At 43.1% G+C, this 141,743-nt stretch overlaps 5 protein-coding genes across 9 annotated transcripts; all 5 read left to right on the forward strand.

Moving 5' to 3' along the window:
- The first annotated feature begins 864 nt into the window (after nucleotides 1-864).
- Nucleotides 865-30,752, forward strand: LOC119649974 (trypsin-like). Of its 2 annotated transcripts, XM_038052412.1 has the most exons (7): nucleotides 865-1,071; nucleotides 1,130-1,243; nucleotides 6,661-6,795; nucleotides 20,676-20,786; nucleotides 20,932-21,075; nucleotides 30,032-30,186; nucleotides 30,250-30,749. In XM_038052412.1, exons 1-7 carry the CDS (start codon nucleotides 955-957, stop codon nucleotides 30,356-30,358), a joined length of 885 nt encoding a protein of 294 aa, XP_037908340.1. In that variant the 5' UTR covers nucleotides 865-954; the 3' UTR covers nucleotides 30,359-30,749. The 2 variants fall into 2 exon arrangements, with proteins under 2 accessions (XP_037908340.1, XP_037908341.1); XM_038052413.1 differs by lacking the exon at nucleotides 6,661-6,795 and having other exon boundaries at nucleotides 30,250-30,752.
- A 4,392-nt stretch (nucleotides 30,753-35,144) lies between these two features.
- On the forward strand, nucleotides 35,145-48,436 carry LOC119649973 (trypsin-3-like). 2 transcript variants are annotated; one of them, XM_038052410.1, is made up of 7 exons: nucleotides 35,145-35,509; nucleotides 35,588-35,701; nucleotides 37,620-37,754; nucleotides 38,974-39,108; nucleotides 39,160-39,306; nucleotides 48,054-48,208; nucleotides 48,262-48,436. In XM_038052410.1, the coding sequence occupies exons 1-7, from the start codon at nucleotides 35,327-35,329 to the stop codon at nucleotides 48,341-48,343; spliced, it is 951 nt and encodes a 316-aa protein (XP_037908338.1). In that variant the 5' UTR covers nucleotides 35,145-35,326; the 3' UTR covers nucleotides 48,344-48,436. The 2 variants fall into 2 exon arrangements, with proteins under 2 accessions (XP_037908338.1, XP_037908339.1); XM_038052411.1 differs by having other exon boundaries at nucleotides 35,147-35,509; nucleotides 38,998-39,108.
- A 6,812-nt stretch (nucleotides 48,437-55,248) lies between these two features.
- LOC119649322 (trypsin alpha-3-like) lies at nucleotides 55,249-79,325 on the forward strand. The gene is made up of 7 exons (XM_038051424.1): nucleotides 55,249-55,487; nucleotides 63,288-63,398; nucleotides 63,635-63,769; nucleotides 68,194-68,304; nucleotides 74,174-74,359; nucleotides 78,946-79,097; nucleotides 79,156-79,325. Exons 1-7 carry the CDS (start codon nucleotides 55,377-55,379, stop codon nucleotides 79,268-79,270), a joined length of 921 nt encoding a protein of 306 aa, XP_037907352.1. The 5' UTR covers nucleotides 55,249-55,376; the 3' UTR covers nucleotides 79,271-79,325.
- A 7,927-nt stretch (nucleotides 79,326-87,252) lies between these two features.
- On the forward strand, nucleotides 87,253-106,770 carry LOC119649463 (trypsin I-P1-like). Its single transcript, XM_038051618.1, has 7 exons — nucleotides 87,253-87,665; nucleotides 87,756-87,866; nucleotides 94,306-94,440; nucleotides 102,937-103,047; nucleotides 103,317-103,463; nucleotides 106,407-106,558; nucleotides 106,629-106,770. The coding sequence occupies exons 1-7, from the start codon at nucleotides 87,522-87,524 to the stop codon at nucleotides 106,753-106,755; spliced, it is 927 nt and encodes a 308-aa protein (XP_037907546.1). The 5' UTR covers nucleotides 87,253-87,521; the 3' UTR covers nucleotides 106,756-106,770.
- An 8,786-nt stretch (nucleotides 106,771-115,556) lies between these two features.
- On the forward strand, nucleotides 115,557-134,547 carry LOC119649419 (trypsin-2-like). Of its 3 annotated transcripts, none has more exons than XM_038051558.1 (7): nucleotides 115,557-115,795; nucleotides 115,859-115,963; nucleotides 121,469-121,600; nucleotides 123,998-124,108; nucleotides 124,175-124,309; nucleotides 134,187-134,353; nucleotides 134,411-134,547. In XM_038051558.1, the coding sequence occupies exons 1-7, from the start codon at nucleotides 115,691-115,693 to the stop codon at nucleotides 134,511-134,513; spliced, it is 858 nt and encodes a 285-aa protein (XP_037907486.1). In that variant the 5' UTR covers nucleotides 115,557-115,690; the 3' UTR covers nucleotides 134,514-134,547. The 3 variants fall into 3 exon arrangements, 2 of the variants coding, with proteins under 2 accessions (XP_037907486.1, XP_037907487.1); XR_005249130.1 differs by having other exon boundaries at nucleotides 115,559-115,795; nucleotides 134,264-134,353; XM_038051559.1 differs by lacking the exons at nucleotides 134,187-134,353; nucleotides 134,411-134,547 and adding an exon at nucleotides 124,382-124,529 and having other exon boundaries at nucleotides 115,558-115,795.
- Nucleotides 134,548-141,743: the final 7,196 nt, after the last annotated feature.

Consider the following 141,743-nt stretch of genomic DNA (forward strand, 5'->3'; position numbering starts at 1 on the left):
AGGATTTACTGCAAGTACTACGGAACAGTAATACAAGTCGCGCTTCGACACCCCCGGATAGTAGCGTCTGCTCAAGGAAGTAGAGCGCAAGTTGAAGCCACCACGAACCGTCAAACAAAAACGTGGTAGACGTGCCCAGGGATCTCGACTCCTGCGCGCATCTCTGTTTTTCCAGAAAAAGGCGTAGCCCTAGTCCGGATAAAGCTTATTTGTCAGGGAAAAGGCGTAGCCAAGTAGAGAGGTGGGTGACGTGTTTATTTTTACTTGCAACAGCCGCGCTGAGGGAACCTTGCGTCTGGTTCCTTACTGAAACTCCCTTTGGTTTCACCGGGAGTGGGGTGCTGTGGCGGTGCGAGTCGGTTACAACTTCAAAAAACAAATGCCAGCAGTCCTTTAAGGAACGCGAAGGAAAGAAATCTGTGTTCAGCAATAACAATTACTTCGTATCAATAAAATAACAAACAGTGTGTTTATTAATTTCATTTGAGTCGATATCGGGATAAATAGTATTTTTGGGGCCTAGATATCATTTACAAGTAACATCAGGACTTTTTTCGGATTTTTTTGTTGCTTAGTTACTGATACAGATACACAATTATTATTCAAACTAAAACCTAATGTAGAAATATATACAAATTCATAACAACAATTACGAATGTTGAAGAACTGTTTGCTTCTTTATGGAATGTCAAGAAGTCAACTTATTGTGCCACTTCTATTAAAGTTAGTATGAACCGAATTATTCCTATTGAAAGTTTGATTAAAACTTACCTGAGTGAAAAAGGGGAAAAATTACTCAGAAGAACCGGAAACACAAAGCAACCCAAATTGTCAAGTCTGTCAACTTTCCCCACAAACTTTGAGTGCCTTTGTCGGAATAGGAAGGTTCACATTTGGCTGAGATTAGTTTGACGTTAAATTTAGAGGCAAAACCGTCTTCTGTGAAAAATTAAGATGCTGGTGATTCCCGCAAAGTGCATGATTTTAATTCTTGTAATATCTGGTATCGAAGGCAAAAAGGATCGCATTGTAGGTGGCTCGAAAGCAAAACTGGGTCAATTTCCTTTCATTGTAAGTTTGTTTCAGGAATAGACATTTATTAGGTTCCACTTCAGATCGATATTTTTAGGTGGCTATAAAGCTGAAGTTTCCGGATTTTTGTTTTTGTGGTGGAAGTCTTATAAGTAGCCAAATAGTACTTAGTGCAGCACATTGCTTCGCTTCGGGGCGAGATCCCTTTGAGGTGAGTATTCGTTTGAAGTGGAATTTGATTGATTTGTTCAATAAATGAGTAAGAAATTAGATATGCATGGGGGTGAAAATAATGGTCCTCGATACTCCACAGACGAACCACCAGGAGACGTGTGAAGATGAAAGGTAATCAGCCTAGCATCACTTGCTTAGCTTCTAGTATCAGTTGCTGGCACCTTGGTTAAGACCTTTTGATGACATTTTCAGCAAGCAGACATTGTTGGCCATCTGAAAGTCTCGAAACCTGTATAGAAGTTAAAACAACGTTTCCGAGAATTAGTGGTGCCGTCACAGTTGTCTAGAGAATCCTTGACCGGCCAAACGCCTCTATCTCCACTCAAGAGCCTTTTCTGTACTGTTGCAAAGCATTATACAGCGACCAATAACTTCAGTGTCCTTAAAACTCAAATGGTTGCTTCGTGCCAGTAATTCATACCGGATCGCGTTATTTCTCGTCGATTGAAATCTGATACGTCAAGGGGCTTTCCAGTCTATAACTCGCGAGAGATTTGGCCATCCGAGAGCGTGCGATTGTATAAAACTTGTCTGGTTCATACGGTTTGTTGGTTCCTCGCTTTAGTGATGTAGTCCATCGTAGCTCTATAAACTCCCACCTACGATTTAAAGAATCCCATTTAACAGGTAGTATGTATCTTGGAGAGTCAAGTAGTAGTTAGTCGTGTTGTGCTCCAAATTCGTCGAGAATTGAGTTTTGGGCAGCAGTTACTACGATGTGGCCTTTCTTGTTCAGCGCATTCGCTCCCACCTTTTTGAACAGTACGATGTGACCACTATCTGTAATATTACCGCAACATAGTAAAGCCTCGGACTGGACTGACAATACAACGAACCCGGCAACGACAACGGAATATCGATTTGCGCATTTTCACATGGCACGCTAGCAGCTAGTAGATACCCTGTCCCAATATAGGGCTGATGTAACAGAGTTGCAGCAGATGCGTTGGACAGGGACAGGTTTTCTGGAGAAGAGTTACTATACCATATATAATAGTGGCCATCCTGTAAACCATGTGTTCGAAATAGGTTTCTTAGTTAGCCAAAAAATGAAACACGTTGTTATCGGCTTTGAAAATAGGAGCGAACAGCTGGGCACTCTTCGTTTGCGAGGCAAATTTAGAAATATAAGCCTCATTAAGGTTGACGCTCCTACAGAGGAGACTGCAGAGTCGGAAGAGGATACCTTCTACGTGGAAGTAGAACGAATCCTCGAAGCCTGCCCCAGATATGATATCAATACCATACTTTGGGGCCAATATAGACTCAAATCTCGTTGTTCTGGCGCTCCGAGCTCGAATAACAACACCACCAAAAATCCCCTCTGACAATCAGGGGAGAGTTAATACTGAAGCCATCCACAACACAGCCCTCCGGAATACCTGTAACGGGTAAATTGATGCTGCAATAATCAACAAACGATCTTCACAATCACCTGAAGAACGTTACATTAAATACTGCCACAAACATTCTTGGTCTCAACCGCAAAAAGTGTGGAAATGGTTGGTTTGACGATGAATGTAACCTAGCAACGGAGCGGAAGAATACTGCATACCGAGTAATGTTGCATTCTCAAAGGACGCGGGCACGCTCGAAGACTTATTACGAACTCCGTCGAGCGGAGAAGCGTTTTCACAAACGGAAAAGGAAAACCTGGCAGAATCAACAGGTCTGTGAAGTCAAAAAGTACAGGGAACAACCATACCAGGCGCGGAAGTTTTATCAACAAGTTAGCAGGATGCAGCATTACACACCTCGATGCTCATCCTGCCGAGACAAAGAGGGAAATCTGATTTCCGACAGAATGAGCATTGTGTGTCCCATACATTTAAAGGGAAATATCACGCAGTGCAGCAATTATAGAGGTATCACGTTGCTCCGCTATCTTGGTATGTCAGATAGCCTCATGCGCTCTGAACATCATTGGCCCATACCAAAGAGGTTTCACTCCGCAGATCAGCAACAGATCAGATTTTCGCTGTGCGTCATGTGGTGGAAAAACAACAACTGTTGGAATATGGACATCAGTTCCACCATCTACTCATCGAATTTTGAACCGTCTATGATAGCATAGCCAGGGTGAAACTGTACACGGCCGTGAGAGAATAACCCTGACCAATGTGCGAGGCCATATAAAAGTAGCAGGATCCCTCTCGAAATCATTCGATATCAACAACGGTCTAAGAAAAGGGGGTGCCCTGTCAGTCGTCTTCTTAACCTGTCCTTAGAAAAAGTGATCAGTGATGCTGAGGTAAATGGAAGAGGTACGATCCCCTTTAAGCCCACCCAACTACTGGTCTACGTTGACGATGTCGGCATCATGGGAAGAACGACCCGAGACGTACAAACTGCCTTCATCCAGATCGAGCAGGCGGCGCGAGCTCTTGGGCTACACATCCATGAAGGCAACGTCAGCACCAAAAACCAAGCAACCGACAACTTCAAACCGCACTGGTCATACGGAATGTATACAGATGGGAGACCACAACTTCGAGACTGTTGATAATTTCTCCTATCTAGGGTCGAAAATCACTACCGTAACTACAACGATGAAATCCGCGCACGGTTGTTGGCAGCCAACAGAACCTATTTCAGCTTACACAAGCAGTTCCACTTGAAACGTAGGGTCAAAGTTCTTCTGTAGTAGGCAATGATATTGCCAGTCCCCATGCATTCCTCGGAGAGGAGGATTCGTAGCAAGAAAAATTGCGAACTCTTGGCCGCGTTCGAGAGAAGAATCCTCCGAAGAATTTTTGGCCCCCTACAATTGTCATCAATTGTATATATGTGGGTGCTATTCGCTTGTTGATAGGGCATATCGCAGTAGCCACACATACGCGCCATCGTGCATGGTCCACTGAAATGCGCTTCAACTCCTTTCAGGATTTCTCGACCCATTCGTTAGTCATTTTGAGCCATTGGATTCCAATGCATAGCGTAGCCAGTAATGGAATTGTCAACCCTCTTTAATGTATGACCTATCCACTACCACTTCCGTCTTCCATCTATCTCGCCTGCGCGCCGACCAAGTTCTCTGATCGAAATAGTAATAAGCCAACGCACTATCATGATACGTCTTAGAGAAGTATTCACAAAGGCTCGGAACTTTCGAGTGACATTACCACTTTCTATGTTCTACTTTCATAGAGCAATACAGAGAAAACATTAGCACAGAAGAGTCTGAACTTGATCTTCGTGTTGTGGTTATCTCAACTATGGTACATTTCCAGATTTTAGACATGTCCCCGAAACCGAATCTAGCGAAGTTAATGCGTCGGGCAATTACGCTTCCTAAACTTACAAATTGATCGACAGCTTCGATGCTCTGCCCATCAATGCAGATAGGGACAACACCGTGATCCGTCAGACTGTGAACTTTAGTTTTCTTGGTATTTATTTTCAGTCCCACTCTACTTGCCTCTCTTTCCAAATCCGGAGCCATTTGGCCAAGATCTATGAACTAGTCAAATATGGAGGCGATCAATTATACCAAGCGATTCATCAATATATGCTCATGACTAATCAATGGCAGATAATTAGCAAGGAGGCGTTAACTATTCGATATATAAAAAGGCAGATATTAGTCAGTGCAATTATGGAGGTTTGACGTTGCTGAGTACTATTGATATGATATTCTCCGCTATCTCTTAGGTCGGATAGCCCCACGCTTCCAGAAAATCATCGACCCACATGGTGGATGGTTTGGAGTTCTCGAGTGACAGCAGTGTTTACTTTCCATGTACTGCTCTCATATAGCAACCCAGAAAGGACATTAGCACAGCGCAATCTCAATCTCAGGTTGATCTTCGCGTTAAGATTACTACTTTTCCAGAATAAAGATACAGCCGCCGTCGGTGCCACCAAATTGATCGTCGGCTTTGATGCTCTGTCCATTAATGCAAATACGGAGAGTAGGATGACACGTCAGACAGAACCCAACTCTTCTATGATAGTTTCTCTCCCCAAATTCTGAGGCATTTGGCCAAGGTCTATGCCCAGGAGGGAGAGAAAGCAGATATCGCCAGCGTAGTCGAGGTGTTTAAGGAAAGGTGACATTCTCATTGAACTTTTCCACATACTCCGGATAAGGCTGCATGAAGAACGTCAACAATAACAAAACGACATAAAATCGCTGACAAGATGTATCCCTGGTAGAATCCGTTTTGGACCTCAAATTGCTCTGAGGTTATATTTTGATTTAGTCTGTGACGTTTTGCGTCATCAAATGTCGCTCTGATAGTGGCTATTAGTTACTTTGGAATACAGATAAACTCTCTTTTTACAATTTTCTTAGTCGAGGAAGCAGGTGAAGCGAAAATTTAAATTCCGCGCAATGCTCCAAATTGTTCCATGGGTTGTTGATGTGGTCAATGTGCTGCGGAGCCGGTGAAGCTATACTCCGTTTGTGTATATTGATGGCCGAGATGATGGCTTTTCTCTTTGGAGGAACATCGTACAGGTTACGATGACCAGTCATTTCATCGACAAGTAGTTAAGAACCTTGGTAAACTGTTCCTTCCACCTTTTCTGTTGCACGCTTTTGTAGATGAGGAGTTGACAGTTAACGCCCTGCACAGGACCATCAAAATGTTTGTGGCCACATATAGGTGGTCTCTTTGAAAGCCACTCTCAGCGCTTCTTTAGTTACGTAAATCCAGAAGGCACTTTTTAAATTTACTTTAATAACAAAGTGGTCAATCTAATTGCTCTCACGGTGTCGATCCTTAGAAACCTAACTGACTTTATGGCAAGCTCTGTACTCGAACAATGTGTTTCCAATGACGGGGCGATGGAAGCCGTCGCGGTATCCAGGACTGTTTTTCCCCATCATATGTTCGAGCAAAGTGTTGTCACCTTTAGGGAACCATTTCTAAACTGTGTAGGTGCAATTCATTCATGGGCCGAAATCTTGCAGTCAGAATCCTGTCAGAAATTGGCTTTTATGATGGAGGAACGCTCCTTGTGGTAGCCGCTGGTAACAATCCGACTCCGGATTCACGTCTGTTACCGCTCGGCTTTTCAGAGTACAAATGCATATTACTGTATGCTCCAGAGTCCCACCATCTTAGCCATCATCTTAAGTTAAGAATTATCGCTCGAGTTGGAGAAAGGGATCAATCTGAGAACGTTTATTACCGTTGTCCAGGAGCGTGCGCACGTTCCAGAAACCAATCATAATCCGCTATAGATAGCCAAAGGCCTTCGAGCCGTTGTTGACGTTTCGGTAGCACGAAAGTTGCGAAATTTTGAGGTTGCTTGCCCACAATTTCCAATTCCTTTTAGTCGCGTTTTACGACAAGCAGGGAACACTTTGAGTGTATGTGTGTGTGTTAAACAAATATAAATTTGAACTATGTAATTTGTTGAATTAAATGTTATTTTTTCTTTGTTTAGCTTGTGATTATGGGTGGTGACATAAACAAGGACAGGAGGTCGTCTAGGTCTAGGCAAGAAATAGATGTGGCACGAATTACAACTCACGAGCGGTTCTCAATGTCTATGCTTTCATACGACTATTCTATATTGGAGGTAATGTTATTCTTTAAGTCTGAGGTTTTGAAAAATTATATGTTCCATAGTTTGAAATGTATAAACTTCTAGAATAAGATACAGGAACCCATTGTTGGTATTCTTGTTTTGATTTCATCAATGTTGAGTCCCGTCTAGAAAATGGGAGTACAAATTGATCTCCCGTGTTGTTAGAATGTGTTTATTGCTGGCGGCACTAAATGGTAGTAGCGTACAAATTAAAATAAAATTTAATTTGAGTCCGTTTGGGAAGGATCGTATGACCATTTTATTTAAATTCCAAATTTAGACTAAAGACTACTTACAATATTTCTTACAAAGTAACCTATCTTGTAAACATTATCCTATCTTTATCATGTGTCGCGCACATGTCCATATTGCATTTTACAATGCGCAGGTCAAAGTGTCTTCATTAATGAACACACATTTCTTACGAAATAGGGTACAAGCAATATAAATAACATTATGCTTGTACCATTTTTATTATCAGGCCCGTTCACACATGTTACAAAACAAGATGCGTTCTTCGAACAAGGTCCTGTTATTATATTAAGATAAGAATATGTCTACAAGTATGGTACAGGCAATATAAAATACATTATGCCTGCACCCAATAATATTTATTCTATATGTATACCCTAAATATTCATATTGTGCTATTACTACCCCTCCCCTTAAGCTGATTCGTCCCGAATCTGTTTGTGATCGGCGATGTAGCGTACGATACGTTCGATTTCATTTTCGACGTCGAAATTCATAGGTCGCTTAGGTCGTCTGATCGTCGGCTTACCACGGCATTTTCAACGCATTACTATAATACCAGCCGGAATCACTGTTGCCACGACGAGGACAAATGCATACCATGCATACTCATTGTTGTTGACTTTGTCGGCATCAAATTGTCGGATGCTCTCCAAATTGCGGAGATGTACCTTATGCAGGTACGGCAATGTCAGCTGTGTCGAATGTGCTGACACATTAAGCTGGAACTGCTTTGAAATTTGCGGAACCACTGATGACACCTTACCTGTAACTTTGTACAGTGTGTCGTTGACGAGAATATCCTCTTCAAACTGTACGAGGAATGTACCCGTAACAGTCACCGAGTGATTTTTCTCTACTATATTGGCTGTTGCATCATTAATGATCAATGTATCATCATCAACCCTTTCGATTGGTGAGATGCGATATGAAGTGACCGTTTTATACGTTGCGACGTTTCCATTGAAGATCATTGCAAGGCATTTATCAAAACGATCGTGCTTACAGACTGCTTTGCCCTTACCTTCCTTGCAATTAACCAGTGGCAGTGTGTTTTTTTTTGCACTCGGCAACATACCTATTACTTAAATCTAATATGGTATTGTTATGAATTACAGGGTACACAACTATGAGAGAACAAATAGTAATTATATTTGGTACTTTAACTAAATATTTAAACACATTATTACTAATATATATTTTAACAGTAGAAGATGAAGTCAATTCACTTATAGTAATGGGCATTTCTTCCTGTTTTACGATTGAGAGGATCCCTTGGTCTGTTAAAATGACAGGATTAACAATGTTTAATTGAGCAAGGGTAACCGAGTAGACAGCGTTCGTTAATAAGGATATTACTCTTTGATTTCTAATGGTAATAATTTGAAATAACTCAGGAAATCTTGGTTCGCTGATATCATAATACTCTTTTTTTATTAAATTTATGCGCTCTGTCAATTTATTAATTTTCTCAGTTAGCTCAGAATTAATTTCTACCTGCTGATTTTGTGCGCCTACTAGCCTAGACTGTCGTTCTTCTAACAAAACAAAGTCATCGTGATCAGGTGTACCCGCAATAAATTTGATAGTAGAACCAAGGAAGTCGATTGATCGTCTATGCCTGCGTTCACCAAGCTTTAGAGACGACAATAATCTAGACATTTCATTCGCATCTGCGTCCAGTGATTCCTTCTGTTCCGATATTGAAAACATTTTTCTTAAATCACTAATATCTCCTATTATACTTTCAAATTCAGTTAAATTTATATTATGTATAAGGTATATATAATCTTCGTACAGTCCCACGTCCCCTTTTCGTAATGATATATAATTAGATGAACTATAGTCAAAGATTTTACCGGCGACGGTGGTGACCAATGTTAATCTGGATAGAGAAACATTAACGAATATTATCTTTGTGCACCTTTTTACCATCTACTAGTACCGGAGTACCTAAATCTTTCTGCACATTTTTCCTATCATACTTATTCGAAAGCTTATTCCCACAACGTTTATTCCTTTTGACAAATATTTCTTGCCCCTTTTTAAATTTTCTATTGACCCTTTTTTTGTTGTGATAATTATTTTGAGCTTTTTGGGCATTTAACAAAAGTTTTTCCGTATTAAGTTTATTTGAATCAGAAATGTTCCAAAGTAAGTCAATAGGTCTTGCTTTTGTTACAGAGTGTATAGAATTGTTATACTTTATTAATGCTAATTGGATAATTTCACTAAGATCTGTAAGTTACATATCCTTTTTTATCGCTCTCGATATTTCTGCTAGAGTTGAATGAAATCTCTCGACTTGTCCATTGCTTGTACTGTGCATAGCTGGAACTTTATGGTGAGACATACCAAAGTGGTCCCTAATAAGGGATTGTATAACATTTGAACAGAGTGATGGCTCATTATCCGTAACTAATATTTTCGGATTTTTGAAGAAACCAATTATTTTCGTAAGAGGAATTTTAATATCTACAATTGAACGTGAATCAATTTGTTCCACTAGAGTATATTTTGAAAATTTGTCTATGCACGTAAGGAAGTAGTTATTCTGAGTACTGTAAATATCCATATGCAGGATTTCACCAGGATATTTGGGTAATGGCGTACGCTTCATAATTTGCCTTTTCGGATGTCTTTGTATTTAGACTCTACGCAAATTGTACAATTACTAACGAATTTTTTTATTTCCTTACGAAGTCCAGGAAAAAAGTATGTATCCAGAATTTGGTCATAGTTCTCCTTCGCTGAACGATGTGCTCTATTGTGTTCCATTGCAATAGTTTCCAGCTGATCATTTTCATTTATTAAATCCATCACAATCTTTTCGGTATGCTTAAAACGAACCGAGGGAAACAGATTGATAATATCATTCTGTATTTTTCCAAGAATTTCCAAAGAACAGTGGACTCCATTAACTACCTTCGCGTCAACTATCTCCTTTAACTTTGAATATAGACTTTCGGTGTTCGAAAAATCAATTTCGTGACGTAGGTACCCATTAAACGATCTAATTGTTGTTACTTTTAGATCCTTGCCCACCGAAAGAATAATCTGACTTTTAAAGCAATTTATAGGCGTTGACACTGTCCTTATGACCTGAGATAGGGATACCTTACTGTTATAGCAATTTCCGCTAGATTCACCATTTCCAGTAAGATTCTGAATATACTGGCGAGATAGCGCGTCTGCGACAACATTTTGAGACCCAGGCTTATAATGAAAAGTCGGTGTGAATTCTTCGATAAAGCTTTTCCAACGCTTTACCTTGGTGTTAGGATTTCGATCAGATATCGCGAATGTTAGTGGTTGATGATCGGTATAAATGTGAAGATTGTTTACTCCATAGAGATAATTTCTAAGAGACTGCAATGCCCATACTATGGCAAGCATTTCTCTCTCATTGGTCGCATAGTTTTGCTCAGCCGCACTAAGCGTTCGTGATACGAAAGTAATCGGATGTTTGTCCTGAGATAACACAGCACCAATTGCTACCGATGAGGCATCAGTTGTGAGCTCGAATGGTCTGCTGAAATCCGGAAAACGTAAAGTAACGTCCTCTGATACTAAAATCTGCTTTAACTTGTTGAAGGCATCTTGAGCATCCTTCAACAATGTAATTTTCTTTTTTTCTGACTTTGTTGCACTAACATTACCATTTTCTCCTCGCAATAATTGAGTCAAAGGTTTTGCAATTTTTGCATAATCACGTATAAACCGTCGATAGTAACCCGATAATCCTAAGAAGGATCTAAGGCCCTTAATAGTAGTTGGCTCTTTGAAATTAAGAATAGCACTTACTTTGCTATCTGCAGTTTTTAAACCATTTTCAGATACAACGAAACCCAAGAACTCGAGTTGCGTTTTGAAAAAATTACATTTTCCCAATGAAATGCGCATATTCGCATCTCGAAGCTTTTTTATTACTATTTCAATATCTTTTAAATGACTCTGAATATCGGAAGAAAAAATTATAACGTCATCAATGTAGACGTGGCAACGGACTCCTATGTCGTCCCTTAATACATCATCGATCGCTCTCTGAAAGATACTCGGAGCATTTTTCAGACCAAATGGCATTCGACAATATTCGTATTTGCCATTATTAACGGAAAACGCCGTTTTCTTACGATCTTTTTCTGACAACAAGATTTGATGAAAACCTGACTTTAAATCTAAAGTAGAATAATATTTGGATTTTCCTAAATTCGACAATATAACTGAAGTATCTGGAATAGGATATTTATCCGAAACAATTTTCGCATTGAGTTTTCGAAAGTCAATTACCAGACGTAGTTTAGGATTTCCCATTTCATCTACACCCTTTTTATTAACTACCCAAATTGGGTTATTATAAGGAGAAGAACTCTTTCTGATTATACCATCACGTAGCATAGTTTCAACCTCAGAATTTACAAATTTAGTTGCCGTCATCTGGTATGGGTAACTCCTTGAATATATTGCTTCGTCAGTGGTAGTTTTAATCGTAGCCACAATGTTAGTATTATAAGGCAATGCTTCATTTGGATCAGCAAATGCTTTTTGATTTTCCGTAACGATTTTCTTAAACCCGTCTACACCTTCCTCAGGAATAGAATTGTAATCTAAATCCTGTAGGAGATTTATTTGTGTGCTATTAGAAAGAAAAACCTCTTGAATTCCACCTATAGAATAAAGTTTACTACCAGTGACATCAATCATTGCATTGATTTCCTTTAGAAATCTGTAACCTATAATTCCATCCATTTCATTTATTTCAGACAATACATAAAAATCAGAAGTACGTCCCATAATGCTTATCTGACATTTCGCGGTGATACGTGTTTCCCCATGAATGGAATGTACATCAAATTCATCGTTTTTTAATTTAGATACACCAACTAGAAATGGAAGATTTTTCACATAGTTTCTTTCGGCACCTGTGTCCAAAAGAAGTTTAATTTTCTCACCGTTTAACAAAGTGTGTTGAACGTATGGAAGACATGCTTTTGATTGTAAAATGTCTACAACAGAACTATCCTTTAATTTCTCTACCCGGAATGTGTTCAATTGATGTCTTTTTGAAAAATTATTGTTTGATGATTTCGAACGAAAATTATTATTTTTTCCCGAATTTTGTCTAAATCGAGACGTTGATGGATCTACATCCATTGTTTCAGGTGGAGATTGAGCTTCATCTCGGGTAGTTTTGTTAACCACTTTATAATGTGGACTTTTACCCAAATTACTCGTATGTTCCCTATCAGAGTTCGAATTAGCAAAAGCAGCGGCGAAATTATAGCGTTGTCTGTTAGACTCTAGTTCCTGTGCGAGAGCCAAGGCAGATGGTAAATCCTTTGGTTGACTCGCAAAGAGAGTATCACCGATAGGTCTTTTAATACCAGAAATGAAAATACGCAATGCGTCGTCTCTATATTTTTCATTCAAGGATTTCAAAACTACGCTTTCATCGCCATATTGCATAATAGCTTTATTGGTTATTAAAGTCAATTGTTTTTCTATCATACCATATCATAAAATTGTGGAATAGAAAAACGACCTTGTCTAAGAGTAGACAATTCCTGCTCGAGTAAATACAGTGGTCTCTTATCGGAATACGTATGGTCCAATCTAGCCAATATAGCGTCAAAATTCAGTGGTGTACTGAACGACGATAAAACCATATCAGCAGAACCAGTAATTTTGTTGCGGATAATAGCAACAGCTTGATAATATATGTCAGAACCAACATATGGTTGATACGGCTTTATTGCAGCTTTGGCTGACTGTCGCCATGATGGATACTTATCCATAACACCGCTAAACTCGTGCATTGATTTTGGTAAGTCAAGCCTCATATTACCACCAACAACCCTACTTGTGATGGCAATTTCCTCATACCTCTGTACAGAAGGACCTGGTGTCTTCAGTTGCTGCAAAGAAGACTGAAATTCTTCCCTTAATTGCGAAACAACCACATTAATATCACTCTGTTTTTCAACAGGTGGTGCTGACGCTCGCAGTTCCTGTATGGTAGAATGAAATTCCTGCCTTAACTGAGAAACAACACTGTGAATGTCACTCCCTTGAGTTGACGGACCTGGCTGAGATTTCAATTCCGCAATTGCGTCTTGAAATTCCTTCCTAAACTGAACAGCTAATGAAAGGTTAACCCTTTCAATCATATTCGAAATAGCTTCGGCAGATAAAGACATTTCTATTACTTTTTTTCTAAGAGATTTAAAAAATTTAAACTGTCGATTCGGTTAACCCTGTAATCGGCCCTTTTTAAGCTTAAATTTCTCAATTTAGTATGTTAGGATGTTTTTAAATTAATTGTACATACATAATACTCGTACAGATATTCATATCTGTTTGCAAGTTAGACACACGCCACCAGTTGATTCGATTCGCTTTGATTAGATATCTCGTTCACCCAGTCACAGTCACTTGTTGCAATATGTAGGTACGTCTGAAAACTCCGCTGCCAGCCGCTTCACTCGATTATTGTTTCGTTTTAAATTCGCACGATCGTGAACATTTATATAACTAAATTTTCACACACTTTTTTACGAAATTAATACCGACTCCTTATACAAGGATTAAAGATTGTGGTTCAAACCACGTTGGGCGCCAATTAAAATAAAATTCACTTTGTATCCGTTTGGGAAGAATCGTATGACCATTTTATTTAAATTCCAAATTTAGACTAAAGACTACTTACAATATTTCTTACAAAGTAACCTATCTTGTAAACATTATCCTATCTTTATGATGTGTCGCGCACATGTCCATATTGCATTTTACAATGCGCAGGTCAAAGTGTCTTCATTAATGAACACACATTTCTTACGAAATAGGGTACAAGCAATATAAATAACATTATGCTTGTACCATTTTTATTATCAGGCCCGTTCACACATGTTACAAAACAAGATGCGTTCTTCGAACAAGGTCCTGTTATTATATTAAGATAAGAATATGTCTACAACTATGGTACAGGCAATATAAAATACATTATGCCTGCACCCAATAATATTTCTCTATATGTATACCCTAAATATTCATATTGTGCTATTACTTACAATCTCGCTGTGGAGTGGTCATTCAGATAAGGAATCCTACTAAGTGCGAGATACGCGCTGTCACTGAATTAAATTTTTTCAAGGGGCTAAATGCAAAAATAATGTTATTACAGTAGAGGCATACCTCCATCTGGAAGAAAATTTAAAATCTTAATGTCGCGCCAGAAGAATGATAACCATTTTAATGGAATTTCCGCCTGTTGGCGAGACTGAAACCAGTTCAAATCAAATGCAAGGGAATTTTGGTATTATCACGACTCTTCTGGACTCAATCGGTTAGAAAATTTTGAATCACCTTGCATGCACTCCCCCTGTTTGGTACTTTAAAACATTCATCTTTTCACCTTCCTAAGGATTTCTATAACTCTCTCTTATCATGTTCATTATTTTTAAGATTTTGTGTAAGAGAAAACCTTATTGAAATTGGTTTACTGTCTGCCTGTCTATCTATGTGTCCTTTTTGAAGCAAGTAAAAATCTTTGAAATACTCTGTCCTGAGCACGCCATTGTGATTTCCACCCACTAAAACCACTGGTTTTTCTATGCTTTTTTGCCAATTACTTTCCGATGGTAGGGATCAGTCTGTAACTCCAACGATCTTCTTCTGAATGGTCGCTCTTGCCATCTACAACCGATCTATCCTTTTTGGTTTTGGTTGGTTTTTGCGATAAAAGACGTTATATATGTTCATCATTACGTCTTCCAAGATGTCAATCGGCATCATTCCAGAGATTCCTTAGATGGGTCTCAAAAGCAGAGCACGTCTTGCTCTTCTTAAAGTCGGAGTCAGTTTGTGTGCGTTATATGAAACCTACAACGCTGTCCCTCAAATTTGGCCTGCATACAACAAGATGGAACTCCTAACCTACTTGGCTATGAGCAACCTTAAAGTATGCCGCGACCCTTCTACATTGGGCATCACTTTTACTAAAGCCATACTCGTGGTGAATGCTTTTTCGCAAGTTAATTGGCTTTCGCATGTCTCTGTTCCAATTAGCCGAAATGAATGCGTTCTTCACGTTCAGGGTCACCATCATGCAATATTTGCTAGTATTACTCCTTCCATGGATTGCATTTCTGTTCAAACTAGTAACTAACTGATGGTATCAATGGTTGATCGGACTTTATGGAACCTATATTGCCAATCTGACTGGTTGCTTGGTTTTACATAACAGGGAGTAATCTATATATTAAATTAATCGATCCAATATTTTTGCAATAGTGTCTAGAAGACATTTGGGCTTGTAGGAGCACGTGAGTTTATGTTCGTCTCCGAGCAAAGCTCGTTTAAAACATTTTTTCTTGCTCCGCTAAATGGCTAGTTTGAAGTTCTGGTGGACTTTTTTACGGGTAAACTCGTTTCGCCCGTTCGTCTACCTTGGTGGCAAGTCGTCGAAGTCTCGCCAGTTCACTACCTTGGTGGCAAATGTCGAAGTCTGGCCAATTCATTATTCTACCAGTAATGGAGTTTTCTTGTCCAGAGTGAGCGTCTCCTAGGCCTCAATGCATCACATGCTTTGGCGATGCATCGTGTGGCATGGAGCGCTATGTCTATGGAGATGCTTACCTCGTTATTTTGATCAGGCCAGACCTCCATGACTGTTTGCTCATCCATTGCTTTTACAAATAATCCTGACGTTCTTTTCTATTTTAGATTTTGGGCTGCGGCTCTCCGGCTCGGTGGTTTTCTCCGTAGTTCAAAGGTGGCAGCCTGGTGGTTGCTAAAGTCTAATTCCCCAGCTGACAAAAGTCAGATCACTAATTGAATCAGGCCTCCTTTACGTTTTTAAATTTTAACATCACCTTCGTTGGCCAGAACTATATCTAACTAGGCGAGTGCTTCTAATAAGCTGGACCTGCTTGTCTATTTGCTACTGCACTGGATGGCCCATGCATTAACGCCATCGGCTATCACCTTTGGGCTTAGCCTTCAAATCCAGACTGTTTGGGACGTAGGAGCTTTACACGAATACTATAATTATTGTTGGCCACGCAAAGCGCCTAATCAGCTGACCTGTGGTATTTGGTATAACTTGGAGGCCTCACGCTAATATCGACTCTCCACCAGTCCAATCTGTGACTCATACATCACCGTCTAGGTTCTTGTAGGGTGCACTTATAATGGCAACGTTCACCTCAGATTCGTAAGTGGCCTACGCAAGCAAATCCTATGCGACAATGCAATGATTGAGGTTTATTTGTATTCTTCTTCACTTCTAGCAATATGCCTGTTATCCCGTTCTTCCTTTTCTTCGCGCAATATGCATTTCTGCTCTCTACTTCACTCCCCGGCGACATCGCCTTTCTCCCCACACCTTTTATATCGATCGGATCGATTAACTATTTGAAGCACCTGTTTAGTGAGACGACGAGACCGCAAACAACCCATTCAATTCTAATTTTTTCTGATTCTTTTGGATTTTGCTAACATTTTCGCCAAGATTTCTTAGGTCAGGGTTAGTTTTCACTTTTTTCGTAGAACCGCGAGCTATCGATCTCCTTTGCTAGAGATTACTATTGCCTCTGGGCGAATTCTCGCTATTGTTATTTATGACATTAGCTTATCCACCGTTTTTATTTCCATTAGATCTACAACTTCTTCCGAGATCTTAGTTCTTTTTCAGGATTAATCAGAATATATTTTTTTTTAAGGCGCCTGGCGACTTCCCAAAGTTTTCCTCGCTTTTCCTCTCACTCTTTTACTTGCTCGAAGGACGATGGCTTTCCTTCTCTGAACTGTCATAAAGCAACCCGATGACTTTACCATGTTGTCAATGGCTTAGCGCACATTGATTTTGTGCTTGATGGGACAACTCGACTATTTTAGCTTCAATCAGCATGAATTTCAGTCCTTCCGGATCAAGCCTCTTAGTGAATCTTCACTGGATTACCCCTTTTACAGACACCTTCACCTTTATTATTTACTGAACTATTATGAACTTTCCCTTTTGACATCTTTGACAATGAAGGAGATGTTAAAAGCATGCCCTGAATGGATCTGCTTCCTAGTTCTGGAGTACTCCTTGGGCAGAGGCGGTCAAAAGCAATTTCTTTGGCCAGCCATTCTTTCTCAGCTCATCATACTTTGTTTTGTTATTTGTGTTCTCGATAAAATTGCATTTAGTTTGAACTCTTCCTTCTCCAAATCTAAAACACTTGTGGCATTGGATCCCATCGTGGCCAAGTTGTCCACCACCGAAACACTGTATTCGAGGGATGTCGACGCTCAGTATCCCACTTTGCTTACTTCCAAAAACTGCGGGTACAGGCGTTCCGGGCCTTTGCACAATAACTTCACACCTCTTCTCATCTTCAATGTTGGTTTTAAATTCTGAGTATCCTTTCTATACCCATTTTGGTCCTTCATCCAGCAATAAAAAAGTACATGAACACATACCTATTGATGTAGGTATGCCCCTGTCCGTCATCTGTCTTCGCGCTTCATCTGGTAACTCCTCACTAGTCCATCAGTCTCACATATATTTTCCTAGAAACTGATAATCTTATTGACATGAAATTGTGTGTGGAGTTGGGAACTGCGAGTAACATTGTTCTACGTTGAGTTTAAGGAGGGTTCTTAATACATGTACAAGAGAAATGTAAATTTTTTTTTCACCGAATAAGAAAAGGTCTCAACTAGTATTTTCCAAAGCTGGCCTGACTTTTGACATTCCAAGCAAATAGGATTGAACCGGAGACTGAAAAGTGATAATCTCATTCATGGATCCGATCTCCGAAACTACTCAACTGAAGCATCTGTAAAAGAAACATGAAGTTTCAAATATTATATATGGTGTCAAGACTTCAATATCTGTTTAAATAAAATCAAGTCAAAGTTAAATATTTTTTAACTGGAATCCCCTTTTTTGTTATATGTGGAGGTGGAAATCTTAGGAGGACGCTGCTGAACCAAGTTACACCAGCGTGTAGGATTCTCACCCACTAAAACCACCTCCACTTCTCCGCCCATATACCCGCGGTACGACCGTGAAGTATTACTTCGGGAGGAGGGCTCTGGTTTTCGGCAGCACGACTAAGTCACGCGTCCGGCGGGCTTTCCGGGCTCAATCCTGTTCCTGTATAGCAGTTACTGTTGCGTTCATCGCACTCCAATTTGCTTTCGTCCTCAGCATCTACACCACGGAAATGTGGGGTCTGATAACTACTTTGAGGTCGCCGTTTAACTTCCCTCTTCCAATCGCAAATTTCGGACAGTGGAACGCTCCGAGTTCTCGGGTATAGCGGCGCATCCGGGACAGTATGGGGACTCATCCAATTCGAAGCGATGCAAGTACTTCCTGTATTCCCCGTGTTCCGTTAGCAAACTTTGTTAGGTGGTAACTCAAATCGCAAGGTATTCGCTAGACCTATTACACAATACACGGAATCAGTATATGGGTGCATCGGGCTTTTTCGGAATTATCTCACCGTTGCTGTCATTTTTGGTCCAGCTTCTTCCTAGTGTTTTTTCGGAAGCCCCTAGTCACTTCGACCGAATTCGCCCTCAACCTCCGGTGAAGAGAGTGTGCTTCGTTTACTTGAAGATCCAAGGCAATCATCCCCGCGATGATACATATTGCCTTACTGGATATTGTCCTATATGCACTGCGCACCCTCGGCGCAGTTGACGGATATGACGAACTTACCCTTCTCTAGTTCACTGTGTTATCCAGTGCGTACGCCCAGACAGGAGCCGCGTATATATGGATTTCAGCACTCCTGCAATGAGCAGCCGACGCCTAGATTTTACCTCCCTAATATTAAGCATCATCCTTGCTAGAAATGAGCCAGCCGTTGCTGCCTTTTTGCATATTCTAGGTGCCCTTCAAGCTCAGTTTGGGATCGGGTATCTAATGATCGTTATTAAAACGACGTCTTGATTACCAACCTGGATTTTTACAGTGTTGTTTTTCCTACGATTGGTAATAACAACTGCCTCCGTTTTGTCTTCCACCAGGTCCAATTTCATCATCTGGAGCGACGCTTTGATGGCAAGAATGGTTTCGCTTGCATACAGTTCCATGTCTTGGTGGTGTTTCGCAACTACTACCACCGCCAGTTTGTCTGCGAACCAATCAACGTTGCCTCCTTTGTACGCAAAGGCCGGGTACTCCGTCATACAATGCTTTTCACAACAGGAACCGCAGTACGGATCCTTGGGGAACACCTGCTGTCACAACATATTCCTTCCGTCGTCCGTCTGGTGCCAAAGAAGTCTCTCCGAGAGCTAACTCTGGATTATCCGAGCTAAGTAACCGGGCACATATAATTTAGTCAGAGTACCCTTAATCTAACCTCGAAAAACGACATACACACATAACTGAAGAGCTAAGGATTGCGATTGTTTTGAACAAGCGTGCCGGGCACGTGACTTGGAGTGATTTTTATCTACGAACATTGTTTATTATAACCTTGTAGGCAGTGCCTTTGGGGTTCGTATTTGTCTGAAGGCACAGCTGCTTATAGCAATTCGACTTACTTTCCCGTAGACCCTTCTTAAGGCTACTTCGATAATCCCGTTATTCTTTCTCCGACTGCTGATGTTCTAACTTCCCGCTTGCCATTTGGCAAAGCCTCCTCTTAGTAGACCAACCAGCTATCCTTGTTTTTCCAATTGTGTTGCTCACTTGATCGTCGCCTCCTCCATTTCGGATGTTTAGAAAGATGAGCCTGGTGGTAAGTGTGGATGTAGTCTTCACTCAACTGCCAGAGCATCCTTTTCGTCAACGAGGTAGATAGTCAGATCGGCAATTGAGTTAGCTCTCTGCCAAGGAGGGGGGGGCACGCATCCAACTTTGGCTAGTACTATGTCTCCTCGAAGGTTTCCAGCAGGATCTGGCCCATGGTGTTCGTCACTCGACTTCCCCAGTCCAAGCCCTACACGTGGAAATCGCCACCAATGATTTTGGGGCTGTGGTCAGTAGTATCCAAGACCATATTGCATTAGGAAGAGTGTAACAGCTGTACATATGTACTTCTTTGACTTTTGAACCTTCAAAACTGGCTCCGGGAAATGCCATTGTTTCTTAAATGGCTTGCCATCTGTATTCCCATATCGCCGTGTTTCCAAATAAGTATATCGCGGACGTAGCACTACCGTAATTTTGGTAAGGCTCCCAAATTACTGCCAAGTCCACATTCGAATGTCCATATCTCGAATCTTTTGCCAGAGCAAGTTTTGAGCTGCCTCGAAGTGCTTTGAGGTTGATTTGTATCAACTTTGAGAAATCCATCTTCAGTTGCAGATTCAATATGTATATGTATTCAATATCTACGTATGTAATTTCCAAAGCGCAGATTAGTTTGCTAGTAGCAAAGTATTTCCCCCACATCTTGATTTGTTACCGCAAAACTAACTAACTACAGGGAAATTCTATGGGGTGGGGGTTCAGTGTGCTACTGACGGGGACTCTCTATCTTAGATACTTATCGAATTCATGTTGGCTTACCCCTTACACTCTAAAATAAGTGGATTCTCTGTTACGAACTTCTCCAAACTTTGTTAGTTTATCCTTGGTTGCTTTATCTAAATCTTACCCTTCCTTATTTCAGTTAGTACAACCGGTCATTGAGAGTAAAAATTTTCGACCGATTGCACTTGCAAGAACGAGACCATATCCTGGGACAAAGTGTCAAGTAGCTGGATGGGGACTCTTATCGGAGGTATGACCGGCTTTTAAGGTATTTTGGATTATTAAAATCCTTCTTCAATGTTTATCGTTAACATTAACTGGATTTTAGTCCAGCAACAGACTTTACATGCACATATATCATGCATTAGGAACTAACCCTTCTCTTTTCTTTGTAGCATAGTCACCAAGGAAGCCCCCTCCTTATGTACGCTAATATATACATCACAGATTTTGAAGAGTGTTCAACTATGCCGATGTACATTGACAATGAAACAATGGTTTGCGCGGGTGTGCCAAGTGGCGGTGTTGATTCTTGTACGGTAAGTTTTTTTTGGGAACTGATTGAAAATTGCGTTATCATACTTTTGTAACCCTTTTACTTTCGTTTTTATTAACATTCTTTAATCTGATCCTCCCCACTCGAGCCGTTCGTGACTTTTTGATCCTTTGTGGAATAATGCGTTCACAAAAATAACTTGGGGAGAGATAGTATGCAAGAGTGGCATGCGTTATTGATTAAAAGTAGACCAGCAGATCAACTCTAATATTATCCAGAATATTGTAAGCCAGGCATATAGACAAATACTGTTCTGATTCTTGCTGAACCAGACGACCTACTTAACTGTGGCAACCGGGTATCGAATGAGATCACATTCTCGGATCACAGGCACATTTATTTTTTAATGGGAATGAGGTCCCTAACTCTTCTGTTTTAAAATTAGTGCAAGGTAGATTAGATGGTGAGAAAACTAGTACTTAGGATCTGAGTCTTTTCAGCACTTCAAAGAAAATACCATAATGGAATTTGGATTTGCTGAAGGAGAAGATAACAGCAAGAGAACTTCTCGAAAGAGCTTTGATACTTTATTCAATTATACTCTGAAATTGGTACAAAGGGCTTCTCCAACCGCTCAAGGAGATAATGGGCTTTTTGGCAAATAGTCCAATTTTATAGGAGATTTTCGAGGGTAAAGTCAATTTCAGTTAAAAGATATGTGTACTTTCCAAATTTTACAACTCAGCCAACCGCCACATACTTGCCTCTACCCAATTAATTATCTGATGGCTTCCAAATCCATCTACTCGCATTCCATTCGATGCAATTATCTTTCAAAATGAAGTTTTAGGCTTGCATCCTTATACCGAGGTCATTCTCATCAGGCGAGACTTATCTGATTATTTGGTTCCTCTCAGATGGCCCGTGAGCACCATGTCGTAGAATACATAGGTGGCTGAGACCAGTAGTTTCTAGAAGACCGTAAAGTTTAAGTATGTTCAAACTAATGAGATTCCCAGGGAAGCTAGCACTCGCATTTGGCTTCTGAAACTCGAATGTGGTTTTCCAATCCTACTATCGCCGTGGATGACTTGATAGTGTTAAAGGCAAGAGGACCCGAAAGAACATTCATGAAATGTTTCATTGCATCACTTGAGATCGTCGATGAGGCCATTGACAGTATTGACCTGCACTCTAAGCCAGTTTAGCCGACCAGAACCTCAAGCTAGCCATGCTCGTAAAGTTGTTCGAAGCGTGCATGTCTAAGGAAATATTTCCTCCATCATGAAAGCGCCTAAGGTTGGTAAACCTCTGGGTGAACCATATTCCTGTTGACGCAGATGTCTTTGATAACTTTAGGGATTAGGTTGTTGCAAATGAAATGACCGTTTTGGTACTAAAATTTGAAACGACTGTAAAGCTTACAAAACTTTATTTATTTAATCAAAATAGGAGCCAGTCGATTCAAAACACTTCTCCCAGCGAGATTCAAGAGCATGTATGCCAGTTCGTAGAAGTCCAACTGTCGGGTGTTGATAAATTCGTCGAAGGCAATTTTGACAGCCTCTTCGTTCTTAAACTGTTTTTCCGCCAAAGAATGATTCAAATGCTTAAAAAAGTGGTAGTCGGTTGGCGAAAGGTCCGGTGAGTACGGTGGATGAGGCAGAGTCTCATATTGCAATTCGTTCAACTTTTGAACCGTTGTTCTGGATTCATGAGGTCGTGCATTGTCGTGAAGGAGTATCACACCATCTCCGTTGACCAATCTCGGCCGTTGAATACTCAATTTTTGGTACGTTTCCTCGAATTTGGCACAGTATTTCTGTGCATTTATCGTTTCTCCAGGTGTCAAGAAAGAATAGTGGATAACTCCAGCTGTAGACCACCAAGTAGTCACCCTTACCTTCTTCGGATGGAGCCTCGGTTTCGGCATATGCTTCGGTGGCTCATCAGTATCTAGTCATTGTGCTGATCGGTGACGATTGTCGTATAATATCCACTTTTCATCACATGTCACTATTCTGTGCAAAAAGGGATCGCTTCTGTTGCGGGAGAGTCAAGAACTGCAAATTTCCCTTGGGTTGCGCCATGTTTTGCACCATAAGGGCTTGCGGAACCCATTTGTCGAGCTTTTTCACCTTTCCAAATTGTTGCAAGTGCCGGGAAACTGTCTCTCAAAGACTGACGTGTGTCGGATTCGACTAGCAAATGCAGCTCGTCGTTCTCAATCGATCGTCCTGGATCTCCACGTGGCTCACTTTGAAGGTTTACGTCGCCTGACCGGAATTTTTCGAACCACTACCGTGTGGTTCGTTCGCTTACCGCATCAGCTACAAATGCGCTGTTAATGTTCTTGGTCGCCTCCGCTGCTTTATGACCGAGTTTGAACTCATACAGAAAAAGTACACGTTCTTGGCTCTTTTCCATCCTTTTTAAGGTTTTGTGTGAAACAAAACCTTATTAGAATCGAGACGGTGTCTGTCTGTCCGTCTGCCTGTCTGTCTGTCTGTCTGTCACACCCGATTTATTCGGAAACGGCTAGACCGATTGTCACGAAAATTGGTGGGAGTATGTAATCTGGTGTTCCCTTTACATGTAGTAAATGGCGCCATCTTGTATTACGTCTAAGGGGGGGCTCCCCATACATGTGAATGGAGGGTGCAAATTTTTTTTTCAAAGAATGTTGCCATGTGGGGTATCAAATGAAAGGTCTCAATTAGTACTTTTCGAAACTGATTTCATATTTGATATTGTATGTGAAACATAGGGGAGTGAGGGCTGAAAAAATGACCCCCGAAAAGTGTAACAGGTCTCGTTCTTAGAACCTATCTAGCCGAAAAATCTGAAAAAAAATCACAGTAGTGCATCTCTACGAAATCTAGGCCTCAAAATATATCCGGTTCCGATATCTGCACAAATAAAGATAATAATAGTATATTTCCACATTTTAGAAATTTATCCAGCAACCCCCCTTATGTTCATCCCAAAAGTACAAAATTTGGCATGCGTATAATGAAGAACATAATGCACAAGCTAGCCAAGTTTAAAGAAAATCCAACTATTATTAACAAAGTTATAGGGAGTAAAACTTTACCATTTTTTGTGAATTTCGTGCACTCTTCAACCTGCATGACGTCATCATCACATGTCAATTCGTCAATACCAGAACCAAATGAGTTCTTGTGAATGGGTGGCCAAGAATTATTTTCTTTTAGTTTTTTAGTCATTTGTATATGAATATCAGTTGTGTATGTAGGTATATAGTACATGCGTGCTAATGAACTTTGCGGGTAGTGCCTATTCAGATAGATATAAGAAGTAAATCGGAAATATGGGTACGATCAATTTATATACGTGCATATATGTGTACAGTATTCGGAAATAGGCAGTTTGTTTGTTTAGGGTGAGCGTAATATCTATGGCTGTAATATGTACGTATGTCTCGTAGTTTGGGAAAATATGAAGGATTATGTTGGATTTGTAGCTATATACGGATAGAAAAATATGCGTTGAAATTTCTTACATAAGATGAACACAAAACCTTTATACTCGAAGCGCGAGCTTCCGGTATTCCGACTTGTTTCCTTTTTATTCACTGTTATCGCAACGATGGTCAAAATTGAAATGACTCCTTGATTAAATGTAGGAGTATTCATACTTCATTATCCGAAATCAACAGCGCCAACTGTTGGTGGTTTGATGCAGCAAAATCGCAACTAACTTCACTTGATTGCCAAATCGGCCATTTCATATGCAACAACCTAAGAAAATGGTAGTGTCCGTAATTAACAATAGATTACTCCCAGTTGTTGAAGGTCAAGGAGGTCTTTGGGATCAGCAGTATGGGTTTCACAAAATTAAATTAACCATTCCAGCTATCAATTTCGTTACTGGCTTAGCAGAAAATGCAATTCATGAAAAGGGACGTGAGAAATGCTTTTAAAGTGGTCAATCGGAATTGTGTGCCGGGATATCTGAGTGGCTAGAGCACAAGGCTATCGTACGGAAGGTCGTGGTTCACCTCACACTAGTGGCATTGAGCACTCTGCTATGACACCGATGAATTATCAAAGGAATAAGTTGTTTTCGCGGGTATCCATAGGGCTTCGCATTAGTCCCACTCCCGTGGAGCATCATATAGGTACAATGACATTCTTAATTTTCTAGTTCCAGAAGGGGGCATGCTGGTGGTTTCCGCATACGGCATAGCTTTGGTTGATCGAAAGACATCTCGAATAAGTCATCACCTTGACACCGAAATCATCCAATGTCACCTTATTGGATCTACTCGCATTTAATTCCAGCATTACCTTGCTTTTTTATATTTTCTTATAAAAGAACGAAAAAAGAGGAAGTAAGTTCATTCCCAAGTGGTCCGGTCCGCCGCCAAGTGGGTGCGGACTCAGGACTTCCAGCATCCTCAACAGAAAACGGTACATATTGTTGTCCAAATGCTTTAATTTCAATTCGGTTTTTACCTTGCCACAAATATTGAAGGTAAGGTAATTATTATTTCCGGATAGATCTTCCTCCTCTCTTTTTTCCCCTTTCTATTGTCCTGGCCCATATATTAGCTATTTATCTATTCCATGCCTTCGATTCTCACACCAGTGCAGAGTCTAAGGTCATAGACAAGACACTACCTGCTTTGCGGGTATTTTTGCTGGTTCCCTTTCTTGGATGGAATAGGCCTTTGTTACGGTAGTTTGCTGGAATCTCAAGGGCTCACTTAAATCGTCCTGTTTGAACGCTTTCCTCCCTTTCTTATTTTAACGAAGCATGCTTTACATTTCCAACTTGAATTTGTTAATTGAAATATGGCCAATTTTCTCCTTCAGTGTCCCTCCCGTTCTTTATTGAGGACATTTAGTATTTTACCTAACACCTCTAGAGTGGCCTTTTTTTCATCATTTCAGAAGGAGAACTCTTATGTCTTTTCTAATGGACCTTACTTCTTAAACTACCACGTGGAGTAAATCGGCTTGATGGTGTCGGCCATATTTAGCCAACTCGATTGAGAAGAGAAAATCCCCTGCATATCGTATTCAACCACCCTTCTTCTTCAAACATCAGACGAAGGCGCCTTGGTAAGATTTTCTTCAAATCTGTGCACTCTCTGCATCAGGAAACAGTTCTCAAATCTGAAAATCTGCGAACGCTACTTAGCTCCGCCCCCACTGAATAGGCGGTTTTAAAGGTGAGTATTGTACTATTAACACCATGAATGTTTTAAACAGTCTCTCAACCCAAACTGACCTTCTTTTTATAAGGAAGTCGAAATCTTCACGGGCGAAGACACGCTAGTGTGTGGGACACACACACTTAAACCGTGCTCGAATAACTTAACTACTCCGCGGAACGACCAGTTCACTACATAACGGAGCCGAATTAGCTTACTTTAGTTTGCTCTCCTTTCTTCTATACGTGGCTTCCGTTTGCTCTGGATAGATATGATCATAGAGGTGATCGCATTCCAATCCTCGTAACATGCACCTTATTTTTTGGCTCTGGCGCCTGTCCTAGAGTTTTTCCTAGTGTCCCCTTTTTTCCACGAATGGTGAACAGTGAATGTGCTCTGGCTCCTGCGATATGTCTTCGTCGTTTGGACAATTGGGTATGGCATCCTGTTTAAACCTGTACACGCGATGTCCTCCATACCTCGGGAGAAACTGTTATAATTGAGGGATGAGCTTGCGTGTCCAACGAACCTTTCCTGAGCATTTGCAATGCTCTTGCCATCTATGCATCGATATTTCCCCTTCGGCATCTGCGATAAAGGAAAGATTGCGTCCGTGATAATGAAGAGATTGTGATGTGTTCGCCACCTCATATCTCTCCCAATCGGCATCACCGATATTATGAATGTTGATCATATGAAATAGTCCTGAATGCAGAGCATATCGTTAGGGCTGTTCATCTACAGAGTGCCCATAGTTTATTAGCATTAAATGAGATTTGCAATTCCTTTCTTCAAAGGGCTGTTGCACAAAGCAAGCTCAAGTTCAACACTCTAGCTAGCTGTAAGCATCCTTTGAGGTTAACATGGTTCTGCCTCGTTCGTAGGTCTGTAGGATGATAGCTCGTTTAGAGGTTTACCAGTATAAGGCAGCAGTTCCTACTCCTGCACTTCCAACGTTCAGAAAATATCGTCCTGGATATGGACGCTTCAAAAAACTCAGCGAACATCTCCGCTCGAGATTTCGGCCGTGTTCGGTGTGCTGCCCATGCCCGGGGCTTTGGTGCTTCCCCAGGTCTTGCACAGCTCATCTCTGGTGGCTGCCGGAATTGAGGACACATTCAGAGATCGTTGGAAGGTGTCAGGGTCCTTCTCTTGCGGGGAGAAATAATCCCTGGATGATTTTTAACAAGAGGAAAGAGTATATGACCTGCCTCTAAATTGTCTCATCATGATTCTACAGGCGCTCCCAGACGTGTTTACGTTTGCGTCCGAGCTGAACTCCGTAAAATCTTTCCCTTTTTCGCGAGCTTGATGGTTGTACAGGTTTTCTTACAGGCGTGCTATTCTTGCCCCTGATCGGTCCAACTGTCCTTAGAGCTGCTCGTCCGGCTCAGTAAGAGGTTGATCGAAGGCTAGCTAGTTTTATATTCTGCCAGTGGTTGGGCTTTATACTGAAGAATGAGCATCTCCAATCCATGAATGTGCCACATGGTTTGGGGACGCATTGCGTCACACGGATAACTATTTATGTTGCGGTGCTGCTATTAGGTCGATTGAACTACACCTCTATGACGGTCTGCACATCCAAAGCTTTTACAGACCAACCTGAAGTCTTTTTCAGTTCGGAGCATGCTGGTGCGCTGCCTTGCGGCTCTTCTCATAATTAAGAAAAGATGGTGATAATGATCGCTGGCACACCACGACATACCGCCCTTCGTTGTTGGGCTAACAGAGGCTAGGTCAACGATTGGGGAGGACTCCCCTTTCCGAAAGCTGTTTACATCACTTTTGTTGGCCCTAATTATATACAACTGCATAAAGTTTTCTAAAAGGCTGTGCCTAACCGCACTTCCTTATTTGCTACCCTACTCGAAGGCTCAAGCGTTGAAGTTACCGGCAATCACCTTTGGACTACGTCCCCTTGCGTCGAAAACAAGATTGTCTAGCATTTCTTCGAATTTACACAGTGCTAGGCATGGTGGGGGTAGCAGCTGTACACAAATATATCACTTATTTCCTCCCCACAAAAATGATTGGCTGCCTGCCTCACCATACATCGTATGGCCTATATGCCACCGTGATGGTTTCTGTATGGTCTGCTTATGATGGAAATTTCCATCTTAGATTCCTAGTTGGTCTGCATAAGTAAATTCTGAGCGATACTACAATGATTGAGGGTTATTTGAATAAACCTGTGCTGCTGCTCTATGAGTTCCAACGGAGTTACTCCTTTTAAGTGCTTCTTCACTTCTGGCATGTATTGACCTTTCCTGCACTTTGTCATTTACGGTTTTTAGCATTGGCTGAGATCTAAAGTTAACGAGCTTCTCTGGGTCCTTTTCCTGGTATGGGAGTACTCCCGACAGTCGGCCCTCTTGAACAAATGTGATGGATGTTATTACCGTTTTCGCCGTTCAGCGGTCTGTTGTCTCTGTAAGGTGGTACTACCTTTGAATACTTCTTTTAGCATTAGATGTCCTCTACTGAGGTTCTGCAGTCAAGGGGTGTGACCGGGACCCCACTTGCTCACTTTTGAAAGCCCCGGTGCTGAGGTCCTGAACCCCTGCATCTTAAATTTATTACTTCCCTTGTTTTCCAGGGTGGATTTATGTTCTGGGTATCCTTCCCATAGCTATTGTGCTCCACACACCAGAGGAATAAATACTTGCCCATGCAGTGTCTGAAAAGAAAGTGCTTGGACACGTATTTATACGTCCATAGCTATGTCCCTATTCATTATCTGAGGTCGCACACGATGGGAGATCTGACAACTCCTTAGAGGTCTGTTGCACATTTCTCAGAAACGTTTGGAAGCTTGGAATTGCGAACGCCCTATATTGAGTTTAAGGGGGGAGGTCCATGCAAAAGGTTGATGTATGCATTGTTTTTACTGAATTAAGTCTCGGGGGAATATCAGTCTCGATTATTACTTTCCAAGGTTGGACTGATTTTTGACATTTGATGCAAGAAGGAGGAGGGCGGTGGAAGCAGGAACTAGAAAATGATCTTTTTTTCTACGGACCTGTTCTCAGAAACTACTTTGCATGCCGATATACGAGTATATTTAAGCCCTTGATTTCTCCGCCAACAACCCATGGTCTTGTAAGATATGTATACAACAATAAATCATTGATGATTGTGAGAAATAACTCAGGGTTTACTTTATGCGTTTGCTTTGTTTTGTACTTCAGGTTCTTAATTTTGTCAGGGTTGGCTGTCATGTCCCTTATTTTACAGGGAAAAATAAACTCCTCGTTGTCGAGACACGGCTAGTTAAAAGTTGGTGCCGACTGGTACCCAGAGTTTACTGTTCAAGGCCACAATTTAACCCTTGTGACCATTCAGCCCTCGGCACGGTAGTCATACCTTGGCTTGATTAGTCCTTAGTGTTAGGTCTTCTGGTTCGCTAAATGATCTTCTTTACTGACCTCCGTCACCACGACGAGGCAGATAATTCTCGAAGAGGAATTTAGTTGCAGGCATGGTTCCTCGTTGTCCTTTTTCTTGTCCCTACAGCGAAGCAAATTTGTCACTGTTGGGCTGGGTAATCTTTAACATTTGAGTCTTATTTTTAGTGCAGATTACCATGGAAGGTAGCAATACTTCAGAGCATATTTGAAATCATATTAAAATGAGAAATTCTGTATTGTTTTTCATTAAGAAAAGTCTGCTAGTTGGGGGCTATGAGAACTAGACAGTGGTTGTGGTAGATAAATAGCGTGTCAGGGTCGAAGCTAGGAGGTAAAAGCTGGGTTCAGTACATTGCACTAACAGCTCTAAAATAGCACACCTCCATTTAATTTATTTTCTGTATTCTCAGGGAGATTCTGGTGGTCCTCTTATTTGTGACAATAAACTTGCGGGCATTGTATCGTTTGGAATCGGGTGTGCAAGAAAGGGTACGTATGGTGTTTATTCCGACGTTGCTTCTGGCTTGAAATGGATTCTACGACACTCAGGAAGACGGGGCTTGAGGTAATTTGTGAAAAGATAAATTGGAAGGAAACACTTTTGATAACAATTGGTTTGCTTCTGCAGGAAACTCAAATCCAATGCAAACACTGAAATTAATATGAAAGGAACCATGGAGATTAGCTTAAAATTTGCGGCAGCTCTTAATATGTTTCATCACTATAGTCTACGTTAAGATAATGCACCTGTTTAGAATACCCCATAGCTACAGTATCTTGTATTAGATGGTTCGTAAGTGCTGTAAGCCAGTCATGGATAAGCCATTCAATTAATAATTTGGTACTCGATATGGCGGTTGAAGTCAATACCAGATAGTACGCTGGGAAGTGTTGGATATTAAGCTTTTAAATTAATTTTCAACTTCGATTTATTGTTATTTAACAAAGACACTGTTTTCCAAAACAATTACTAGAACACAAAAACGTCATCACATCAGGGTATTACCGGTAACTAATTTAAAAACTGATTTGAAAGCGGACATGTGAAGAGATTCAAAATATTTTTAAACTTATTTTTTTGTTTGTTTTAATATGTATTTCCCTTTTTATTTCGAGAAAAAAAAAGAAATTGAGAAAGAACTAAGAACTTTTTTTCAACTGATCTTGTTGTTAGGAAGTTCTGAACTGCGTTCATTTTTTGCAGGATATGTCACGTATTGTTGCCAAATATAAGAAGATTGCATCTTATCAAAAGAAAGTCAATTACGCCGAGACAAGTTAGAAAATATTAACTAATAGGAATACCGGAGACTGGGCGCCTCGTGCTCATTTGATGTCAGGAGTTTTTTATGCACGTTTTTCAATTCACACATAGCTAACACTATAAAGCATTTCTTCATATATTTCGCGGAAAGCGGTCCACAAACATACGTGGGCCTCTCCAGACGGGACCACTTTCAACCAAATTGATCACGTGTTGATCAAACGCCGGCACCTCTCTGCCTTGGTGAATGTCATAGGGGGGCCAATATAGACTCGGACTGCTCCTAGCGCGAATAATAACACCGGAGAGAATCCCTTCTGTTAATCAAGTGAGAGTTAACACTGAAGCTATCCACAACACAGCCCCCCGCGACACCTATAAAAGGGAAATGGATGCCACAATAACCGCAGTCAACAGAGATCCTGGAGATGAAGCATCAACAAATGATCTTCACAACCACCTGAAGAACGTTATCATTGCTACGGCCACAAAGATACTTGGCCCCAGCCGCAAAAAAGTCGGAACGGCTGGTTTGACGATGAATGTAAGCTAGCAACGGAACGGAGGAATTCTGCATACCGAGTAATGTTGCAGTCTCAAAGAACGCGGGCAGACGCAGAGACTTATTACGAACTCCGTCGAGCGGAGAAGCGACTTCACAGATGGGAAAAGGAAGCCTGGGAGAACCAACAAGTCTGTGAACTCGAAAAGTACAGGGAGCAACCGCACCAGGCGCGCAAGTTTTACCAACAAGTCAGCAGGATGAAGCCTTATACACCTTGATCTTCATCCTGCCGAGACAAAGAGCGAAATATGATTTCCGACAGAATGAGCATATTGGAGCGATGGGTTGAGTACTTTGATGAGCTACTGAACAACCAGAACATCGGCGAGTTGGTGGTCCCGCCAACTGAAGACGATGGGCAAATACTACCACCATCAAGTATAGGAGAAACAGTCCGTGCAATTCATCGACTTAAAAATCATAAGTCGCCAGGAGCCGATGAATTACAGCCTAATTAGTTAAATATGGAGGCGACCAATTACACCAGGTGGGTCATCAACTGATGCCCAAGGTGTGGGACAGCGAGTCAATGCCCGACTATTGGGAAAGAGGCATTATCAGTTCTATACATAAAAAGTGGGATATCACACAGTGCAACAATTATAGAGGTATCACGTTGCTGAGTACCATCTATAAGATATTTTCTGCTATCTTGCTAAGCCGGATAGTCCTACACGCCCAGAACATCATTGGCCCATACCAAAGAAACTTTACTCCAGGCAAATCAGCAACAGATCAGATTTCCTCTGTCCGGCAAGCGATGGAAAAACTGCTGGAATATGGACAACAGTTGCACCATCTATTCATCGACTTTAAAGCCGCCTATGATAGCATAGCCAGGATAAAACTGTACACTGCCATGAGGGAATTCGGTATCCCGACGAAATTAAGAAAACTGACTAGGCTGACCCTGACCAATGTGCGAGGCCAGATAGAAGCAGCAGGATCACTCTCAAGACCATTCGACATCAACAACGATCTACGACATGGGGATGCCCTATCATACGTCCCCTTTAACCTGGCCCTCGAGAAAGTGATCCGTGATTCTGAGATAAATGCAAGAGGTACGATTTTCTTTAAGTCCACCTAACTACTGGCCTATGCTGACGATATCGACATCATGGGAAGAACCACCCGAAGCGTACAAACTACCTTCATCCAGATTGAAGAGGTGGCGCGAGATCTTGGGCAGCACATCAATGAAGGCAAGACAAAATATATGGTGGCAACGTCAGCATCGAAGACGAATCAACCAACAACATCAAACCGCACTGGTCAAACACGAAGAAGAATAAGGATAGGAGAATACAACTTTGAGACCGTTGATAATTTCTCCTATCTAGGGTCGAAAATCATAACCGATAACAGTTACGATGATGAAGTCCGTGCACAGTTGTTGTCCGCCAACAGAGCCTATTTCAGGTTACAAAAACTGTTCCGCTCTAAACGTCTCACCATAGGGTCAAAGCTCTTACTGTACAAGACAATGATCTTGCCAGTCCTCATGTATTCCTCGGATACTTGTGTTCTTGCCAAGAAAAATTGCGAACTCTTGACCGCGTTCCAGAGAAAATCCTCCGAAGAATTTTTGGCCCCCTACATGAGGATGTAAGATTCCGTAGCCTATACAATGACGAAAGCTATGAGTGATACCATGACCGTCAAGTTGTGGATAAAATCCGGCTCAATAGGTTACGATGGGCGGGTCTTTTAATCCGTATGGATGAGGATGATTCAGCCCGGAAAGTGTATAAGGGCAATATCTATGGTAGAAAAACAAGACGAGGCAGACCCTGCCTAAGATGGGGTGATGGCGTAGGTCAGAACGCCAGACAGTTTTTAGGGATATCGAATTTTTGGACCTCGGCGCAAAACCGGGATGTCTGGAGTTGCTTATTAAGGCAGACCTAGACCGGATATCGGTTGCTGCGCCGTTGATGATGATAAAAATTAATGTAGAACAATTATGTTTGCTTAGATTTGATTTAAAATAAGTAGGTTTCAATGTGATAATGTTTCCAACCCACAAAGCTTTCAAAACTTTTGCAAGTAGTCTAATAAATCTATTTGCCCTGATCTTAAAACCATTTCTCTGTCAGTGAAAAATCAAAATCGGTCCTTTAGTAGGCTAGCGGTAGGTTTGAAAGATTTTTTGCCTGGAATCCTTAGAACATTGATAATTCATGTTTTGACTCATATCTAACGAGAGAAAAAACTTGCCTTTATCTATGATAAGCAAGTTCCATTCAAAACGAGTGGTGTTACGTGGTAGTTGCCAGACGTCAGAAAAAGCATAAGGAGGGGGAGTCACGGTGCCTGTCATTTTTGCTCGTTTGGCATCATCATCCGCCATTTCGTTGCAAGAATTTCCGCTATGCCCAGGAAACTAGAGTGGGAGCACTTTTTTCAGACGAGGTTTCCTCAATTCATCAAGACCGTAACGGTACACTACAGTAGTACACTGTAGGAGGCAATGTGGTCAGCATTGCGCTCGCCCGAGATTGTTACCCTGATTTGACTCAGGTAATTATTGACAGCTGAGTCGGCTGGTATCCGACGTAAAATTACGATACAAATTCCGCTGCCGCCAGTGAGATACGACAGCCTTGTGCTCTAACCACTCAGCTATCTGGACACATCTGGTCCAGTAAAGGATTTGCAATTTTTTTTACCATTGTTGAGCAGGCGAAAATTTGAGTTACTAACGATCTATTCGAGGACGCGGCCGTTTTCAGTTATGTAATAGTTACCAGCGGAGTTTGACTGGGCATTAAAGTCCTCGGTAACAAGAACATTATGTTTACCCTCGAGGAAGTTGAGGAGCTTGTTGAGATCTGTTTTTAAAACATTCTGTTTGTGCAGGGAAGAAAGTATACGGTTGCAATCGTTAAAGTATGTTTCAATGGTGATGATGCCCATGTATGATTGGTAAAGAATTTTACGGAAACTGACCTCCATGCCGAATGCAATAGCGACCCCACCATATCCGTCATTCCTGGATTTTGTTAAGAGTTTGTAGCCTGACAGGCAATTTTCATGGGAGCTATTTATTAAGTTTACAAAGTATAGATAACTATTTATATTGATTGTATTGAAATTACCCTTGTGGTTTGAGACTTCGATTTTGTGAATTGTTGGTCACTGTACTATAAGTTGCCATTTGTTTGGACTCGTCGCCGACGTTCTGGAGGAGTGTTCCTACTTGAAGTTAAAGGGCACTCTGTTGATAAGTGAGTCGGCAAAGCTGAATCACTTGCTGACGGAGCTCACCTTAGACAGAAAAAGCTTAAGGAGGGGGAGCAATCGTGCTGGTCATTTTTCCTCGTTTGGCATCATCATCCGCCATTTTGTTGTAAGAATTTCCGCTATGCCCAGGAAACTAGAGTGTGATCACTTTTTTCAGACGATCTTTCCTCATTTCATCGTCGGCTCGAGCCGCCAGGTAATTGACTTGGGTTTTGCTAATGAGGGCTTTAATGGCTTGAAAGGAGTCCGTGATGATGAGGATTTCGTTTAGCTTAGCTGTACTGATAGCTTCATTGTTTGGATAATGGTTAGTAGCTCAGTCGAGAGAACAGCGGATTTGGTTGTCCGGAGCACAGAGCGGAGTTTTTGTACCTTTGAGAAATCTGCACATCTGGCGTTTACGGCATCGACCAAGGTGTCAGTTTACTTTTGGCAGATACATTTGAATCGAAGTACTAAGTAACCAAACAAAAAATGTCAATTCAAGCAAAATTTATAAAACAATAATTTTTAATTTGGGCAACAAAAGTTCAGGAGAAAATAATGAAAAATTCAAACAGAAATATGCAGAAAAAAATACAAAAAATTCTAATGTCAAGCCCAGATCCCATTTGATTTTATCAATTTTAAATGCTTTTAATGTGGAATAGATTTTATGCGATTTTTAATTCATTTATTAAAAAGGTAAAATTAGCAATGTGGGCTCTTTCAGCAACATTTGTGATTTTAATGCTCATGGTAATGGATATTGGGTGTGACCAGGATCGTTTTGTAGGTACCAGAAGAGCCAAGCTTGGACAATTTCCTGCGATTGTAAGTCATCTGAGTAAAGTCTCGGAGTTTGATGAAGTTCCAAGTTCATATTATGTCGTCTTGTTTCCGTCTTTTCAGGTGGCAATAGTGAAAAAAACAACGTCGGAATTATTTTGCGGTGGAACCTTGATTAGACCGAAATTCGTACTTTCTGCCGCACATTGTTTCGCAGAGCGTATTATTTCTGATGCGGTAAGCAATAAGGAAGGACGAGTTTTCAAAGTAGTGAGTGGTAGAGGAGGCTTTATGTGAACTATAAGGGAAATACTTTCAATTATGCCTAAGCTATTGCTCTGACTGAGTTCTTTCACTCATCCTGGAGCTTTATGAAGAGTTTGCACTTCTGTCTAATCATTCGGTGACGTGCATTTCTAAGGAGTGACCTGGGTATGGAAAAATGGAGCCTTAAAATTAAACAAAGAGACTTGCTACAGGATTTCTTTTAATTTTCGCGATTATATCAGGTTGTGCGTAGTAATAATAGTCCAGCAAAGATACTTACAAGTCGTTTGATAAAGGGGACTAAAGCCGCTTCAGTCTGTTTTTAGAGGGATATCTTTGTTATTGTCTAGGCGACCGGTATCTGAATCGTAAATTTTTTTTTGATATTCCACGCTTTCTTGAAAAGGGGAATAATTTTGCAGAGTTTGATAACTCAGATACTGGGTGCAGCAGATTTTAGCGAGTGGAGATGCATCGATTGTACAATATAGTTAAAGAGGATTTCTAAAAATGCATTCATTTTTGGCGTCTTCTACTTCTTCTATGGTTCTTTAATCTGGTGTTGGTCCTTGGCCTCTCATCCTTGTCAGTACTCTCTTCTTTTTTCTAATTTCGGGAGCTGGGTGTAATTTGAGCTACTCTCTGGGTTTTCCCACTTGCGAATTCTTCTGTCGTTCGGTCTACATGGCGTACCTACTGGAGCTTTCAAATCTTGATGTGGATAGCAACCTCAGGCTTGTCGTACACCAGGTGTATTTCACTGTTGAATCTCATTCGTTTTCTGCCGCCTACCCTCTCTCGATCGAAGATGATTTTAGCCTTCTCTTCGTTTAAATTTAGGTTAAGTTCATTCACTTTTTCGTCAAGCTTCCCCCAAAATTTCCTTTCCGCTCGGTTTCAATCGTACGATGATCCTTACAGTAGTGTATCATGTAAATCCACTCGCACCTTTCGAATTATATCCACCGTCTTGCTTTCATCCCGAGTCTTTGCTCAAATTTTTCATTATAGTTTGGTCAAACCAAACAGTGTTTAGAAGTTGTGGCGTTCTTTGAAAATGCAGCATTACTCGGTATGCAGCATTCTCCTGTTCCGTTGCTAGCTTACATTCATCGTCGAACCAGCCGTTCCGACTTTTCTTGCGGCTAGGGCTAAGTATGTTTGTGGCCGTATCAATGACAACGTTGTCCAGCTGATTGTGAAGATCATTTGTTGATGCTTCATCTTTAGGACATCTATGAGCTGCGGTTATTGTGGCATCCATTTCCCTTTGGAGGTGTTACAGAGGGCTGTGTTGTGAATCCATTTACTCTCACCTGATTGTCAGAGGGGATTGTAGGTGGTGTTATAATTCGAGCTCGAAACACTATGCCAACGAGATAGTGATCCGAGTATATATTGGCCCCCTTGTATGTTCTTACATTCATCAAGGCTGAGAGGTGGCGGCACTTGATCAACACGTGGTCAATTTGGTTGAAAGTGGTCCCATTTAGAGAACCCCACATGTGTTTGTAGACCGTTTCCCGCGATTTCGTGCGATACTTTTATGGATTCATAATAAGCTGTTTTTCATGTAGGGTTGACAGCCTTACCCAACCCCCAACCTGGAGGACACGTTGGCACAATTTGTCCCGTTTTTAGGTGCGGGAGAGTTGCCTTCATCATTTTCCGTCTGCAGCTTTCCGTTAAGGAAGAACTTCCAGCGATTGCGACGAGGAGGTGGAGATAGGGTTTGGTAATATAGTGGTGTTGGTTCAGAAGGCGTTTCCCAGGTTTTATGCTCCATTGTAGATACCAATTCACGTTTCGTCTGGGACCTTTACTACCTCTTGACCGCCGTTTGTGTCGTCAGAGTTTTATAATATAATTTCTCAAACCTTCGTTTCAGATGGCAGTAATAGGTGGGGTTATAAAGTGGAATTCGACTGCAGCACGGAGAAGGCGAAGAATCGGAATATTAACAATCATCATTCACCCCCACTATAATCCAAAGCATTTATTCTATGACTACGCTGTTGCAGAGGTAAGCTTCCTTTCACAGTAATTTAATGGAAAACCCTTTCTATCAGAAAAATTTGGAAATTTAGAGGATATTTTATAATTGAGGCGGTCATCCCGTGTGTCGAGTCGGGTAATTGCTTTTTTTGCTTTCAATTGTATACAGATATAGCGTAGAATATATGGGACAATTAATTTTTCGATATTTCGAGTCACTTGGAAATTATAGTGTTAAACAGATAAGGTGTCATGTGCCAGGTTTATGTCGATCGCCGTAATGAAGCGCGAAGTAACCGATCAGAACGATGCTCAAATGACTTCCTTTTCAAGGCTTGTGTAAAACAAAATCTTATTAAAATCGGTTTACTGTTTGTCTGTCTATCTGTCCATCCCACGCATTTTTCTCGGAGATGGTTGTAGCGATTCACACCAAAGGTGGGAGCTGTGACCGCCCACGGATACGGTGAGTTACATCCTTCTATGTCGAATTCAAAAGGAGGGTGTAATTTTCTTTTCTCCAAATATAGTCAAGTTAGGTTCCAAATGAAAGGTCTAGATTAGTACTTTCCGAAGCCGGTCTCAGTTTTGACATTTGTTGGAAACGTGGGGAGTGTGGGGGGTCGGAAATGATCATTTCTTTAACAGACCGCTTATCAGAAACTACCCCACTGAAAAACCCGAAATAAATCAAGAGGCTGCCAATATATGGTGTCTAGGCTTCGAAATTTGATAATCCTAGTTCATGAACCGGGATATACTTACCACGCACGTTAAAATGGCGTCTATGTTTTTCTTTGAGATGAGCAGAGCGCCCGCTATCGTGGCACGCGAAAAACATTTTTCTTGGAGATGGATGAATAAGTTACCGCGTATTGCGATAATGAGCGATAATATCGGGCTGATAAAATTATGACGTTTGCCCAAGATATTAATAAATATATGAATTTGAATCTTTATTCTATTCTTCACAAAAAATGTCCAATGAGAGCGAAAAGAACGGCTTTCAACTGGGATGACCCCCTTAATCTTTTTCACTGATTGAAATACGGTTAAGGCATCGTTGAAGGGCCGTTACGGTGTTATTTCTTAATAGAACAACATGTGTTTATGTTGGTTAACCAACCAAATATTGTTGACCTCAGGAATTAAAAAACATTAGACAAAAAAAACCTCTGATTGCTGCCAACTGTGATGATTTTATTGTTCAGCTCTTTGGTTGATTGGTTGTGTACTTTTCATTTTAGACGCAAACATTTTCCTTTTTCCAGCTGGTAGTTCCGACGAAACAGACCAAACATTTCCATGCTATTCAACTTGCAGAGAACAGACCCCCGGAAAACACTTCATGTCAAATTGCTGGGTGGGGAGTGTTGGAGGAGGTAATATGTTGTGCTCCTTGATTACGCAAACTGACAAAATTGTATATTTAGGATTCAACAGATGTCAGTGAATATCTGATATATGCAGAAATCCCCATAGTTGGCCACGATGAATGTCAAACTGCAATGCCAGTTAGCATATTGAATGATTCTACGTTATGTGCAGGAGCGATAGAGGGTGGACCGGATGCATGTTCGGTGAGTTACAAAGGACGAAACCTGGTGGGGTTGCCTTTACTTCACTTGAAACAAGGTTTCGCTTATTTGTTTTGTGGTGGCTGTTATATTTAACATTGTAGTATCTAAGTTACCTTGAACTTTGTGTGAGTTGCTTTCTAGTATTGATATCAATAATGTCGAAAACCTCCCGCGACAATAGTTGAACTCGATCTAAATTTGTTCTGGTGTAGCTGTTTGGCAAAGAAAGTCAGTTTATTACGTTCGGCACAGGAACCTAGCCAGGATGAAAACGGGGTTGTGAAAACCCTTCAACTAGCCGAAGCAATTGAGAGGGCCTCAAAATCATCTTAGGATCTCTTCTTTCTTTTTCTTTGGCCGTTGTCCCATTCAGAATTTTTCGCATCGAAGTGTCGAAATGAGTTGTCACATTCCCGAGCCTGGCTAGTACAAAGCCAAGCAAACTGATGTCAATGGAACCTTTTGATGGGGTTTTACTATTTCCACGCGGACCTTCATGGTAAATTTCGCCATTATTTTAGGTCTAAGTTTAATATCGCTGTGTTTCCACCGATTACATTATTTGAAATAATTAAGTCTTGCTTATTTTCTATTGGCTAGTGATATCTATCTTGCAAATACCGATATTTTGGCAACCACTTGTTTCCTGCATCAGCGCCAACAAGTTAAAACATTTTTGAAGCGGGCCCAATCTGCGAGGCTTCATCGAAAAATTAGGCTAAAGATGGAAATCAAGTCATACCAAAATGAAGTTTCTGAGTGCCAGATTTCTCAAAAGAAAAGTAGCAGCATAGTATTTACATCTACATTTGCTATATCAAGCCTGACGGCAGCACAACATGAGGGAATGCTCGCTGTATTAGATTGGAATATTTGAAGTTGAAAATCATAGCCGGTAACTTGAAGCAGGGTTTGTGATAATTAAACTACAAATATCAGGAGCCGGGAATTACTTGGAACAAGATTTGGTGTTGGGTAACGCCGGGAATACATCCCGCTCAATAGTCATTGTAAGTGCATCCCGCTCAATAGTTTTGTAAGTGCCATATTAGCGCAGAGCAGTGTCCCTCTGCGGAATTAGTAAGTTTTATGGTCAAAAAACTGTCAGGTAATTTTCCTTCAGATCGAAAATGGTTTATGCAGGGGTGAGCATTTTCGCGGAGTGGGTGCCGCAATTATGAGTTGGTCAAAAAAAGTTTTTGAAAAGGGGTGCCTCCGCAACGTCTTTGTAAGGAGGTTACAATCTTGAAGCCGCGGCAATAAAGATGAAGCAAGTGGTCCCTCAAATGTCGGTATTTGCGAGAACACACAAAAATATATTTAGCGCCAATGTACCATTATCATCTGGTGCCTGTTTACATCATCATCGTCAACGGTGCAGCAACCGATATCCGGTCTGCCTTTGTAATGAACTCCAGACGCCCCGGTTTTGGGGCGAGGTCCACCAATTCAATATCCCTAAAAGCTGTCTGTTGTCCTGACCTACGTCACCGTTCCATTTGAGGCAGGATCTGCTTGGTTTTCTTTTTCTACTATAGATATTGTGTTTATAGACTTTCCGGGTTGGAGCATCCTCACTCATATGAATTAGGTGACCCGTCCACCGCAACCAGACGGTCATGGTATCGCTCATAGATTTTGTCGTTATGTAGACTACGAAATCGTCCATCCTTATGTAGGGTCCAAAAATTCTTCGAAGGGTTCTTTTTTCGAACGTGACCAAGAGTTCGCAATTTTTCTTGCTAAGAACCCAAGCCTCCGAAGAATACATGAGGACTGGCAAGATCATTGTCTTGTACAGTAAGAGCTTTGACCCTATGGTGGCACGTTTCGTGCTAAATAGTTGTTGTAAGCTGAAATAGGCCCTGTTGACAGCCAACAATTGTGCGCGGATCATCACCATGCGTAAAACAATCCTAATCAATGCGTCTAGAATGAAGATGGCTGTTAGCTATGTTAGCGGCGTGAAAGACATTCGACTGGCTCTTCTTTTTTTCTTTAACCTTTGTCCCGTTCATAAGAGGTCGGCTCGTCGTGATCGGCTGTGCCATTTTGTTCTATTAGAGGCCTGATCTGGATGCAGTCATTAAAGTTTCAAATCACCATCCAGGATATTAAGGCAAGGTTGTTTCGGCCGGGCTTTTGGACGTTTCCTATCGACTTCGATGGTTATACCAATCATGGCGAGTGAATCCGCATTGGTGCGAATTACATGACCACACCATCGAAAACGCCTCCCGCAATTTATCTACGATCGGTGCAACTCCAAATCGATTGTGGATATCCTCATTTCGAATGTAATCATGGCGGGTTACGCCACGGGGCAACCCAGCATAGCCTTGGGATATGTACCAAGGGTAAGGAGACGGGCAAGGAGGGTCTTTATTCCGAAAGACGGTTAAAAGGATCCCTTTCGGCCTAAATTTTTTAAGCCAATCTGCTGCATGCTGAAAATGCTGCGCTGAATATACACTGCAATAGTAAGACCAATGATTACCTATGGAGCGGTAATCTGGGCAGACAAAACTGAACTCAGCACAACATCCAGCGAGTTACACAAACTTTACAAACTAGTTCGTATGCGTATCAGTGGGCCAATGAGAACTTGCCCAACGGCCTCCTCAGAGATCCGCTTGGAATTGACTCCTCTCCATCTTCACTTACAAATGGAAGCAAGGAGGGCGATCTTCATCATCAGCGAGGCGGGGAGCTGCCTAAATCGAATGAAGATTGATATTTTTTCTAGGCGTATCCCAAATTATTGATACCAAGAAATTATAATAGATTGCAACGAAGTCTCATTTCGATGAGAAATGTGAAGCATTGTGGAGTGACAGGGCAAACTAGATGACCCTAGCATTGACATACGGCTTAAAACTGTGATTACTAGTACAATGATTACTGGTACAAAGACGGGTCCCTTACGTCAGAGGGAGCAGCCGTTAGGTAATTGGTCCAAAGAAAGCACACATTGAAGCAATGAGTAAACATAGCAGGAAGCTCTAGGCGGAAATATGTGCCAAAAATACATACACCACTTTTGACCTCGAAAGGAAGTATACGGCTATTAGCCTACTTAGTACGGCGTCCCTTAACAAAATTATTAGTTGGGGATTCCTTCCAAATTTTTGTTGTCACAACCGAGCGTATCGTTGGCCTTGAATTTTATCCAAGCATGTTAAGAAGAAACAAACGGAATTAACGGAGTGATTACTTGGCAATGTGGAGGGCACAACAACAATCGAACGCCATACCTGTGGGAATAAGAGAGCATGTATGGAAATCAATGTTGATTGGATTATCATCTTTCTGGTATGGGCTTTTAAACAAGAGTTAATTTCCGGTTAAAGTTACATGAGCAAAATCTAGGAAGGGCAGTTGCGAAACAAATATAGAAACGCATTGAATAGAACCATCATAAATGAAGTGAACTACCATGGAGCTGATATTACGGTCAACGAAGGCAGAAATACCTGAAGGACTCACCTTTAGCACCACAAGGATGATAGCGCGCTAAAGAACAACTCGATCGAAAAATGCAAGATCATCATTAACTACAACCGAGAAAGTTTGAACAGAACGAAGCAGTAATTGTTCTCCAATCGAATAGGCTTATAAGAATGACAGGTAGTATATGTAGTTTGATGAATTGCGTAACGGCCGTAACGGAATTCTGTGAGCGGGCTTATGGGGTTCATTATTCAGGAGTGAGCACGAAGGGATCAGCGTTATTAAGGATAATGATCTTCAAATTGTTTTGGAGTGTAACATGGAAATGCATAATGAGAAATCCAACCCAATCCTGTTCCATGCAAGATCTGTGTCTAGCAAAACAAAATATTATTTTAAATTGCTCCCCCAAACTCAACGTATTATGATGCAGGTCAGATTTATCTGCAGGTACAAAAGTACTGGCATCATAATGCGTTTAATGGATTATCGCATTAAAGCTTTATCACACAACGCTTATGTCGGAGATTTCGAGAAGTCTTTCAACAGCGTCAATGGCGAATATGTCTGGGATGTTCCACGCAGAAGAAACATTCTGGAGAAGCTATACTCGACGATGCAAAATGGTACGTGTCTCGGTGGAATTCGAGCCCAAAATGTATTCCAAAAGGGTTGCTTTCTGTCATCGATACTCTTCCTTCTAGCTATCGGTGACGTCTTTCAAGCAGCCTTAGCTGAAGAGTGTAAAGGGGTTCAATCGAAAATTTTGGCACTGGAGATAAACACCAACAGAACCAAGGCCCTCAGTTGGACGGATTTGATTTGCGTTTCCTTATTTGCATTAATAGAGCCTTGATCAATTTCTTTATCTAGGTACCGTTATTTACGCTGACACTAATACCGAACTAGATGACGCTTGGTGCATTTACCTTAGCTGCTTTGTCCAAAATCTGGAAATGTAACTATCCCAACATAGTATCAAGTTGGGACTGTTCCATGCCTGAGCCAATATTAAATGAAGAAATTCATCGAGGTTCCAGGTAGCCGTAAGTATTCCAAAAAGAATACGGAAATTGCATTTAGTTGGTCTTACATTGAGAAAGCCATAGCTGCGAGTTTGCGGTAAGGAGTTGCCTTAGAGTTGTATGGCGCATAAGGGTGAAAAGTGGAAGGTTCACGGAGAGTCCCGGAGGGAGCTGGAGAACGATCCCACTGAAAATACTGACATTGGGCCGCCATTAAAAATACTTTCAGCTCGGGTGCTACTCAGGTCGTCAGTTATGTCCCGAAGGGGTTTCATCAGATGTGCTCGACTGCAGAGTAATGGAAACGGTTCAATGGAGTGAAAGCTCTCTTGATCGCTGAGAGTGACGGTGAGGGTGACACGCTTGATCTTGGATACCATATGAAATCCCAAGAAGTTCAACATAGTGTGCCCCATTACAAAATAGAATTTGTATTTGGGCTGGTCAGATATGTAAAAGACAATAAACGGCGTCTTGCGGTAATGGAGACGAAGATGCTACGTTAGACAAGTGGCGTCTCACGTTTAGATCACATCCGAAATGAAGATATCCGCGATCGTTATGGGGTTGCACCGATCGTGGAAAAGTTGCGAGAGAGGCGTCTTCGATTATATGGTCACGCAATTCGTGCCAAAAAGAATTCACTTGCCAAGATTGGTCTGAACATCGAAGTCAATGGTAAACGACCAAAAAACAGACCTACACAACGGTGGCTTGATACGCTGGATGGGGATTTGAAAGCCTCGAGATTGCATCCAGATCAGGCATTCCATAGAGCCAAATGGCGAAGCCGATCACGACGAACCGACCCCGCTTGTGAACGGGACAAAGGTTGAAAAAAAGAAGAAGATAAAATTTCTGCAGATTTCATAAGCGGCATTATGGATAAACTTGCATGTGGTTGTAAATCATTCCACGGTCCAGTGTAATTTACCATGATTAGCAGAGGTGAAAAGAGAACTTTAGCACATTTAGAATAACGTTTAGTGAAACTCGCATTTTGTTGATGAAATGGCTAGACACCGTACCACACGCATATGGACTGCTCCTTCAAATAGAAGACAAATAATCTCCACCATCAATGCACTCAAGCAGAATAAACTATCAGGCTTGACGGTCTCCCTAAAGAGGTCCTCATAGGTATTCCTGATGTTTTTGCAGATCTGCTACTTCCACTCGTACGGAAATCCTGGGAATCCAAAACATTTCCAGAGAGTTGCAGAAGTGGGTGGGTGGAATATTCCGAAAAATGGTGTCAGTCTTGAGGCTGACAATTGGAGGGTTATTTGCGTGCTTCCTGGCATCGTAATAATAAAAGCTAAAATAATATTGGAGCGCATCAACATCTCGATAAGTTGACTGGCAGACAGTAAACTTCCTGGATTCTCCCGCACTAACATTAAAACCCTGCGAACTATTTTGGAATAGTATGCGGAGTTCATCTGCGCTTCACCTCTTCTTCTTTTTCTTCAGCCTTTGTCCCGTTCACAAGCGGGGTCCGCTCGTCGTGATCGGCTTCGCCATTTGGCTCTATCGAATGTCTGATCTGGGTGCAATCTCGAGGCTTTCAAATCCCCATCCAGCGTATCAAGCCACCGTTGCTTAGGTCGGCCTTTTGGTCGTTTACCATCGACTTCGATGTTCAGACCAATCTTTGCAAGTGAATTCTCGTTTGCACGAATTGCATGACCATACCATCGAAGACGCCTCTCTCGCAACTTTTCCACGATCGGTGCAACCCCATACCGATCGCGGATATCTTCATTTCGGATGTGGTCTAAACGTGTGACGCCACTAGTCCAACGTAGCATCTTCGTCTCCATTACCACAAGACGCCGTTCATTGTCTTTTATGGTCGGCCAACACTCAGAACCATAGAGAGCGACTGGATGGACGACATTGCGGTAAATTTTAGATTTGAGACGTTCGTTGATACGTCGATTACGAAGGACACCAGTTGTGGAACGCTACTTCATCCAGGTTGCGTTAATGCGTGAAGCAATTTCATAACGCAGCTCTCCATTGGCTGATAGCGTTGACCCGAGGTATTTAAATCGCTCAGTTCTGGGCAGATCACTGCCGCTGACAGTGATTGTGCCTGTTTCATGGGGATCGGTCGTCAAAAATTCAGTTTTGTTTAAATTCAATCTGAGACCATGTTGCATGAGGCGATCATTCCATTTTTGAACAAGTTGCTCGAGATCATTTTTGCTATCAGATGCTAGGAAAACATCATCTGCATAAAGCAGTGTGTAGGGCGCCGGACGTTGGATATCCCGTGTGACGGTGTCCATCTGCGCATCACCTGCTCTTTATTAATTTTAATATTCAGACAGCTTAAGCAGGGAATACATTTGGAGTGTCCTAAACATGAGGGCAATCGCCAACATGGACTCTACCAAGGTTGCATCTTGTCACTAGTGTGCTAACCTGATAAAATTTCGAACAAAAAACTGCATCAGCACATATGCTAGACGCCCGTAGGCGTGTTAATCGGAAGGCTTAAGTAGGAGTAGATGGAGGTCACACGTTGAGGAAGGCCGAAATTTCATCGCTGGCTGTGTCCACCAGTGAAATCCGCTATCTTAGTATGGAGTGGATCGCTTCCGGAGAATTTCGGGGAGAACAGGAAGGAGTAGTGCAAACATTCCGGGAAATCGTGGAGGGAATTGAAGCGCTTTTCAGCAGACTGGCAACGGGGGCACGTAGGCGTGGCTGGAGATGCCGATTTGCGCGTGTCATAAATATTTAGTGGCAGACTTAATTTCGAATTTGTCAATTTGCCTCCTTATCTGATTTCCATAAACATTGGCGACGGAAGTGATTGTATTCAGTTACAACAAGCAAAACGTTTGCAATTAAATAGTTAGAAAAGCTTTTCAATCGTCGTTTTATTGTGGATACGACACCAGGGAACCAGGGAACATGTACTCCAGACCATCGTGCTGAAATTCATCAGCATCTTTTATTCATCTGGTGGTTATATTGTAAATCGTTGATGGCCATGAGTAAACAAATTAAATCATATGCACGACGATTGTATGACCCCTTTAATCACTTAGCGTACTGAGTCCTTATCTGGAACTCTGCTGATTTTCATAAATGAAATACCTTAATAAAAATCGCCATAATATCGACATTCGTATTATACGTATTATATTTAAGGACCCCGTTAACAAATAAGGTTCTGCCTGGAGCATACCTGTTGCTTGCCAGGCACCCCTCGCAAGTCAGGTAGGTCATACTCAGTATCGCGCCTTCGTATTTTTTGTTTGGACTTCCCTTGCACTTACTTGAATCTTTGGATCATAACGAACTATGGTATCATTGTGGTTGATAGCCACTTGAGCTTCTCAATGGAAGTTTGATTCCCATACGGTAACACTGAACACTCGAAATCGCACAAACACTTATTCCTTGCCAGGTGGTTTTCTCCGCCGTCTCGTCGCATTTTTCGTTAATAATCGTTGGTTCGAAAATCGAACTTGAATGTGGGCCTTCGAGTGGGTACGAGTACTTTATTCAAAACCGTAGCGGCGCACTAAAAGATTATTGTGCATTGTTGAAGGCAATGGGGTCGCCATTACGCTTCACAACATTCATAGCTGAGTTGACTGGTATCCTGGACCTCGCATACGATAACCTAGGGTTCTAACTACTCTCAAGTCCAAAACGTGCCTAACCCAAGCGAAATTTTTTGTCTGTCGGTTATATGCCTTCGCGAGGCCAGAAAGAAAATAGCCCGTTTCTGCTTGTTTCGTATTTCCCATAGTGCGAATTCTACCAGGTCAAAGCAAAAATCATTGTGACTTTCACACGCAGCGATAATGATTTCAAACTACCTTTGCTGTTTGTTAATATAATATTTCGAGGCATATTCGCAATTTTTCAAAAATTTATCTTTATTTATTTCCCTATTTCCTTCACTGAACCGTTGGTAAAATGCATTTAATTGTGTGTTGGATTCTGCATGTACATAGCATTATGACGCTAATTATTAAACAAACCTGGCGGAAAATGTAGTCAATTAAATAATTATTAAATAGAACTCGGTGTTTCGGCGGATTTGAAAGTTTTAGGTAAAATATAGGTAAGTCCGGATGTGATATAAGAAATTTGAACTTCAAATATAGGTTTGCTAAATATCTTTAGATTGACCAATATAATAGTTTTTCATCCTTTTACCATCTTAGTTTTTCCAGGAACAGAGCATACTCGTTCATTCTTAATTGGAAGTATGGTGCCAATTCCTGATTTTATAATATTCTCCAGGGCGATGCAGGCGGTCCCTTGGTTTGTAATGGATTACTTGCTGGTGTTATATCTTCGGGAAAGGGCTGTGCTAGAAAAGGTTACTTTGGGCAGTATTCTGACGTAGCTGCTGCTTCAAAATGGATAATTGAAAGTACACAAGAGCAGCGGTCTAAGTAAGTTGCAATTATTAGTTAATTATCCCTAGATAACAGCTATATTTACGCAGGGCTCCAGCAGTCTACAAATTCGCAAGAAAGGAACCTCTAAAAGTATACCATGCCATTGCGGCTGTTTTTTTATTACTGTAGATTAAGCCTAGGTTTAAAAATGATTTTTCTCAAAATTGGTTTTATATACTTTTATCTATACTTTTACAAATAAATCCTTTTATATTCGCTTGATTTTATTATTTTATTCACCATTCGTTTTGCTTATCAAACTAATAATCAACGCCTATGTCACGTCGTGTAAAATGCTCCTCGGTCTCCAGATACACTCAAAGTACAGAACAGTATCTGGATTATTTGACTGCTTCCAAATTAGAAAATTTCGGCAGCTTTTTAATGGTTTTGACCAGCGAGCAAAGATTTAATATAATAATCGATTTCGCTGACGTTTGCTTAGTATGAAGCCGACAAGAATAGTCCACACGGGAAAAGTTCTTTTAAAAAAGCACGGGTCGAGTGAATTTATGTCAAATAGTTTCAACACCGAGGCGGTCACAGTTGGGGAAGGAAGAGTAAATTACAGAATAGTATCCAGGATGTTCCCAGCGAAGGGGGATTACAGCAAAACCGGATGAAGAACGTGGGATAGAGCTAGACATTTTGGGAGCGTGAGTGATTATATAAGCGAAGTGAGAATTCAAGTGCATTAAGGTCTTGAAAGGAGCTCAGAAGTGATACGGGTTGTTTACCAAGAGAGTAGGAAATGGATGTTGGGAAGGATTTAAATAAGTAACATATCAAATGACATTTGCTGATATTTAGTTTTAGCTTGCTCACCGAGCACCAACGAGCCAAAGTATACCCAGGTTGGATAGTGATAGAAACTGATGCCTAGGCCGCCTCGCGGCTGTAAACTAGCTAGATAAGGAACGGGGGAGGGTCATTGATAAAAAAATAGGAATAGGAGGGCCTTAGTATAAGCCTTGTGGAACTGTAGAGGAAGGAGAGAAGGCGTGGGATGAGTAACCATATTAGGGAACTTTGCGAAAGAAGTTGAAAAGGTAGGAGATAATGTATCTGAAGACTAAGGAGGGGAAGTTGAGCGGGAGAGTTTGGAAAGATTCATCCAATTTCGGCTATCCTTGACCTAGCAGATTCCCTCACTTTTCGGCCATTTCCCCAACTCCTAGGTCACCCAATCCATGTAACATTTTGTAGCTCTTTTTCTTCTCGAGAGGGGTCCTACTGCTTTTATCTGGCCTCGCACATTGGTCACGGTCAGCCCAATCAACCTTATCAATTTCGTCGGGATACCGAATTCTCTCATGGCCGTGTACAGTTTTACCCTGGCTATGCTGTCACAGGTGGCTTAAAAGTCGATGAGAAGATGGTGAAACTGATGGTCAGATTCCGGCAGAAAATCTGATCTGTTGCTGTTTTGTCTGGAGTGAAGTCTCTTTGGTATGGATCAATGATGTTCTGGGCGTACGGGGCTACACGACCTAGCAAGATAGCGAAGGATACCTTATAGATGGTACTCAGCAACGTGATACCTTTATAATTACTGCACTGCCTGATATCTCCCTTTTTATGTGACAAATAATGCCTCGTTGCCAGCCGCCAGACATTGATTTGCTGCTCCACACCATGAGCATAAGTTGATGAACCGCTTGGTGTAATGGGTTGCCGACATGTTCAACCATTTCGGCTGTAATTCCATCGGCTCCTGGCAACTTATGATTCTTAAGCCGATGAATTGTACGGACTGTTTCTTCAATATTTGCTGGTGTAGTATTTGTTCGTCGTCTTTAGTTGGTTGTTGAGCAGTTCACCAAAGTGCTCAAGATATCGTTCCAATAAGCCTATTCTGTTGGAAATCAGATTTCCCTCGTTGATCGTTTTGATTTGTATATGGCTTCAACTTGCTGACTTGTTGGTAAAACTAGCATGCCTGGTGCAACTATTGGTTCTCCTAGGCTTCCTTTTTCCGTTTGTGAAGTTGCTTCTCCGCTCGCGTGCTCGGTATGCAGCATTCTTCCGTTCCGTTGCTAGCTTACATTAATCATCAAACCAGCCGTTCCGACTTTTCATGCAGCTGGGGCCAAGTGTCCTTGTGGCCGTATCAATGATAACGCTCTTCAGGTGATTGTGAAGATCTTTTTTAAGGTTTTGTGTAAAACAAAACCTTATTAAAATCGATTCAATGTCTGTCTGTCTGTCTGTCACACGCATTTTTCTCCAAAACGGCTAAATCGATCCAAACGAAATTTGGTGGACAGATGGGAACTATGAAATCCCACGCATACAGCGAGTGGCATAAATTTAGGTGGAGTTTAAAGGAGGGCTCCCCATACATACAAAGGGGGGATTCAAAAATTTTTTTCACCGGATATAGTTGTGTAGGGTATCAAATGAAAGGTCTTGATTTGTACTTTCCGAAACTGACATTAGTTTTGGCATAAATTGCAAAGTGCGTGAGTAAAGAGTCAAAATGTACGCATTTGAAGTGAGACAGGACTCATTTTCGGAAACTACCCAACCCAAAACTCCGAAAAAAATCAGGGTGGTGCGCCTAGATGAAATCTAGGCCTCAAAATATGTCCCATTCCGATATCTGCTCAAATAAACTTACTAATAGTATATTACTACTTTTTAGAAATTTACTGAAAAACCCCCCCTTAAATTCATCCTAGGACTTCCGGATTCTGTACCAGCATAGAGGACAATATTTCGTGTATATGCCCCAAATTTCATAGAAATCAGGCAATTAACACCAAAGTTATAGCAGTTCAAACTTAGCAATTTCGCGCGAGTTTACTGCTTCCAAAGCCATGCAAATCGGATGCTGACGTCATAATTACCCGGAATAATTGACATTCGCGTAGAATATTAAAGTCACATTTATGAAGAATCTATTTATCTGCAGCCCTTTTTAAGGTTTTGTGTAAAACACTTATGTAAAATCTAATCTTCGAGAATGTCCCATTCCGGTATCTGCTCAAAAAATTTACTAATAGTATATTATCAACTTTTAGAAATAGACTAAAAAACTCCCCTTAAGTTCATCCTAAGTGTATTAAATTTTGTACCGACATAGAGGACAGCCTCGTGCATACACATGCCAGGTTTCATAAAAATCCAACTATTAGTGGGAAGGTTATAGCAGTTCAAACTTATCAATTTCGTGCTAATTAATAGCATCCTAAGCCATACAAATAAGATGCTGACGTCATAATTAACGAGAATAATTGAAATTCCAGTGAAATATTTAAATTCCATTCAAGAAGAATCTAATTCTCCCTAGCCCTTTTTTATATTTGATGTTGGTTAAATTGTTTTCATTCGCCAATAATATTAAACTCAGAGCGTGAAGCGTGTGAGGTGACCATTATCAACACAGGGCTTTCCATCAAATGATTTATTTAAATCGCTTTCCAGAAAATAGAGGGAATGGAATTTTTAGCTATATTACACGGAGCTGTCGTGCACTCGTCGCTCCTCACATCTTTTCTTTTTCTTCAGCCTTCAGTTCACAAGCGGGGTCGGCTCGTGATGATCGGTTTCGTCATTTTATTGTATCAAATGCCTCATCAGGATGTAATCTGATCAATACTGGTTGTTGAATTCTCGTTAGCGTGAATTACGTGACCACACCATTGAAAACACCTCTCTTGCAGTTTTCCCACGATTGGTGCAAACCCATATCGATCGCGGGTATTCTCATTTCAGACGTAATCAAAACGTATTACGCCACCAGTGCAATGCAACATCTTCGTCCCCATTACCGCAAGACGCCGTTCATTGTCATTTATAGTCGGCCAACACTCAGAACTATAGAGAGTGACAGACGGACGACATTGCAGTAAATTTTAGATTTGGGACGTGCGCTGACACGTTGATCACAAAGAACACCAGTTGGGGAATGCCACTTCATCCAGGTTGCATTAATGCGTGAAACAATTTCATTACGCAGTTCTCCATTGGCTGATAGCGTTGACGCGAGATATTTAAATCGCTGAGTTCTGGCAATGGCAGTAACCTGCCCTTCGAGATACTTAAATCGCTGAGTTCTGGCAATGGCAGTAACCTGCCCAGAACTGAACGATTTCAATATCTCGGGTCAATGCTATAAGCCAATGGAGAACTACGTTATGCTCCTCACATAGGGAAACACAAAACCTTTTATACCTGAAGCGTCAAGCTTCCGGTTTCCCGACTTGTTTATGCTTCATCTCCAGGGTATGTGTTGACTGCGGTTATTGCGGCATCTATATCCTCCTTATAGGTGTTGCGGAGGGCTGTGCTGTAGAAGGCTTAAGTATTAACTCTCACCTGATTGCCAGAGAGAATTCTGGGCGGTGTTGCTATTCAAGCTCGGAGCACTATGCCAACGAGATCATGATCCAAGTCTATAGTGGCCCCCTATATGTTCTGACATTGATCAAGACTGTGAGGTGGCGACGTTCGATCAGCACGTGGTTAATTTGGGTGAGGGTGGTCCTTTCTGGAGAGGCCTACGTTTGTTTGTGGACCGCTTCCAGCGCAAACCAAGAACTTCCAACAACGATTTTATGTGACCCTACTAATTGAATAATTCGCAGTCCGTTATAATTTGTATTTTGATGGAAGTTATAGGAGACAACATATTGCCTGAATCCGCGCTCCCTACTTGGCTGTTAAAATCCCCGAGTACGATTTTGATATCATACGTTGTGTAGGCTTCGAGAGTTCGTTCTACTGTCTCGTAGAAGATATCCTTCTCCGACTCTGCAGGGGCGTGACCGTAAATGATGCTTATATTGGCCTGGCTTTCTGGACAGGTAAAAATTCTAGGAAACAGACAAGTAGAACTAATAACATGTATTACTTTCACTCTCATGCGTAAAAGCAACGGATGCTACCACACTTCATGGATAGATGGAGCAATATCTCTGCAGAAGTGGAGTATACTACTGCAGATATCGGTACTCAAACTTACTGGAACGATTAAATCACTCTAACCGATGGGGCCATACCCTCAACCATACACTAACTACAGCCCAAATTCGCCTCTAAACAAATTCCCAATATCATCGGAGATGTCAATGCTTGACGCTTTTCAGAAGATTCCTGCATTTACCGCCCATTTTCCTACCTCCCAGACCACCCAACCCATACATTGCAGGTGTATTTCTCCTCTAAACAATGAAATTACTCTGGAAGACACATGTCGGAAACACTTGTCGGAAAGCCACGAGGGCTCTGATGACTTCCAGATCCATAGTAGGATAAAAATAGGGTTGCAGCCCGAAGATACTACTTGGGATATATACTGCAATAGTAAGGCCAATGATTATCTATGGAGTGGTAATCTGCGCAGAAAGAACCGAACTCAACACACAAGCCAGGGAATTATATAAGCTCGAAAGGCTGGCTTGCGTGTGTATCAGTGGGGCAATGAGGACATGCCCAACGGCATCCCTGGAGATCCTTCTGGGATTAACTCCTTTCCATCTGCACATACAGATGCAAGGAGGTCAATATTCAGGATGGCCGGTAGTATGAGTGAGGCGGGGAGCTGCCTAAATCGAAGGAAGATTAATATTCTTTTTAGGCGGTATCCCGAATTACTGATACCAAGGGATAACATGACAACGAGATTTTACTTCGATAAGAAGTTTGAAACACGTTGGAGGCAAACTGGGAGAGCGTAGCTGCGACATACGGCTTAAACCAGCAACTGATTACTTGGTATACTGGTGGATCCCTCGCAGCAGAGGGAGCGGGTGCCGGTGTCATTGGTCCAAGGAAAATGTACTTTGAGCCAATGGGCAGGTACACTAGCATATTCCAGGCGGAAATATACGCCAGAGACAAATGTGCCCCCTTTAATCTGCATTCTCGCCGATAGCCAAGCAGCGATTAAGGCACTTAGGTCCAACCAGGTGAACTCTAAACTGGTATGGGAATGCCTTGAGAGACTGAATACACTCGGCTCATCCAACAAGGTCTGGATACTTTAGGTGCCAAGCCATGCTGGGTTGGAAGGCAACGAGGCAGCGGACGAACTAGCCAAGAAGAGAGCAGGGACGCCTTTACATGGGCCAGAACCCTTCTGTGGAATCGGTTTCATGGCTATGAATCTAAGAAATGAAGAGGAACGGTTGAGGGAACTATACTGGGCTAGCCTACCAGGGATGGAGCAGTTCAGGGTGCTTATTGGGGGATACCAACCCATGCGCACAAAGGATGGCTTAAACCTCATCAAAAAGAACCTCCGAATCATAGTGGGAATTCTCACAGGTCATTGTCGACTGAACTATCACCTAGGGAAGCTAGAGATATCTACGGACACTGCCTGCAGGTTTTGTGAGGAGGAGGACGAAACCTCTATACACGCCCTGGGACAGTGTCCGGCACTCGTGCAATGTAGGTGGAGACATCTGGGAGAACACTTAATACCAGATGCAAAGCTAAAAGATCTGGAAGTAGGGAACATACTAAAGTTCCTGACGGTTATAGGCCTGCTTAAGATACTATGATCAATAGGTACACTATAACCAGTAAAAGGGGCACAATAGTCCTTCAAGGACGCGGTGCGACTTTCGCTTAATAGAATACTAATAAACATGTGATCACGAATTTCTTTTTCTCAAAATTCTCAATACTAAAAGAGATATAGCCGTTTAAAAGTTTCCCAAAGATTGAACTTTTCGCCCATTTTTTTAGCTCTTAGACCGCCCAACCGAATACCATTTTGCAGGACTTTTTCTCCTCTAAACAGTTCATCAAGAATCCTTTGCTCGAAACTAGATAGAGATATAGCTGTTTAAAGTGTTTCCAAAGATTCCCCTACTTTTCGGATATTTTCTCAGCTCCTAGTCCCGCCATCCCATATATCATTTCGCTGGTGTTTTTCTCGGCTCTTAGATCCCCAACCCAGGTACCATTTTGGTGGTCTAAAATAGTCCAGTGGTTCACTCAGGCATTGGTACAATTTGGAGTATAATCTTAATACCTGCAATTCTCCTACAATTATTGATTACATTTGCCAGATCTAAGCAGCCATTAACAAAATTATTAGATTTGTCAAATATTCCAAAGGGTCATGAAGCTTTAGGAAAAACTTCTAGTTTGTATTTTATTAATTTTATTTCCTATTATATTATTTATTTTCGTTTTCGGTGGATAAATTATGTGGATACTTATTGGAGTCTGCACCCTTTTATTGCAACTCTCCTCAATAGGCGAGTGCAAGGAAGATTCCGCTGTTCAAAAAGCTACACTTGGCCAGTTCCCATCTATTGTAAGTAACTAGGGAAAAGATGACTAAATTATGTAATATATTTCATATTTTAAAAGTATTCTGTTTTGAATATTTTAATTGTAATAAGCTTTACTTGAGAAGGGTCAGAGTCGCGCGGCCGAAAAAATTTGGTAGGTGTCTCATGTGAGACTGCTTTTAGTTTATGTGGCTTTCATATGACTCCACGCCTTAATACATTATAAAATTGAATTTATGGATGTCATGTTGTCTACGAGTAGTTAGTAATGAGTGAAGGGATCGTTGTCGCATTGCTTTGGAAAATGAGAATGGTTTTCCGATATCATCGTTCTTTTGAAGGGAGTGATTTATTTCCGAATGCGAAAACTAGCGCCCAACAGAAACTATACTTTTCATGCACGAAAGATAGGATCCAACTAGGAGATCGTATTCAGGATTAAATTCGCTTGACAATACCTAATTTCCACTATTTTTCGTTTAGTTAGATAATTCGCTTACCTTGGATAGCTAAAAATCAGGCCACTGTTCTGAACAATAGCCCCCTATCCTATCTGGATTCATCGCCATTTACAGCAAAAACTAGGTATCTCCCACATTTTTTAAATCAAGGATATTTTCTCAGCTCGCTGCTCTTTCTTTTAAGTTGCTTCTGCCTGCATGACTTCCATCACGTTTCTTACTGCGGCCCATACTTTATGTGATATCAGCATATTCCCCGATATATCCTCCGGCTTTGAAAGCCGTTCAGTTGCAGCCTCTAATAAGGTTCTATACTTAGTCAGTCACCTTCGCCTTCATTTCCTAAGATATTAATGAAGATCATGTTGCCCGATAGGCGCAGCAGATTTGGAGAGAGTTTAGTCTGATGGCTACCATTTTCTTCAGGTTTGCCCTGAGCTCTAGAGTTTAGGAGTACACGTAGAATCTTCCTTGCTCGTCGGATCGGAAGTGCTTGAAGTTTGTGTACCGAAACACCAAGCTTCGGTTTGGGACTCACTTCATAGTTCGCTATAAAAACCGCCAATGATTGATTTCTGTAATGTTCCCACGCTCCTCGACAACGATATCGCGGGCACTCCACGAGAATTCCATCGATATAAGCTGGGCATTGTGGACCCAGGCGAAGTAAGATGATGAGACCCTGAATAGTATTCGTCTCCCCTGTTGTACTCGAGAAAGACAAGTAAATGGCGGCTAGTCTTTTGGTCGGTTTTTGACGGGATCTTGACTACAACATTCTGGTCTAAATTAATGATTATATATATGGCCACGATGCTGCAGGATATTTTTAGGATATTGTTCTGCAATACAAACCATTATTATTTCGGCAACTATGGGTCATTCTCCATCTACATAGGCATTTGAAATAACGAGTCATTAGCTATATATAATATATAATTTATGAATGACACATAACTTGGAATTTCTTAAAGCTTAATGGGAGGCTATAGTAACCGAATATGCTTATTTTGGTCACGATCTTAGCGAACTGTGCCATTGATCCAACCTGGTAATTTTGCCTTCATATTCATAATGATGATGATGATGATTCATAAAGTGTCATTCTTTATCTTTTATCATAATCAACGGGGCAACAACCGGTATCCGGTCTAGGCCTGCCTTAATAAGGAATTCCAGACATCCCGGTTTTGCGCCGAGGTTCATCAATTCGATATCCCTAAATGCTGTCTGGCGTCCTGACCTACGCCATTGCTCCATCTTAGGCAGGATCTGCCTCGTCTTCTTTTTCCACCATAGATATTGCCCTTATAGACTTTTCGGGTGAGATCATCCTCATATATACGGATTAAGTGACCCGCCCACCATAACCTATTGAGCCGCATTTTATCCACAACCGGACGGTCATGGTATTGCTCATAGATTTCGTCGTTATGTAGGCTACGGAATCATCCATCCTCATGTAGGGGGCCAAAAATTCTTTGGAAGATTCTTCTCTCGAACGTGGCCAAGAGTTCGCTATTCTTCTTGCTAAGAACCCAAGTCTTTAGTGACTGGTAAGTACTCGGAGTCAGAGAGGAGATGGCCGACCGAGTAACGCCACGCTAAATTCACTGCAATCACTGCGTGCATTCTGAGGTGGTAAGTAGGTGGCACTGACGGTCATAGTGCTGCTGCGACCAACCAACTTTAGACCATCACTATAGCCTTGGTGCCTAAAATTGCGTTAGGCGGATCAACTAAGTTTTCCTATTCGATAAATATATTGTCTTTGATAAACTGTTTGACGCATTTTTTTAAGTGACTTTTCGATTGGAGAAGCCATAATTGCCGACTTCTCGTTTTCGAACAAATTATCAATGGAACACTCGCTGTGTTGATTTGGAAATATCCCAAATTAGCGTGAAAACTAAACCACTAAACCGCAAAGTTGTAGATCAACCCCCCGAAGGGTAAAATAGATCATGCGGCGGTCATGGATCAAGACCAAAAACACAATGACATCACACCGCAACACTAGATGTGCCACCCCGTAGAAATTGCCGCTCAAATCTGCCACTGTTCAACTGGAGGCAACTCTAATTATAGTTCATGTTGCTGAAAAAGGAGGCCAGTACTTCAGCGATAAATGACGGCGTAATAAAATCTAATGCCGTCGTCACAGCATTAGACAAAGACTAAGAGTCGCACAGGATCTCACAAACATCGTCGTCCTCCGAAAATAGGAAGCACATTATTTTACAAAATATCATGATCGAACGCTTTGCTGTATTCAAAAAAGACAAATTAAAGTAAATTTTGAAGGCATTCCCCTAGCATCAAAGAAACCCTCCTAATTACTTCGCAATACAAGAAACAGAACCTTGTAAAAGTCTACTAATGCGGTAATTTACGAACTTTAGATTGAGGAGCTGCCCTTTGAGCTGCTGTCATTTCATGTAATGTCAGGTGACCATTCTCCCAAGAACCCCCAAAAAAAGACACTGCCATGTCGACATCCAGCACTCATCCCTGCAGTAACTTACCATATGAGTTGACAGCCTGGTTCAGCAGGGCAGAATACTTTAAAAATGCAACAAACTGCCTTCAACCTTGAAGACCCTCAGACTTCAACTCAACCACCAAAGGTCTACGTCCAAATAAAGGCGCGGGCGAAATACTATCTGTTTTTACCGTAAAATATTTGGTGATCTTGCATGCAAATCCACCACTCCATTTATTTACATAGACCCGAGTCTGGAAAATAGTAGTCACTGTCCCCTCACAAGCCTCGATATTTATTTGGTAAAGCAACCTAAGAAGTTTTTCGCATCCATTTATTTGCCGTTGTCGTAATTATTCAACACCTTTCAAATAAACACTTATAGAAAATTAAAGTAGCTTTTCCCGAGCTCAAGCTTCCCCGGAACTTCTCTTGGCCATTTGTCATCACCGTCATACAAACGGCTATCCTTGGGGCTAACTTCATCAAATACTTCCGACCGGTGGTGGGTCGAACCAATCATATAGCGATGGAAAGGACAATCTCCCTTACCACTAAATGTGAGATAATTAAAATTCCCTTTCTCAGCATTTCCGCCATTCATGGAGGAATTAACCACTTCCGCGAATTCATTTAGATTACCGAACCCTCAACAAGCGCCTCAGCGGCAAATCGGAAGTAGGACTGTGCTCGCCAGATAGCAACCAAAGATCATCCCGTTTTCGCTAACTGCAGGAAACTTGCTATTGGAATGTTGCTAAGGAATAGTTGCGACCCTGCTTCAATCAAAACATCAACAGACTATCAAGCAATTCATAGGCCAGTCCTATCTACCTCGAACAAGAAGAGAATGCAAACTGAAGACACTGGGACGATTACCAATATCTTAACCCGAGGAAGCAGCCTGGCAAATGCTTACCAATCTATTAAAAGTTTCTTCACTGCGATTCATGGGAAATCAGTTTTTTTAAACTGAGGATCTAGAAAGAGCTTACTTTGCACGACGGGTGCTGGAAATAATTGACCTTTTTCGAACCCCCGCACTCCTTCCTTTGGCCACTAATGTCGAAACTAATACCTGCTTTAAAAAGCACTAATCGTGACCTGTCATTTGATATACATGGCTACATTCGATGAAAAAAATTGAAACCCTCCCGTTTGCATATTTAGGGATCCCTTTAAATTCAACGTGGAACCATGCAAATCACCACATCCAAGGGGATTCGCGGTTCGCACCTTAGGTGTAACCGTCTTTGAGGAAATAGGTGGGACAAACAGATAGACAGGTAGACAGACTGATGGACAGACAGACAGACAGTAAACCGATTTTGAAAAGATCAAAGTTTAGCCCGGCCTAAAAGATCTAGCCAGAAACGTCCACAAGACAGGATAGATGCAGAAAAGGGATCTCACGTTTCAGTTGAAATTGTCGGCATTAATTGATTTAATCGACGGAGAGATCATAATGTTTATGAACGCAATAGGGACCTCAGACGCTTATTCTGCAAAGGAAAGTAGGGAGGGGATAACCGACCTATTGCTGGAAGTGGTAAATGCACGTAGTTGATTGGAATGAAAAAATGATATTTGTGTTTATGCACCATCGTTCACGGTTCGTTGAAATGCAGCACTTCCCATTATGCCCACACTCCTCCTCTACTGTTCTGCGCTAAGTCTTTTTGGGACGACCCATTCGTCGCTTATCTTGGGAGAAACATGTTAAACAACCTTACTCGTGACGCAAGGTGCGACATTCAAAGGTGATCGTCGTTAGTTTGTTAATTAGAGGCTTTTGTGCAGTTGGTCTTTCGGAAAGGGTGAGGGTTTTTGTCACCTATGCGCTGGTGCGCGGTATGTGTTGCTACGTTTACAAAGACCACACGCACGCAGCAGTTTCGAAATATGAGAGAGCTACACAGCAGGGAAACAGTACGCTCAAAGCCGAGAGGAGAGACCTCAGGCTGGTTTACAAAAGCATCTGGGGAGCAAATCTTCAATTCAACCAACAAGGCACTAAAACCCTTTAATAATTGCAGAATGTCATGGCAGTTCCTCCAGTAAATACAGAGCTGTAGGGGATTTGCATCAGAATTACCGACAACAGGGGCATGGACGGGATACCGTGTAGCGCGCTTAAGCTCTGCGTGAAATCTAAATTGGACATGTCCGTTGAGTTGTTTGAAGGGTGGCATGGAAACGGCAGAAGTTATCACTGCTGCCTAAGGCTGGCAAACATCTATGTATGACACAAAGGAGCAAATGTTAGAGCAGGTAATTTGTAGTACATTGCCCCTGGTTGTTGATGGCAAAGGGATTCTCATTTCGGCAGTTTGGGTTCCGTAAGATCAAAATTGGTTATTGGATGGCCGAAAATGTAAATCACGGAAAAGGTAATGCCAGCAAATATTGCGTGGTAGTGACCGTGAACGCCTACCTTACTGCCATTGCCGATAACGAATTCTGGGAATGTACGGTCGGGTTGGACACAGATGGTGGGTCCAAGGAGTATGATCTCCCCGCGGGTGTCCCACAGGACTCCGAATTGGGCACACTACTGAGGAACATGATGTGCGATCATGTACTTAGTCTTTCAGTTCCAGAGGCTATGGTCGCAAAACATCTTGAAGGTAATGAAATGTACTATCCAAAATGATGCAATGTAACCTTTGCTATTAATGCTTGGTTTTTGAGCGCTAGACTGGCGCCTGCGAAAGGAAAGACGGAAGCGTTGCTCATCATCAAACGATGGAAGAGAAATTTCGTCCGCATCAAAGTTGCAAAAGTTATAGCATTATTTCTAAGACGGTCATCAAGTACTTTTGTACGTGTATCGTATGGCATAGTATGGCTGTAGTAAGAATGATGTGGAATGTAAGAGGACCGCGTCATATTTGCAGGCTTTTTATAGCCTGAGCTATATCTAGCATGTTTTACCGAATGCACATCATGACTGCGGTCTACAAAAGAACAGCCATAAGGGCGTGTTCTACCTTCGGAACTGCCTCAGATGTCGTCATGCGTCGTTACGAAAATTGTGTCAACTGGCATTTTGGCAGATGGAATCACAAGCATATATAATATCAGCTTCATGTCCTCTCTGGAAAAAAGCTGAAAGTGAGGAATTTATTGGTCGATGATAATAGCGATAGGACCACTGAAACAAGTCTGGAAACAGGAAGCTGGACGCTTCAGGTATGAAAGGTTTTGTGTATTTCCTGTATAAAGATATTTGAGTGTGCATTTGCCCGATTAATACGTAGCACGTAATATATGCATATATTATATGAGAATACCCATTTTCGGGTGATGCTCACATTCAAAGTCTTGAATTTACAAAGAAGCGACAACTTTGACCTAACTTTGTTAGTAATAATGCGACTTCCACCTAACTTGGTAGAATCATGCCCTATGTTATAGCCTATATCATGATGCTAGGATGAACTTAAGGGGGGTTTTGCGGTCAAATTCTGAAAATTATAGTAATATGCTATTATTGACTTTATTTGAACAGATGTCTGTATGTGGGATATTTCGGAGCCTAGGCATATAGTGGCAGCCTCCTGATTATTTTTCAGATTTTTCGGTTTGGTAGTTTCTGAGAGTGGGTCCGTTAAGGAAATGATCATTTTCGACCCCCCGCACTCCCACACCTTTCCAACAAATGTCAAAATTAACACCGGCTCCGGAAAGTACCAAACGAGATCTTTCATTTGGTATCCCATTGGCTGACTATGGCTATATTTGATGAAAAAATGAAGACAGACCGACAGATAGACAGGCAGACAGTAAACCGATTTGTTTTACACAAAACCTTAAAAAATTCGTTGGGCACATACTTTGACCGTGGAGGGAAAATATATGGGTATCAAGTATAATTTATGTTTAGAAAAACGACACCTCATCGGATTGTCTAAACTGCGATGAGGTCCCGGAGGACCCAGCGCACATATTCTTCCATTGTCTGAGATTCGAGAAAGAAAGAGCTTGGAGGAACTCTAGGTGAGATACAATCACTGAAAATGTTTAGCCGACGAATGGTAGCATGCCAGAAGAATTGGAATGCAGTCAACGCGATGATCGCAAGAATCCAGGGTAAACTGCGAAAAGCGGACGAGGTGAGTTACGAACGCTATGCATAGACGAAATGGAACCTCGCTAAAGTATTTTAACACCCTCTCTGGTGGTGTGATTAGGTCAGTTTCTTGCAAAAAGTTCCTCTTCCATGCAAAAAATAATACTCAACATGTCGAAGCTACTCCAGCAACACCTCTGGGATTCACCCAACGATCAACTGCAATGTATACAGCTTTTAACGAAAATTTCCTAAGGCGAGTAGTTACGGCGACTAACAGGCTGTTAGTACGGCCTTGGAAGTTGGCTTCGAAAACTCGCAATATCATTGTGAATAGAAAACTACAAAATTACCTAAAAGGAGACTTGGAGAAGCCATAATGTTGGTTGTTAAGAAGTGTTTTCTTCGGATTGAGTCGAACCCCAATTTGGGGAAGGTTAGCATTATTCTGGACATCTGGGAAGAGTTGTATGTAGGGCGCTGTACACTCAAAGTGATAGCCTCTATACGGGGAATCGCGCATCAATCACATTTACACAATATCGCTGTCACTTCGTTGAAGCGTGCCTCACCTATCTCCTGGTCCTCTCTACCTCCTGCTCGGAAACTCTAGTATAGTTGATTTTATTTGATAGCATAGCCAGCAATTACCGCTCTTTTTAAAGAATGACCTATCCACTGTCGTTTTCGCCTTGTTCTGTTCAATGTCCCACAGGAGCCTATATAAAACAGCTTGCTTGAGATTAGAAAATGTTTTTGCGCCTTTTAGAATATTATTAATGCGCATTTCCTCAATTTTTATTTACAGGTAGCCTTTGTGGATAAGCAGACCCGTGAAATCAAATTCGGAGGAACGCTAGTCAGTCGATTTTGCATACTTTCGGCAGCTCACTGTTTTGATTCGACTTCTCCTTCTTCGGCAAGTACCATTATTAAGAACTATTAAATATCCATTTTTCTTAACAACTCTAGTTGCGTAATTGCGTAAAAAGTTTGCTTTTAATAAATATGCTTTCCCCTTTATTGTGTTTACTTCAATTTGATAAACCCAGAAGTAGCAAGCCTTTAATTTTCCATTGAAATTTTCTTCAAACCATTCTGTACAGGTTGTCAAACTACCTTAATTTATATCAGAATTGCTTGCATTTCTTTTAGGTATTGGCGATGGGTGGAGACGTAAGATCCACACCTCCAGCGGCTGCAAGTCGACAGCTGATCGGCCTAAAGACCGTTACCCGACATCAGAAATATAACGCAAAAACCTTAACTTGTGATTACGCTCTTGTAACAGTAAGTTGAAATTTTTTTGATTCATTAGTTTGAGGCGTGGTTTGAGGTTTAAGGAAATTAATGACAAGCAAGCCCACTCCTGGAAATAATTATTTACTTATAAAAAGAATAAATGGAATGGATTCGGTTAAACATTGTTCGCAGAAGAAGAAAACTTAACCTATGCTCAAGGCCGGAGAGAAAACTGTGCCGGAAAACTGGCTTGGGGTGAATTTTTTGAAGGTGTGAAACCAAACCTTATTCAAATCGATCGAATGTCCTCGATCCTGTCCATCCCTCTGTCTATATGTCGGTCTTCTTTTTCTTTGAGGAGACGGAAATCGTTAAAAGACACTGGCTTGTGCACGCCCGCATTTGGGATTTTTACCCACTAAAACCATCCCGACTCACTCCATAACCGATGAAACAACCATAAGGTATTACATTACGGGGAGGAGTCAGCTCACTCTAGCTTCGTCACTTTTCTTCTCTACGCCGTGTACGTAACTGCGCTTTTCTCTTTTCCTCCGCGTTTCACAATTTGTTCTGGATAAATGCGACCATGATGTTGATTGCATCACAATCCTCTTTATATATTATTATTCTCAGCATCAGATTTTCTGGTACCATCTTTTTCAGGGCTATATATGCAGTGGGTGCTTCCATGCTACTGGAAAAATCATTTTGAACATGCACCCTTCGAGCGATTAAGCAAACATGTCCGGGTTTGGATTTCACAAGAAGCTTAAGAGCCTTATTCGTACTCCTTCCAGACCCGCGGCTTTACTTCCGCCTATTCGACCCCATATTTCCAGCAGCTCGTCTTTGGTGGCTTGTAGAGTTGCTGAAACATTCAGAGGTCGCAGGAAGCTTCCTGGGGGAATAACCCCTTCATGATTTTCCGCAAAAGGGTGGCCACGTGGTCTGCGGAGACGAACGGCCTCTGAACCACCCCATCACGATTTTCTAGGCTCTCCCCACAGGTTTACATCTGCTTCTGGGCAGAGTTCCTCAAAGCATTTCCTCTTGTTCCGTTGGATGGTGAGCTTGAGAATTTGCGGGCTTCTTTATAGACGCATTCTTTTTGGCTTATATCGATTTTACCTACCGCCCTCTGAGCTGCTCTTTTGGCTGGCCAGTTCACGATTCCTCCAGTAGTTTGGTTTTCTACTGAGGCATGAGCACTTCCCAGGCATGGAAGCGTCATACGTTTGGCATTGTGCCACATTCTGCCTCTCTGAAGGTCTACTTATCCAAAGTTCTTGAACACCTGCCTAACGTATTTTTCGGTTTCGAGTATTATGGTTCTCTGCCCTGTGACTCTACCCATAGCTCAAAGAAGATTACTTGGTGATTGCTGTGGGTTGGCTGACGCACCAGGACATACCACGCGCCAGTGCAGCGCTGACAAAGGGCTGACTACGATTGAGGCGGACCCTCCTTTGCGCAAAAGCGTCTAATAGATTGCACCTCCTTGCATTTGTCTCTCCGCTACCTCGCTTAAGGGCCCAAGCATTGAAATCACCGGCAATCCAACCCCTTGCGTCGATAACAAGACTGTCAAGCATGGCTTGCGACAGTCTCAAACTTGGTGAGGCGTAACAGCTATATAAGCATATAACTCGTTCATATTCGTCAATGCAAAGACAATGGATGCCTGACTCGTAATACATTGTTTGGCTTGTCTACCACGAGTCCATATCGAGCGAGTGACCCATATTGTATCGCGACGGTTTTTATACGATTCACCCATCATGGCAATTTCCATGTCAGATTCTTGGTGGTCTGCTAGCGACTCTGCAATGATTGAGATTTATTTGAATAAACCTCATTTCTTCTGACTACAGTCAGTGCCTTTCGAAATTACTTTGCACAATAGACATTTGGGGTCCCTATTGCACTCCCTGCCAATATAGGTTATCTACCTACATCTTCTGGATTGATCAGTCTTCACGAAAAGCCCAAACGGCTAACTGCCCACCAAATCCGAACTTTCACAGCCGCCAACAACTTTTGCGATGCCTCCGCGGGTACTCGTATTGTGACCGCATGAGTACTGCCATAATGCATTCCTCCATAAGTTCTTCCAGTTTGAATTGTTCCTTGAAGGCAGTAGAAATTTAGTATGTAGATCTCATGTTTTTGGGTACACACTGCGGCATTCTCTCCAAGTTTTTATTATGAGTTCGAAAGCCATTAGTTGTGCTTGTTGGTAATACTGGTCCATCCATGTTCACCTTGGGCTTCACGATGCGGGTCGACGTTCGTACATTGTCTAAATGCTCCCCCCCCCCTGTTTTTTGAGCTTTTAGTGCCCATTTTCGCAATTTCCCGTCCGCCTTTTATTCTCTTGGGCTAATTCGATGGCACTATGCTTACCCGTCACTTGCGTCATTTGTGACACTTTTGAGATAGCAAGTTTCGATGTCTCCTTAGTATTTCTTTCCTCGTCCAGCGATCTATTTTAAAGAACTCTTATATAATAACCCTAACCATATTCTTTATGCCTTGGTGCACGTTGTGGTTTTCATTGATAAATTCGGACAGCTCAACTATTTTCGCTCCAAGCTTGGCGAGGGGTAATACCTCCAGATCTCTACTCTCTATGAGCCTCGACGTGATTACTCCATTTACCCGCTCTATTACCTTTGGTTCTCTTTCTTGGTCTTGCAGTACCTCCTGTGGTCGCCTCTTTATATAGTGGATGTTATCACCATTTTTTTCGTCCAGCGACCTGCCTTCACTTTATCTTTGTTTGGTTTTGGTACCGGTGTTTTCAGTAAGATGATACTACCCTGCTACCCTACCTGATTCTCGAAACCGAAATCACTTGTGCATTATATACCACGGTGGCAAGTTGTGCCTCGTGACACGCAAATGTGCAAACCGCATCGGCTATGGTCGATTTTACGGCAATCGTCGAAGCACAGAAAGGATACGCAAGACTTCAAAGCCGAAGGGCAGGTTCCAAATATGGATTAAAACCGCATATTCTCCGAGATCTTTCAAAAGAGACCAAGGCCATTCATTCCGCCCGCTTTTCGCAATGAGGTATTTCACGTGGTCCATGATCTCGCGCACCCAGGCATCCGGACAACAAATTGGTTAGTAACAAGAAAATTCTTGTGACCCTCCAAGAAAAATGACATTAGTTTCTGGGCAAAAAAGTAGTATGTAAGGAAAGAAGTAGACGTATTCCCTCGGTGGACCAAACGCTTTCATACCGGTTACCTCGACAATATTTGCTTTTTGCGAGAATCGAATGGATGCAAGTGTTGCCTCACTCTAATCGACAGGTTTACGCAGTGGTCTGAAGCAATACCCCGACTGATATTACTTCACAATCATGCACTGAGGCCCTCTGTCAAGAGTGGAACCCGCGCTTTGCTGCGGTAGTTACTACAGACCAGGGAATGCAGTTCGGGTCTGCACTTCTTGCGGAGTAAAGTATATGCCCCTTGGTTTCGAAAGCCATAGGTCAACTGCATACCAACTACAGTCCAACAGAATGTTGGAACGGTGCCACCCGATGCTGAAGGCCACTTCGATTGCTCGCGATGACCTATCGGGGTCGCGGACCCTACTCTTTGTCCGACTTGGCCTCCGAACAACCCAGCGAGAGGAATTCGCGAACAGCCCCGGGGAAATGGTGTACGGGGAGAACTGCCCGCTGATCCTGTGCTCGACACCAGGTTGATTTTAAGCAGCACTGGTAGGCTGGACGCCGTTTCGAAGCTGTAAAAGCCTGCACCTAAACGACAATCGACTACCATAGTCAGCACCGCCAAGGGTCTTGAGACGTGTTCGCAGGTCCTCATTAGAGTGGATGCTGCTCAAGGGCCGTTACAAGCACCATACGAGGGCCCTTCAAAGTCTTAGAGCGAAGCACTTAAGAATTCAAACTCGACGATCGAGGCGGGCACAGGTGGGTCTCTCCCTATCGGGACTCAAGCCGTTTACGGAGCAATAGGTGCACCGGCAACATAATACAACCGCTTCGCCAAGTGCAAGTGGGCCAGAGCCACGTCGCGGGATTTCATTGCTGAACGGGCAAGGGAGAGGAGTGGGCGCATCTGGATGCACCCACTGGCACTAAACCCAAGCCAGCACATCTGGCTGTGGAGCTACGAGGCCCAGGCTTAACGGACTTTTTTCTAGCTGTAGCCACCGACTCAATATGATACCTCCTGGAGACGTTGTTTATTTCGCCCGGGATTTCTCCAAGTATTAATTGAAATCCTGTATACCGTAAGGGCTCAGCTTCCGGGATTCCGATTTATTTTATGTTGACTGAAGAGAGCCTCACATTAAATAGTTTTCGGGAGAATTTCTCCAACATAGCTGTTTTATGTTAATAAAGAAAAGTTTGTTTTCACTATTTTTCTACTTTTTTTCAGTTTTTTTTAGTATATAATATATATTACAGCAATGTTTTCTCTTTCAAGCTGTCAGAACCAGTCAAGGAAACGGCCTTCTTTAAAGTAGCGCCTCTAGCGAAAATTACGCCAACCACGAAAGCTAATTGCAAATTAGCTGGATGGGGAGTAGCAAGAAAGGTAACTTTTTTATGTAAATTTTCACTTACAGGGTGCATTCTCTGCAGCTTACCAAGAGCAAAACATTTTTTTCAAGATTTAATTTATGAGAATAATGGGTTCACGAAATATAGTGTATTATAGGGAACTAGCATCTCCTTGAATCTGAACGTCTTTGTGTTGTCTGAAGAGTTTTAATTCTGTGCGAAAATTGACAGAGTCCAATTACATTTTGCAGAATTACTGATCCTAAATGGAGAGACTATTTTTAATATATTTTGCATTCATTCTTTTTTTTGAAATGTAGAAGATACAGTGGACAACGATTTTTAGATCATACAATCATATTCCGGATCGGAAAAGCTTAATTTCTGTGTAACGATGTACTCCGCCTAATGCTTTGTATGTATGTATTCCTACACTTTTCCATAAAACCCCGAAATTATCGCAGTCGAACCTGCTTACCAAGCAGCCTGTAGATTTGCAGAAGTATTAATTAATTTTGATAACTACGTTCTAAGTCCATGCATCTGCCGGAGATCGAAAAGAACAGTGCTAGACCCGCCACGATATTTGGCAAATATTGACGGTACAGGTTCTACAGCAATTACGTTCAGCTCGACTGAAATGTCCCTGTGACACGCGCTTGTATGCCTCTGCGCTAGCCAGTTTTGGTAAAAGGGGGACATTTCAGCCCCTCTTCAAGTTCATTGCACGGTTCGACCGCCGAATGACAATATACTCTGATGGTTGTTGCATTTTTTTCTGCACAATCGCACATCTCGAGCGCAATTTCTCATGTCATGAAGGGCGCATTCATTAGATTAACAATACGGAATCATAAAAACAAGTCGGAATACCGGAAGCTCGCGCTTCGGGTATAAAGGTTTTGTGTTCATCTTATGTGAGAAACTTCAACGCACATTTTTCTGTCCGTATATAGCTACAAATCCAACATAATCCTTCATATTTTTCCAAACTACGAGACATACGTACATATTACAGCCGTAGATATTACGCTCACCCTAAACAAACAAACTGCCTATTTCCGAATACTGTACACATATAGGCACGTATATAAATTGATCGTACCCATATTTCCGATTTACTTCTTAAATCTATTTGAATTAGGCACTACCCGCAAAGTTCATTAGCACGCATCTATTATATACCTACATACACACATGTCTGGCTGACAAATAACTAAAAAACTAAAACAAAATAATTCTCCGCGACCCAATTCATAAGAACTCATTTCGTTGTGGTATTGACGAATTGATATGTGATGATGACGTCATGCAGGTTGTAGAGTGCACGAAATTCACAAAAAATTGTAAAGTTTCACCCCCGATAACTTTGTTAATAATTGTTGGATTTTCTTCAAACTTGACCAAACTGTGCATTATGTTCTTCATTACACGCATGCCAAATTTTGTACTTCTGGGATGAACATAAGGGGGGTGCCGGGTAAATTTCTAAAATGTGGAAATATACTACTATTAACTTTATTTGTGCAGATATCGGAACCGGATATATTTTGAGGCCTAGATTTCGTAGAGATGCACCACTGTGATTTTTTTCAGATTTTTCGGTTGGATAGGTTCTGAGAACGAGACCTTTTACACTTTTTGTGGGTCATTTTTTCAACCCTCACTCCCCTACGTTTCATCTAATATCAAATATTGAACCAGATTCGAAAAGTACTAATTAAGACCTTTCATTTGATACCCTACACGGCTATATTCTGTGAAAAAAAAAATTGTACCCTCCATTTACATGTATGGGGAGCCCCCCCCCTTAAACTTAACACGAGATGGCGCCACTTACTGCATGTAAAGGGATCACCAGATTACATACTCTCACCAATTTTCGTGACAATCGGTCTAGTCGTTTCCGAATAAATCGGGTGTGACAGACAGACAGACAGACAGACAGACAGACAGACAGACGGACAGACGGACAGACAGACACCGTCTCGATTCTAATCAGGTTTTGTTTCACACAAAACCTTAAAAATTGAAAACGTATAGTGTCAGCAAAATTTTAATTAAAAAAATTGTTCTACTCATGGTAATATTAAAACCCGCGACGTCTCAAGCATTTCATCCAAGCCGCGGATCACTACGAAATAATCTCGAATTCTACAACGAACACCGAGTAAAGTCCACGACCCAGGCAGGTGTTAATTATCGGAAACCACTTCCAGTGTTATCCTTATTTTTATTTTCTGGCATTTTCGTAGGTCTAGAGATAGTTTCCATTTAAAAAATTAGGCGAGTTTTTACAAAATAGTTTTCAGTAGAGGAAAGCCAACAAGCATCTCTAAGGGCCAGTGTTCAATAGTAAGATACTTCGTAGATTAAAGCGTCGAAAATTTGGATCTCTTTTGGAGTGAATACTGTGGAGAAAATCAATCTCTAAATATTATTTTATTCAGTTTTCCTATATTTGGAGAGTACTATTTGGGAGACGAGGTTACGGAAGTAGTGGGTGCGTGTCGGCACGAATTCATAACATATATCCTGAATTGCTTTGATTAATTAGCAAACTGTGCTATTGATTTTATTATTTGATCATCAACATCAACGGCGCAACAAAAGGTATCCGGTCTAGGCCTGACTTAATAAGGAACTCCAGGCATCCCGGTTTAGCGCCGAGGTCCACCAATTCGATATCCCTAAAAGCTGTCTGGCGTCCTGACCTACGCCATCGCTCCATCTCAGGCAGGGTCTGCCTCGTCTTCTCTTCTACCATATATATTGCCCTTATAGACTTTCTGGGCTAGATCATCCTCATTCATACGGATCAAGTGACCCGCCCACCGTTACCTCTCGGATTTTATACACAACCTCAAAATCATGGCATCGCTCATAGATTTCGTCGTTATGTAGGCTACGGAATCGTCCATCCTCATGTAGGGGACCAAAAATTCTTCAGAGGATTCTTCTCCCGAACGCGGCCAAGAGTTCGCAATTCTTCTTGCTAAGAACCCAAGTCTCCGAGGAATACATGAGGACTGGCAAGATCTTTGTCTTGTACAGTAAGAGCTTTGATCCTATGGTGAGACGCGGAACAGTTGTTGTAAGCTGAAATAAGCTCGGTTGGCTGACAACAACCGTGCGCGGATTTCATTATCGTAGTTGTTATCAGTTGTGATTTTCGACCCTAGATTGGAGAAAGTTGTATTCCCCTATCCTTATTCTTCCAGTTTGACCAGTGCGGTGTGATGTTGTTGGTTGGTTGGTTTTCGGTCCTGACGTTGCCACCACATATTTTGTCTTGCCTTCATCGATATGCAGCCCAAGATCTCGCGCCACCTCCTCGATCTGGATGGAGGTAGTTTATAGGTTTCGGGTGGTTCTTCCCATGATGTCGATATCGTCAGCATAGGCCAGTAGTTGGGTGGAAGGGTGGGAAGAGGATCGTACCTCTTGCATTTACCTGAGCATCACAGATCACTTTCTCGAGGGCCAGGTTAAAGAGGACGCATGATAGGGCATCCCCTTGTCGTAGACCGTTGTTGATGTCGAATGGTCTTGAGAGTGATCTGCTGATTTTATCTGGCCTTGCACATTGGTCAGGGTCAGCCTAGTCAGTCTTATTATCTCGTCGGGATACTGAATATTATTTGATACTCTCTGAATTTGTGGGAGTTGAGCTAGTTTTAATTTTTTCTTTTTTAAGCCTCTGTCCCGTTCACAAGCGGGGTCGGTTCATCGTGATCGGTTACGCCATTTTATTCTATCAAAAGTCTGATCTGGATGTAATCACTAGGCTTTAAAATCTCCATCCAGCGTATCAGGCGACTGTTGCTCCGGCTAGCCTTTTCGTCGTTTACCACCGACTTCCATGTTCAGACCGATCTCGGCAAGTGAATTCTCGTTAGCGCGATTTACGTGATCATACCATCGAAGACTCCTCCCTCGCAATTTTTCATGTTCGGTGCAACCCTACATCGATCACGGATATCCTCATTTTGGATGTGAACAAGTCGCGTTACGCCACTAGTCCAACGCAATATCTTCGTCCCCATTACCGCACGACGGCGTTCACTATTTTCTATAGTCGGCCGACACTCAGAACCATTGAAGGTGACAGGACGGACGAGGATATGGAAAATTTTAGATTTGAGAAGTTTGTTGATACGTCGATCACAAAGAACCCCAGTTTTGGAAGGCCATTTTATTCAGGTTGTGTTAATGCTTGAAGCATTTTCACAACGCAGTTCTCCATGCTTGAAGCATTTTCACAACGCAGTTCTCCATGCTTGAAGCATTTTCACAATGCAGTTCTCCACGGGCTGATAGCATCAACTGGAGATATTTAGATTACTCAGTTATGGGCAGTTCCCTGCCACTGATAGTGAGTGTACCTGTTTCACGACTTAATGTTATATACTGCTACCATGCACCTTGGGACCTCTTTCCCAAAGCCCTGCAGTACATTTAAGATTTGCTAACTTCTCTAGCTTAATATATATGATTGTACGGCGGTTAACCCTCAGTCTCATCTGGGCCTTACGCCATACGTTGTGGCTGCTCTTAGACCAAATAAAAGGAGGATCTTGTCTAGAAGATAGTTCTTTATTATTATTTTTTGTATTATATATATAGTATAACCGAAATCCATGATTACTTATATATTTATAGAATGAGCCGTTTTGGGCTAAAATCTAACTAGTGTCCTATAATCCCTGGCTGATGAGCTCCAGGATTCCATCAGATGAAAACGCATCGACTATCCTCGGTTCAAGGATGGAGTCCATAACGAGAAGAAAGAGGAGTGGTGAGAGGGTGAGGATGAACACCGACAGACACACGGAGCAGTTTTGATACACCTGCATCGTCGTTGAGCAACTGAACCCAGCGCGCAAGTTTTTCTGACACTTCACCAAGTATTATACAGTTCAAAATCGTAGTTAGCAAATCGTACCACATTTTCATCGGGACATAACATAATCGTGGATGAGAAGCCTGCCGTTAATGCCTCTCACAGGTTCAACGGAAAGCTGTAGACCACCTCCAAGTTCTTTTGTGGTGAAGCATGTACGGTAGTAACAAAATTGTTATATGCGTCAGCTTCTACTTTCGGAGTACGCTACGCTGGGTTTTTCGTGCTGTCACACGGTATCGGAGCTTTGGTAGAACGATTTGCTCTGCCGATTACAGAAATGCCTATGCTCAAAACCCTACGGTACTATTATTTCTGTGTCGATGCCAGCACTTCTTTTATTGTACGCATTCAAAAGCCAACTATTGTTGCTCTCACTATGGTTGAAAAATATTTTTTCCAACCAGTCGAAACTTAACTGAACCTGTGGTTAGTCTCCCCAGGACAATGCCTTCCTACCGCTTCTTCGGGGGCAACAAGTTTGCCAGACTCCACCGTTGATTAGCAAGGAAAATCATTAATGAGGAAAGAGTAGAAATGAACCAGAAATGAAACCTTGAGGGACTTCTGACGAGGGAAAAGAGGAATTAGAGACGAACTTGTTAAATAAGACCCTATCTACTCTACCATTTAGTGTGGCCTCGACCAGCGGAGAATAAATGGTGGAAATCATACGAGCAGAACTTCTTGAGAATGTGGTCAACAAATTCAAAAGCTTTGGAAAAGTCAGTGTAAAAAGTGTGTACGTCTCTTCTTTCATGCAGAGATTTAGGGAGAAGGTGTGCTGCGAAGTTTGGTAAAGCAATCGTTAAATAACTTTAAATATCGCAGCCAAAATAAGGACATGCTAAAATCCACAAGATGAGTTGTTTCTTTCTCAATATCCATAGTAAAATATACGAGTATGCATGTACTTTTAACAAAGTAATATAGTTGCAAATTTTCTTCATGTGTTTCTTTGTTTGATATTCCTTGTCTTACTGCACTTTCGCTTTTGCAGGGTCGTGCTGCCACTGGTAGGGTATTACGATTCTCTGCACTCTTTATCGGGGATACCAATGCATGTAGAGTTAGAATGGCGACGAAATTTGATAACACTAAATTATGCGCTAAAGCGAGTAGAGTATTGAGGAGTGGAGCATTGAAGAAGAGTGGAGCATTGAGGACTGGAGGTGACGCTTGCCAAGTAAGTGTTCATATATTTCATATCGTTTCAGTAAAAGGTGCGGACTATTATTTATCATTAGCAGCAATTGTCGACGCAATGATTGAGTTGGTTGAGGGGAACCTGGTTGCAAAGGGTCCGAATCTCGGTTTGTCATGGGTGGTTGGGTTCACCTTTGTGCTGCTTTCCTACCGTAGGTTTACCACTTGCATAAGTGCCGCGTGGTTTTAGATCGACATCCTGTAATAATCTGGAATGGAATTACCGTTCTTCTTTAATGAACAAATATCCGCTGTCACTTTCTGTCAACACGTGCACGGATATCGCGCCCATATACTGACCAAGTTCTTCAATCAGAACATCTCGGGGACGCTTCGCGTGGTGGTCTACACCCATATTGTAACCCAAAGGGAACATTGGTACAGAGCATTTTCAATCAATTCATTCATAATTTACCTTCTAACGTATTTTCGTTCAATGTTACTAGGCTAAAAAATAGCAACCTCAATAATACACCTGGACTGATTTGTCTTATTATCTTTCGGAACGTCAGATTTGTTATGTGGTATATGGCGATCAGTTAACATTTTTCGGTGCCTTTCTTTAGGGTATATTTGTGCTTGGAATACACTAATGTTCTCTTCCATAGATCACCGGCCCCTGCGCCCGCTCTCTCATCCATCTTGTCCACATTAGCGGTAAACATAACATTCTCCGGGTCCTCGATTGTAGTGCGTATTCTTGACTGGAAATACTGCCTGCATCTATCATGCCCCGTAAGAAAGTGTAATAGCTCATAATTCAATTCTCCGTGCTTTCATTCGTCCCATCCTTCAATACACGCGATCAGCGTATGAATCCCAACATTGTTGCCATCTCCTGTACAAATCCGTCCTAGTGGTTTTCCGAAAGTCAGCAGTTACGCCGGCCGGATTCGCTCTCTTTATCTGGTAGACGCAGTGGGTGCATTCACCAGAAGATCCAGGGAACCCATTGTTGCAGTGACACAAACTATCTCACTCGATACTCTCCTATATGCTCGCGATTGGATTGGATCCTTCTCCAAGCTACCGCGTTGGCCAGTGCTCGCACCTAGAGAGGAGGCTCATATATCATGATGGATATATAAATAACCAACGACTATATTTTGGGTCTCAAATATTAGGCATCATTCTTGCTAGGGATGATTCAGCTTTTGCTGCCTTTCAACAGGCATAGTCAAAGTGCCCTTGCGTCGATTTTCACCACAAGGTATCTAATGATCAATTTTGAAACTGGTCGTGGTTAGCTTCCTGTATTTTGATAATATTATTTTTCCTACGATTACTAATAAGGTGTTTAGTCGCTGTCTTTTCATCCGCTAGGTCTAGTTTAGTAATTTGTAATCATGCTTTGATGGCATGAAAGATGATAATTCACAAAGTTTCACTTCCTCGGAATATTTCGCAATTACCACCATCACCAGGCTGCAATACTAATCAACCTATTGCCTCGATGTGTCATCTGTCTCGTACTTAATAAGTCTTTCCGAAACACAACTCTCGATTATCCGAGCTGGATAACCAGGGACACCCAGTTTAGCCAAAGTGCTCCTAATCCGATCTCCGTCAGCCGAAATAAAGACATTCCTTTCTCTAGCGTCAGCCAGATCCAAAACTGTTGCTATTACATCGACTATAGAACGAGCTCACCGAACGGAAGCTGCCTGCTGCGTATCACCCTCTACATTTGCCTCTTTAAAAGATAGACAAAGGCGATAAGGCATCAGGTGACTTTTGGGGCTTCGGTAGCATAATCAACCTTTTCATTTTCAACTGGAAGGGAAACACTCCTTTCATATTAAGTACGATTCAAATGTTATTAGCCATGCGGCACTAATTTTAGCAGCCAGCTTCAGAGCTTTGTTTGGAATTCCGTTCAATTGTGGAACTTTGCTTTCCACAATGCAATGATCTCTTGTAGTTCCACTTCGGTTAAACCAGGGATCGAGGAGACATCCTGATGAAATATTGTCTGAGGTCCACTTTCTTCCGGTTATGGGAAGAGAATTGTAATTATTTTGAACAAGAGAATTTTTGGCAACAAATCTTGTTCATTTCAATCTTGTAGGCTGCGTCCTCACTGGTTCATTTTTGCTTCATGGTAGTTCGAAGATCGCGGTATTTTTTCTTGCTGATATAGCTAACTCACGCTTTGCGTCGCTGTTCCCGGCCTGAATAGTTTGGATATTTCAGTGGTTTGTTCGAATCCCTGACAGAATTCCCTGAAACTTTTTCGTTTTGTTTCACTGACGCGTTACTGTTCGTCGTTAGTAAATTTTATACCTCGGCTAGTCCACGGTTTGTTCGTCCGATTGAGGAGTTTCCGAACCCCTGTTCTCATTCTGATTCGGCCCCTGTTTCACCATGGTATATTCTTCGATGACGTGACTGTCTTCCGCCCGAGTTGTAGCTTTTCAGAAAAATCATTTGATTTTTCGCCATAGACTTACATTCATCGATTCGCTCCTGCTGTGACTTCATTCCACTCAGAAAGTTCGAGGGGGATCAATTCGAATTAAATGGAGTCAGCTCGAAATCAATGTTACAAAGAATAAAATCTGGCTGTGATGTTGTGCCGTAACGTCAACCACACCCATGATTACGATGTCATGGGACAGGTTCACCAGCTCTATCGCAGAGTGTCACCGGATATTTCCCAGTTCTGAGTTCGCCATCTAAATCAAATTCCATCCCAATATCATGCCCGACTATGCCAACTTTGTACATGGACTTCTAAGATAATTTTCCGTACCAGCAATACTACTCGATGTCACCCAAATACATTAAGTGTATCAGTTCATGCTTGGCAAATAGGCCACATTTGATTGCGTAGCCAGTGCCATGCAATACCAATGAACCCTCCCGCAAAAATGCCTCTCCGTTTGGTGGTACACTGGTACGCTTCTTGTTCCAAAAATTCAATTCAAACCCGATCTAGACTAAGACCCCTCCAGTTCTTTGAACTGTTTATAACTCGTCGAACCTCTTCTTCAGTAACATCATCCACTCAGCATGCTCGGCACGATATCCTTAGTAGCCCCCGAAAATTCATCACAATATTCTTTTGCTTCCTTTGCCGAAAGCTATACTATGTAGACATTGTTTAAGGATTCGTTGAACAATCTAAAAAAGGATCCGTTGGTTCTTTGTGTACCTATTACTCTGAACACGTCTGCAATGACTTATGCCATACATCGCAACGGACTGCATACGGCAGAAAGTGTTTGTGTCTGATTGTGTCCAGACTTCAACTACATGTGTACTATCGCAGATTGTATGGTTTCGGTAAACCCTCTCACTTTGCCGCTTGCCTACTGGCAGTGCTGATTTGAGTCAGCTTAGCAATATCCTGCTCCAATGAGCCGCGCCGACGTTTTAAACAAGTTGTCTATGGTGGATCCCTTCAGTCCCATAAACCAAGAACATGGAAGGGTTTTCTTGGCGTGCAGCCCTTGCAATAATATTTTACACGGTTACGGGATCCACACATATACCAATTTGGTGCTCGCTTCCAAAAAGAGCAATTCGCGGGCGGAATCGTCTGCACTCGTACCAAGGTAGCCGTCAGAAGCCTCCTTTAGCCAAGTCAGGCTATGTTGATTAATGAATGTAGAGAAGTCAAAAGAAAATAAATTTTTCTTTACTTAAAAAATGGCGTCTGCACGGGACGGCGGTCCAGTCGAGAAGAGGTGAAGCCTGCGCGCCGGCCCTGGGGCCAAACCGCCAGCCGCGATGTGGGCAGTACAGTGCGTAGGCGAATTCACCACGTCAATGCGTTCGTGGTTTATGCCTCCGATATGCCGCCACATGACTCCATCCTGACAACTGAAACCGCGCGGATTCAGCGAGGAACCCGGAACATGATCCCGCCAATGGGGTACCGGTCGAACCGGACGCTTAGCGGGCTCTTGTTTGGCTTAATTCAGCTTCCATAAGGATACCCATTTTGGCCGCCCGAATGTCGTCGTTTTAGGACTTTAAAGTTGCCCTCATATGATGGGTGCAGCGGCCTCCGGAGAGCGTCCAGGCTAATGAGGACCTGTGAACATATCTCGAGAGTCCTCGGGGGTGTCAATCTCCGCCATCATGTGTCGGGAAGATGGCGTGGGTCGCAGCTTCGAAACCGCCAGCCGCAACGCTGGAAGTATACACACGATTTCACCACGACAATGCAGTCGTGGTTCATACCTCCGATGTGTCGCCACAGCATCACGCTCGAGCCTTCTGACTTCTAATCTGCGTAGAAGCCTTCTTAAACAGGCATTCAGTATTTTCATGGCTGCCATAACATAGTGCAGGTATAATGAAGGTCCTTAGGTTTTGACGTGAGCACCTGCCGTCTGGGAGTAATGCCACGGTCCCCCGGACAAGAAGGCCGCAAAGTTCTTGTACTTTCCTCACCAACCCCTGAAAACACGATGGAGACCGAGAACCACTCAGACTACAACCAGGTTTGTATTGTGTCGCATTGCTTTTGTATATTTAGCTTATGAAGTTTGTGGTGTAGATGCCAATTTATATGTTTATTTAACTATCTGTATTTAATTTACGCTTTCTCAAACACAGGGTGATTCAGGCGGTCCATTATATTGCAATGGAAAACTTGCAGGAATTGTTTCTTCCAGACAAGGTTGCGCCAGAGCCGGTTTTGTAGGCTTATACTCCGACGTGGCGAAGCAACGGGCATGGATTGAAGAGCAGATAAAGCAAACACGAGCGTAAGTACTAATTTATGTAAATTAAAGCAAAATAATAATATCTTTCCATAAAATATAGATTAAGATCTCGGAGACTGAAGGGAATTGCCTCCAAGATGGGAACTTCACTTATACGTCGTCTGTTTACGGCAGCCATATGTGTTGTTCACTCAGTAAGAAGTGTCCTACATTGAAAAGGGGACACATTGTATGCATTTCAGTGACTTTGGAAATAATTTACAAATTAGAGTCAGAGTCTGTCATTACACAACTCATTTTACTTTGAAATGAATTTGTAATGAGTAGCATCGAAATTTTGGAATAAAATATATTGTATATAAAGAATGTCGTACTTTTCAGAGAATTTATTAATTTCGCGGTTCGTAGTAGTAGCCTAAGTGGTTCCAAATAGAAAGAGGCAAGGATTTTAATGGTTTTTTTCCAAAAAGCCTAATTCCTCCAGCATAGATCATAAAACATAAAGATAGGAAATGAGAAGCATCTCTCACGCATTCGTCTTAACGTTGGAATAGCGGTCTACCCCAAGTGTTTTCATTCATATCAGAACATACATAGAACATCCTCCTACTTTTCGATGGTTGAAAGACAAGACTCTACACTCCGAGTGGAGGCGAGGCAGGCCTGATGGGGCTTCAGGTTAAGGTTCCATATTGTGGTGGCTGCTAGAAACCGTCCTCGGACGGGCCCGGGGATGGCCCTTCCTACGCGGGAAAAGGTGCAAATTGGACTCCAAGCGAAGATCGAAAAGCATACGCCCAAGATTGCGTGGCTCTGAAAACCGTGAGCACCTTTAGTTTCAAGTAATATCTAATGATAAAGGAAGAAAAGGTGTTGATGACAGACGGCAGTTACTGAGAGCAGTACAGTCGGCGCCAGCGCACCGTGTTGAAACTAACAAAAGGGACATCTACCAGCGAGGCAGCAGACAAACTAACTGTCGTTGAACTGAACGAAAGTAGGATCGTCAAGAATGCCGATCACTGAACAGAATCAGAGGTTCGCTGGAGTCTTACCCAAAACCGAACAATTGCACCGATTGCGAAGAGAAATAGATGTTGGTATTGTTGACGAACGGGAAGAAAAGACGAAATCGAGGAGGCAAAACTTTGCTCGGTTAATCTCAAGATAAGGTCTAACAATAAAATAAGAGGAGCACAGATTCAAAGGCTCGGATGACTCTTTAAACAATGAAACAACCACAGCCGGCCGAATAAGTATGCACTGCGAAACTCCTCTGCAACGTGGCCAGGAGTCACTTACGGGTGGCGTTGGCGGATAGTAATTCTTCTAGCGGTAAACTGGCGCCAGAAGGGTAGGCCATGCGCCGAGTTGAACACCGAGAATCTCCTGGGTGGTAAGGGAGAACGGGGAGACGCATCATCCTTATTTTGATTCCTCCTAGGTGATGCGTGGATATCATATTATACTAAACGACGACCGATTCCCCAGGAACTTGCTCGGTTTGTCGTAGATCAAATACAATCAAGACGGCGACAAGCTCAAAATCGACCCACATGACAAGATTTCCAGGGGACAAGTCGGTCGTATTTGGGTTCCGAAGATCATGGATTAGGGCAAACTCTTCCAATCCAGTCTTCAAAACTTTTGAATCGCCACAGATGACCGAGTGGTGATAAAGGACGGCGACCCCAGGTGAAAAGACACCCGAGACAATGGAAAAGGCTAACTATAAACTGCAGTTCGTAGTCAGTAGCGCAAAGAAGAAATTATTCTGCTCCACCGAGTTGGTAGATGAGGTGAAGGTAGCCAGCCTCTGCAAAGCATACATTTGGGGACAGGTCGGAGACGAATCTGTCTTTAACTTTATTATTAACAGAAACCTCTTGACGTGTAAGAGAGTGGTATACCAAATTTTCGATTTCCCCAGCTCAGAGAACTATCAGGGTTGAAAAGTGGTCTTTGATATCACCCTACTAACAAACAATTAGATTTCCATGGTATAGAACCGAAGAGTGTTTTATCATAAATCTTTACAGTTGGATACTTTTTAGTGTAAATCTCACTATAGAAGCCTCTTACCCTTTCAGAGACGCCAGGAGTATCTACGGAGTTATCAGGAACTAGCCCTCCGATGCTGAAAATTGTAATATTGACAAGATAGATGACCCGGAGCCAAATCTAAGGCATTGTGTGCCCCTTTTACTGGTTATAGTGTACCTATTAACTATAGTATCTCAAGCAAACCTATAACTGTAAGGCGTTTTAGTATATTCACTGCTTTCAAATCTTTCAACTTTGCATCTGGTCTTAAGTGTTCGCCGAGATGCCTCCACCTACTTTCCACAAGTGCCGAACCCTGCGCTTGCGTTCGTATGCTCCAATATAAACCCTGAACTACTCCATTCCTGGTAGACTCACCCAGTGTAGTTCCCTCAACCGTTCCTCTTTATTTTTTAATGTCATAGCCATAAACCCGTTTCAGATTCCACAGAAAGGTTCTGACCTATGTAAAGACGCCCCTGCTCCCTTCTTGGTTAGTTCGTCCGCTGCTTCACTGCCTTCCAACCCAACATGGCCTGGAACCCAGTATATCCAGACTTGTTGAACGAGCCGAGCGTATTCAGTTTCTCAGGGATGCCGTTGGGCTTGTCCTCATTGCCCCAGTGATACACACGCAAGCCAGTCTTTGGGAGTTTATGTAACTCCCTGGCTTCCGTGCTGAGTTCACTTCTTTCTGCTCAGATTACCGCCTCATTGGTAATCATTAGCCAAACTACTGCAGTGCATATCCAAAGTAGCATCTTCGGGCTGCAAACTCATTTTTTTCCTGCTATGAACCTACTGTGGCGCGGCAGGATTCGCGAGGTGATGCGCAAAGTCGTTGATGAGTGGAATAGGATATCGGTCAGGAACAGTCAGAAATAAATTTCAAATGCCGCGAATCCTGCCGCGCCACACTACAAGTCATCAGAGCCCTCGTAGTTTTGCGACAAATGACATGCGCCTTCCAGAATAATTTTTGGTCTAATATTTGACCTCCCAAATATTTCACCTCTGTTTCTTGTTTCATCTTCATGGCATGTAACCTCTGGTGATTAAGCTTACATTTCCTAGTGAATGGTGCTATAGTGGTTTTGACTGAATTGATACGCAGTCCCACCTTCCTGCAGCAGGCACTAGTAACCCTTAATCTAGTTCGGATTTTATCACATAAGGTATCCTCATATTTTCCCCTACAGATTAAAACAATATCATGCACGTAACCATGCACCTGTATTCCAGTATTTGTTAGAACGTCCATGAGTTCGTTCACTACCATACTCCACATAAACGGCGATTGTACCCCGCCCTGTGGACAATCTTGAGTAGTATGCATGACAATAGAATTTCTGCTTGTCGCTTTTTCGTTTTGCTTCCCTGATCGCGGTGCTATACGCAGTCACTGCATTTTTGCAACCCAGCCAGTCCCGGATTTGTTTCGCCCGGTCCAAGAGTTCGTACCTCTGTTCTCATTCTGGCGAGGTTTCTATTCCAGCAGGATGCATCCCTTGATAACTTAACTGTCTTAGCCGGACAGCTGACCTCATACGCGTCAATGCCGACTGTGTTGACGCTTTCCACCTCTGTCTCCAGTTCCAGTTCGCTCCTCATGTCATCGCCCCCTTAAAGGTGGGCTATGTTACTGCTTAGGTACGTTGAATAGGAATCCCAATCTGCTTATCAGGGATCCCTTATTATTCTTATTTTGGAGTTGTCCTCAATGTCGAATCCGATTATTCTGTGATCAGACAGAGAGGGCTCATCTGACATCCTCTAATTCCTGACCAGTCCGTTCATCAGAGTATTTGCTAAAGTTATGTCTAGTACCTCTTGTCTAGTGCTGATAACAAATGTTGAACTATGTTACATATTTCTAACTTATTGCTAAGAATAAATCCAAGAAGACACTCACCTCTTCGATTGATGTCGCTGCTTCCCCAGACTTTGTGATGAGCGCTGGAGCCCGATGCCACGACTGCCTCCCGAATGCTCCTCCCAGCTTCCAGTGAGCTTTGGATAGCCATAAGGTCGCTGGTCAAGAACTCTGAAAAACATATATATTTTAAATTACGTTTAAGAATGATGCAAGCTCTTGGTTTTTCACAAGAGGAATCCCAAATTACCCTGCATACAACCTCCTTGCAGACTTCGAATCTGCCCCGGTACACCCAGGGCTCCTGAGCCCGCACTATTCCAATGCTATCCTTGGAACTTGCTCTAGGGATTCACGCAGTTGCAGCTTTCGCATGGTGGAGGTTTATCTGGCCTACCTTAGTGCTGGTCATTGGCTCCGTTATTGTTTTGAGCTCTTCTTCACTGTTGGAGTATTACCCTCCTCCTCAGACATAGTGCTTTCCTGTGCGTGGCTGTCCACCCTAAGTCCTAGAAGATCTTGGTCTAGGTCGTCCAGTTTCTGTTCTTCACTAGGCAGCAAGTCTACTTCCCTCGCTGATCCAATCCTTTCCGCCTCTATGGCTTTCGAGAGTTCTTGGGGACCTCGGTATGCTTTTCACCCGATGTCTCTTCCGAAATCTCTTTCCTCGGCTTTTCCCTGTGAACGTGCACAGGTATGTTCTCAAATCGACAGTTGAAATGGCAACTCCGACGTTTGATTGCCTTCAGCGATCGGTCATCTACCCCGATCGTGAGGAGAATAGCCTTGCTTCTGAAGACTCTCCATAATCGTGTATGGATTATGAGGTTTATACGATCTTCCACCCCTTCGCGGCTTTCGGGAGAAACACTGTTACCATGTGTGCTCCTGGTATATTATCTCCAGCACATGTTGACAGTTGAACTGAAGCCATCCACAACACAGCCCGCCGCGACACCTATAAGAGGGAAATGGATGCCGCAATAACCGCAGTCAACAGAGGACCTGGAGATGAAGCATCAATAAATGATCTTCACCACCACCTGAAGAACTTTATCATGGATACGGCCACAAACATACTTGGCCCTAGCCGCAAAAGGAGTCGGAATGGCTGGTTTGACGCTAACAACGGAACGGAAGAATGCCGCATACCGAGTAGCTTTGCATTCTCAAAGAACGCGGGCACGCGCAGAGACTTATCACGAACTCCGTCGAGCGGAGAAGCGACTTCACAGACGGAAAAAGGAAGCCTGGGAAAACCAACAAGTCTGTGAACTAGGAAAGTACACCAGGCGCGAAAGTTTTACCAACAAGTCAACAGGATGAAGCCTTATTCACCTCAATGCTCATCCTGTTGAGACAAAGCGGGAAATCTGATTTGCGACAGAATGGGCATATTGGAGCGATGGGTTGAGTACTTTGATGAGCTACTGAACAACCAGAACATCGGCGAGTTGGAGGTCCCGCCAACTGAATACGACGGACAAATACTGCCATCACCAAGTTTAGGAGAAACAGTCCATGCAATTCATCGGCTAAAAAGCCATAAGTCGCCAAGAGCCGATGGAATTGTAGCCGAATTGGTTAAACACGGAGGCGACCAGTTACACCAAGTGGTTCATCAACTTGTGCTCAAGGTATGGGACAGCGAATTAATGCCTCTCGATTGGCAACGAGGCATCTGTCTCATACATAAAAAGGAAGATATCACACAGTGCAGCAATTATAGAGGTATCACGTTGCTGAGTACCATCTATAAGATATTCTCCACTATTCATTGGGCGATACCAAATAGGCTTCACTCCAGGCAAATCAGCAACAGATCAGATTTTTTCTGTGCGGCAGGCGATGGAAAAACTGTTGGAATATGGACAACAGTTGCACCATCTATTCATCGACTTTAAAGCCGCCTATGGCAGCATAGCCAGGGTAAAACTGTACACAGCCATGAGAGAACTCGGTATCCCGACGAAATTGATAAGAGTGACTAGGCTGACATTGACCAATGTGCGAGGCCAGATAAAAGCAGCAGGACCACTCTCAAGACCATTCGACATCAACAACGGTCTATGACAAGGGGATGCCCTATCATGCGTCCTCTTTAACCTGGCCCTCGAGAAAGTGATCCGTGATGCTGATGTAAATGCAAGAGGTACGATCCTCTTAAAGTCCACCCAACTGCTGGCCTATGCTGACGATATCGACATCATTGCAAGAACGACCCGAGACGTTCAAACTGCCTTAATCTAGATCGGGCAGGCGGCGCGAGATCTTTGGCTGCACATCAATGAAGGCAATACAAAATATATGGTGACAATGTCAGCATCGAAAACCAACCAACCAACAACATCAAACCGCACTGGTCAAACAGGAAGAATAAAAATAGGAGAATACAACTTTGAGACCGTTAGTAATTTCGCGCACGGTTGTTGTCAGCCAACAGAGTCTATTTCAGCTTACAAAAACTGTTCCGCTCGAAACGTCGCACCATAGGGTCAAAGCTCTTACTGTGCAAGACTATGTGTCTTGCCAGTCCTCATGTATTCCTCGGAAACTTGGGTTCTTAGCAAGAAAAATTGCAAACTCTTGGTCGCGTTCGAGAGAAGAATCCTCCGAAGAATTTTTGGTCCCCTACATGAGGATGGACGATTCCGTAGCCTACACAATGACGAAATCTATGAGCGATACTATGACCGGTTGTGCATAAAATCCGGCTCAATAGGCTACGGTGGGCGGGTCACTTAATCTGTATGGATGAAGATGATCCCACCCCGAAAGTCTATAAGGGCAATATCTATGGTAGAAAGAGAAGACGAGGCAGACCCTGCCTAAGATGGAGCGATGGTATAGGCCAGGACGCCAGACAGCTTTTAGGGATATCGAATTGGTGGACCTCGGCGCAAAACCGGGATGTCTGGAGTCCCTTATTAAGGCAGGCCTAGACCGGATACCAGTTGTTGCGCCGTTGATGATGATGATGTCATGTTGACAGTTCTGCTCCTTCCCAGCCTGGTACTTTAAGAACTATGACCCCAAGCCACTTTGCAGTGTCTTCCGTCGCGCAGTCCACCAATATATGACCTGCCTCATGGCAAGGTCTTCGATAGTTTGCCGCTCCTCACGAGTGAGATTTGCTTGGGAAACATTTTTGGTAGTATGGCTAGTCGAATGCCCTTGACCGCACTGGCATGGCTAATGGCGGGCTTCCTGATTCTTACCTTCACCCCTGCCCGGGTTTTTTCCCCCTTTGGGTTCAGGTTTGGATTTTTTGGGAGCATTATCCACATGTGGGCTAATCTCCAGATACATTGCAGCGTGCAGTGCTGTCAGACTACTTACGACCAGATTTTGGATAGGCTACAGTAACACTTTAGATGAAATATCTCGGGAGCTGTGGACATTTCTAACGGACTACGCTATTTGAAAATTTTAGAGAAACCAAAACAAGCTACGCTGGTGCTACCACCAAAAGAAGTCATTCTGAACCTTAATCGCTGAGCAATTGGATGCGTCGCACTTTTGTCCGCTAAGCAGCGATACTCCTTCCAAATTACTGGTATATGCACTAAGAAGACAGCAGGTTGAAGCCATATACACCTTGATATTCAACCTGTCTAAGAAAGAGGAAAATCTTGTTCCCGACTGCATGGGTGTATTAGAGCGATATCTTGAGTATTTTGTGAAACAATCAGAATATCGAAGAGTTGAAGGTCCCGTCAACTGAAGACGATGTGCAAACGAAAATGGTCCGTGCAACCGTGGAACCGATGGAATTGTCGCTAAATTTGTTAAATATGGAGCAACCAACTTGACCAAGTGGGTCATGATACTTAAGGTTCGGGACAGACGATATCACGACCGTCTAGCTGTGGGCAAAATCTGGCTCAATAAGCTGCTGTCTTTGCGTCACTCATTCCTTATGGGTGAGGATGATCCAGTCCTAAAAATCTATAGGGACAAAATTTATGCTAGTAGAAGACGTGGTTAAACCCTTTCTCCGACGGAGGGGTGGCATCTGCGAATTGGAAGACCTCGACGCAAAATCGGAATGATTGTTGCAACGTTGATGATGATGAACTTGAAATATTTTATATTTCGCCGGCAGCATTCTTGGTCGGCTTTATGGTGAAGATTAAAATGATTCAACGAAGACCACCTACTCCCACTTATTGACAATTTCGAAAACATCAAAAATTACTAACTTTGGCAAATGAGGAAGAAACAACGGCCTATTGAAAGCCTATGGTTTGTTCGAAACGAAATATGAATATCCGAATGACAACCAGAGAATAGCCATCATTTTGTGTGTCACAGAACAGTTGTGCCGAATAAAATTTGAGAGAATTCCGAGGAAATAGAAGTCGATATCAGGAGTTTCAAGCAATCTTAACTTTTCAGATGAAGTTAGCCTCCGACGCTAACAATAATTTGGTCTTAATTTCTCTTCAGTGCTGAAAAAGATGTTTGAACTGTGTTGCCAAAAAAATTTAATCCGCCTTTCAAAAATGTATTCATAATATGTTACTTAATTTATTTATTATAATTTTATTATGTGCTTTCTTCGCATAAAACTGGTAATATGGAGAGTATTAGTAACTTTCGTGATGTTGACACTTGTGGCGGATAAAAATGATTGTAAGGACGATCGTATTGTTGGCGGTTCGAAAGCCTCTCCTGGCCAATTTCCTTCTATTGTGAGTTGTACAGAATTTCTTCTATTCCATTATCGCTACTTTTCAATTTATCGGAATCATATCTGAAAATTCTCTTGATAATATTTTTAGGTCGCTATACTGTTTAAAGATGATGATGAGTTTGTCTGCAGCGGATCATTGGTTGCAAAAAGCTTTGTTTTATCTGCAGCACATTGCTTTAGGTCGCATTATTTTGATGATGTAAGTATCAGGGGAATATACTTCCAATGTCTTTTTGCTTACCAGTACAATACTTAGGATTCTAAATTTGAAGGTTGGGCTTGGCTTGTTTAGGGAACAAGAGGAATCTACACCAAAAATTTTGATTGTGATAATTAATACCGTAGCGAGGGTCGTAAGAATGCTCGCTTTCGCCAACTCGAGTAGGAATTCCAACGATAAAAGTTGGGCGAAGTAGGATGCTGGAACTCCGGAGAATACTCAGGTTGAGAAGGATCACAATTGTATAGTGCTAGGAGAAGGGTGCTTTCTACGAGCTCTTACCCTATAGTTAAGGAGGGATTTTTAAAAGTGATATTATGGTTGTGGAGCGTGATCTCAATGCCAAGCGGACCTCTCATAAGGCCTTCTCCGGACAAGTAATGGGGTAACACGGTATTGGCGAACGGTTTGTGGATTTCTGCAACTTCCACCGCCCTGTCATTGTTCAACTGGGTTTAAATTGCCCGACATCGTATAATCAGCAATCTTATTGACCGCTTTGCGATCAGCAGAATATTTAGGAGTTGCTTCCTGGATATGCGTAACAAGAGGTGAGCTGACATCGGCGTTGAAAAAGATCATCATCTGATGGTCCCTTACGTTCGCTTGCGTGTTGTGTTTGTCATTTCTGGCAGGCCGAGAGCCACAACCTCCTTATTCAACACCGACCGTTTATATGATTCAACTGTCACTCGACAATGGGAGAGCTATCTTGCTGATCGGGCGGCAGAAAGACCGAGAAATCTGCCTGAGAATAACGGATTGCTCCTGACGAGTGCTTCGCAGGTCGCCGACCACGTAGTGTAGTGTCCATTGACCGGTGCGAGTGATGCCGACCATAACGCACTCGAACTCCAAGCGAAATCCCGGGAAGTTCAACGTAATGTGCCATGTCAAAAGGCGCTGATCAGGGAAGTAAAAGATGCCGCAGAATGCAATAATTCCAGAAGTGTATGATATTCCGCCGTTTATATATGAAATGGCTAGTCACAATAACATGCGGATACGGGCTGTTCCTCCAAGCAGAAGGAAAATCATTTCAGTCATCAATGCATTCAGACAGTATATCAAGACACTGGGCTTTACGTGGACTTATTTATCGCTGCATCTGCAGTTACTGCCGATCTGCTACTTCCACTCGTACGAAAATCTCGGGAATCCGGAACATTTCTCTGAGAGAGGAAAACAAATCGCGAAACCCGAGCTGGACGCTTCAGGTATAAAATATTTTGTGTATTTCTTTTATAATAATATATCATTTGAGGGTGCATTTGTCACATTAGTTCATAGCGCCTAATATAATATATGCATATATTATGTGAGAATATCCACATTCAGTCTTGAATTTGCAAAGAAGCGACAATTTTGACTTATTATAACTTTGCTAGTAATTGTGCGACTATTACCATACCAAACTTGGCAGGATCATGCTCTATGTTATACCCTACATTGCTGCAAAATTTGCTGGTGCTAGGATGAACTTACTAAAAATATAGTTATAAACAATTATTAACTTTATTTGAACAGATATCGGTATGAAGGGTCTTTCGAAGTCTGGGCACCGTATAGTGGCAGCCTTTTGATTTTTGTCAGATTTTTGGGTTGGGTAGTTTCTGAGAATGGGTCCGTTAAATAAATGACCACTTTCAACCCCCCACACTCCTTACCTTTCCAACAAATGTCAAAACTAAGATCGGTTTCGCAAAGTACTAACCGAGACCTTTCATTTGATACTCCACATCACTATATTTGATGAAAAAAAAAATGTAAACCCCCTTTTGCATGTATTGGAAGCCCTCCTTACATTTGACGTAGAATTAAGTAACTCACTATATGCGTGAGCGTCCACAGTTCCCACTTCGCCACAAAATTTGGTGTGAATCGCTACAACCGTCTCCGACGAAAATGTGTGTGACAAACAGACAGACGGACAGACAGGCAATAACCCGATTTTAATAAGGTTTTGTGTTACATAAAACCTTTAAAAGGATTGCAAAGAAGGACACCCGTTTTGAGTGTGACAATTGGAGGAGTATTCCCGCGCTTCTTGTCTTTGCAAATATAATAGCTGAAATAATTCTAGAATGCACCAAGAACATCTCGAAAACTCATCTACAGGGGAGAAGTGGATTGGATGTCACCAATATTTTTTCTTATTGTTATCGGTGTAGTTGTTATGCTACCTTGTCCGAAGGACCTGGAGAAATTCAGTGGACACAGACATCGTTCCTTGAACATCTCGATTATACTGATAACATCTGTTTGCTCTCTCACCGGGTCATGGGCCTTCCTAACCGCGGAGTTGAAGCGCATTTCAACGAACTGGGAAAGATGGCGGGTGGGTGTGGTTGACGCGCTATACTCCACATGGGTGAATACCAACAATATATATATATTTCTCACTTAACCTGTAGAACTTACGGTTTTCGGATTGTTTAGTGTAATTCTTAATTTTTCGGGGGCATTCGATGAGAAAATCATTTTGATCTGCTTCTGTGTCCCTTTAAGATTTCCTCATACATATTTTCAATGAAATCAAAAATCGTTCTAGTGAACTTTTCCCAACCCGGAGCACCCCTTTTTTTGTTAATAAAATAACGTCAAAGTCCGTTCCACCGTTGGCAAAAACAACGATGCCTAGACATATATATAGTTCGGCTTCTTTGAATTTCTTCAAACAAATAATACTCACACTGGATATCTTAGTTTTGTAGTATTTATCTTGAGCCCGAATCCGCTTGCCTCATTCTGCAAATCCAAAGTCATTGGCTAAGGCTTGGTAAGAAAGTACCCTAGATCTTACAGATATCGTAGTATAATTAAAGCCATCGATTTCGAGAAGAAAAGTGTCAGTGGAAAGATGCTGATGGCAGAAACCCTATCGACTTCAAATTTCTCTAAGCTGTCCATCATCCTAAATGAGACACTTACCAATAACGTCCCTCACAGAGTCATTGTGAATCTTACGAACACCTACGGGTATTCGGTAGCGAAATCGTTGATATTTACGACAGCTTCTGCTTCCATCGTCAACGTCATAGTGAAATTCCTTTTGCCATGGTGACCACAATACTGCACTTCTCGTAATTTTCCACCGTAACCAATCTCCAAGCCATCATGACCACGTCTGCTCGCGAATATCCATGTTTTCGTAGTCAACCAAGAACTAAGTATATATTCCTTTTAGGAACATGACTGGCAACTTCTTCGGCATCAGAGATACAGTTACTTTCGATGGCGGTCTAATGCTCATCGATGCTATTGGCCGTTTTGTTTGGTATTAGCCCCCTGTTGGGCGACAACCGCATCACGGAGCCGCTTCTGATTCAATTTCTGTTTTCTGTAAAAACCATTTGATAATGGTTTTTTTCGAGGCGGCCGTTGGGTTTATCTTAAAACAACCCAGGGAACCGGAAGCTTCAGGTTTGAAAGGTTTCGTGTATTTCTTATATAAAAATATCTGAATGAGCGTTTGTCTCATTTGTATATAGCCCATAATTTGCCCAAACGTTCATTTTATTTTAATACGACCATTCAACGAATTATATTACAATAAATTTTTACATAAGAAACAACTTTGACCTATTATAACTTTGTTAGTAATAGTGGAATTTCCTTGTTTTTCATGTGAGAAGCGCTTCTCATTGTAAAAAGGGGGCAATCTTTGACGGTTTCCGCGCTATTGATATCAACCCGTACGGGAAATAATGCCCCGTATAACGGGGTCCACCTGGTCGGTATTTAGTATGCAGGGCTTCCGTGGAGCCCCGATTTTCCAGGTGGGAAGCTTAGAGCCAAATCCCCAGGAGTCCTTATTCACCTCGTTCACCAAGTTCTGCCAGCCGTGAGCTTTCCTTTTATTTATTGCGGTGCGGAGTCTCTTTGTTGCTGATCTCCTCACTGGCGTGTAAATGTTGTGCTAAACGGTAGAGCTTATGACACTCTCTCCGAACATCGACGATTTCTGCCATCCAGCAGGGCACAAAAGGTTTTTCACGGCTAGGGCCCCTCTGGGCACGCAAGCCTCACACGCTGGTGTTATCAGGTTCATCACTGAGTTTACGACAGTCTCAGCTACAACGTTACCACCTCCCGAAGCGCCTTCCAGCGCGAGGCTTCCTCTTCCAAGAGCTTCGACGAACTTCTCGATGTCCATCCTCGTGACATTCTACACGGAGGGGCAGCGCTGGGTCGGTGCACGCCGACAAGTAGCGTCAACCACTGCGAACGCGATATGCAGGTGATCAGTTTCCGAAAAGTCTTCCAGAACTCGCCACCCGTCCATTGATGGTGCCAGAGATTCCAACGCAAAACTGATGTTAGGGATGCTTCTTTTGCAGCCTGGGCGCCGAAACGTTGGTGTGGATCCGCTGTTTAAAACTACGAGCCCGATTCTCGCCGCCATTTCCGGAATCCGTTTCACCCTGGATTCTAGCTGAGGCATGTCCCACTTAAGGGCCCCAGCATTAAAATAACCGCCTCCCATAATTCGCCTCTTTGTGCTCGAAACGACGTTCTGAAGAACATCAAGCCGGCGCCGAAAGTCCGACTTCATTCGGCGTCAGTTAAACACCAAAAACCGTTATCTCTGAACAACGAATTCAAACGAAGCCATTCCCTCGGCCTTGGGTAAGAATACGAAGTCTAATGTCGTCCCGACTTCAGATGGCAGCGGTACCCGGTAAAAGGAGATACCATGAATCCGGGTTCATGTTGCGGTATTGTTTGCTGATTATCACTAGATCAGCTTTTACCCCGCAGCAAACTGCGCTAGCAGCTGGTGGGGGGTTGCACTCCGGTGCATGTTAATTTGTAGAATACGGATCATGCTATTCGCGTCCTAGCCCTTTCTAGATTGGAAACCGTCCCGAACCCACATTGTGTGCGACGCTCTCAACAAACGTGACGCGATCCCTGCAGAGAACGCAACTTTGATTCATTCCTGTCCTTCTACCCGGTCCCTTGCAAGTTCTTGATGTGCGTGCATAGTCCAGACAGCTTGCATACCACAGCGAGTTTTTGGCTTCGAGCATTTACAGAGCCAGTGTGAGGCAGTGAAGATCTCAGATTTCTAGAGGGTACATTGGTTCTAAATGGAAACAAGAGCCTTCTCCCCCAGTAACCCCGTCACCGCTTCGCAGAACGAACTCTTGCTAGTCGCTTTCGGACCCAGTTCGACAAGGACTCCGCCAGCCTTCGTTTTCCGTATGGACGAAACTTCTGCTCCGTTGTCTTGGGTTTCATCCTGTAGCGGATTACACTAAGGAGTTCCGCGAATGCCTTGTCTTCCGTCCGATGGCCTAATCCTTCTTCCTTTCCTCGTCTTTTGTGCTACTGACTTTTAGTCTCTTTATATTTGGACAGACGGGTCTCTGGCGGCGCAATCAGTTGTTATCCTTCATTCTTCTTCGATTTCTTTTTTTGGGCCCTGGAAACAATTTTGATAAAGCCTCCTTCAGGTACATCGTCCTCTTCCAGTTTTTTCCTCAGTTGACATTGCAGTGGGCTATTTGCGATCCGATTGGTGCTAGCAGTGTTTTCAGCAGGAAGTGCGGCTATTTCTGCTTTCCAACCATCTTCCACTGCTCTCCACGTTTACCTGTAGAAGGAGATGCGGTCCAGTAGTTCCTCCAGTTCCATCAGCCCGTCTTTGCCGCCTTTGCTGACATTCTTCTGGAGGAACGTTGCCAAACCACATACGCTTCACCACTGCCGCGCATTTCCTGATGAGAGGCTTCTACTTTATTTGGGCGCCCCGGTGTCCCATTGGGTATTTCAACTATTGCTGCCCCTTTCGCTGGTCGCTGTGGTGAGTGGAGCAGTATTGGGTTAGTGGTAGTCAGCTCTTCCTTCTTTACTGATATTTCATCGAGTTCTTTTATGTTATTGTGATTATTCTCCACGGAAGTTTCACCAGCGCATTGTGTGCAAATGATTGGGACGCAGCAGTCAGTAACGGGTGTACCTTCGGAGACAAAGTCAATACCCTCGTTCCCTGAGGCCTGACCTAAGCTTAGTTGATTTCCAGAACTCACGGACGAATCAGCGTTTGCTCGGGGCAACGCGGTCTACTAATACCGGGTCAATGCTCACTACCCGACCAGGGTCCCGAAGTGGCTGGCTCTTGATACCAGTCACAACTACCACCTTCTCCACCACTCCCAGTGTGCTCCGACGTGTACCGGTCATTCGCGGTTTGCTCTTCATCGAGAGGCTGTCTTAAGGCTACTACTTAGGGCGCAGATATACTACTTACCTCGGTGACGTCACCCCCGTATCGTAAGGGTTAAAGGTGGCCGACTCCTGAGGAAAAAAACATTAATTATCCAGTGGATATAGGGACATTCTTCATCGTTATTTACATATTCTGATATAATTTTCATCCGCTATAATGAAGTCTTAATTCTATGATTTGCAGAAAAAAATTATGGGTGGAGATACAGATTTGAAAGCGTTTAATACGCCTACCAGACAAGAGGTTGACATACGATCAATATTTCTTCATGAGAAATATTCTTGGAGTAGTTATGAATGGGATCTCGCCATTTTAGAGGTAAGTTTGAACAGACATGTTTAAGGTCTTCTCACATTACAACAATCATTTAATTCAACTCATTGCATTACAGTAGGTGTACTATATGTGCAATGTTGACTTCTTCATCTCTTTGTATGGTAAATGTACTATATATGTATACGTATATATTTTCGCCGAAAACATTCTAATCAAGACCTGGGCGTGATTATCGACAGCAAGCAGATATTTTCCAAGGGATGAAACTTTACTCCAGGAGAGTGAAGATTGGAGAGAGAAGATTGATTCACGGATCACAGGAGAGCGCGTGTAATGTTACCCATTAGAGTGCAGCAACATGAAAAAGCAGATGTTTGATGGTTATTCACAAAGAAAAATTTTCGTAGACTTCGCTTTCTCATTACGGGATGAACACGTATCTTCTTGCAGAATCCATTATGGCTAGTCAGAATGCCTACCATATCTTTGCATGCCTTTCTACTTCTCGGCCAGATGAAGTTTGAAGCAGTAGAGGTAGGACTTCAAACGGGTCCTTTTAACTCAACGTACTCAATTCTGTTCGGCTATTTTTGCAGATTGTGATGCGCTTCTCCTTCAATAGTTCATTAAGCACTCACCTCCTCCATCTTAAGCTCATAGACCTGAAAGACTGGCCTTTGGCTTTTGTTACCGAAGCCGCTACATCCTTTCTTCGAGGCATTAAGGGAAAGATTCTGGATAGGATTCTGGATATGACATAATCTAACGGATGGTCTATCAGACCGAGGGCGTGAGATTCGGGAAACTCGGTCTACAGTCGATGCAATAAAAATCACCCTGGATCTGATCTCGTGATGCAAGGGCTGTTAGGCAATCCTGCGCAGTGCTGTAGCTAGATGTCAGAAACGCTTTTAATTCGACTTATTGTTGATTGATCAGCTGTTGCTTACATGAAAAAGGTTAGCTACATACTTTAGTTGGTTTTTTAGGCGACCTAACCCTGTTAACAGTGAAAGCGATACCGTTCCTTTTATCTGGCCTCGCACATTGGCCAGGGTCAGCCTAGTTAGTCTTATTAATTTCGTCGGGATACCGAATTCTCTCATGGCAGTGTACAGTTTTACCCTGGCTATGCTACCATAGGCGGCTTTAAAGTCGATGAATAGATGGTGCAACTGATGTCCATATTTCAACAGTTTTGCATCGCTTGCCGCACAGAGAAAATCTGATCTGTTGCTGATTTGCCTGGAGTGAAGCCTCTTTGGTATGGGCCAATGATGTTCTGGGAGTATGGGGCTATCCGGCCTAGCAAGATAGCGGTGAATATCTTATAGATAGTACTCAGCAACCTCTATAATTGCTGCACTTTGTGATATCTCTCTTTTTATGTATGAGACAGATAATGCCTCTTTGCCACTTGGTGTAATTGGTCACCTCCATATTAAACTAATTCGATTGTAATTCCATCCGATCCTGGCGACTTAAGATTTTTAAGCCGATGAATTTCACGGACTGTTTCTTCTATACTTGGTGGTGGCAGTATTTGTCCGTCATCTTCAGTTGGCGGGACCTCCAACATGCCGATGTTCTGGTTGTTCAGTAGCTCATCAAAGTACTCAACCCATCGTTCTAATATGCCCATTCTGTCGCAAATCAGATTTCCCTCTTTGTCTCGACAGGATGAAGATCAAGGTGTATAAGGCTTCATCCCGCTGACTTATTGGTAAAACTTCCGCGCCTGGTGCGGTTCCTCCCTATAATTTTCGAGTTCCCAGACCTGTTGGTTCTTTGAGAATACAACATTACTCGGTATGCATCATTTTTCGGTTCCGTCGCTAGCTTACATTCATCATCGTCAAACCAGCCGTTCCGACTCCTTTTGCGGCTGGGGCCAAGTATGTTTGTGGCCGTATCCATGATAACGTCCTTCAGGTGATTGTGAAGATCATTTGTGGATGCTTCATCTCCAGGTCCTGTATTGACTGCGGTTATTGTGCCATCCATTTCTCTCTTATAGGTGTCGCGGAGTGCTGTGTTATGGATGGCTTCAGTGTTAACTCCAACCAGATTGTCAGAGGGGATTCTTGGTGGGGTTGTTATTCGAGCTCGGAATACCATGCCAACGAAATAGTTATCCGAGTCTATATTGGCCCCCCTATATGTTTTAACATTCATCAAGGCTGAGAGGTGGCGGCGTTCGATCAACACGTGGTCAATTTGGTCGAAAATGGTCCGGTCTAGAGATGGCCGCGTATGTCTGTGGACCGCCCCCCGTGCAAACCAGGTACTTCCAACAACCATTTCGTTTGACACTTCTAATTGAATAATCCGCAGTCCGTTATCATTTGTATTTTGGTGTAAGCTACGGGAGCCAACGTATCGCCTGAATACGGGCTCCTTTCCTACTTGACTGTTGAAATCCCCAAGTATGATTTTGATATCATATCTGGGAAACGCTGCGAGGGTTCGTTCTACTACGTCGTAGAAGGTATCCTTCTCCGACTCTGCAGTCTCCTCTGTAGGGGCGTGAACGTTAATGAGGCTTATATTTCTAAATTTACCTCGCAAGTGCAGAGTGCATAGCCGTTCGCTTATGTTTTCAAAGCCGATAACAGCATTTTTCATTTTTTGGCTGACTAAGAATATAACATATGGTGTAGTGGCTCTTCTCCAGGAAACCGGTCGCTGTCCAATGTATTTCCTGTAACGCTGTTACATCAGCCCTATATTGGAACGGGGTATCGGCTAGCTGGTCAGCAGCTTCATCTCTGTATAGGGAGCGCACGTTCCATGAGAAAATGCGCAAATCGTTATTCCTTTGTTGTTGGCGGGTTCGTCGTTGTGTTATCCGTCCAACCCAACGTCCAACGCTCCGTGGGCGGTTGTTTTTCGTGTAAGGTTGTTAGTCCTACCCAACCCCCAACCTGGAGGAGCAGTTGGTACAATTTGCCCAGTTTTTAGGCGCGGGAGACTAGCCTTCATCCTTCTCTATCTGCAGCTTTTTATTAAGAAAGAGCTCCACATGAAGTTCGAATACTTTTGGATTTGTGGGTCGTATCGTAACAATGAGCGTCCACCATATTTATTGGGGTAGTTCTAACATCAACACGAGAGAAGTGGCTCTAAAAGGAACTGTCTTAGGTTGTACTCCTATTTTTAGGGTTTTGTGTAAACACAAACCCTTATTAAAATCGGTTTATTGTCTGTCCGTCTGTCTGTCTTTTTTTTTTTTGTTGACGAGTTGGAAATCTTCAAAAAGACACTGGTTTGGACACACCAGCGTGTGGGATTTTTACCCACTAAAACCACCCCCGACTCCCTCCCTGCCCCGCGGAACCACCATAAGGTATTACATCAAGGGGCGGAGTCAGCTCCCTCTAGCTTTGTCACCTTTCTTCTATACGCGGCGCACGTGACCGCGTTTTTCTCCTCTCCTCTGCTTTTCGCAGTTTATTTTGGATAGATGCGATCATGAAGTTTACCGCATCCCAATTCTCTTGATGTGCTAGCATTTTCAGCACCAGATTGCCTGGTACCAGCACCTCCCCTAGAGTCTCCTCTAGATTACATGCTCTGGGTCCTCTGGGACTCCATTGCAATCTGGACAGTCGGGTGAGGTCTCCAATTTAAACCTGTGAAGGTATTGGAGATATCCTCCGTGCCCCGTGAGAAACTGGGTGAGATTATAATTAATCTCACCGTGTCGTTTCTCCAACCACTCCTTGATGGCAGGAATGAGCCTGTGCGTCCACCGGTCCTTTCCCGAGCGTTTCCACCGCTCTTGCCATCTATTTATGGATCTCCCCCTTTCAGTCTTCTTCGTCCGCGATGAGGAAGAGCTTGGCTTTGCATTGTATATGTTCGCCATCTCATCTGCCAAGATGTCAATCGGCATCATTCCAGAGATGACGAATGCTGCATCATCTGAGACAGTCCTGAAGGCAGAGCATACCCTCAGGGCTGTCCTCCTGTAGACTGAACTCAGTTTGGTAGCGTTCCCTGACATCCACAACGCCTCCCTCCAAACTGGGGTTGCATAGAGCATGATCGAGGTCACCACCCTGGCTATAAGCAACCTAGAGGTATGCCGTGGCCCTCCAACGTTCGGCATCATCCTTGCCAGGGTCATACTTGCAGTGGATGATTTGTCGCAAACATACCGCACATGTTGCTTATAGCTAAGCTTCCTGTCTATCACCACTCCCAAGTATTTGATGGTCGGCTTGGAAGTGATAATAAGATTCCCGATTCTAATGCAGGCGTAATTTCTCTTCCGGCGCTTAGTGATGAGGACCGCTTCCGTTTTTTCCTCCGCAAGTGTCAGACCAGAGCTCTTTAGCCAACTTTTAACAGCACCGATTGCTTCACTTGAGTATAACTCAGCATCTTCGAGATGCTTTGCGACAACAACCAGTGCTATGTCGTCAGCGTAACCCACCACTGTGGCTTCCCCCGGAAGGAGAAGATTAAATACATCGTTGTACATGATGTTCCGTAGTAGTGGGCCCAATACGGAGCCCTGCGGGACACCCGCGGAAACAACGTACTCCTGGGGTCCGTCATCGGTGTCATACCAGAGCCTCCTTTCAGTTAAACAGCTATCGACGATAGCAGCGAGATAGGCGGGATTACCAACCTTCGCAAAAAAAATTTCCGTATTAGATTCCAATTGGCCGAATTGAATGAATTTTCACATCCAGTGTTACCACCACGCATTATGTGCTGGTACTACCCTTTCCGTGAATTGCATCTTCGGCCAAGCCAGTAACCAATTTGATGGCATCAATGGTTGATCTGGCTTTACGGAACCCATACTGCCTATCTGAAGGGCCGCCTTGACTCTCAACAACCGGGAGTAATCTATTATAGATTACCCGCTCTAACATCTTCCCCACCGTGTCCAAAAGACATATGCGTCGATATGAGGATGGTTCACCTGGAGGTTTACCTGGTTTAGGCAGAAGTACCAACTTCTGCCGCTTCCATGCCACTGGAAATATTCCCTCGGACATGCACGCTTCGAACAAGTCAGCAAACATGTCCGGTCTGGATTTCACGGCAAACTTAAGGGCCTTATTCGGTACTCCGTCCAGGCCTGGCGTTTTATTGTCTCCTATTCGACCGCAGATATCCAACAGCTCGTCTCTGGTGACTGGCGGAATTGCCGCCACATTCAGAGGTGGTTGGAATGTTTCGGTGCTCTCCTCTTGTGGGGGGAATAACCCCTGGGTGATTTTTAGCAAGAGGGTGGGGCACGTGATCTGCGAAGATGAACGGCCTCTCAATCATCCCATCACGATTCTGTAGGCATTCCCCTGTCTGTCCGTCTGTCTGTCTGTCTGTCTGTCCGTCACACTCGCTTTTCTCGGAGAAGGTTATAGCGATTGACACCAAATTTAGTAGAAAGGTGGGAACTGTGAACGCTCACGCATACAGTGAATTACATCCTTTTACATCGAATTTAAGGGGGGGTCCCCATACATGGAAAAGGGGGGTGTACATTTTTTTTTCATCAAATATAGCCATGTGGGGTATCAAATTAAAGGTCTCGATTAGTAATTTTCAAAGCCGATTTTAGTTTTGACATTCATTGGAAGGGTGGAGAGCGCGGGGGGTTGAAAGTGATAACTTCTTTGAGGGGGACATTCTCAGAAACTACCAAACCGAAAAATCTGAAAAAAATCAGGAGGCTGCCACTATATGGTGCCTGGGCTCCGAAATACCTTTCATGCCGATACCTGTTTAAATAAAGTTAATAATAGTATATTACTACAATTTTTTGTAATTGGTTAGAAGCCCCCCTTAAGTTCATCCTAATACCATGAAATTTTGCAGTGAGATAATATAGAGCAATATAGAGCATGATCTTACCAAGTTTGGTGGAAATCGCACTATTACTAACAAAGTTATAATACCTTAAATTTGTTGCTTCTTTGAAAATTGAAGACTATGAATGTCAATATCATCCGAAAGTGGATACTCTCACATAATATATGGATATATTACGTGCTACGTACTAAGAAATACACAAAACCTTTCGTACCTGAAGCGTCCAGCTTCCGGTTTCCCGACTTGTTTCATTGTTGTCAGGGGAGAAATAATCGACATTACGGTAGCATTCCCTGACGTTGCGACTCTTGTAAGAGAGAGTGCGGAGTGCGAATTGATTTTGTAAGAGGCGTGGATTCACCTCCAACCACTCCATTTCGAAATCGGAGAAAACAACTCAGATAGTTACAACCAGCATGAAAGAAGTTTTCGAATACAGCAACTCACTCAATACTTCAAAGAAAGGTAAAACACCATTGGGGTTTAGCCACTTTTGCCCGTCCGTTTCCTTGCGGGATCAGCGATGTCCGCAAATGGTTGGCTACTACGCTCTATCTGCATGCAAATTTCGTCAGCAAATTGAAGTCTAGATTGCAGGGAACCAGTTTTCTACATTTAGAAGGGGTACAACTGGATGAATTGCTTTTTTTACTTGAATCGAGTCTGCAAGTGTCAAGGGTCCGTACGAGAAGGCCGGAAACTTATGCGCCGGCCTCGTGCCAATCCGTCAGCCTCGGCGGCGGCAATACAGTGCGTCTGCGGAGGCAAATTCACCTCGGCGATGCAGATGGGGTTAATGTCCCCGATGTGCCCCAACATCATTCCACCCCCCACTGAAACCATGCGGATTCAGCGGAGACACCCTAGACGTGATCCCACCAATGGGGCTATTGGACGAACCTGACGCTTGGCGTACTTTTTTTTGAAGCGTCCATCGGTTTAGCGAAAGTCTTTAGCCTTTACAAGGAGATACACTGGAGCCCACTCCGAACATCGTGCTTGAAGGAGTGCCCCCGTCGTGCTAGGACTTTAAAGGGGGTGGATCCAGCGGCCTCCGAGGAGGGTCACCCTAATGAGGACTTATAAACATGTTTCGAGGTCCCTGGGGGTGTCGACCTCCAGTGTCCTGTGTCGGGAAGGTAACATCGGCCACAGTATGCCGGAGTCGCTTAATCCTGCTCTGATATGCAGCACAGGGTCGGCGGGGAGTGGCAGGTTTTCCCCGTACACCGCGGGGTCGGATTTAGCAAAACAAAGAAGAAACTGAACTCAAAAGTCTGATTCAGCTGTCGGCTGAAATTAAAAAGGCTTAAAAAATTTCATAGAAGAGTATAAGGTCAGCTAAGCTCTTACTGTACAAGACTATGATCTTGCCAGTTCTCATGTATTCCTCGGAAACTTGAGTTATTAGCAAGAAAAATTGCGAACTCTTGGCCGCGTTCGAGAGAAGAATCCTCCGAAGAATTTTTGGCCACCTACATGAATGGAAGTGGAATGGAATGGAAGTGTCCGGATAGCTCAGTGGTTAGAGCACTAGGCTGTCATACGGAAGGTCGCGGTTCAAATCTCACTGGTGGCAGTGGAATTTGTATCGTGATTTGACGTCGGATACCAGTCGACTCAGCTGTGAATGAGTACCTGAGTCAAATCAGGGTAATAATCTCGGGCGAGCGCAATGCTGACCACATTGCCTCCTAGTGTACCGTTACGGTCTTGAATGAAGTGCTCTAACACACTTCAAGGCCCTGATCCAATATGGATTGTTGCGCCAACGATTATTATTATTACATGAATGGACGATTCCATAGCCTACACAATGACGAAATCTATGAGCGATGCCATGACCGTCCGGGTGTGGATAAAATCCAACTCAATAGGTTACGATGGGCGGGTCACTTAATCCGTATGGATGAGGATGATCCCACCCGGAGAGTCTATAAAGGGCAATATCTATGGTAGAATAAAAGAAAGCGAGGCAGACACTGCCTCAGATGGAGCGATGGGGATATCGAATTGGTGGACCTCGGTGCAAAACCGGAATGTCTGGAGTTCCTTATTAAGGCAGGCTTAGACTGGATACCGGTTGTTGCGCCGTTGATGATGAAGCGGATCCTTGTTAGCTGAGTTACTTACATTTACAGAGCGCGAGGTAAGACTAAGAAGCAGCAAGAGCGGAATGGATATAACATTTAATCAGTGTAGCCGAAATTAATTCCTGTTATGAATTTCACAATTATGGACAACCAATGAAAACACCAACAACGACTCCTAGTTGAGGATGGACAATCCCATAGCCTGAATTTGAGCGATACCATGATCGCCTGGTGGACAAAAGCCGTATGGATGAAGACGAACCAGCCCAGAAAGTCGGTAAGGGCAATATCAATGGTAGAAAAAGGGGACGAGAGAGACCATGCCTGAAATGGAGTGAAGGCGTAAGTCAGGACGCCAGACAACTTTTAGAGATATTCAATTTGTGGACCTGGGCCAAAAACCGGGATGTGTGCAGTTCCTTATTAAGGCAGGGTAAGACCCGATACCTAGCCGGGTTGTTTAAGTACCAGTTCTCCATCTCATGCCCCCTGTTAGAACCGCGGTTGGGTCAGGAATTTCGGTATTTATCTTCGAGCTTGTCTCTTTGCTGTTGGCTTACAGCTTGCTCCTATCAGTTGCTTTATGCGGTATAATCCCATGCGTTTTCTCTTTCAGCTGAAAAACGAAGTCCAAGAAAGCAAATACTTTCACACCGTTAGGCTCACTGCTGAGAGACCACGCCAGGGGACGAAGTGTGATGTTGCTGGATGGGGTAGCATAAAAGAAGTAAAGAATTCAGGCCAATGATCCAAAGTACGTGCGGTACTACTATTCGCAATTTCTCAACCGGAATGCATGACGCATGACATGGTGCTTTTAACGCCGGGGGTATTACATGTCGCCTATTATGAAAATATTTTCTGGTACTTGAAGAGATAAAGCCGCATCTCGCGTGCTTTCAACATTGGCCGCGAGCACGTCGCGTTTACTTTGGCTGAATGACTGTCAATTTTTCTATTTCTTTATTGATACATGAATTTTTTTAATCCTTTAAGAATCCTGTCGAAGTGAGTGAACATTTGTTATTCGCACAAGTTTATGTGGTCACTTATAGAGAGTGTGCTAATGCAATGCCAATGCCAATTTATAATAAAACACATCTGTGCGCAGGTGTGGCCCAAGGTGGAGTTGATGCATGCAAGGTAAGTGATTTGAAAAGTTTTTTTAAGCTTTTAGTGATTTGAAATTCTTAAGAAAGGCATAATTGGAAAAACCTATGCATCATGGTTTTTGATCCTTGGCTATAAACTACAAATTAATACTGATACTTCATATGTCATATATTAAGATGCCAGAGTCAAGTTTGACTTGTAAGTCTACTAATAGTACAGGGTTTCCACCAAACTCCAGTGTTTTCCTCCATATTATTACGTAGATTGTCGCTAGCCTTTTGATTCTAGGGTGAACATAAGAAGTATTTCTAATAAATTTACAAAATAATAGTTCACAAGCACCCCTAAATGGCTCTCCTCGGACACCATCTTATCGTTTTAAGATAGTTTGTTGTATTTCGTTGTTACAATAAAAGTGTCCAAACGTGAAAATGGAACCTAAACATATTGACTCTCCAAGTGATAAAAAGTCACGGACTTCGAATCCACTAGCGACTATTAGCAAGGAAGTGTGGTTGAAGCGCGAACTTCGGATGTTGCACCACAATCATGTTCCTCATCGTAGAAATGTGTGGAAGGCATACAATCCACTGCAATGGAAAGCATGCAATAGTGCCCGAAGCATGGTTGACCGGAAGGAAAGTACATGATGAGAGAAGCTGGAAATCCGACAACACTTGTTCCACCTGCGGAATTTTTGCTCAAATTCTCCAGAAAGTAGAAGACAAAGACTCGGGAGAAGGAAATTTCAGCTACTATGGGTGAGGGGGGACAAAGACTAAATCCCGCGAGTTAGAACCTTCTCTTGCAGGGAAGTAAATCGTTACAAGTAGCCTTGTACCAGGGCAATATCGACCGGAAACGGTGAACTTAGAAGGCTCTCTACTAATATCATAGGAAGACAGTGCGAAGGAAGGCGAAGCTCCTTGGGAATTAGGATAGGTTCATATCTGCATCGTCAGGTATAAAAACAGGACAAGAGCGAGGCAAGCTACTAACCGCGGCAAGGACCGAAATGGAGATGGCGGTCATTTCGGCCAACAGAAATGCGTGTTAGAAGTGTACGACTAATATATCTATGGTGGGCAACCCTTGGTTGTGCTTCGCGCTGGGGCTACCTTCACATTTTCAGCCAGAGACATCACAATAAAGCTAGTCCCGTCCATGTTAATACTAATACGAAGTTGAGGTGCAATGGGAGTTGTCGCTAAAAAGGGTAGAATGTCAGAAGGGCAGAAGTACTTCTGGGAAAAAATATTAGATGCTAAACTGAAGGTTTTCGCTTGGAGCTCCTCAAGTAGATTAAACGTCGGCTTAATTCACCATCGTGAACACCGAGCTGAATGAGGCAGGATATGTTTTATGCTGGACACCCGGCGCTCCGACAAAGGTAAGGGGCTGCACACTGAGTCAATAGAACTTGGACACAGATCTCCGACGCTGGAAGTTCAAACTCTTAAATATAAATGGAAAGACGGACAAATCCACAAATTCGAAGGGTTCCAGCTTGGTATTTAACCTAGACCAGGATAATATGACCTAGCTCAGACGATGTTTTACTTTTTTTCTGTAGAGATTGAAATTCACTCATGTCAAGAATCTGTAGAGGATAATTTCTATTTGTAGAGTGAAAAACGATGAGCTATTTGACTCAAACAAAAGAGAGCAAATTTCAGCATCTTCAGTGCGGTTGTGAAGTGCTGAAAGATCCGAAAGGCGTAAAGCTAATGCCTTGATTTCGAAGTTATTAGAAGCAATCATACCATGCCCAGGACCTAGTTAACAACATCTTACCAGACACCCAGGTGAATTAGAAGAGGAGATACGCAATAGTTTCCTTTCTGGGAGGATTTTGTGGATTCCTACCCTCCCTCCCCCATCAGATTTATTGGGGTAGTAGCAAGTACAATCCTAGAAGAGAGAACAATTTGGTTGAAAGTGGTTTCGTCTGAATAGGCCCCGTTTGTTTATGGATCTTGTTCGTATAAACCAGGTACTTCTAATTACCATTTTGTCTGACATTGATTGTTAAATAATGCTAGTTATTTGTCATTGCCCATTAACGGAGGTCGACGTATACCATAAAAACCAACGCCGCCCCAACTTGACTGTTAAAATTTGCAGGTATGATTTTGATATAATACATGGACCAGGCCAGGAACAGGGTTTATTCTACTGCTACGAAGAAACTATCCTTCTCCGTGTCTGCAGTTTCCCTACAGAGAAGTGAACGTTAATGAGGCTTGCATTGCGAAATTTGGGTCGCAGGTGCAGAGTGCATTGCCGAACGCTTAAGTTTTTCTAAGCCGATTTCAGCAGTTTAATTTTTTGGCTGACTAGGAAAGCCACTCCGAGCACACGGTTTATTGGATAGCCACCATAATATATCATGTTGTGACTCTTCTCCAAGAAGTCGTTCCCTGTCTAACGCATCGCGCTCGACTTGGTGGTTGATAGCTCCTTTCCAGGGTACGTTCGGTAAGAAAATGAGCACATCGTGAGTCCATTTTCGTTGCCAGGTCCTCGCTTGTAATATCCACTTAGTTGGAGGCCTCTCCTGTAGCCTCGTAACAACTTGTTTTCCGTGCAGAGTCAGTTGGTGCAGATTGTTTTGCTTTTAGGTGCAGGAGACCCACCTTAATCTTTATCCGTCTGCAGTTATTAGTTAAGAGAGAATTCCGAGCGATCACTATGCGGAGGTGGAGATAGGATTTGGAAGCAGATCTATTGTGTTGATTCGACAGGTCTTGAGCTCCATGTGGGTACCGATCTACCCTTTCACCCCTGGACCTATACCACCCTTTCACCGCCGGACATATATTGCTAGGCATTAGTCGACTTATTTGTAATTAAGTCTCCGCATCTACCGATGAAAAGCCCTTGGCAATTTGTCATTTCCGTTCCTAATTTTATGATAAAAGTCCCAGTTACTATATATCTCGCTTTTTCTAATAATTATTTTACTGCTTACAGGGTGATTCGGGTGGACCCTTACTTTGTAATGGAATGCTAGCGGGTGTTGTATCCTTCGGACACGGATGCGCTAGGAAAGGATATTATGGCGTTTACAGCGACATTGCAGAATCATTAAGTTGGATAGAGAAGAACACAATAGCTGGAGGAAAGTAAGTAATGGTCTCGACAGCTAATAAAGAAACATTATTTTGAAAAATATATTTTTTCATGAATATTCAGGAGTATGGCAATCAACAGGATATTCAAAAATTGGCTCTGGGAAATATTTGTGAAATTAAAAGCAGTTTTTTATATTGTTCAGAACTTAGTTTTTAGTATCAAATATTCATGTATCCTTAAAAACTAACAATTTCGTTTGTTGCCCACTTCGTCTTTTTATTTCCCAAAAACTGTAGTGTCCACCGGTTAACGAAAAATCCTCTTTAAAAGTTAACATTGTTGGTCTTTAGGAAATTTTCCGATGGTTTTGTCGTCAGAACCGAGGCAAACTCGGCGGAAACTATCTATCTACAGATGTTGTTGGGTTCGAATAGGTATGAATTATATCAACCGAACACCTTGACCTGATCTATACCTAGGCAACAACTACTTTGTTTTGAGGATTCAGGGGTTCATGCTAACGGCGAGGAGCAGCTTGCCCCTTAATCACAGCGCATGGGTCATTCCTTTTCGGGCATATATCCATCGAGGCAGGAATCAAATATACATCACAAGAAGAAAAAGCTGGCACGCGGGAAGAAATTGGGCGGGTCGGTACCCCCATCAAGCGAATGAGCACAAAGAAAAGAACATCGTCCATTTATTACAAAATCATTGAGGAATTAACAGAGAAATCCGTTTTCTACTTACCGGCAGATAAAGGAACCGCAGTGGTTATCATGTATAAAGGAGCATACGACGACTTAGTACGCCAAAAATTAAAAGCAGGTAAATTCCACGTCATCAGGAAGGACCCTCTGCTAGACTCATTCTGCTAGAATTCACCGAACCAAAATATTGGGAAGTGACTCTTGGAAGGAGTCAAAAGGTTAGGCCTAAAAATAGGAAAACGAGCAGTGGGAAACAGCAGAGAAGTCATTGCCAGACTTAACGAGGCCGGGTGGATACGAAGTGATGAGATATTAGTGTCCTTCGACGTAAAAGCGCTGTTCCCAATCCTTCCGAAGAAAAACGCTCTACATTTGTTCGAAGAATGGATCACGATACAGGAAAGTGCATCCGAATGGAGGAAGACGACTAAACTGTATAAGAAACTGGCCTTCACGTGCATGACTGAATACTATTTCACATTCAGGAATAAATTTTACAAAACATCCTCGAGGGTTGTAATGGGCAACCCGCTCTCATCGCAGCTATGCGAGGTATTTATGGAGAACCTGAACTCGAGGAAGCTGGGGCACTCCCGAGATTCTGGATCAGATACGTGGATGACGTATTAGCCATTATCAAAAGGGAAGAAGCGGGAACAATCCTCGAGAAACTCAACCGGGCACACAGAAACACCGATTTCACCATGGAAACCGAAAAGGAAGGGGAAATTCGGTTCCTAGACTTAAAAATAATTTGGGAATGAGTCGACATCTACAAGAAACCGACCCAGACACAACGAACCATCCCATACACCCCAAACCAAGATATCCACCATAAGATGGCGGCACACAACTTTATGATCCACAGAATGGTCACAACTTCACTCAATAAGGAGAGAACAAATAAAGAAATGAATTACGTCCTGGAAACAGCCAGGAAGAACGGATACAACAAGATCCTCATTGAAAATCGGATCAGAAAGAAACTACAACAGGCCTCAAGACAGCGACTTTCAACACTCTTCTAGGAGGTGAAGACAGAACCTAGACAATGAATAACATTAACCTACTCGAGTCGTACGTAGAACATCAAAAGGCAGCTATATAAACGTGGATTCCGGGTCACCTCGACCAGCAGACGATACCTACTTAGGACCCGGTTGCAATCAGTCAAGGACAAAAAAGAGTGTTCGGAAAAAAACAGCATTTACGAGATCTCCTGCCCAGACTGCGAGAAGATTTGCGTAGGGCAAACAAAAAGAGGGTGTTAGAACACTTAAAGGAGGTTGAATCCGCTAAAAAGAAGAATAACCCACACATGAAGTCCGCGGTTGCCATACATATAATAGGGCAGGAACAACATATGGCGTTGGATAAAGCCAATATCTTGAAAGAGGTGAACGACATTAGAAGACTAGGTTCCTAGGAGAGTCTCCACATCTCGAAAATTCCCCTCCAGAAATGGCTAACCAGGGACATGGGCAACAATTTGGTTGCTTGGTTGAACTTTCAGGAAGGACTAGGAGAAGAACAGCTAGAAAAAACCAAAATGGTCGAAATTTTTTTTCAGAAGATAATAACACTAAAGAAGGGGAAAGTTGGTCCCCGAAATACCTATTTGTTTAAATTAGATACTTTTAGCCAATAAAATGGAAAAATATCTTCCAAGGCAATCTTTTATTTTAAAACTTTGGCCTAATTCAAACCATATACCCAAGTTTCAATGTTGTCCATGGTTTCATTTTTATTAGCCGCTGCTGACTTGCAATGTTAGGTATTCGCCTAAGCTTTATGCAATAGGAGAAAAGAGTAAGCCACATTTCAAAATAAGTGCGATCCATCATCAAGTAAATGGCGCGGCTGATAATGTGTCAAGCGATAAAAAGTTCGGTACCGCCGTTGGCAAGAATCAGATTTATTAGATAATCAAACTGTTGAGTCCCCTCGATATTATTATTATACCCCTTGGTGGGTTATACTGCGCCAACCACTCCTGCGTGCCGCCGTTTGCGGTTACCTCAAATGTGGCTCAGCTCCCTCCAGGACTTTCCGACACGCCTGCACTATTTCTCTACTGATCTGCACCAAATGCTCTTTAGGTGACCCACTCGTCGGCCATTTTGCGACTGTATGGCATCGCTAGCATGGTAATAGTTATTCCAGTTTAAATGTGACCTATCCGCTGCCATCTCTGCCTTCCGATTATATCGCATAAGAGTGTCAGGGCAGAGCGCCGACCGAGTTCCTCGTTTGTAATAGCAACACCAAAGCTTAAATACTCCGAGTTATAGTGGAGATCCCTTCTTATCTGCTACTCTTCTAGTCTAGTGCTATTTATTGGTCGAGCAACATCTAGTTCAGTGTCACTGTCGGCAAAAACCACACTTCCTAGATGTAAAAATTGATCAATGCGTCTGATGCTCTGCCCAATAATGTATAGGGAGAATGTGATGACCCTTCACAATGAGAGCCTTGACTCTGTTTGTGTTTATCTTCAGTCCAACTCTACTTCGTCCTCTTTTTAAATCCATTCAGCTAAGTCCCATGTTCGCTAAGTGAGCAAACAGATGTCATCAGCACAGTTGAGGTATTTGAAGAAAGATGCTATAGTCCATTGAACTCCTCCACGAGCTCGCGGGAATTCCAAATAAAGAACATTAACGATAACATGAAGAAATAATATCGATGACAAGGTCCAACCCTGGCGGAATCCGCTTCGGACTTCAAATTTCTCTAAGACTTTATCTCGGTGAAGCAAGTGACATTTTGCGCGATCATATGTTGCTCTTATCATAACCGTTAGCCTCTCCGAAATGCACCTCTTATATAGAGCATGCCAGATGTACTCCATGTTGACGCTACCGAACGCTTTTTCGACTTTTTCGAAATCTATGAACAACACGTTAAGCAAAGATCTATTTCCAAATTGATCAGCCTGCTCTCTGTTGATCCAGCTTTCGAGATGTTCTTTAATATGTTCCAGGAACATTTTAGCTATTATCTTTCCAATGGCAAGGAGCAGGTAGATACTCTCTCAATTGCCACACTCAAAATGGGTGCCCTTCTTTAGAATCCTAATGATCATCTCCTTCTTCCACGTTATGTGATTTTCGAGATTTATGTCCGAGTTGAATTAACAAGTCTGAAGTATGTAACTATAGGTGCAGTGATAAATAACTCTGGGGGTAGACCGTCAAGCTCAGCGGCTTTAGTACGTTTGAGTGCATAGATAGTCGAAACGATTTCTCTTCTACTTGGAGGAGCAGTCCGTATCCGCATGTGACGAGGCCTAGCCATTTCTTCCAGAAGAGATGGATCCTCATGGTATATGATACGGTTAAACACCACGGTGCTTTCTACCTTTTCTGTTGCTCATAATCCAGGATGACAAGTCGACCGTTAACATCCTTCACAGGACCATCGAACAATTTGCGACCATATGCAAGCTCTTTAGTGATGCGATATACACTTCTGAAATCATTACGTTCTGGGGCATTTTCCGCTTCCCTGACTAGCACATTAGCAAATGGGGCACACTACGCTGAACTTCTCAAGATTTCGCTCGGTATCCGAATATGACGGTGTCACGCTTGCCATTGCCCGGTTAGTAGAGCCTTCAAACCATTCCGTCCATGAATCGCTTTCACGACTCCGCAGTCAGCCAGATTTTTGGAACGTGATCCGTGACCTATGTAGCACCCGAGAAAACAACATTTTTGATGACATCCCAATGCTGATCGATATTCATCTGTCGAGCGACAGTTCGATCATAGGAGCAGTTAACATTGAACTTAGAGGATCGCAGTTCAACCCTACGAGAACTGTCAGATGCACCAAATGGTGACCCCTTTCAAAGACAATGTCAGCGCCTCTTTTATTAGGCACATCCAGGAGATAATTCCTAAATCTACGTCTGTCGTACGGTGTCGGTCATTTCAAAGCAAACTAACCTTATGGCTGGCTGTGTCAAATAATATGCCACCAATAACGAGGCGGTAGAAGTTGCAGAAATGCACGAAACTCCATCGTTATGGTCGTCAAGACCGTGTTTAAACAACACATGTCCAAGCAAAGTGTTGTCAGAGCCAAAGTTGATATTCAGATCACAGATTGCGATCACAAAGTCACCTTTAGGTAGCCTCTCTTGAGCTGCATGTAATTGCTAATAGAAGCCATTCTTCTCCACTACATAGGAAGTTTTCGTTGGTGCATAACATTATACAATTGTGATGCTCCTTAACCTGGCCCGGAATTTTGCGATCAGAAGACTGTCCGAAACAACCCGGCACCGAATTCGCGTCCGCTACAACTCGGCTTTCCAGAATACAAAAGCATATTGCGATAATTGCAGCAAGAGGATAAGGTGTATTCTTCAGAGTCCTATCAAATTAGTTCACTTAGGCGCAGAAAGTCCAGGTTATCTCTTTATCGCTCGAGTTAGAGCAAGCGACCATTCTGAGGATCCTCGCTAACGATGTCGAAAAGCGTGCGCATATTCCAAAAACCAATCATAGTCCATTTTTGATAATTAGATGTCCGGTGTCCGGTTGACTCAAGTGGTTAGAGCACTGGGCTGTCGTAGCGGCAGGTGGCGGTTTATCGTGACTGAAGGTCAACCTAAATCAAAGCAGGGTCATAATCTCGGGCGAGCGCAATGCTGACCACATTGTCTTCTACAGTGTACTGTAGTGTACCGTTACGGTCTTGAATGAAGTGGTCTCACACATTTCGAAGCCTTGATCCAATATGGATTGTTGCGCCAACGATTATTATTATTATTAAATGTCTTTGGTTTGAGAACAGCCCCTATCCGAAGCGTTGTTGTCGTCCTTGTCTTAGTGGAGCTCTGATTTTGGTCGCAAAATCAACTGTGGTACGCACGTTAGACCGCCAAGGATGTGTCCCTTTTAGTCGCCTCTTTCGGCAAGTAGGGAAGGAGAACATTGAGTTTTTGGTGTTTATCTTCAGTGCGATTTTATTTACCTCCTTTTTCAAATCCAGAGCCAGTTATTCAAAATCTCTGACCCATAGAAAGAATGAGAGGATATCTGTGTAGTCGAGTTGTATAAGAAAGGATTACCTCCAATCATAATTCGCTCTGATAATAGCTAATTGTTTCTTCGGCTTTCCCGGGATGCCCTTCCTGCGTGAAGTATTCCAAATCGATGAAGAGCAGATGAAGGGGAGATCTAAACTCCGTACACTACTCTGATCCTGAGCGAAACCCAACCTTCTCTTTCGATCTAAGATCCGAAATGTTTTTTAATGCCTTCCAGGATAGTTCAAACTGTGATTTTGCGAGCGCTCTTTTTGGCTACATTGGTTACGAACGGAGAAGCGCCCGAGAAAATCATCATAATCATCAACGGCGCAACAACCGGTATCCGGCCTAGGCCTAGGCCTTAATAAGGAACTCCCGACATCCCGGTTTTGTGCGGAGGTCCACCAATTCGATATCCCAAAAGCTGTCTGGCGTCCTGACCTACGCAATCGCTCTATCTTAGGCAGGGTCTGCCTCGTCTTCTTTTTCTACCATAGATATTGCCCTTATAGACTTTCCGGGCTGGATCATCCTCATCCATACGGATTAAGTGATCCTCCCACCGTAAACTATTGAGCCGGATTTTACCCACAACCTGACGGTCATGGTATCGCTCATAGATTTCGTCATTGTGTAGGCTACGGTATCGTCCATCCTCATGTAGGGGACCAAAAATTCTTCGGAGGATTCTTCTCTCGAACGCGGCCAAGAGTTCGCAATTTTTATTGCTAAGAACCCAAGTTTCCGAGGAATATATGAGGACTAGCAGGATCATAGTCTTGTACAGTAAGAGCTTTGACCCTATGGTGAGACTTTTCGAGCGGAACAGTTTTTGTAAGATGAAATAGGCTCTGTTGGCTGACAACAACCGTGCGCGGATTTCATCATCGTAGCTGTTATCGGTTGTGATTTTCGACCCTAGATACGAGAAATTGTCAACGGTCTCAAAGTTGTATTCTCCTATCCTTATTCTTCCTGTTTGACCAGTACGGTTTGATGTTGTTGGTTGATTCGTTTTCGGTGCTGACGTTACCACCATATATTTTGTCTTACCTTCATTGATGTGCAGCCCAAGATCTCGCGCCAATCACCGCCTGCTCGATCTGGATGAAGGCAGGGGGTGGTTCTTCCCATGATGTCGATATCGTCAGCATAGGTCAGTAGTTGGGTGGACTTAAAGAGGATCGTACCTCTTGCATTTACATCAGCATCAAGAATCACCCTATCATCGGATGATAGGGCATCCTCCAATGATGTTCTAGGCGTATGGGGCTATCCGGCCTAGCAAGTTAGCGGAAAATATCTTATGGATGGTACTCAGCAACGTGATACCTCTATAATTGCTGCACTGTGTGATATCTCCCTTTTTATGTATGAGACAGATAATGCCTCTTTGCCAATCGTCAGGCATTGATTCTCTGTCCCATACCTTGAGCACAAGGTGATGAACCACCTGGTGTAACTGGTCGCCTCCATATTTAACCAATTCGGCTGTAATTTCATCGGCTCCTGCCGATTTATGATTTTTTAGCCGATGAATTGCACGGACTGTTTCTCTTAAACTTGGTGGTGGCAGTATTTGTCCGTCGTCTTCAGTTGGCGGGGTCTCCAACTCATCAAAGTACTCAACCCATCGCTCCAATATGCCCATTCTGTCGGAAATCAGATTTCCCTCTTTGTCTCAGCAGGATGAGCATCGAGGTGTATAAGGCTTCATCCTGCTGACTTGTTGGTAAAACTTCCGCCTGCAGTGCCTGGTACGGTTGCTCCCTGTACTTTTCTAGTTCACAGACTTGTTGGTTCTCCCAGGCTTCCTTTTTTCGTCTGTGAAGTCGCTTCTCCGCTCGGCGGAGTTTGTGGTAAGTCTCGGCGCGTGCCCGCATTCTTTGAGAATGCAACATTACTCGGTATGCGGCATTCTTCCGTTCCGTTGATAGCTTACATTCATCGTCAAACCAGCCGTTCCGACTCCTTTTGCGGCTGATTGTCAGAGGGGATTCTAGGTGGTGTTCGAGCTCGGAACACCATGCCAACGAGATAGTGATCCGAGTCTATATTGGGCCCCTTATATGTTCTGACATTCATCAAGGCTGAGAGGTGGCGGCGTTCGTCCAACACGTGGTCAATTTGGTTGAAAGTGGTCCCGTCTGGAGAGGCCCACGTATGTTTGTGGACCGCTTTCCGCGCAAACCAGGTACTTCCAACAACCATTTCGTGTGACCCTGCTAGTCCGTTATCATTTGCATTTTCATGCAAGCTATGGGAGACAACGTATCGCCTGAATACGGGCTCGTTCCCTACTTGCCCTACTTGGCTGTTAAAATGCCCAAGTATGATTTGGATATCATATCTGGGGCAGGCTTCGAGGGTTCGTTCTACTTCCTCGTAGAAGGTATCCTTCTACGACTTTGCAGTCTCCAGGGGCGTGAATGTTAATGAGGCTTATATTTCTAAACTTGCCACGCAAGAGCAGAGTGCATAGCCATTCGCTTATGTTTTCAAAGCCGATAACAGCAGGTTTCATTTTTTGGATGACTAAGAAACCTACTCCGAGCACATGGTTTACTGGATGGCCACTATAATATATAGCCCGAGAAAATACCGTCTGAAATAAGGGCCCAAATTCTCACCATTATTCTTAAGCGCATTGGTCAAGGCATTTACTGTCCGATCTGCCAAACAACTTTCCCACTAACGAACGACAGCTGGATCATGAGAGGGACCGATGTTGAACTTGGAGGTTTGAAGCTTTTCGGGATTCGGATTTTTGTCCTTTACAATCAGTTTAAACCCAACTCACCAACTTTGTACTCGAAAAATGTGCTACCAATGACTAGGTGTTGTATGCCGCGGGAATTCACAAACATCTCAATTCATTTGTCATCGATTGGCTGACTTTTGCGAATCCCCGTCTTTTGTATCTCATCAGAGATTGTTTATGAGTATTGGGCGTTTTTCGTTCTGAAGCAAGTGAAGATCTGGTTCATTGCGGAAACATGCAGCGGGATCGACCGCCAGTGAGTGCTAATGTATGGTGTCTGAGCTTCATTGTTGCGCCAGTTCTGGGTTTGCGTAAAGGCTAGTCCTGTCAATCAAGGAATGGTTGGCTGGCAAACATAGAGATTTCGAGAATAATCCTACCCAGCTTGGCTTCCCTTGTGTATTTAGGTGTACACGTAAACTTCCGTCCCGATACTGAGAATGTAGGCTCGGTAAGTAGAAGGTCATGTAGTTTCATTTCGTTGAGTAAAGTTTAGCGCACTAAACCGTGCGTCGTTACTTGTTCCTGTTCCAGATTTTTTAAGAAAATCGAGTTGACTTAGGCGTTCCTTTTAGAAATTCAATTCCAAATTTGAATTTATTGGGCCCAGGCTTGATTTAAGCAATTTATTTTAAATTATTTTATTTTGGTTTTAGGAAAAATTATTATAATGATATTTTTAAGATGTTTTGCTCTCATGTTATTTTCACTGCTCGAAATTCAAGCTCGCGTTTGTTCTGGATGGTATGCTAGACTGGGCCAGTTCCCTTCCGTAGTAAGTTCGCTAAGTATCGAAAATATTGAAGTTATTAGGCCCTTAACCTCTTCTTTATTTTAGGTATCCATTCATCGGCATCAAGTCTTCTGTAATGGAGTTATCGTTCACTTACGATATGTGCTGTCAACAGCTCATTGTTTTGACGACATGAAGGAATATGACCAAGTGAGTATGTTTTGTCTCCAGTAAAATTTTAAAATTAGTATTTATGCTGCCAAAGTATAAAACAGTAGCCCAAGTTAGCCAAAAAGTCATCCTATGTATATACGAATATTAAAAAATCTGTCGGTATCTTGCTATTCGCCGCTTATGTGGTATGGAGCGTCAACCACATCCAAGTGCCATCACTCGCGATTCCTTCCCGAGATGCTCGGACATTGTCAATACGAATCTGGACAAAGTGCTCCTCGTGCATCCCACTAGTCGGCCACCTTGGAAGGGTCGATTGCATTGCACGCCGTAGACAGTAATGCAATTGTCGCTCCTTAATGCCTTTCTGTCTTCCTTCGGGAAGCTGACCTGTACACCGACCAAGTTCTTTGTTCGATAAAGTACCAGGCCAACATACTTCGAGTACAGATAACTTGTGTTCACGAAGGCTCAGAGCTTTTGAGTGCTAGAGCCAATAGTGGGAAGCTTAGCTACTTTGACATCTAATGCTGCAAGAGATCTTAGTGGAGTGGAAATGAGATCTACACCGGATCCTTTTCGCAAAAGCAAAAAACTTGGGAGGTCACCACTGAGTGCAACATTACCCCTAGTATTCGGGATTTGTCGCAGGATTCGGAACTGAATTTGAAAAATCCCCGGACTAACATAGTTATCGATGCTGTAAAAGACGATCGTGGAAGGCAGCAAACTGCAACAGCGTTTATTTCATTGGGATAACGCATAAGTGAACTCTGTGAGTTCATTAAGGAGAGGCGGAATATCCACCAAAATATCAGGGCTCTGATACGTGGAATTAAGTTGTCCTGTATTAGGGCGATGGAAGGGAAAAACGCCCAAGCATCATGCGAGAGACGCAAGTGATGACTCCTCAATATAAGGTAGGGGAGAACGCAGGCAAACGGAGTAGGGGTGGAATAAGAATCCCAAGAATAAAAAGGCCTCTTCGCTGAAGAAGGCTGCGTCAGAGAAAGTTTTGGGTAATTCTTCGATTACGGCGCCAACTGTGAACAAAGAGCAAGAGTCTATACCTCTTAAACCCGAAGAATGGACGAAGGTGGGTAGCAAAAAGCGGCACAAGGAGAAAAAGAAGATGCGTCCGGAAATAATCATTATTTCTAAGAAAGGAGATGTGCCCTACGCCGATATGCTTCGGGAAGTCAAAGCCGATCAGGAATTGACAGGCTTGGGCGGAAGTGTGTGTCATATCAGACGTACGAAAAAGAGGGAACTGGAGCTGAACAAATCTAGTGAGAAGACAGTGGATAGTTTTCGCGGTCAGATAGAAAAGGTGCTGGGTGAGCAAGCAGACGTGAAAGCTCGAAAGCACCAGATAGTAATCGAGTGCAAAGACCTAGACGAGGTCACCTCACGAGAGGATATCTGCGCTGCGCTAAGAGAACAATTCAACTTAGCGAAATAGAAGAAAGGGCTATCATAGGGATGAAGAAGACATACGGAGGTACACAGACCGTTATTATGAGCTTGCTGGTGGAATCAGAGATTAAACTGATTACTGCGGGCAAGGTAAGAATAGGCTGGGTCGTGCGCCAACTTAGAGAGCAAGTCTTCTTCTTTTTCTTCAGACTTTGTTCCGTTCACAAGCGGGGTGGGCTCGTCGTGATCGATTTCGCCATTTGGCTCTATCAAATGCCTGATCTGGATGCAATTTCGAGGCTTTCAAATCCCTATACAGCGTATCAAGCCACCGTTGTTTTGGCCGGCCTTTTGGTCGTTTACCATCAACTTCGATGTTCAGACCAATCTTGGTAAGTGAATTCTCGTTAGCGTGAATTACGTGACCATACCATCCAAGACACTTCTCTCGCAATTTTCCCACGATTGATACAACCCCATAACGATCGCGGATATCCTCATTTCGGATGTGATCAAAACGTGTCACGCCACTAGTCCAACGTAACGTCTTCGTCTCCATTACTGCAAGACGCCATCCATTGTCTTTTATAGCCGGCCAACACTCAGAACCATAGAGAGCGGCAGAACGGACGACATTTCGGTAAATTTTAGATTTGTTGACGTTGATACGTCGATCACAAAGAACACCAGTTGTGGAACGCCACTTCATCCAGGTTGCATTAATGCGTGAAGCAATTTCTTAACGCAGTTCTCCATTGGCTAATAGCGTTAACCCAAGATATTTAAATCGCTCAGTTCTGGGCAGATCACTGCCGCTGACAGCGATTGTACCTGTTTCATGGGGATCGGTGGTCAAAAATTCAGTTTTGTTTAGATTCAATCTGAGACCGTGTTGTATGAGGCGATCATTCCATTTTTTGACAAGTTGCTCGTGATCATTTTTGCTATTGGACGCTATGAAAACTTCATCTGCGTAAAGCAGTGTATAGGGCCCTGATCGTTGGATGTCCCGTGTAACAGCGGCCAAAAAAGAACAAAGAGGAGTGGTGAGAGGGCGCTTCCTTGATGAACACTGACAGAGACACGAAGCGGATTTGATACACCCGCCATACTTCGAACTTTACTTTTCGAATCGTGGTAGAGTAATTGAACCCAGTGCACGAGTTTTTCTGGCACTAAGTGTTGTCGTAAAGCATACCAGATGAGTTTGTGTGGCACACGGTCAAACGCTTTCTGTAGATCCAGAAATGCAATGTAAAGAGGGCGATGCTTCTCACGGTGTTTCTCCATGTGTAACCGCGCAGGGTATATTGCGTCAGTAGTTTCTCAGTTTTTGAAAAATCCGGGTTGATTCACGGTTATTTCAACGATTTCGCGAATACGGTTGTCAAAAATATCCATAGTATGGGAAGGTAACCGGATCGGATGGTAATGTGAACATTCTGCTGGACCACCTTCGTTTTTCCATATTGGAACAGTGGAACTTTATTGCCAGTTAGATGATATTCCTCTTTCCTGAGCAACCCAATTAAAGAATTCCTCTACGGACACGGGTTGATTTTGTGACTACAATCAGAGCCCCGCTGTGACAAGCAACAACGGTACGGTTCGTGGCTTAGCATTCATACTGGTGGATATAAGACCTACCTAAATCTCTACCAAACTAAGGAGTACGGCACGCGTGTTGAAACGCAACACCACGCCGTGCCAGAAAATTTCTTCCTCTTGAGCATAACCAACAACCCCCATGAAACTCCCACTAGGGGGCCAACCGCAAATAACCGAGCTGTACTCACATACAACGGGAGTTCACCCGAAGTATGAGAGTCCAGGGGCTATCTCGGTTCCCATGGTACCAGTGGTGGTGAAGTTTCGTGACCAATTTGCCACTTCAGATGAGTCCTCGTGCAGACTCGGGTCTGATCGCCTTGTTTAGGCCTTTGAAGCATTCGCCTACTGCATCACGGCCGGCAAACCAAAGTGAGTACAGCGTCTCCCGGTGCCACCACTATGGAGGTTCTCCTCGGCCACTTGGTTTTGGTTTTGGTTTTGCCGACAGGGTTGCCGCTCGTCTTCCTCGCCCCCACCTCTGCGCACCAATTGCGCTGACAGGTGGAACTGGTCCAAATGTCGGCAATGATTGTGGAAGTGGAGGATCAAATCCTTCGGTTGAAATCTACTCGAAATATTCTCGCCCTCTATCCGCTGCGGCTCGACGGTTGGTAAGCAAGGTACTGTTCTTGTCATTAACGCAACAGAAGTGTTCGATATCCTGTCTGCGTTCGTTGCGGCTTTTGGCAAGTCGATACATATCTCTTCCATTAATGGAATTTAAAGAAATATACCCGATTTTATTGCCCCGAGTGCTGGTGAACCAGTTAGCTCTGCAACAGAGCTCCAATGTTGAAACGCCCCAGGGTTACCTCTAAAGATAACGGAAGGTATTCATCCGACAGGCGCGTCGACTCCCCCACTCTTCATTACGGATTTTTCTAATAAGTTATAATATATATAGCATAAATATAGCATTTATATATATACAGCATCTCCACCTCAAATTAACAATATTGCAGATGAAATTACCAATTTATGAAACGGAATTAACATTTTTCTGATTCGAATCAACCGCTTTCCAAATGGAATTTTGCAAATTAATTTAATGAATTTTCAAATAAAATTAACATTTTTTCTAATCAAAAATTAGGTTGAAGTCCTTTGATTATGGAAAATGGACTATGATTGGTTTCTGGAATGTGCATACGATCCTCCATAATGGTAGCGAGGATCTTCAGAATACTCACTTTTTCCAACTCGAGCTAGAATTCCAACGACATAAGCTAGACATTCTGGGAGTACTCCTCTCCCCCTTTCGGCAGTATGCTATTGTACTCTGGAAAGACGAGTGGTAGTAGACGCGGAATTGACATTGGATTTTTTTGTATTATAATAATAACGGTTTTCGGAATGCGAAGATGGAGTCTTGAGTATCGAAACGATAATGGCGGGAGGTTTCCAGATATTTTCAATTTCCAACGCCCCTCATTGGCGGCACATTCTTTGAGCACAGAGACTGCCATAAGAACAATTGGCTTTCCACTGACCGATCTCATACGAGCAATCAGATCGGCTAGTTTGGGATCAGCAGTAGATTTAGGGCTTGCCTCCTGGATGTGCGTAATAAAAGAGGCTGACATCAGCCTAGAAATGGATCATCATCTGATATCTCGCCTTTGTTCACAATGGTGAGCACCTGAAGGCGTGAAGAGACCACTTCACGGTCGTATTAGTTCCAGTGAGGTTCTTCATCTTGTTAATGAAATGACTAGTCACCGTAACATGCGAATAAGGGCTGTTCCTCCAAGCAGAAAAGAAATCTTCTCGGCCAAGAAACCGCTGGGCTTGACGTCACCCCGCAGAGTTATTTATCGCTGCACCAATAGTTACTGCGGATCCAATACTTCAACTCGCATGTAAATCTTGGTAATCCGAGACCGATGGAAAATAGAGTGGACGGAAAAAGGACATGATCGCTAAGATTTTTAAGAAGGGCACCTGCTTAAGTGTGAGAATTGGAGAAGTATTTGGATGCTCCATGTCGTCACAAAAATTATAGCTGAAATAACCTTGGAGCGCATCAAAGACCTGATCTGGCTGGTTTCCGTTCCGGATCTTCCTGCGTTGATAACATCAACACCCTACCAATAATTTTGGAATAGCGCGCGGAGTTTAGATCTCCGCTACATCTGCTCTTCATCGATTTCCAGAAGGCTTTCGATAGTGTGGCAGGCTGGCACCCTATGCAGGAGCGGCACTCCGGAGAAAGTAATAGCTATTATCAGAGCGACATATGGAGGGACAAACTCTAACGTTCAGCACCGAAATGAACTCTGAAAGATTTTGAAGCCGAAAGCCGAGTCCGCCAGGGTTGCATCTTGTTAGCGACATTATTTCTTTCCTGTTGTCAATGGCATTCTTCATATTGTCTTGTCCATGGTAAATGAAATTTGATTTGAAGAAATGTTCGCTTCATTTGAAAAGTCGTGAATTTGATCTGGAAGATTGTTAATTTCATCTGAATGTTTCTAGTGGAAATGTTATATATGATGACTTTTTTTTAAATTTCAGTATACAGTTGCCGCCGGTGTATTGAAGGTGCCGACAGGTGAATCAGTGCAACAAGTACGCCGTATAATTAATGTAACAAGATATGATGAATACAATGAGAAATCGAGAAAAAATGATTACGTCCTTTTGAGGGTAAGCACATTTACAATATTTTTAAAATACCCTACTTATTAATCTAACTAACGAGTACTAACCACGAAGCCACGTAGATCTTGATTTTGCATCCGCAAGGTTAGCATGTCCACGGGAGAGGAATGGTGGTCTGCGTATAGAAAATTGACCACCGCGTTTTAACATCATTCATGGAGGATGAGGTTTACGCGTGCGATAGGTGATAAACAGGAATTTAGAAGAACACTTACGTTTGTCTTTTTCGTGTGTGCCTTGGCTATTCCGAAATTAATAGTGAGATTGCATGAGTTAGCTAAGATCTTGCGGGTATACTTAGCTCTGCCTGAAAAGCGTGCATAGTTTTTTTACCGCGAGTTTTAAATTATCATATTTGAATTTAACACTGCAATCATGTCAAATTATAATTTCTGGGTGCGGGAAGAACCGAGAATCCAGCCCCTGTATCGACAAAGTAGTTGAACCGGCTCAAGGGGTTGCAAATTGTGAGGCGACTTGATGCTGTATTTTGGATAGCTTACAAGGGCCTTGGTTGAGTACAACTCAGTATCCTCGAGATGCTTTGCGAGCACAATCAGTGCTATATTATCGGCGTAACCCACCACCGTTCCCCCGGAACCGGAAAGTTAAGTACATCTTATAGATGATCTTCCACAGTAGTGGGCCCAGTATAGACACCCGCGGAGAAAACATACTCCTTGGGTCCATCATCGGTATTATACCAGAGTATTCGCTCATGCAAGTAGTTTTTGATAATAGCGGCGAGGTAAGTGGAAACACCAATCGTCGCCAGAGACTTTCCTATAAGGTTCCAATTGGCCGAGTTCAATGCATTCCTCACATCCAGGGTCATCACCACATAGGATTTGCTGGTACAACCCCTTCCATGAATTGCATTTTCGGCCAAGCCAGTAACCATTTTGATGGTATCAATGGTTGATCTGGCTTTACGGAACCCATACTGCCTATCTGAGAGGCTCCCTTGGCTCTCTACGACTGGGAGTAATCTATTATAAGGAACCCGCTCCAAAATTTTTCCCATAGTGGACGGTGCCCCTGGCGGTTTGCCAGCCTTAGGCAGCAGCATCAGCTTCTGCCGCTTCCATGGTGCAGGAAAGATGCCCTCGGACATGCACGTTTCGAACAGCTCCGCGAACATATCCGGTCTACATTTGACGGCAAGTTTGAGGGCCTTATTCGGTATGCCGTCCAGACCCTTGCTGTTGCCTATTTGATTGCAGATATCTAGCAACTCGTTCCTGGTGATCGGCGTCACATTCAGGGGAAGCTGGAAGATGTCAGTAACCCACTCTTGTTGGCGAAATAACCCCTGGATTATTTTCAACAAGAGCATAGGGAGTGTGATCTGTGGACATGATCGGCTTCTGAATCGTCCTGTCGATTTTATATGCGCTACCCGACGGATTTATGTCCGCTTCCAAAATGGGCTCCTTAAAACATTCTGCTGGATGGCGAGCTTGAGGTTTTTGCAAGCTTCCATATAGGCATGCTCCTTTTGCCCTTGATCGATCCTACCTATTGCCCTCTGAGCCGTTCGTCTGGCTTTGCAGCAAATCGATCGAAGACTGGCAAGTTCACTATTCCACCAAGAATTGTCTTCAAGTGGGGAATGAGCATCTCCGAGGCATCGACACGTCATATGCTTTAGAGATGCTTTGTGTAACGTGGAGAGGTCTATCCGTGGAGGTGCCTGTTTTGCTAGGCAGGTCTAGCACACTTCCTTGAATGTTTCCATCCATCCATCGCTTTTGCAGGCTATCATGGTGTTCTTTTGGATTCCGGCTTCCGGCTCCGGCTCCGGAGTCTCCTGCTTTGTGGCCCCGTACTTAGTTCAAAGGTGATTGCCTGGTGGTCGCTGTACGGGAACTCCTCGCTAACTTGCCAGAACATGTCACGTGCTAGCGCAGGGCTGACAAAAGTCAGATCTACAATTGAACCTGATCCCCCTTTCCAATAAGTGTTTACATCGCCTTCGTTGCCCAGAACTACATCCAACTGGGCAATTGCTTCTAATAAGCACCGCCCACATACTCACAGAACAAGCAAACAAAACCTTTCATACCTGAGGCGCCGAGCTTCCGGTTTCCCAACTTATTCCTTGATGTTTTAAACTATGTGCGGTATTTATTATTAAATAAATATTTTGACATCAGGAACCATTCAGTCTCTTTGCTCTACTCTTTGCTTCAACGGTTGTAATAACTCGACGAAAAAGGTAGGTTGGTACACTCTCTGAATTTCAACCCAAGTTTCCGAGTGCCTAGGCCCGGTAGTCAATAACAGTTTGTATAATAGTTCATATAGGCTGATTGCCCCATATCCAAATTTACCCCAAATGAAGGCCAGCATACTAACTCATTCATTGGATTTGGATTTCAGTTGGATAAACCATTTGTGAAAACGGAGCGTGTATACCCTCTCCCAGTTGGTTTCCTACACGGAGACGGTATAACAAACTGCCAAACTGCTGTATGGGGAGTAAACACAAAAGTGCGGTCCATTTGATAGCGTCATCTTTTTATTTCTTAATATTCACCTGTTTTTTTTTTATTGAAGAATCAGCAGTATACTTTAAAATACATAAACGTAAAGGAGCTGGACTTTAAAATATGCTCCTCAGTTTATCCTGGTCAATACGCTGGGGCGAAGTTTTGTGCGGGAGCAACAGGTGGAGTAGATGACATGTGCCAAGTAAGTTGAGTTTTACGGTATACGTATATATATTGAAAATCGTTGAAGTAACTACAAGTTATCATTTAATAGGAGTCAAGGATAAGCGCATATTGAATAATTAATATAATGTTTCTAAGATCCCTTATCCACGATTTGTGAAGCGAAAACACTGCAACATTCGGATAGCTATGATAGTATTTGCCCCTTTCTTCCCAGTAAAATGAGCCGCAGTACCAAAAGTACCACTCTGGGCTCAAATGGGGTGCCAGAGGCTCAGCCAAGTGTAGTAATATTGTAAAGAAAAGAATTCCGGGCTTGACCCAGCGGTAGGCCCCAGCAACAACACTTCCCAATAGTTTCAAACCATCGCGAGAGAGAACCCTTTGTACGTTATTGTAACGAAGTAACAAAAAGAAATTAACAAAACACTGCAAATGCTCAATGAAACTGTTGTAACATCAGATGATCTTACATAATGAAGAACACTTAATCATACTCACTTGAAAATGTGATCACCTAATTTCCCTTGGTAGCAACTTTGATATTCTTGTCCTGCAAGAAACTTACACTATTAACTATTCTCCCCTCTTCAAATTTATTTTGGGTTTTAATCTAACAGCAAAGTTTAGGGAAGACAGCGTAATTTTGGGGTTCCGCAAGTCTATTCGTTTCCGCCAAGTCAACTATGTTTCAGATTATGATATTGTCATAGTTGAAACGCTCAACCTCATTTCTAATTTCGTGATCGCCTCAGTCTATCTCCCGCCAAGTACTCAATTTCAATACGGCCTTTGGTAAGCTCCTCACTCATTGTGAGAAACACAACAATGTATGCATTACTGGGTCACTACCTCAGTAATGGCAGAGGGATGCGATTGGAGGCTGCTGCCCTCAACTCCTCACTTAATTTTTATTAATAATGGGATGCCTGCTTTTTTTAACTTCAATCATCAATTGGCCTCGGTTCTAGCCTTGCTAATTCTGCTAGTCAATGTTGGCAGTGTAACCCGATTATGAATGAAATATCTAATAGTCACCACACTCCCATTTGCATCTCTACGCAGGGGCTGAATATTGCTCTTAAATTCAAGATTGATTCAAATAGGTTAAAGGCGAACTTAGCGCCTCAAGAAGACATTTCGCAGCACGAAAATGCGCCCCGCAAAAGACGCAACAAGGGCTGAAATACCCGACGAGACATCGGGACGCGCAGATGGAGAGAAGGACTCGCAAAGTGATGCGGCACCTGCAACGGAGTCAGGAACCCAGACCATACCACGCAGTGCTATAAGAAGGCACACAAACGCAGTGCCGAGAGAGGCACAGTGGAAGCTGCCGAAACTAATCAAACGTTTTCGAATATAAGCCTAATGGGAGGACTGTCGACGGAGCAAGCTGAAGAAGACAGGCTTATTAAGAAATGCGCGGAACTTGCGAAGCACATGCGATCTGCGACGTTCCCCCAGAAAAACATCGGCAAGGGGGTGAAAACAGGCTAATGGAACTGGAGGAGCTCCTGGACAGGATTTCATATTATAGGCGGACATAGAAAGTAAGAAACAACGGTCTACGACAAGGGGATGCCCTATCATGCGTCCTCCTTAACCTCGCCCTCGAGAAAGTGATCCATGATGCTGAGCCAAATGCAAGAGGTACGATCCTCTTTAAATCCACCCAACTGCTGGCCTATGCTGACGATATCGACATAATGGGATGAACCACCTGAGACATACAAACTGCCTTCATCCAAATCGAGCAGGCGGTGTCTAGCGCGAGATCTTGGGCTGCACATCATGGGCTGCACATCAATGAAGGCAAAATAAAACATATGGTGGCAACGTCAGCACCGAAAATCAACCAACCAACAACATCAAATCGCACTGGTCAAACGGGAAGAATAAAGATAGGAGAATACAACTTTGAGACCGTTGATAATTTCTCCTATCTAGGGTCGAAAATCACAACCGATAACCGCTACGATAATGAAATCCGTGCACAGTTGTTGTCAGCCAACAGAGCCTATTTCAGCTTACAAAAACTGTTCCGCTCGAAAAGTCTCACCATAGGATCAAAGCTCTTACTGTACAAGACAACGATCTTGCCAGTCCTCATACAATCTGTTACATAAGAGCGTGGTCACTGTTACACGTAGATAAAAAATCAGAGCGTCCTGTTTCTTTTTCTATGACATAGAGGGCACCTCAGTCCTTCATGCTTTTTGTAAAAAGTCAGCTCTCTGTCGAATTTAGTCTTCAATTGAGTGGTTTTTCGAAATGAGTGCTGTTTACGCCTCTCGCTTTGAGGCAATTTTTCTATGTTTGCATGAAAAAGGACCCAAATTAACGCAAACTGCTGCTGCGAAATATATGGGAAAGTCGAAGCAGTTCGTTAGCAAGTGGATAAATCGCTATAAAAAGGTCGGTAACGTTGATGATTTTCCTGATCGCGGAAGTACAATCAAAGTCTCAAAAAAAGATGAAAAAAAGATTCTCGTATTGTTCTCGAAAGATCCAACTTTGACTTTACGTGGAGCTGCTATGAAATTGAAAGCAAAAGGTGTTAACATATCTTACGGAACGATTCGCAAGCACTTGCTTGCCAATAAACTGAAATATCCCAGTACTTTGGAAAAACCAGTGTTGAGTGCAAAACACGTTGAAAAACGAGTGGAACGGGCGAAGGAAAACTTGGACCGCGATTGGAGCAACGTAATTTTTTTTGATGAATCCTCCTTCTGGGCATTTCCGAGCATCAAACACGCCTGGACAACCTCCACCAGTAGGATGCTTCAACGGACTGTTAAACACTCCGTCAAGGTCCATATTTGAGGGTGCTTCTCAAACAAAGGTTTCGGTACTTTGTTCTTATTTACCGAGAATTTAAATGCCGAAAAAATGAATAAAATATATCAAAAGGCTTTGTTACCATCTGCTAAGCAATGGTATATTAAGAAAAATGAAAGCTGGATCCTTCAATAGGATAACGATCCGAAACATCGGAGTCGAGCGTGTAGCGTTGTGGAAGGCGCAAAACGGAGTTGTCACTTTAGATTGGCCATCTCAGTCACCGGATACAAATCCCATGGAAAATGTGTGGGCTCTAATGAAAATGCAGCTTCGCAGACGCAAGCCATGTAATTTAGATCAACTTTAGGTCTTTTCCGGTAGAATATGCAGAAAAACTAGTGGAAAGTATGCCCCGACGGTGCCAGGCCATAATTGACAATGCAGGAGATTGGACTTGCTACTGAGGTATTTGCATTGAGTATTGACGACCAAATTATCAATAAATTTGCGAATTTTCGAAAAATCAATTGTTGTTATTATTTAACAGTGACCACGCTCTTATGTAACATACTGTATATTCCTCGGAAAATTGGGTTCTTAGCAAGAAGAATAGCGAACTCTTGGCCGCGTTCGAGAGAAGAATCCTCCGAAGAATTTTTGGCCCCCTACATGAGGATGGACCATTGCGTAACCTACATAACGACGAAATCTATGAGCGATACCATGCCCGTCAAGTTGTGGATAAAATCCGGCTAAATAGGTTACGGTAGGCGGGTCACTTAATCCGTATGGATGAGGATGATCCAGCCCGGAAAGACTATAAGGGCGATATCTATGGCAGGAAAGAAGACAAAGCAGACTCTGCCTGAAATGGAGCGATGGCGTAGATCAGGATGCCAGAGAGCTTTTAGGGATATCGAATTGGTGGACCTCGGCGCAAAACCGGGATGTCTGGAGTTCCTCATTAAGGCAGGCCTAGACCGGATACCGGTTGTTGTGCCTTTGACGATGATGATGGAAAGTAAGAAAAAATCCGCAGGAAGCAGAAACAACCGCGCTTCCCGCCTAGAAAACTACGAGTATCAAACGGATCGGTGACAGCCCATTGCAAAGTGAACTTGGGGAAAAACGAAAGAAGGAAGGGACATCTGAAGGAGACTTCACTCAGGTAATCTCCAGGGCTCAAAAGAAGAAGGGGAAGAGGAACAAGAGACAATAACACGTCGCGCCATCAGAAAAACTTCGGCCTAAAATTAGGACGGACACAAAGGACGGAGCACCAAAAGAAAAAGGGGGGAGACGAAGGAGAATTAGACGCTAGCGTTGCTTATTAAGCCGACGGAAGGCAAGATTTTTACGGAAGTCCTCAGCGAAATCTGTTATAAGATTAAACCCGTGTCTCCATTCGTAAAACGAAGGGTGGTGGAGTCCTAGTTGAAACCATCCCGAAGACAACAAATAAAGTTACGTTCTGTGAAGCAGTCAAGGGGTTTCTGGGAGAAAAAGCTTTGATTTCCAGCCTGGGACCCATGTGTTCTTTGGAAATCCGAGACCTTGACTGACAGAAAAGAACGAGGTAGAAGAGGCCGTCAAACGCGAATGTCCGGAGGTAGCCAATGTCCGGATTGGTATCACCTCTGCGAACTCCCGGGGCCAAAAACACGCTGTGGTGGAAGTTGCCGAACAATCCGCGAGCAAGCTTCTAAACAGTGGGAAAATAAGAATTGGTTGAGTAGTGGGTAGGATACGAATCCGGGCCGCCCCAACCAAATGTTACAAATGTATGGATTATGGGTACACATCTGCAAACTGTCGGGGACCTGGCAGAAGGGCAATATGCCATAAATGCAGTCAAGCCATAAAACAAACACCTGCAATGAAAAGGAAAGCTGCACCGTATGCAGGGACCCTGGTGCGACTCATGAGAACGTTGCGTACTTTGCGCGTTCGGGTGGTGTCCAGTTTTCAGAGCAGAACTGGAAAGAGCTAGGATACGGTCAACATGATTCGCATCCTACAAATCAATATGCGCCGTAGGGCAACCACTCACGAGTTGCTAGCGCAGTTCACTGCAGAGAGCAAAGCCGATTTAGTACTGATCAGTGAGCAGTACCAAAACAAGGGCCCAGTTTCATTACACTCTGACATATCAGGTACCGCTGCTGTCTGGGTTCGGGACTGGAACCTTCTTAGGGTTTTTACCCGGTTTTGTATGGATTCGGTGTTCAGGGATCACGTTTTTTAATGTCAATTTTACGCCGAATGAGAAGATGCCGGACTTTCGACGGAGGTTTTATGCTTTGGAGGACGCTATTTTAGGCACAGATGAGCGGAACGTGGTCGGGGGTGACTTCAATGCTGGGGCACTTGAATGGGGCATGCCTTACAGAGACTTCAGAGGGAAACGAATTCCGGAATTCGTGGCGAGAGGTGGTTCTAAACACCGGATTCACCCCAACGTTCCGGTGCCCGGGCTGCGTGGGAAGCATTCCAGACGTAATCTTCCCGTCGGAATCGCTGGTGTTGCTGGCGAGTTCTGGAAGGCTTCTCGGCAAGCGACCACCAATACATTGCCTTCAAAGTGGTGGACACAAACTCTCGGTGTGCGTCACCCCAGTGATCTTTCTGTGCACGGAACATCGCGAAAGTGAACACAGGGAAGTTTATCGAAACTCTTGGACCAGGTTGGGTCGCGTTGGAGGGTACTCCTGGGGCAGTGGCGCCGCAGCTGACACTGTCGTAAATTCAGCTATGAACCTGATAACAACGGCGTGCGAAGCCTCCATGCATCGAGGCGTAGTAAACCTTCCATGTATTGGTGAACAATGGAGATCGTAGAGCTCCGGGAGGAGTGTCGCAGGCTACGCCGTTTAACACAACGTCTAAGCGACCGGGTGGAAGAATGTACTATAATGACGGAATACAGCCAAAAGGAGCCTCTGCAGCGCAATAAACAAGAGCAAAGCTTGCTGCTGGCAAGACCTGGTCGACGAGGTGAATGGGGACCCGTGGGACTCGATTACAAACTGGTAACACGAAAAATCGGGGCTCTGTGGAAATCCTGTTCACTTGAGGGCAAGTAGATGGACCGCATTGTAAGGGCACTATTCCCTGCGCACCCCGTACGAGATGATGATGTCGGCACGGAGAGCGCAGAGGACTATCACCTTTTCTCTATAAAAGAGTTGGAACAGTCAGTACTCTCTATGAAAAACAAGAAGGTGGCAGGACCGGATGGTATTCCAGCAGAGGTATACAAACTGGTATTCCAACACCGGCCAGACCTACTGCTCCGTCTATTCAACGTTTGCCTGAAACTGCTCATTGGAAGGTGGCTAGGTTGGGAAAGTGCTCGAAAAGCTCATCTGAAGTAGACTCGCTGAAACGATACGCGCTGCCTGAGATACAGCTCCCCGGTAGTTTGGTTTTGGAGCAGGGAGATCCACAGTTGATGCTGTCATGCAAGTCGTGGACGCCGTTCGACGAGCAGAGGCACATAGCGGCCGAACTCGACGGGTGGTTCTCCTTGTAACATTTGACGTCAGAAACTCCTTTAATTTGGTAAGATGGAAAGACATTCTAGGCACACTAGACAATACTTTCAACGTGCCGGATATTGAGGTACTATCTGAGGAACCGCTCCCTGCTCTATGAAACACTAGAGGGTCAAAGGTGGATGGAGATCACGTCGGGAGTAGCACAGGGATCCATCCTAGGGCCGGACCTCTGGAACGCTACCTATGACAGTCTACTTAAACTCGACATGCCGAAGAGTCGCGCCTGGTGGGCTATGCAGATGATGTCGCAATGCTTGTCGCTGGACGCACTGTCGAACAGGCGCAAAGCAGACTCGGCATATTGATGCGACGGGTAAGCGGATGGATGACTACTCGTGGTTTCAACCTTACACTGGAAAAAAACGAAGTAGTCATCCTGACTAAAAAGAGAATTCCGACCCTGCGTCCCATATCGCCCGGCAAGTCGATAATTGAGTCAAAATAAGCGGTAAAGTACCTCGGGTTGACTCTTGACTCAAAGATGAGCTTTTCTGCGGAAATCAAAGCAGCAGCGAACAAGGCTGGAGTTTCGGCGTTAATTAGGCTAATGGCAAACATTGGGGGTCCTACGTCTAGTAGGCGACGTCTCCTGATGAGTTCAACACAGTCTGTCCTGCTCTACGGTGCAGAGGTATGGGCTGGCGCTCTTAACAAGGCGGTATATCGTAAACGCCTCGCGCAAGTACAGATACGGGGAACTTTGCGGATGGCGTCTGCGTACCGCACTGTCTCTGAACCGGCCGTGATGGTGATCGCGGGAGTGATCCCCTGTTCCCTTTCTTGCTAGGGAGCTTGAGACCAGATACAAGCGCAACGGAGATGAGCCAAGGGAGGTGGTTGCTTGCGAAGAACGGCAACACACTCTAAACGAGTGGCAGCTCTCGTGGCAAAATGAAACTAGAGGCAAATGGACTGCGCGGTTCATTGGCGACTGAGGTGCGTGGCTGAATCGGAAGCATGGTGAGACTGACTATTTCCTTACCCAATTTTTAAGTGGGCATGGAAGCTTTCAGTCTTACCTGCGCAAAGGAAGGAAAGCCGCGTTCTCCGGATTGTGTGTTTTGCAATGAAGTTGTGGACGACGCCCACCACACTTCTTTTTCTTGTGGAAGGTGGAATGGGGTTCGTCAGCAGCTCTATTTAAACATAGGGGATCTTTCTCCAGACAACATCGTCGAAGAACCATGTTGCCCATTACTCTTTGCTAAGAAGATAGAACTCGACCGATGGAGTAGCCAGATGGCAGGGGGTTCCCTGAACTGACAGTTCCCCTCCTCCTTTCCTCTCCCGATGGTGAAAGGAATTCCCTGATTTGAAGGCTCCGCAAGGCGGGAAAGTTCGGTGACTAGCCTGAAGTAATGTGACAATCGGTTCCAGGCTAGCTCTCTGACGACGGGGAGGTGTTTAGTTGGTATTCCGACGACGTACCGAATCGGGAGTCCAACACTGTGTGCGTAAATGCATTCACCTACGCTATAAAAAAAAATTAATGTGCAGCTCAAAATCTCGCGCCGCCTGCTCGATCTAGATTAAGGTAGACAGTACATCTTGGGTTGTCCTTCCCACGATGTCAATATCGTCAGCGTAGGCCAGTAGTTAGGTGGACTTGTAGAGGATAGTGCCTCTTGCATTAAGATCTGCATAGCGAATCACTTTCTCCGGGCCCACATTAAAAAGAATGCACGATAGAACATCTCCGCGCATTAGGCCATTGTTGATGTTGAATGGTCTCGATGGTGATCCTGCTGTTTTTATCTAACCTCGCACTTTGGTCAAGGTCAGCCTAGTCAGCCTTACCAATTTCGTGGGGATACCGAATTCTCTCATGGCCATGTATAGTTTTACCTTAGCTATGCTATAATTGCTGCACTGCATGATATTTCCCTTTTTATGTGTGGGGCAGATAATATCTCGTTATCAGTCGTCAAGCAGCAGCATATCCGGGAGATGACTTCTAAATCCACTGCTGATCGCGAAGTGGTCGATCTGATTGCTCGTAGGGTATCGGTCAGTTAAAACCTAACTGACCGTATCAAGCTCTGTTCGCGAACATTGTGCAGAAATCCACAAAACTTGTATTTAGGAGTGTAGGATAAGATTGACCTCAATTTCTACATTCAATACGGTTAAACTACTTTGGATGTCTGGTGCGTGGTGCTATCAAAAACTGGGAACAAGCTTCCTGCAATGACAGGTGGGAGAGCCTTGATACTGCTAGAAATACTAAGCATGTCCTGTCACAGTCAAGCAAACATACTGTAAAGTTTATCCTGTGGAAAAACAGGAAGACTTGCAGAAATATTGTGGGCACCTTGACTGGCCATAATTCTTTAGCTGAACATATATTTAGAATAGTACTTCTCCAGACAATACGCGCCCATCCTGTAAAGAGGAAGTGGAATCCATGGTGTCGGTGCTCCACCTATGAACGAATGAGATATTAGATTTTTGGTACTGATGTGGGTCCAGATACAATGATTAGAACGGACCCACTAGCAGAAATCCCGCGATAAATGGGATTTCACGAAGAATCGAGAAAATGAACTATTACGGTCTCACTGCTCAGAGGCTTTACTTCACCCTCGCCTCATACACACAAGAATATACATACATTCATCCAATAAGAACCTTCCCAAGCTTATGGGCTGCCGCGCGTCGAATGATCCTCGTCGGTGCGCTAGACAAGGTATTACAAAGGTCGTATTTTCATTGGAACTTTAAATACGTATCAAAAATAAACGCGCTTCTCTCGCTGCACAAACAACAACACAAGCGCAGCGCGCAATACTTTTATGATTATAACCCAGTTTCAAATCTTATCCTTCGCATTATAATTTTGCTTTTTTAGGGTTCTTCACTTTGATCTGACTCAAAAGTTCCACGCAAAAATTTTATGCAAGCAAGTCTGAAGTAAAAGTGGCAGTGAATAGGTCCACCAAAAAAAAATTGTCTCTATTGGTAGCTATATGACCTAGCGAAATGTCGACTGCTGATTTTCATCAATAAATATTAATAGCGCATTAAGGTGGTCGACAAGGAAATTTGTTTACTCTTGGATTTTCGAAGTTATTCCTTTTTAAGGGTTTTGTGTAAAACAAAACCTTTTAATAAGGCTTGCTGTCTGTCTGTCCGTAAAGTGTATTTTCCTCGGAAATGGTTGCAGCGATTTACACCAAATTTGGTGGAAAGTTGGGAATTGTGAACGCTCACGCATACTGTTTTTTTTATTGGGGGAGGGGGGGCTATTAGATGAAAGACTTCGGTTAGTACGTTTTCCGAAGCTTGTCTTATTTTTGACATTTGTTGGAAAGGTTGGGAGTACGGGGGGTCGAACGTGATAACGGACCCATTCTCAAAAACTACCAAACCGAAAAATCTGAAAACAATCAGGAGGCTGCCACTATATGGTACCTAGGTTCCGAAATACCTTCCATACCAAATAAAGTCACTAATAGTATATTACAAAAATCGCTTTCCCGACTTATTAGTGCCTACAGTTCAGTTACACAAAGCTTATTTTTTTTTAACACTTATTCGTCTCTCTGCACGTAGGGTTATTCAAACGATAGTTTGGTTTGTAGCGGCGGTCCTTTGATTTGTAATGGACAATTTATGGGACTTATTTCCAGTGGGGAGAATTGCGGTAAAGAAGGACATTATGCCGTTTACTGGTATTCCTACCTCCTTAGGTGGTGGGTTCAGGCAAAGATAAAAGAACGGTATGAATATTTTATAATTTAAATTTTCGATAAGACTTTCCGCTAACATATTTATAGGGATCAACTGTGTGGCAAATTATTCAGAAGTGGGACTTTGGGTACATACCCCGGACTTACTTTGCCGATTTATATTACTTTGCATGTCTTTAACTTGAATTAATGTTACTATTGAATAAATATAAATTTTATATCTATTCAAATTCTGTTTTCTTTATACTCAGGGATTACAAATGAATCCTCCCACACAATGGTTTAAATATTCAGAATTGTTATCGGAGTGTAACAGGAGCTGTCACGATTGGAAAGACGACGTTAAAATCATTCCTAACCGACAATGGGACCTTCATGGGGTAGGACTAGAGACCATAGAGGTCTCTAAACCATTCAGAAATCTCAGGGAAGTCGACGGTATTAAGTTTGTCAAGTTATTTGTAACATCCTCTGTGGTGAATACCGATAACATTGTCACGAAAGACAGACTGGAATCAAAGGACGGAGCTCTTGAAAATGCATTTGAAACCTAGGCCTGTGCCATACAAAATACAGCCAAAAATAGCCATTGCCGCCCTGGTGGAAAGAAGAGCTGTTCAACCGCAGGATGCGGACCAGGGAGGTCTTCAACATCTGCTACAAATACAAGCAGCCATACAAGAATTGCCTGATCAATTAAAAAGTGGCTATCAGAGCTGCTAGAAAGCGATCATGGACTAATATTAGAAGCACTAGCGAGTTCGCGAGGCTTAGTAAGACTCTGCAGTCGTGTAAGGTTATGAAATCGGTAATTACTGAGGGATGAAATTAGTTGGGCTATAAACAGTTTCTTCGCATATAAATTTCTGGGCATAGACGGAATAATATCAACCATGTTCCACAAATATCAAGAAAGGGTTGGGCCGTCGCTTGTCGATGTGTACCGGAGCTGAATTTTTGTCCGATACGTATCGAACTCCTCCAGATACGCGCGTTTCGTTTTTATACCGAACGCAGACATGCACGGTCATGAATACTCATCTCTTTCGTGTTGAACACCCTTGAGTACGTTCCGGACATCCGCTTAAAAGTGATAATGGAGGGGACGCCTTTCTACAAATCTTAGCATGGCTACCTCCAAGGCAAATCCACAGAAACCGCTCCTCACGAGATAATTAGAACAATTCAGCGGTAGCTACATTACATGCAACATGCCTTAGCTGCTTTCCTGGATACAGAGGCCAAAGCCATTATGAAGAGTCTACCGGAATAGGATTAAGGGCTGTCTTACTCGGTGGAGAGTATCCATGCTAAAAACTTGGACAATCCAATATGATCTGGAAGGTAGTCACTTGATCAGAAATATGAGCAGAGGGATGCTCCGGAGTGGCGCCATCTTCCTAGTGCTCTCCGGGATAGTCTTGAATTGCGCGCATATTGGACAGGAGCGGGGTGGAGTTGGTAATATTGGAATCAAGGATATTTCCCTCCATTATAGGTGAAATCATGAGGGTATAACGAGAAAGCTGTGGGTTGCAAAAGGCGGCATCGACATAAATCCCGACCAAAATGGAGCTGATGCGATTTACCACCAAGGCAGGGATACCGGAATTTCACTTCCTCCGGCTAAATGAACAAAGGTTGGTTCTTTTCCTTAAGTACCTGCATTATGTCCTGGATCCTAGGCTAAACTATAACTATATGAAGACCCTTGTAAGGACGCGGGGTCATCGACCAAGGGTAGTTCCTTGGATATACATAGCTGTGGTTGACTCTATCCTAAAGTACAAAATGAAATATCTCGACGAAGTACCTGGAAAACACTTAAGCAGTCCCAACAGTCTACCCCAAACGCAAACCAAGATTCACGAGGAACTTCGCTGGAGGCTCTCTAACAAGGGCAGAGTAGAGAACCGACGACTTGTTGCAGGGTTACAACATAATATTCTTCATGGATGGCCAGGCCAGGCAGCCAGACGCTCATTAAGGTTTTGTATTCAGTGGTGGTATTCTTTACGTTGGTGAACCAGTGCAACCATGCGCTGAATAGTCTGGACGCACGCTCAAAGTCACCTTCCAGGTCATAAGAAGGGGAATAAGCTAGCTGACGGGCTTATCGTTGGCAGTCCCTCGGTAGGCAAAGTCTGCGTTCTGCTGGCGACTATTAGAAGTGGAATCTACTCGCACTACTTAATAACCGTTGATTTCAGATGGCGGGGGCTCACCTACTGCGGCAAGTCAAAAAAAACGTTGCTCATCTCTAATAAGACTCAATAGGGCCAGACGCGAACAAATTCGATTATAGGGGGTTGCATGGACCACTGACGTAAAGAAAACCATGGTACCAGACTCGGTATACCCTTCAATTCGCATTGTCGAAGCTGCTGCGGGGAGAAAGAAAGTCTCAAGTTCTTCCTTTATGATTTATGATTCGAGTCTAGCATTAACCGAGGGTACTCAACCGTTGGTTATGAGTCAATGAATCAACTTGGCGATCTTTTTAGTGAAAATGGTTTTTTCCAGCGCAAGACAAGCTAAGCTGCAATCCATCTTCTTACGCTGTCCGTTTTGTGCCAATTCAAAAGTGGTTTAGGGACATCACCCGCATAACCAATATATCGAGTTTTAACAAACTCATAGGAAGCGTTCCACAGATCTAGTCCTAGTATGGGTCCCTTCGTAATCTACATCCTCTTCTACCTACCGTGGGGATAAGGTCCCGGTAGTACGTATCACTTGAGCATCAGTCTATTTCTAGTGAGCTCTACGAGTGCTTTTCCGGCTGTGTGCCGACAGCAGCTCAGGGTCTTCTTCCTTTTTCCCGTTCCCCACAGGCTTGATCTCATTCCAGTAACAAGGGAGATAGATGTTAGATGCCCCAAGAAGTAGGTTCGGTTAATGCGTACGTGTACGATGTTTAGAAAGTTATTCTCATAGAATGCGGTCCATCTGCTCGGCATTAAGTGAGCAGAGGTTCTGATTTTACGGGTGCCAGGTTTATAACCAAGTTTCACGGATCGTTACTTAACTCGTCGATGGGGTTTTGCCAACCGGAAGAATTTTTTTTTCGTTTTGCATTTCAGATTTTCGTTTTGGGTGACCCGTACTCTGTCATCTTGGTACTTGCCTCCACGGGTGTCAAATTGCGTGCGACACTCTTTCCGTAAGGCTCCAATTACCGCCTTCCACCAATACATAGAAAGTTTATCATAACTGGAGACCCTCCGAGGCATTGAAACTTCACAGACTGTCTTTATCAAGTTCAACACTGGAGTCACGATAGTGTCAGCTGGAACGTCACCAACACCCGGAGTACCGTCCAGTATAGTTCCACCTGATATAAGCACTTCGACGAATCCCTTGATTCGGAACATTCGACGTGTACTGGGCTGATTCACACCCACAAATGCAGACAACTCTCTTCCCGTTATAAGTTTTTGCCTTGTGAGATCCCCAGAAAGTTGTAGACGTGTCCATGGTCTAAGGATCGTAAGGCATGAACCAACCGATTCTGAGTTTCCTGCTGTTATGGGGGTACCTAGCGATTTGCGGCAAATTCCATCACAGTGACACCTATTCGCACATTGAATAGCTCTCGCTCGTTTGATGGTATTCTCCACTTCGAAATTTTCTATGAGATTCTCTATCTATGAGAAACCACAGCCTTTACCCCTTGTAGCCCCTTGACGACCTCGTTTTGCGTATGGGAGACATTTTTGCATCACAAACTTCGGCCTTAATCTCCTAACGGACCTCGCTTAGAACTTCCGTTAATGTCCCGGCGGGCGGTTTAATCAACAGAGCCGGTGGTCTAGTAATGCTTCGTTTGCTTATCTTTTTCTTTGCTTGGGCAGACCATTTTCCAAATGGATGGCTTCTGTTTCCTTTTGTCCTTTTATCCCTTCTTTTTTTAAGCCCTGGATACTACTTGAGTGATGTCTCCACCAAACGCGTTTTCGTTTTTCCGAGCTTTCCCTAGTTCGTTACGCGACGGACTGTTTGCAATCCGTTTGGCGCCTACGGTGTTCTCAGTGGGAGTTCAGCTGTTTGCTTTTCGCGAGCTCTCCGCTGCTGTCCCCGCCGCCTGTTGAAGAAAATACTATCCAGAAATTCTTCCAGTTCCATCAGGCTGCTTTGAAAACTGTGCTGACGTTTTTGTGGAGTAAGACTATCTACCGACGACTATACTTTTCGGAGTTCATCAAATGTTTAAGCCCGTTCCAGATGTTTGAGGACTCAACGGGGGAGACTCATTTTCGTTCCGGCCCCAAAGACAGCTACTTTTTTCTCCTTCTCAACTATGCTATCAATTTAATTAGTTTTGTTTTCCATGGAAATCGTAACCACACATGTGCAATGGAAAAGCCCACTATAGTCAGGAAACGAGTATAGCTTCAGAGGACAGAGCTCCTACCCTCAGTTCCTTCAGGCCTGATATGCACTTGGCTGATCCATCGACCATCGACTCCGGCAGAGAGCTGTTGACGGAGTGTAGCGTATTTCGACGTCTATCGACCGCTCGTGGTTCATTCGTCACGGAGAAACCTTTTGAAAGCTACTATCAAGGACGAGGGTACACTGCCAGCTAAGGGGTCAGAACTACACCTCGCACATGCCACTCACCATATTGTCAGTGACTCGCCAAAGATCGCAGGCAAGCTTTGAGGGGATGAGATAGTATCTCAAGGGTACATATGGTGACAGTCCATTTTCCCAACGTGGCAAAGACGAAAACAGAGGAGCTTCTAAATCTTCTAATTGCCCAAAATGACGGTCTCCGCACACGAATTTTGGAAGGTATTTAGAAGTTCTATTGGAAGTTGACGGCCGAACTCGAGATGTGGTTGTAACACTGAACTCTTCTATTGGAAACGATCGAGAACTCCAGATGATGGTGGATGCCTGCAATAGAGTCATAATTGACGCGCATCTATCCAGCTGTCCAGTTAATACGAGTCACTTCAACAATCGATGTATCCTGGTGAAAGAGGAACCTCGCCGTAATGCGGACAAATGTCTGACAACTTTCAAAAGGGCGAAATAAATCGAGGATTGGACTGATAAAGGTACAGAAACATACTGTCAACGTGTAGCAACGCGAAAAATGCGGCAAAAGCAAATAGCTTCAAGAATTCTACGAAAAGATCATAGTGGGGACAGGATTTTCGAAATTCACTTCTTGGAGTTCTATTCCAAAATGGAGGACAGTACATTTTGTCTGATACCCCAAAACAGCCCCGAAGCTAGAGTAAGACAGACGACACTACTCTAGAGGAGCTAAGAAGTCAATCTATGTTCTCTCCTAAGGGTGATAAGTAGTAATGTAGTTTTGGGTTACATTGCAATTACATGGAGTTGTTCACATTCCGAAAGCGGTTAAAAAGAATCGTTCTCACCCAAAAACCTTTAAGCCACTTTGTTCGGTATATTTAGTTCTGAAGAACAAAATGGGGTAGCTCTTCGACAACTACATTAAAAATAATGTCCTAACCCATATACCTCTTGCATAACATTCTTACCGGGCACGACGCTATAAACGTTGAGCTATTCGGAGCTCTGATATGAAAGGAATATCCCTTAAGAGATTAAGGAAAGGAGATAGGTGGGAGTCTGATTGATGAAATATAATAAAAATATTGTTGTCTGCGCTCTGCAAGAAACTCAATGGTCTGGTGTCAAAAGCTGCAACATTGAACGCAAACACGGTAAACATGGCTATAAACTTCTCTATTTTTCTAACCCACACACTCGATACAGTGTTGGCATTGCCATCTCGGAGGGTTTCCGTGATGCCATTGAAGACGCCGAACGATTTGATGATCCGCTGATGAAACTCACCATTATATCAGCTGATCGCACTATTCACTTCGTCACCGCGTACGCACCACATACAGGTCGACCTGATGCCGAGCATGATGGCTTCTGGCAACTTCTCGATGAAAAGACTTGTTATGTGCCTGCTGACGACTATATCATCATTGCCGCGATCTTAATGGTCATGTTGGTGAAAAGGCAACCTATAACAGGTGCCATGGGGGAAACAGACTTGGAGCGCGCAATGAGCGTGGCGACCGTATAATGGATTTTGCGAACACCTATGACCTTGTGTCAGGATGGCTCGAGTGGTTAGAGCTCTGGGCTGTCGTACGGAAGGTCGCGGTTCAAACCTCACTGGTGGCAGTGGAATTTGTATCGTGATTTGACGTCGGATACCAGTCGACTCAGCTGTGAATGAGTACCTGAGTCAAATCAGGGTAATAATCTCGGGCGAGTGCAATGCTGACCACATTGCCTCCTACAGTGTGATGTAGTGTACCGTTACAGTCTTGAATGAAGTGCTTTAACACACTTCAAGGCCCTGTTCCAATGTGGATTGTTGCGGCAACGATTATTATTATTATTATGACCTTCTACTTATGAATACATGGTTCATCAAACGATTGGCTCATCCTCCTACATTTTATAGTGGGAGCAGTAAAACGCAAATTGACTATATTCTCATAAGACGCCACCATCACTGATTGCAAAGCCGCTCCTTATGAGACCATCGCACCTCAACATCGGCCGTTGATTACCGTCCTGCTAATTAAGCCACCGATAAAGCAGCGTGAGGAACGCGCTGGCCCGCGGCGCATTAATTGGTGGCGATTTAGTGAGAAGAAAGAAGAAATGATTCACTTACGCGATTACCAACCATTATGAATGTGGTAGAATCGCGGAACCAAATGAAAGACACGATCCACAAAGCAGCCTCTGCAACCCTTGGGGTCACCAAGCCACGAACGCGGTACATCAACCGAGATACTTCGCTTTGGAATAACGATGTTGAAATGAAGGTCCATGAAAAGAAACGCCTCTACCACAAATTCCTCCACGATAAAACACTGACCAGTTGGGAAACTTATAAGAACGCCAACCGCAACGACAATCGTTGCCGACATTTGGACCAGATCCACCTGCCAACGCAACTGAGCTCTGGAAAGCGAAGAGCGGGGACCCAGCACTGTGACTAATCGGGTTTTCAGGAAGGAACGACACTATCTGACTGGCAAGAAAGTACTAACAGAATTACTGTCGATCGGACAGTTACTTTCCCATATCATGAAGGTTTTTGAACGCATTCTTGACAACCGTATTCGCAAAATCGTTGAAATAACCGTGAATCAACCCGGATAGCGCCCTATGCACTACTTTATGCAGATGATGTTTTCCTAGCATCTCATACAAAAATTATCTCGAGCAACTTGTCCAAAAATTGAAGATCGCGTTATGCAAAACGGTCTCAGATTGAATTTGAATAAAACTGAATTTTTGCTGACCGATCGCCATGAAACAGGCAGAATCACTGTTAGCGGCAGTGATCTGTCTAGAACTGAGCGATTTAAATACCTTGGGACAATGGATGAAGTGGCGTTCCACA

This window comes from Hermetia illucens, chromosome 2 (genome assembly GCF_905115235.1).
Source record: "Hermetia illucens chromosome 2, iHerIll2.2.curated.20191125, whole genome shotgun sequence".
NCBI lineage: Eukaryota > Metazoa > Arthropoda > Insecta > Diptera > Stratiomyidae > Hermetia > Hermetia illucens.

Bases quoted from the DNA above. Each gene is read 5' to 3' on its own strand.
- LOC119649974 (XM_038052412.1), top strand. From the start codon at position 955: ATGCTGGTGATTCCCGCAAAGTGCATGATTTTAATTCTTGTAATATCT. The intron at 20,787-20,931 runs GTATGACCGGCT...TTTTCTTTGTAG, and splicing joins GATGGGGACTCTTATCGGAG to CATAGTCACCAAGGAAGCCC. The intron at 30,187-30,249 runs GTAATTTGTGAA...TTGCTTCTGCAG, and splicing joins TCAGGAAGACGGGGCTTGAG to GAAACTCAAATCCAATGCAA.
- LOC119649973 (XM_038052410.1), top strand. From the start codon at position 35,327: ATGCTTTTAATGTGGAATAGATTTTATGCGATTTTTAATTCATTTATT. The intron at 35,510-35,587 runs GTAAGTCATCTG...CCGTCTTTTCAG, and splicing joins TTGGACAATTTCCTGCGATT to GTGGCAATAGTGAAAAAAAC. The intron at 35,702-37,619 runs GTAAGCAATAAG...CCTTCGTTTCAG, and splicing joins AGCGTATTATTTCTGATGCG to ATGGCAGTAATAGGTGGGGT.
- LOC119649322 (XM_038051424.1), top strand. From the start codon at position 55,377: ATGTGGATACTTATTGGAGTCTGCACCCTTTTATTGCAACTCTCCTCA. The intron at 55,488-63,287 runs GTAAGTAACTAG...TTTTATTTACAG, and splicing joins TTGGCCAGTTCCCATCTATT to GTAGCCTTTGTGGATAAGCA. The intron at 79,098-79,155 runs GTAAGTACTAAT...CATAAAATATAG, and splicing joins CAGATAAAGCAAACACGAGC to ATTAAGATCTCGGAGACTGA.
- LOC119649463 (XM_038051618.1), top strand. From the start codon at position 87,522: ATGTGCTTTCTTCGCATAAAACTGGTAATATGGAGAGTATTAGTAACT. The intron at 103,464-106,406 runs GTAAGTGATTTG...TACTGCTTACAG, and splicing joins GTGGAGTTGATGCATGCAAG to GGTGATTCGGGTGGACCCTT. The intron at 106,559-106,628 runs GTAAGTAATGGT...ATGAATATTCAG, and splicing joins AACACAATAGCTGGAGGAAA to GAGTATGGCAATCAACAGGA.
- LOC119649419 (XM_038051558.1), top strand. From the start codon at position 115,691: ATGATATTTTTAAGATGTTTTGCTCTCATGTTATTTTCACTGCTCGAA. The intron at 115,796-115,858 runs GTAAGTTCGCTA...TCTTTATTTTAG, and splicing joins TGGGCCAGTTCCCTTCCGTA to GTATCCATTCATCGGCATCA. The intron at 121,601-123,997 runs GTAAGCACATTT...TTTGGATTTCAG, and splicing joins ATGATTACGTCCTTTTGAGG to TTGGATAAACCATTTGTGAA.